Below are 144179 nucleotides of genomic sequence, written 5' to 3'. Positions count from 1 at the left end.
CAAACAGCATCACAACTGACTAATTTTCCCCAGTTAGTCTCAGCAGAGATGTCCAGGATGAGATAGACATGGAGACTAACGACTACCCTCACTGGGGCATGGCAAACATCATGGATGGTGCACGGGGGGTACTGTGGACAAATATATGCTGCTGCCCAGGTTGTGTGGAGAGAGGAACAAATTTATTTCCTAGGATTGTCAATTTGGTTCCTTTCACCACTATCAAATTCACTCTGAAGAGTGATTAGAGAGGCCATCCATGGTAAAGGTTTGCAGAACAGGATAGCCTACAGTCCAGGAAAGGAACTTAAAACTGAGGTGTTACTGTGACAGTAAGGCACTTCCTCGGCCGCCTCCTGGAACACCGTGACTGCAGCAAGCCAGTAAGGATAATCACTTGGCTGGGGTGGAGGTAGAGCAACAAGACTATGCGCAGGAGTTAGGATTCAGGGTTTATTCTCATGGGAAAAGGAAACATTTCTTGGGGGATGTGAAGGAAGATTCCCTGTCACTAATGCTGATGAAGGTGCTGTGCTCATGTATGAAGTGTCCATTAACTAAGAGACCATCTCATGATTAAGGAACTACGAGAAAACACACTTTGGAAAAAAGAGGCATTTAACATGGAATTAGTAGCTGGGAGTGTGACTGAAGCTCAGGGCACAAACAATTTCCAAATACATCTAGAGCCATTTCTTAAACATTATTAGAAGTTATCATTTATTACAGTAGCATGTAGAAGCCTCATCTGAGATAGGAACAACTTTGTACTAGGTGCTGTATATGGTCACATTAAGAGACAGTTGCTGCTTCAAAGAGCTTACAATGTAAATAGGCAAGGAGACTGACAAAGTAACCCCCATTTTACAGAAGGGAAACAGACACAAAGATGAAGTGACTGGAGAAGTCACTGGCAGAGCCAGGAATTGAACCCTGATCTTGTCTTGTGTCCCAATCATGTATCTTCTGAGTGTGAAGATAATTATGGATGGAAGAGGAATAATCAGTAAGATAGAATCAAAATATCCTCAAACATGCAAAATATTGGGCTGTTGTAATCTTTTGTCTTTTCATGTTGCTACAGTAGGAGACTCTAAAGCAACATAATTCAGGGGCAGGAAGTAGTCTATGCTTACAGTCAAAGGTTAGTGGGACATTCTGTGGAGATGACTTCCCATGGCTGAGATGTTTCTGTCACTGCTGTTAGAATTTGAGAATAGTTTTCATGTTATGCCTTTGATTTACCATGTTGTCTAAAAACTAAAGATGAAAGCAATCATGCCCAATGGGAAACATGGCTTCTACCTCCTAATGTTCTCTTTCACAGATAAAATACTGGGAAATTCAACCATGGATTAAAAGTTGGGAGGGGGAGGTAGCAACCACTTTTGCATTGAACTTGTAAGAGGTGCAAAATATTTACTTCAAATACAACATGAAAATCTGTTATACCACGCTAACGCCATGAGCAGCCTGAATTCTCTCATATGATATACTTTACAGCATGGGCATTTCCGCAGGCATGCTTTAATTTGCTCCTGTGAATTCAGACAAATTTTCCTTGGGTTCACGCTCCTTATACAAATGGACTTCAAAGAGTATTGATTAATGGTCTAGGTGATAAGTAGCAAGATGTTTAACTAGAAATATAAGTTTGCCCACACATTCATTTTTGACAGAAACATGTTTCCAAACACGTTCCCACTGAGAATTATAAGCAGCTTTCATAGACTGGGAGGAGAACAATAAACGTCAGCCCAGACAAACATCTTGCAGACCGCAGTAGTGACTTCATATTTCGGGTTATCTTGAGCTTCTGACCCTTAAGCACAACCCTCTATTTGCCCTTTTCAAGTTCACTCTTCTTCCCAGCCATAATTAGCACCTTCCTTCTTCACACCAAAATCCAATTTTCTAAGAAACTGTTAAGTAGACGACTCTATATTAAGAAAAATCAAAGCTCAGTTTAAAATGAGCCATTTCTGAAGTTTAGACAATTCTTCATTACCCTCAGCTGACTGACGCTTCAAAAATATACCAACTTGCAAACATACTTTAAGATTTTTATATAGGTTAGTGTTTAAAAAATAAAAAGCACAAAAGAAATTACATAATTTATTTTCCAGCAAGAAAAACGCACAATTCAGGTGATGTTTAGTTTTCATCTAGTTCTAAGACAGAGCCTTCTACCCCAGCCTATCCCTAAACTGACATTTCTGTTTGCTTCCCTTCCAGTCCATTGCCTCCCTGCACAAACTCCTCCAACAGCGTACAGAGCTATACAGTGACAGATCCAGTAAGTGCCTAATAACCATGGCTTTTCTGTGGACACTGTATGAAATTGTCTAAGTGGAGAAGGTGCCTCTTCCATAGCAGAGGTATAATTTCTATTTATCGGGCTACTTGGCTTTCACATCTACCCCTTTCAGTTCCAATATGGGTCACAGAGATGTCGAGAACAACAGGCTTACAGGCGTAGCTCTGCAGAGGGGGTATTGTAATTGTCATGAGGGGCACAGCAATACATCAGTAGGGTTAGTCTCCCCCAGGCTTTATTTGCCAGTTCCATTAAAGGAATTGTTAATTAAGAACAAATTTCCACCGACAATCTTTGAAAATGCAATTGAGCAACTTGATCTATAACTAAGGCAGTGCACATTTGTGTGGGAGCGTGCACACACGCACACAGAGGAAATGAAACGATTCATTGAAATTATTGTCCTGCATCTCCTTTTTTCCCCTCAATTGGCAAAAACATTTTTTTAACCCTGTCAGTTTCACTAAAGCATTTGATACTTTTTAATCCCATGAATACTTTATTTTCAAAAAACTAATTAAGTGAGCAAATGTTTGTCTTTGTTTTAACAGGTTTTGGGGGCTGCTCAGGAGAAAAGCAATATTAATTGCACGCCAGTGAACTGAACTCATGCTGCACCTACAGCAATTGTCGGGTTTACAGATAAACTTTGATTCATTACCAAAACAGTGAGGGACATACACTCTGCCTCTGCACTGTGACAGAACAGCTGCTAATAGAACTAGAAGGCCAATCTGTGACTAAGGATCCAAACGGAGTTCTCAGTTTAATAAAGAATCGATGTGGTTACCAGGGTCAAAGTTAAACTACCACCACCTACCATCTATCATCTCAGTGAATTCTCAGAAATGTCCACACTGAGTGCCATGTAAAATCAAAATATCTCAGGGTCCCGCTGCTCAGCCCCTTCCTCTCACCCACCCAGTGAGGTCAGATTAGAGTCCGGAAAATGTTCATTTTACATAGAATTGAGACAAAGCAGAAACAGAATGTCTATCAACCCAGGAAGGTCACCCAGCCCAATAGAAACAAATGAACATTGTGTTATTTACATATATTTCTGATTTTAAAAGATCCATATCTGACAATGGAAACCAATGTGGAGTCCAAAAATACCAACTTTCCATAGTGACAGATAATTAAGATGCTGATATAGGTACTCCCCATCTCTCCAGTTTGTTTTTAATTGTGAGATTGATTTTAGAACCACTTCTTAAATAATATTTTAAAGTTGTTGTAGGTTCTCTCAAGTTTCCATTTTTCATAAAAGAAATTAACAATTAAAGCGGCAAGCTGGTAGGTAAATATACTCAATTCTATCCCTCTTTTCTAGTGCTGATTCTGTCCCATTTAATTGCTGTCTGTTTTCCACATCAGTAAAATGGGGAGAGTAATTACTAAGTTGACAGGGGAGATGTGAAGATTAAATGCCATTTGTCGAGGTCTTGAGATCCTCTTAGGGAAACTGTTTTAAGAGCAATATTTGTTTTTATTTCAAAATTAGTTTCTTATCCTGCTTGGCTCAAAAAATATTTGCTTTCAAGAGGTGACTGACAGCTCCCAAAAACCTAGCTATTTGAAACCACAGACATCTGTATGAGCATTTTTTTCTATTTCTGATTCAAGGTGGTGACTTTACACTTCATAAGTTTTAGGAGAGAAAATGAAAAATTCTAATGGGAATGAAATAAATGCTGCGTTTTGTCTGGTTTCACATCTAATCCATTTGAGACCAGACCAAAGAGTTTCACCTGTTCCATGCAAAAATCCATAATGGTGACTCAGGTTCACTAGAAAGTATTGCTGAACAAGAAGGCACTAAATTCAGATCTAGTTCTGAGCCCCTTTAGTGTTGATTGGGATGGCGTGTCTGCAATGTTTGAGGAAAGATGGGTCTGAACTGAACACGGGATGAGTTTTAGCAGTGTTCAGTTTTCTAAATCATCCTGTGCAGATTTGTGGTGTTCATACAGAACAAACAGCACAATCTTTATCCTAGTTGTGAACAATCACCACCCAACCCAACCTTCAAAAAGGAAAGATCAAGGTTTCCAATCCTCTTTGTAGGAAGGTGGGTCAAGTCCGTTTGCCTCAAAGACACCTCAAAACATGAAGTTTTCGAGATGTGATTATGAAGAGCCTGCTTAGCTGCAGGGCTAGTGCAAGAGGGAGCACTGAAGTCACACGTTACAGGACCCGGTAAACTTAAAATAGGATGGGAACCCACTAAGACCCAGGCAGAGTTTCCACTGGATTTTTGATCCATGCAAAAAGCTTAGATATCTAAGAGTTAAGTGGATCCTAAGATGCTTATTGACTGACTACATATGGACCCTATGTACATGTCCCCATAATGGCATGCTCTCCTCTCTGCTGTTGACTTCCTTTATCCTACTCTCATCATCTCCTTATCCATGTTTTACTGTCTTCTGGATTGCTCTCTTTATAACTGAACCATGCTCGCTCTCTTTTGTTTCTTTGTAATGGAGTAATTTTAATCCAAAATTCAATTCCTTGCCTCTTCCTAAAACTTAGCAATCACCCTGTTCTCTGCCACTGTTCAACATATCACCATCCTCTCCTATCACTCTAGCTTGTTACCTCAGGGTCGTAAAACACCAGGCCCACACGTGCAACACACATCAAGTTTGAGTCCAAGGTCAGCTGCTGTCCCTTGACATGGTTCAAGGTCTGATCTTTTCATTTTAACAGCTAGAACTCTGGTTTAGGGGCATCCTCCTCTCCATTCTTGACTACTTCCACACACTCTGAAGAGCTTACAACCCAATTTTCAGATAGGATGCAATGAAAAAGGGCAACAGAATGGCAGAAGGCAAATTGTTTCGGTAAAGACGGAGCTCTGGCAATAAGGCTGTCTCTCCACTCAGGAAAGGCTAGCGTGCACCCAGATGGAGAAGTGAATTTTACAGTTTATCGGTGTATAAACAGCACATTAATAAACATGAGGATTTAAAGTTTGAGACACAATCATTATTATCGGCTGTATTCTCAGCTTCCCGCAGCCCATGAATAGACAAGTGCAGCTACGTTACAAGGAAGTGTTCTGCTAAAAAAATGGAAAGCAGTTCTCCCCATGACACCAATATGATAAACAGTATCAGAACGAGAACACCCAAGCATAATGAGTTTAAACAGTCCCTCACATTTTGCCTGGCCTCTTGTTTCATTATTCCTCCTTAGTAGTTAAGCAGGAAATAAGTTCTTCCTACCAAAAACGGGTCAGTAGCAATTGTCAAAGTACACTGAACCACACACGGCAGAGACATGCCCTCTGAGTTCAGCTGCATCTCTCCACTGAGAATTTGGACAGAGGGGGAATCTCAGGGTCTGTTCCACCACAGGAGCACTGGCAAGCTAAGAACCAAGTCATATGGAAGTACACAGCTGCTCATGACCTCTGCGTGATTGACAGGTCCAGACCCACAGGACAGACTAGGCAGAGAATGGATTTGATAATATATTGATATACACTAAGTGTGGACATATTGGGAAATCAATAATCCTGGCTATCCTCCCAGGACACCCCTCAGGCACATCCCATACTGTGCCACAAATCACAGGGAAAAATTAGTCTCCAGTGTAAAATATGTCCAGGTGAAGCCAGCCTAAGGCATGTAAACTGCAGACATTGCTTTCAGAGACCCCTTCATGCTATAAATTCAGTATATGGACAGAATTTGGGTGACATTCCTAATCGGTCTTTCCTTTTCTCAGCACAACAGAATCTTCTCAGTTCTTCACATACGTACCAGCAGCATCACCCTCATTCCTCCTCTGGGAGTCCATTAGCATTCAGGATATCCAGAGTCATTCATGGTCACAGGCAACTGCAAAGGAGCAAGACAGTATGGCACACCACCCTAGATCCAGATCCCCTATCGTAAGACGTCCGGAGAGCCTAGTGAGAACTGGGTACAGGGCTCTGATTGCCTACGACTGTGGATCACAAGGCAGTAGGAACAACAATGTCCATTGGGACTGGTATACGCTTGGACTGTGCTCCAAATTCAACACATTGGATATCTGGTGTCATGTAAGACATGGGAGAGTGTTGCAGGTGCAAGTCTGCCTGATCACAGACTGATCCATATAGTCAGACAGAAGTAGTAGTAGTTTAATTATTTCCAGCTGTTAATGATGCCACTTTGGACTGCAGCAGGCTAACAACATGTTCAGTTTTCTTATTATTTCTCTCCATGCTCACCCACACTTTAAACAGAGGCACACAAATAGGATAGTATCAACAGCATTACCAATAATGGCAAGAAACATCACACTACTCCACCAAAGAAGGGAAAGGGGAGATTTGGTGGCTGAGGGCAAACTTCAAACGGAAATCTAGACTTCCTTGTTAACCAAGCTACATGCTGATCTTGCTCTGCTTTTGGGGGGGGGGGGAGCAAAAGTAACTTCAACCCAATGGCAGTAATAACATGTGAATTGGGGAAGGATGTTTCTCATGCAGGTGGTATAGACATTTTTTCATTCCATCACTGGATCTCCCAGCAGAACACAGTATTTTACCAACTTCTGTTCTCTTTAGACTTTCACCTACATTACCCTTGCACTATGATCTTTGCACTTCCCTACACTATTTTGTAATACAGCTCACTTCTACCTACAGCATCTCTCCCACTTCTCTAACTTGCAAATGTAACGGGGGGGGGGAAGGGGGCGAAGGAAGGGGGTCTAAGTTAGGTACTCTGTATATTATATACAGTACTCCCCTCCGAAATTGCACTCCTATAGTCTTTCTGGCACATTGGTTTCCTGGGACATCTGACCAGAGGAACATCCTCATGATCAGAGACAGGCATGTCCTGCCGTTCTTGAAGCTGCAGCCTCTGCTGAGTGGCACTATTATGCAGGATGCAGTGAACTAGAACAACGACATGACACTTTTCTAATTGTCATGGTAATATGCCTCCCAACATGTCCAGAAGGCTGCATTTCTCACTCAGCACTTCTTGTAAAAGAAGATCTGGAGACCATGGGGTGGCGGAACTTGATTTATCTCTTGGTGGTCTGAGGTACTCTCCACAGGTGTCATGGACTTGACTTTAAAGCCAGAAGATTGTAGGTATTAGTCCTGACTAGGACATAACCCTCCACCTGGTTAAACCATTAACAGTTGAAAGGTGTAGAATGGGTGGTTTACCGTACTCTGAGAATCCCTACTTTCAGCTTCCATTAATTCCCCATTCTCTAAGCTGCACCCAGCCCAGAATTCTTAGTCAAGAAAGGCTCCTGGGTACCAGGCAACATCTGTCATGTTAGCACAAGCTATCTGCACAGAGAAGAAGCCCTTTCTAGTGGCCAGATAAGTGGTGGCACCCATGTCTTCAAACTTGAGTATGATTGTTGCCAGATTCCTGGGGAAAGTCATCCATCTGAAAGGTGGCAGGGGAAAAAAAGCATAATTTGATACACTGACTGACTAACTTCTATGCTGGCCTCCTTTGCCCTTTGAAAAGATCCCGTTATTAGGACACCCTGCCCCAGTGATGACTTTGGTGAATACAAGTAGGGTTAGATTTCTGTGTCAGACTCTCCAAATACTCTTAATTCTTCAACGGACAGGACCTCTATCTGCACCACTGGACTCTCTCTCAGGTAACCCCAGGAAACCCACCCATGGCTAGACCCTGGGCATTGTCTGTCTCCTTTTCCTCCATAGCCATCTTCCCTCCCCCAATGTTTCATAAAATAAGGAAAAATGATGGGGGAATAAGAATCTCTCTCCTCCACCCAATGCGCGCACACAGCTACTCCAGGAGCAGACTATTGGCACATGAGTGCTTCACGCTAAATGGGTCGATAGGGCAACACTGTGCAGTGACAACTAGTGAGCTCTTCCACCAGAGTCTGCAACAGGCCACTGACTTCTACCCTAGGAACATACTGAAGGGCGTAATCCCCACTGCATAGCTCCCAGCCAGGCGCAGAACTGTGGACTAGCAGAGCAGACTTGCTCTGTGTTATGCTCTACTTGGAAAAGTTAATGAGACATGATTTTAATTTGTGCTCACTAGTATAGGTGCCAAAGCCCCCTGTGGAGGTGGAGTACAGCTAAGTATGTTTTGAGAGCTGAATTATGAATTGAAGAGAACAGTGGTGAAACTGTAGAAAGCGAGAAGAAATGGTTTGTTTCATCAGTTTATCAGAATATCCGGATGTGCATCTACATTATAGAAACAATCTCTCTTCAAGCATAGTTTGTATTTTATAGAATGCTACTGGAAACTCAACCTGCAACAAAAGAGAAAATGTAGCTGAACAGAACACAGAAATTCCTGAATCAGGCGGTTACCTTATTAAGTAAAGCATGCAGCCAGAGCACATGGCAACCTCTTGAGGGGGAAAAAAAAAAAAACCTATGACCTATCGAAAAATCTGTTGTCAGGGCTAAACACAGGTCATAGATACAGATATTACAGAGAAATATGACTAAGCTGGGATACAGAGAGAGCATACCACTACCTGAGACAGTACAGAAATACAACAGTCAAACTCACTTATTCCCTTCTTGCACATAGCTGTTGTTCAGTTACAACAGGCAGGGGGTTGGGAAAAGCCAAGATCCTGAAATGCAGCTGTATTTCACCTGGCGTGATATTGAAACTGTACCTTCCCATTTTGATGCAAGAGCATATGTGAACCCAGGATCACTCAAACATTTGTGAACTTTAGCCTCACATCAGAGGCTCCAAAGGGTCACTAGAGTTTCCAACTGAACACCACACCTGGTGAATTCTGCACAGGTTGGGTTTTTTCTTTTTCTTACCAATCATTTCTCACTGTTGTGTAACTCAGACTGCAGCAGCACAATAATCCCTTTAAAAAGGTAACATTCGCTGAATCCGACAGTGGGGTGTACTTCTCCCCAATAATATTCCTAACATTAGCATTCATCTTCTTTTCCATCCCAGAAATAGATAAAAGTCTTCACCAGCACCAGATCTCAAAAGCTTCAATTTTCTTCTTGTCAGTAGCATTAATTTCCCACAATTCACATCCGTAAGTCACTTTGGAGAAATAAAGCTTTTCACCAATGTAACCTTTGTACATTTCCAAACTTTTTTTTTTTTTTTTTTTTTAAAGGGAGGCCATGGTGGAACAAGTCATTCCCAGGCTTCTTCCTATTTCTTTGGAACAGCCTTCTTGGTTGGCTATGTATACTTTCAGATAACTGAATTCATCTATTACCTCTACAACTTGGCCATTAATCACAATGTTCACAGGCACAAAATTATGGACTCTGATCACCTCAGACGGAGATGAAAATAACTTTGGGAAAGTTATCATGGAAGCCATGATGATGTGACATTGTAGCAGGGCATGACCCGTGAGGAGATGGATAGATGGGGTGCAGCAGGTCAGTAGGAAATCAGCTACTGAGTGCTCAAAGCGCGCAATGGATTGAGAAGGCTATTGAAAATTCTGCTATGATGCCACCAATATTCAGACATGAATATCCAGATTTTACTTATGGCTTAAGTCAACTATTATATGAAGCAGGTGAAAGCCATTGTCAAATCTGAGACTGTAAATGCACTCGTATACATGCACAATGGTGAAACAAAACTCAGCTGCCAAAACACCATAACAATAATTTTCCATTATTCACCTGTTCACAAGGACTACATATCCTTTTGTCAAATGATCGATAGGCCAGATAACTATTGGCTGAACGGGGACTTTTTAAATATTGACATTATGGCCTATCTGACCATTCACCTTGAGCTAACTGTCCCCATTTCTTTGCACATCAGTGAGAAATACTTCTAGTAATTTTGTCCAGATATTTTTTTTTTTTGATTGTATTGCTCTGAAGTTACAACAGCTTTTTTATGGAGGTCATTTATCAATTTCTCCCCCCCCGATTTTATGTATTTCGTAGGCAAAATCTCTTCCATTAACAGCAGTCAAGTTATGAAGCTTGTACAATGAATGCACTTGATACATTTCGTTTAAATGCCTCATTTTAAATAGCCACAAAGCAGATTTCTTTGTAGGAAACATCCAGATTATATTTTAAGATTAAGACATTGAGTTTTGGACAACCTAACGTGTCCACAGTCCATTATTGCTAATATTAGCAGGGAAAACAAACAAGTACTATTGTCTAGAGTTTAAATCAGTGATGGAGCTAGGGATAGAATTAATTTAGTGCACTGGCAATTTTGAGACATTCTTTGCTAAATTGTTTGCTAGAGGAGGAGTGGCATCTTGTACAAGACTATGGGTGAAAAGAATTTCTCTAGGTATAGTGAAGCGCTAGCCTGGTTGAGAGACCTTGGGCAAATCACAATCTCTCTGAGCCTCTCCCTATCTGTGACTTGGAAAAAATTACTTCTAACCTATCTTTATAGATTTCTTTGATACATATAAATAAGGAAATGTGCATGGTAGGCTAGATCTCATTTTATTATTACATCTACTTAAACATCCCTTATTTACTATACAAATAGCTTAATCATTTGTCAATAGGCAGAAGAGATCATTCATAATATGATCCTTAATCTAAGAGCTGCTCAAACAATTTTACAGTAGTTTGTTCATTGAGGGAAATATGTATCACTTATTAATATAGTCACCAACTCTGATATTTACCATACTGCTGGAGACTGACTAAATCCTCCCTATTATGTCTTTCAATTTCTTTTCATTAGAAAAGTTAGAGTAATTTACTCACATTGATAATCTCACAAATGAACTGTAATGTTATCTGCTGAACACCCCAATCAAGTCAGAGGACATTTCAGCAACCTTATCTTTAGACTGAGCTTTGCATCTTGTGTAGATCTATGAATCAGCTTCTCACATGAAGGAACTTTTCTCCTTTGACCAACAACTATCTGGGTTAAACCAGACAATCACTACACTTTTGAATGAGCTCACCCAGAAAAATGATAAAAAAAAGACAAAACACCATAACACCCCTGCGGGCAAAAAATTTTCACAAAATGATCACTCCATATCTGACCTCTCAGTCCTCATCCTCAAAGGAAACCTGCACAATGCCTTCAAAAGATAAGCCTATAAGCCTAAATTTTATAACTTTGCTAGATACTTTAAAAACAAACAAACAAACAAAAAACACCATGGTCTTGATAAAGACATTGGATTTTTACCCCACTCTATCCCCTTTTTTTGTCCTATTACTGCAGGGTTATTAACAAGACAGTTCACCTTTAATAGGCCCTTAGAATATGTGCTAACTTCTTATGCTAAACTATCTGTTCTACCTTGTATTTAGCTGTGACTCTATCTTTTCTAGACCTAAAGAAAAGCTCCGTGTAGCTTGAAAGCTGGTCTCTTTCACAGTCAGAAATTAGTCCAATAAAATATATTACCTCACCCACCTTTGTCTCTCTAATATCCTGGGACCAACATGGCTACACCACCACTGGAAACCTGTAATAGTTGATGTCAATGACAAGAACATTTACATTTTGAAAGAAAACGTTTGGAGTAGAAAAAAAATAGTTCCTTTCACTTACCTGCCAAGACCAGAGTTTGATTCTGCTTCAGCTACAACACTTGATCTCACAAAAACCTTAAGGTTTGCATAAATAGTCTTGGTTTGTACAGCAAGCATCTCTATTGTAAGAGAACAGAGAACATCCTGGCAGCAAAGGGCTAAAGCCCAAAGCTTGGGAAGCCCTGAGCACCTACAGCATTCATTGACTACTATCAACCTGCATCTCTCAGAATTTGGTCTTCAGCTTCTGGGACCTTTCAAGTTTCTTTGCAGTCATTATCAAGCATCTTCAAAGGGTTTTTAGAATTCCCCTACTGTGATTCTGAGGTCATCTACTTTTGTGTGAAAATAATTTTTTATCTTGAATCTTCACACCAGATAAAAGTGGAGGAAGAACTAAAAGCTAAGCCTTTTATTATTATTTGTTTACCAAATTTTGTTTTAAAATCAAGTAATCTTTTTGTAATCTTAATCTGCTATTGTTACCATTCTGGGTTCTTGGGACTGTTTTATTCTTTTCTTTAACAAAGTTAGCCAGTTGGCTTTATAAAGGAAATCTCATTAAATAATTGAGACCCTCCCAAAATAGTATAGTTAACTATCCTAGTGTATAAAGTGTAAAAATGTATAAAGAATACATAAGCCTCTGCCCCTATGCTTGAATGGCCTTCCGGCAAGCCATTTTTTGTTGTGCCAAAACTTTATTTATTTTCATCTCATTATGATTAGAGCTCTTTGACCAATGACACCAGAAACTGAATTACAGTCTTTGGCTTTCCACATAAACCTCCTAGTATGCCAGAATGTAGCTAATTTAGCTATTGGATTGGAGTACAGAAATCATCTTTCCAAATAAACAGATGGTTGAGCTTGGGTGGTATTTCATAGCAACATGTTTGTTTCAACAAACATCATTCTAAACATTTCCCATTTGGTCTCAAAATTGAGGCTTTTGTTCTCTATTCTCTGCAATGGTAAATTGTGCAGGATAACACTTAAAATGTGACATTTCTGGATTTATTTGGGTGCCTCAGTAACTATACAGTTTTTTTACATGAAATTGTGAAGTCAGGCTTCACACACATGAAGGCTGCGATGTTTTTAAAAAAAGGTAATTACTTAGTTTTGCAACACAACAAACTAATTAATGCAAAGTTCAGTTGACTGGTTGAAAATTTTGTTATACCGGGTGGTTGTGACTTAACTTGATAATCATCCAAATAGGACAATTGCTGGAGAGAGCCAGAATTCCAAGATTCTTACTCTGATGAGGCAAATAAACACTTTGTAACCAATACTGCAGAGTAACAGTGGACAATAGGCCATACTATTACACAAAGGCAGCTCAAAGGGCTGTCATAATAGTACTACCCATGATAGTTGTAGCTGTGACAGTTAAAATATTAAGTCTTATTTAGATTACACCTACATTTTTTGTTTCCCACTATCAAATGCTATAGCGACACTAAGAGCAACTTTGTATAAAACTGAGTTCCATTTTGCACTTCAAGCAAGAATTTAATCTCTTATGTAAGAAAAATAGCGTATCCTCATTACACTTACCGAACTTTGAATAAAAGACAAAAAACCACCATAAGTTCTCTGGGAACTAGCCAATAAATACAAATAGTTAATGAGTTTAAGTTAGTAAATACTGGTGACAGAGAGCGGAGGTACTAATAACCTAAATTAGTAAGGCACAGCCACACCGATGTGTTTAAGATACCCACCTTTTTTGCACCAGTCCAGGAGATACATTTAGATAGTTCAGTTGACTACAGCAGGTACCAGAGTAATTTGGAAGTAAAGTTCTGTACAGTATCTGTGCTTGTGGATCAACTGAATGTTTAAAGTGATATATTTGCTGTTATTAAAATAAAGATTCTGAATTTTCAATTGAGCAACGGCAAATTCTAATACATCAAACCCTATATACTTTTTCCTCTTGCAGACCAGGATCACAAGAAGCTTTGATTCTTTCTGTATGGTAGACTGTAGTTCTTAAGTCATACTGGTGGCATCGTTTTTCCAAGTAGAATATAATCAAGTTGGGGCTATATTCAAACAAGTTATTAAGTTAACGTTTTTATGTACTTAGCACGCTAGCTGTTCCCCATGTGTATCCCTGCACAGTCAATTCATCCAAGGGTGAGGAGTTGGCGTCTGTTCTGCCTCAAAATCAGAACAGTGAACCGAGTTCCAATTGCACGTTCTTTATTACCGGTCATGCATAGGTGGCAGAAGGAAAACAGTCTGTTTTCTAGGCTCTTAGGTGGAATTTGTTGGACTGGCATTTAAATATCTTTTGACTTGGATACAGCACAAAAGTCATCTGGTGTGAACAAGATTAAAGATGGAAACAGTAATTTTTTGTGTTTTTCAGACTATAACTATCAAATCACCATTTTAGAAGGCTCTCTGAATTCCTGACTCCGCTGGGACAATGTCAGACATTACTCAGAGAAACTGTCCACTACCATGTGAAACTCATGGCTATAGAGTATGCCTACAAGAGCAGGAAACTGGACAGTGGCATTGTCATGTTAAGTAGATCTTAATATTTAAGACTGGCTGCTTGTTGTGGCAAGAGCAGAGGAACTCACACCTTGGCTTTGCTAAGATTGACAGTTGTAACTTTCATTAAAGGTAAGCATTACAATGCAGGCTTTGTCCATACTGTCTCCAGTAACCTGGCTTAACCCTGTATGATAAACAGCTTAGCTCTATCCCCTAACGGTATAGCCTATGTCCATTCAATACTTTGCCTTCTGCTAACCAGGGTATGTATTATGTAATCAAAAATCACTCTTTTCTGTGAGCCAAGATCAGAAGCTAAGAGTCTTAAGATCAACATATAGGGATCATACTGTCATGTCAGTTTCGGTCACTGCTCAACTTTATTAATTGAACCACTAACTAAAAATCCTTTTGGTAATTTGAGTTTGCTTCAAAATTCTAATTTTAACAGCGAGCCAGGTTGTGCATTTTTAATTTCAAAATGGGGCTAGAAATTACCTGAAATTAAATCACTGAAGGGTTCATATAAAATTTATGGGAAAGGATTCTCTACAACTGGGAGGATGCAATAAATAAAATCTCCAAGTATTTGTTCAATTTTTACAACTATTTCACTTTCATTGTATTGCAGTTTGTTTACTTTTTAGAAATATTCTAGCTAACGTACAAAAAGCCAATGTTTATGTGCATAATCAAGCAACTTTCATTAAATTGCAAAATTTACACTGAGAATGCAATTTTTTAATTTGTTGGGCTACATAAGCCACAAGACTCAATTATGCAATAGCGTGCTGTGACCCAGCCACCTTTCAATCTATGTCTCTTCACTGATCTTGTCGCCATCTCCCTTAGCATATTACTGACATTATTACTGGGGATAAAATAGCTCCATTGAGCTGAGTGCAATTTTTCTTAATCTAAAAAACTCATATTGCTAACGCCCATTGGTTATGAAGTATTAATTCATTGACAGACTGTGGTCTGTCACAGGTGCAAAGTTCATTTTAAATATTTGCAGTGAATAGATTTTTCACAATCTACAGCCCAAGAATTATTGCAGAAGCAAGTCAAATACTTAAGTAGTAGTACATTTAATAATTTGGCCATTCACAGCATAAACTGCAACATCCAAATTATAATTACTTGAAATTTCACACATTGGTAAACTGTCAGATGATCTTGGTTTTGTTCTGAGCTCTGCCACTGAACTGACTTTTTTTGGCCTTTACCAAATCACTTACCTCTGTCTTTCTCCATCTGTAAAATATGGATAATTACTAGCTACCTATTTCAAAGTGATGTAATGAAGTTCAGTTCATTGATGTCTGCTACATATTTAGTGTTGTTCAGATAGAAGGCACTATCCAGGTAATACAATTTCAGTCATGCCATGCCATTACTGCATTTGTCTGACCTAAGGTAATGCAGCGATGATGATGCCGTGGTCCATTACAAGCCCAGGCAGTTTGCGCCAAAAATGAATTCAAATGTATTGTATCCACCTAACATCATAGCTAAGCACAACTAAATGCGGTTAACTATCCCACCATCTCAAAATGAAAAAATAAGTAAGAATCCATTACCTCTGAAAACAACAGGGTGTTTTAAAACCAAATCCATGGTGCTCAGAGAGCTGAATGCCATTTTTTTTACATTAACAGTGACAAGGCCGTCAGTTCCCCCGAGGTGAAAATGTGGCCCAACTGTCATCTAGCAAAACTCTCCTGGACTCAATGGGGCCCAGATTTTACCTAACATCAGATTCATTTCTTCAGGTAGCCAACCTGCTAAATATGGTTAATGCAGCCAGTAGCATTCCTTACATGACCACGTGTGACTGACTCCTGGAGGATGTTCCTCCCTTTACTTGAGCTCCTAATCCGTTTTCTCTGGCTTTCTTTATCACTATATCCAAAAGAGGTGGATCACTTTCGTTTAATAAGCATGGTTAGTCAATTCTAGATGTTAAACTAAGGTATTTGCCATGAAGAGCTTTGATATATGAATGTTAAACACACTTCTCCAAAATTTACTTGTTATTTTGGGGGCCCAGTTTAAGAAGCCTTAAAGGGGCAGGATTTTCAATAAGTGCTGAGTGCCTGCTATCAGATTCAAGTCCCCTTGAAGACATCTCAAGTTAGGCACCATGAAATGATGAATCACTTTTGGATTTTTATTCATTTATTTTAAGCTAGCATAGGTATACGAGTATAGGCAAGTGGGGTCATATCAAAGAGCAACCACCCTTGATGAAATTATAGCAAACCTTTGTTTTCTCCTATATGCACATATTTAGGGATTGTTGAATTAAGGCACCACCTTCTTGTAAAATATAAAAACTCTGCCAAGTATTAGATTTGCCATACAGTGAAGTATAAGATGAAACCCTTTGTTCTGGATATTTTTATTCAAAACAAGTTTAATACATACACTTCAAAAATGTGCTATTTTTAAGAAAGACTATTTCTTACAGCTTAGGATAGCCTACAAATTCAACAATGTTGTCCTTTTTATTTGTGATCTCAAAATAATAAATCCACACTTTTTCTGTTCTCTCTAGGTATTCTGAATTTCTCCCCCATGCCCTCCCACCCACATTTCTGAGTTGTGTGCTAATACTAAATAATATAACATAGGCAACATTTCACAACTCAACATTCTAAGCCTCACTGCATGCATTACTGAAATCCTTTTTGCTTGGTACAGGTAAAGTCCTTAATAATGTACCTGCCTAATCATTATACTTGTAAACTCCACATTAATATACAATTTGCATTACAAAGTTATTTGCAATTTGTATGTCTACGTACCTTGAGCAACCTACTTTAACGCTAATATTTTTCAGAGACTTATTTGCATTTCTATGAACCAGAGTAACAATGGAACATTACGCAATTTAATGGTAAAAGCTAACATAGAAGTGCAGCCTTGTTGGTTAAAATCTCCTTGAAAGAAAAAGTTCTGTTCGGCACTTTGATAGAACCCTCGATTTCTTATTTGCAAAACTGAAATCAAAGAACTTCAAAGATGAAGCCACATCAGAAGACTCCAAGGGTAAAGGATTGTTTTCTGAATATTGTAAAGCAAAATGAAAAGGTTTAGAGTAAAGAAATTATTACGTGTATTCAATTACATATGACTGAACCAAAACGCTTCAGTAGTAACAGTAAATATGGCAAATATAGCAACAGCTTTGAAACTCGCTGTACTATACATTCAAACTTGTTTTTCTAACCAATAATGAAGTGGATAAAATGAAGGCTTTTAAAAAAAATAATATTCATAGCCATTGTACTTCATCTGTTGCACGTGAAATTTCATTCTGTTCTTTTGATGCTTTGTCATGTACTTTAACATTTAGCACTTGAAAACTTCCAGCCATGAGATTTTCCAGCCAAGATCTCTCTTTTTCTATTTTACATAAAAAGGAAATTTAGAATAAAAAGTTTGCTGTTGGCATGGACCCACTGAATGCTTCACAGCAAAGGTTCCCAACTTGTGGCTCATGGAGTGTTGGTGGTCTACATACAGTTCTGGCCACATGGTTCTGGCTCCTCTGGGTTATTTCCAGCTTTCAAATTGATTAAGAAAATAGAACAAACAAGATTTTAGTATTACTTTTCCACATAAGCAATTGCTGCCCTGCTTTGGTGATGTTATGCAATTATGAATGATATGGAAAGTTGCCACAGTCAAATGGCATGACAGAACCACAAAAAACTCTCCCTGTATTACATGGTCCACAGTATGAAAAAAAAATTCAGCTTAGATTGTGTTGTACTGAGATATGCTGGCTCTTAAGTGCAATGACAGTGAAAAGCAAGAAGGTTTTGATTTGGAAACCACCCTTCTCAGACCCACTACTTTCAGGGACAGTAACAATCTTTGATCTCAATCCTTGTACGTACACAACTCCCACCAAAATTTAGAGTTATCCTTGTGTGATGCTACCAGATTGGTATCCAAGTGCATTGTCGAGCTATGGCGGGGAAGATGATGGATACTTGTCTCACAGGGAGTGATTGTTAGAGGACTGTTAATAGACATCTCCGAGGAACCTACACATTAAATTGTTATATGGAATCCAGAACCATGATGGAAACATTTTACTTGAGAATTGGGGAGTTAGTAGAAAGATTAAAGTAAAGTGTCACCTCTCCCCAGAAACAAAGCCATGGACCAGTCTATGATTTGATGCTCAGTAGGGCACTGTACTACAACTGACAACAAGAAGTTCATTGAACAGCCATTGTTCCATTGAATAGAATATTATTTTGTATAAACCAAAGGCAAATGTGTATCTGCATTTCCCCCCTGCTTCCGTGGATTCATTAGTCAGTGCCTCCACTCAAACTTCAGGCATCAATTAACACACCACTTGAATGTTTCTGGTGCCAAGCAGTTGGTAGCTTCCAAAAATAGGATTATCAGGGACTAAAGCTGTCTGAGAAGGAGACTAGGGTAGTAAAAATGAGCTTTGAGATGAGATAAACTACACAGGTCCATGCACTCCTGCTTACTGGTTAGTAACTCCTAAATTACGCAAATACAGGAGACTTCCTGGATACCATCAAGTTGAGATGCAGAAAACAAGCGAGCAGGTAGAAGTTGGCTGTACTGTCCAGATGCAACGAGATTCATCAATGCTTATTTTAGGAAGTTCCACCACTCAAATACAGTCAAGTGAAAAATCCTTATTTGAGGCAGCTCTGACAACTTTTAGTAGGATTGTTGGGCTGGATCTGGGAGGATCACAGAGAATCAACTGACTCCTTACCAATTTCATATATTTTCCCCCATATAATGTTATTGCATATGAGCCATACTACTGTTTAAGGTAGTTATCCTCAGTATTCACCTGCACATCTACCAATGTGATATATGCCATCATGTGCCAGCAATGCCCCTCTGCCATGTACATTGGCCAAACCAGACAGTCTCTACGCAAAAGAATAAATGGACACAAATCTGACATCAGGAATCATAACATTCAAAAACCAGTAGGAGAACACTTCAATCCCCTGGTCACTCAATAACAGATTTAAAAGTGGCAATTCCTCAACAAAAAACTTCAAAAACAGACTCCAACGAGAAACTGCAGAACTAGAATTAATTTGCAAAATTGACACCATCAAATTAGGCCTGACTACAGACTGGGAGTGGATGGGTCACTACAGAAACTAAATCAATTTGTTAGTCTCTAAAGTATCACAAGAACTCCTCCTTGTTTTTACAAAAACTAATTTCCCCTTGCTAACTACTCACACCTTCTTGTCAACTATTTGAAATGGGCCACCTTGTTTACATTGGCCTCCTTAACACTTCAAAAGTGATTTCCACCCCTTCTTGTCAACGGTTGAAAATTGCCTACTTCCAACTTAAATTGAATTAGCTTGGTAGCACTGACCCCCCACTTGGTAAGGCAACTCCCATCTTTTCATATGCTGTGTATTTATACCTCCCTACTGTATGTTCCACTCCATGCATCTGATGAAATGGGTTTTAGCCCACGAAAGCTTTTGCATAAATAAATGTGTTAGTCTCTAAAGTGCCACAAGGACTCCTCGTTGTTTTTGCTGATACAGACTAACACGGCTACCACTCTGAAACCTATTGCCCCCTTGCCTATTAGGCAAGTGATGAGCCGTGACTTCTGCTTTTCTACCAAATTATTTGTTCTATTGTTGTATTATCCTCCTATCTTCCCCACTCACATTAGTCAGTTTCATCCATCTGTTGTATTCTCCAACAAGTAGCATTGTGAGCAATCTGTGACAAGGTCTGTTCTCTCTTCATCGTTAGTACAATGCCTGGCACACTGGTATCCTGATCCTTTACTTAAGTTCCTAGGTGCTATCCATAACAAACAAACAAAGGCAATTCCTTATTATTACTATAGAAATTCTTTTATTACCACATATATTCAGTTTATCCAAATGTAAATACTTCACATACATAAAGCATAGAGAAACGTTTAGGGCAACGGCATAACCCCCTTCACCTCCAACTACTATAGTACCCTGCTTCACCAATCAACAAGCCTGCTATGCTTCTGTAACACACTGGTTATCTTCCTCTCCTTATCTACCCTAAGATTTAGCAGTGGAAAGCTGTGGTGACACTACATATTACTAACATGAAACAGGCAGTTTATTTACTTCTACACTTTGTCTATTACTGTACGTTTTAGCTACATTTTTCCAAATCCTTTCAATGCGTTAAGATGAATTTTATTGTTTTTATCTGATTATTCACTAACAGAATGCTAGTCAAAATCAACAATAGCCATAAAGAAAGGTAAAGAAAATTCAATTTAATACGTTATGCCAATGGTAATAGGTAGGCAAGTAAATTAATCACAATCCACACGGTAATTAAGAATATGGGGTTAATAGTAACCCAGTATTATTCAAATGTTACACTAATACTGGAATACTAATACTGGTATGTTTAGACTATTAAATTGCAATTAAGATCATGAGCATATTGATATAGAGGTGTATTTGCACATTTATCAAGTGCTTCACAAATTGCAGTAATCTACCATAAAAGCCCCAGCCAGTGTGAATTAATGAGATTCACACACAACCTCAGATACCAGGTTTTCCAGCTTTCAACATTTGTTTGGATAGGGTTTTTTTAAAATTATTATTATTATTATTAAACATCTATATTCATGAACAAGTGCCTTAAATATCTGTTGCTTATATAAATCCAACTTTCACAAATACTTTGTCAGCCATCCATCTCATCTGTGTGTCTTGCATAAAGTTTTTCTTTAAGAGTAAAGTAGTGCACGAGTACTTCAGCCAGATAACATCCTACAGCAAATATACTTTTTATTTAGGATGTGTTTGAACCACAGCCCTAGATCCAAACACACTTCCATCTTTGGGGCAACTGGGATCCAGATCTAACTTTTGCAGCACTGCTTACTGGGATAACATGCAAAAGGGCAAGTAGTAAAACTTCAGTTATCTAAGGTCAAACAGACCACTTTTGATGTGAAATGCATTCCTCTTGTAACCCCATCAGCATCAGCATAAGTACACTATAGACTTGGCCTGTAACAAACAAAACTTCCATTCACGTGTATAATGATAATGGTCTTAAGGACAAGACAATGAGGGGGACACTTTTCCTAGCAGCCCGCGTATCCAAGTAACGATACTTTGTATCGGAATTTGTTAGCAGGAGTTAAGGAGGCACAGACATCAGTGGCTACAATTCAGTTTGAATCTGCTCTACTGAATTGTTGGGCAGCATTTGCCACCGCAGCACATTGGCTCTGCTGCCGCAGCACTATTTTAACAATGGATGAGTAAGTGCTGCAGTACATTTTCTGCATCTTGGTTTATTTCATTATTTTCCTCCAGCTTCTCCAACCACTGATTTGAATGTTTAAGTTCTCTCATAGAAGTTATCCCAACTTCTAAAGGATTAAACATTGCTGCGGTGATTTTTTTCTATACAGACCTTTTCAATACCTAGTCTCCGTCAAAGTGCATTTCCTCTCGCATCAGGATGAAGTCATCAGTAAGTACCCAGCCACTTATTTTCCCCACCCACTAGCTTTGAGATCTATAGCTCAAGAGTGCTTAGTAAATGCAAATTATTTCTATTCTGACCCTTAAAAGATGGCTGAAGGGGAAACAGATGAAAAGTCCCAAACATCCTTTTATGTTCCTAGAACTAAGAGCGGTTAAGACATTCTCTGCCCATCAAATTCATGCTTGCTCATTTCTTCCTTGTTCTACTGTCTCCTGGGCCCTCGTGAACTGAAGTTTTAATCAGTGAGAAATGAAGCAACAAGCCAAGCTGCTTGATCTGCCATCATGCAAGGCAGAGCGAAAGGACTGGGATCATTGCAGAGAAACAAGCGAGAGTGGGTGTTTTGTCAACTGAAAGCTGCTCTGTGACTTCTCCCCACTTCTGTTTTTCACCGACACATGTATTCTGCATCTATGCAATGGTGGCAGAACTGCTGCTTTCTCAGGTTTTCCCACTGTTCCTCTTCCCTATTTTTCCAATTGCCACTGTGCGTCGCACATAGTATACATGGACATATTATAAACTGGTGTTCAACACAAAATGCCTGTACTTCAGGCCCCTTACAACAATGCTGGAAGCCGCCCAGTCTCCCTACTTTCATCTCTGACAGGCAATACTCAAGAGCTGCAAAATGAAAATCCCCCTTCAGTCCTTGGAACCAATCTTGCCGCCTTCTTCTGCCACCACAGTTAATTGTTAATGGCCTTTGTATGAGATTGTGTCATGGAATCAAATTTTACTAGAACAAAAGACGAAAAGTTAATGGATTATGGGCAAACACACTGGAAACCTTCATTTTTTGGAGAGAATTTTCACTCTAATCAGACTTTTCATGCTGCATTTCATTGTGATCAATCTCAGCTTTCATTCTGCTGTATTGTCAATGAAATTTCAGTCTACCAGTTCCCAGTAGCTACATTCTCAAGGCTTAAATGCAGCCAGAGACCACCAGAGATGAGCCCTGGTGCCCCCATCTCTCCTCAGGGCTAAATCCCCAAGACGCAGTGCCCTGCAGCTGAAGCCCCGAATGGGTGTTGTGTGCATGGTGGTGGTGGGGGTGGCGGCGCTGGGAAATCATCTCAGAATTTAAGCCCTGTACATACTGCTGTGTTGCTAAGCAAGTTGTTTCAATGGTACCAATAGAAAAAGCATATTAAGGTGGTGGTAGTTGAGCTGGGAAACCTGACAAATTTATGTTTAGAAAAAACTAAGAAAACTAGGAGTGAGCAAGACAGCAACTCCTTTTTTCAAACTGGTGGATCAAAGCATGAAGAAACCCTTACAGTGGGAACCATGCTTTGACTACCACTCAATATGTAACTTTCACTATTTAAAAATTCATGTTATGAAAGGCTGGAGATACTACAGTAAAATAAATTACCATACCATTAATTTAAGCACTAATTAGTCAGTTACTTATAAAACTCATGTTTTAGATGATTCACTAGTCACAATTTTAAAGACAGACACAATACATGCCTATGATTCTGTGCCATACTTATGATTTGCTAATACAGCAGCTAAAAAAATACTCCAGTATCTTTGACTGTCTACAAAACCAGCAATAAAGCCATTGTCTGAGATGAGCATGCACACTTTGAATGAAAATTAGCTTAAGTGGGTAAATGCTCAGGGGGATTTTCATTTACTCTTTTCAAATGTCCTAGTAAGTCAGCTATGGAATAAATTGTCTAGTGTCTATTGAGAGACTTCCTTTGTATTCCAGAATACTCACTCTCCTTTATACCCTAGTATCCAAGTTAAAGTCTTTAAAATCATCTGTACTCAAGTGTCCCATTTTTTGCCCTGTTAAATTAGACTAAATAAAAAAAATTCTCAGATTGACCACACAGGCCTATCTGTGCAGGTTCTTTAACTGACAGGAAACTTATTTGTACTCATCAAGAACACTACGCCTTTTCAACACAAATTGTATTTGCATACAGTTTTCCACTGTTACCAACACCAGTGCAGTTTCACCTGTGTTATTACACCGGACCCTCGCTAGACCGCGGGATTTCGGATCCATGCGCGGTCCCACGTTAACGCAGGAACCGCGTTAAAATGAATTGCAATTAACGTAATTAAATTTGGCATCTATGGCCGCGACCGCGTTATATAAGAATTCGCGCTATACAGATGCGCGTTCTAGCGAGGGTCCGGTGTACTAGCTTCGGCAAGCCATTCACATTCACTAGCTATTTCACAACACTATTGCTTCCACTTGCTCTGATCAGGGTTAGAAGACTGCGTTAAACTTGCTCACAGCTAAGTGAAGCTCTTCTCCCGATCCCCATTGCTACCTTTGGAAAAGCTCTACGTATTGTCACAAGAAGGAATTTACTTTGTCAGCCAACTATGGAGTAGACATTGCCCTAGCCAACAGGTAGCTTGCTTTTCTTCTGTACCTAGCACCCACAGCTCCTGTTTACTTTATTGCTAGACCACTGAGAATTAGGTCTTGGTGGCTGGAGATATCTGAGTGGGCAAGATGGGGGTGCACATGTGGGGCTTGTGGGAATGTTTTAAATCAGATAAGAAATGGTATGATCTGATTCTAGCAGCTAGCAGTTTGGTTCGGTAGACTGAGTCTGGGGAGGTGTGAACTGGCAGCTAAGTGAAAAAAAAACAAACAAACATGGGACCTGAGACTTGTGGCAGAAAAGAATTGAACCAACAGTTATGCTGTGGGTAGGCAGGCAGTATTGGTCCTGAAAGCACAGTAACAGACCAGCACCTGACTGTTTATTGGAATGGGGAATAGAGGTAATGGGGGAGGGAATTAGAAGCTGCGGTCAAGTACGGTCAGTATCTCAGTCAAATTAATTTACCAGTGGAGATGCTTCTAAAGTGTCTTAAAAGATTAAACAAAACCCCACAAACAGACACAAATTTCTCACTTTACACAAAGGATGTACATTTTCCCTCCAGCTCATACCTCATTTTTTGTACACAAAATGGTAATTTTATTAAGCATATCCGCTTGGGGGGTGGGCGGGAAGGAAGAGAGCGAGAGAAATCCCAAAGAAAGAATTAGGGAAATAGATTCTAAATTCATTTTACGCACATTTGAATGACAGATAAATGGGCGGGCATTTCTTAAACCTGGTGAGGTTAAGACAGGCAGCTGAGCCTCTTCTTCTGGAGGATCCCTTCAGCTATCACCACACACTGGAATTTTAAAAGTACAATAGAGATAAGCACTATGCCACTGAAAAAGTAAATCCGCAATCAAAGTCACAAATGCAACAGTTGTTTCAGAAATGTGCATCTTTTCTGCCTACCTATTTCTCACCAGCTCTCACCACATCCAATAAAGAGTATTAATTGTCTCTGTACCTACTTCTTTAGAAACTGTTAACACACAACAGGATACGTACTTGTCCTATAATCAACAAGCGTTAACTTAAAATTTTGAAAAGTCTGCAAGCTTATCTAACACCAATTTATTCTGTATAAAAATTCACAGCAGGGGAAGCGATCACACATAGTGTTCTCTAGGATTAATGTAGATTCTTCCAGTTCCTGGGTTTTGATGGTACTTGCTGCTCCAATCTTTGTAACATAACTGCTTGTGAACGGGGTACATCTGCTGAAGGTTTTCTTGGCCCAATGGATTTTCATCTTCGTAATTAAGTTGCCTGCCATTTACTGCTTTCTAAAAATACAAACAATTCCGTACATTAAAAGCATCAGCAATTTCATTCTTCAAATACTGCTTCCACAACACATCACGTGAAGACTGTAATTACTACCATCAGCACCCACCTTTTATTCTGCCATAAGCCCATTATAATAGTTTAATGCATGTTCCTTAGTCACTAGTCATTCAATGAAATAACATATTACAAAAAGGAGACATGGAAAATACCAACTTCCAAGAACTTAGATACATTACAACTAAAATCAGTTTCCTATTAATGGAAAACTAGTATAAGAGACTATGAAAAAGCACACACATTAAGCCAACTACAAAATGACATGAATATAAGTATTGGCTTTGGTCTTTTCTTTCCCAGCCATTAACTTTCAGTTTGTACTGTTTGAAATTCAGATGCCACATGGACAGCAATTCTACTTGTTAAATTGTTACTGAATAGGAAGGACAAGTAATCTGGAGCTCTTTGTGTAAAAAAAAAAAAATTAGCTAAAAACCCACTGTAAGAACCAAGATCAGTCACTTGATTCTTTAATCAAGACTCAGGGTTCTGGCTCAACACATACAGTCATATTACTTACTATGTTCTGCAAATTTCCAGCTTCTCTCTCCCGGTATTGGCGTTGCAAAGGGAAGCGTTCTCTCTGCAGGGAAGAAAAGTTATAGTGAAAGTTTACATTGCACTATTGGAGAAAGGTTTGACACGTGCTTTGTTCAAAGCAGTAAAATGAGAGGAAGCATTCTGCCTTGACAAGCGTCTGACTGAGCATCTTTCAGAAGGAAAAAGGAGGTTGATGAGGCTTGCTCAAATGGAGTAGTTCGAGTGTACAAACTCAAGCCAACTATTGCAGTGAAGACAACCCTAATAAGTTTAAAACTCACAGAAGGGGCACTGAAGTTTCTTAACTCAACAAACATCTAAGCCTCAGCTTCGTAGTTCACTGGACTTCTGTAGAAGCGAGTCAACACAGCGGAATCGTATTCATGGCCACTCCTGGAAGCCAAGTCATACAAAATTTCCACACACTATAATAGGGATAGAGTATTGCCATAGAATCTCATACCAATACTGTACTTCGCCCCATGAGAAGGTATTCAAATGTTAACTACTTATAGTAAAAGGGACTATTTTTCTGATATTTAAATTTAATCAAACTAGGTAAAAGGGTTGGAGTGAATTAGGAATTGGAGTTATTTTTAATGATAAACTCCCAAATCACTCTGGTGCTTCTGAAAATTTTATTTAGGGTACACCACACAAAACAATTTCCTTTGTGACTCTGTTTACTAGCCTAACAAAGCGACATTGTTATGGTACTTAACAGTGATCTGTAAACTAAAACCCCAATATTGAACAGTTTTTCAATTACTCAAGATGCTTTTATTGCACTTAGAGTATTTTACATGGTCAACATCTCCCAGAAGACTATTTTAATTTTGCACATATTTTTTGCATGTGCGCTTTTTTTTATTCACAAGTTTGTCACAAGTAAGGCACACGCTCAGTTAGTGAATTCAGATTGCTGAACGCATTCCAATGACCAAGCAGTCTCGTTAGGTAATTAAATCAATTTGCACAACGCTGATAACAGAATAAAATTCCTTATTTTTTTTAACAAGTAGCTATCACGAAAGTGACCGAGTTTTAAGAAAAGGACAATAGTAGACAGCAATGAAGACAAGCAGAGGAAGAAAGAGTAAAGAATAAACACACAATAGAAAGGTAAAACAGAAAGAGCCTCAATAGCAAGAATAGGAACTGAACATGCACAACACATCTGAGGTTTACAAGAGTTTAGGCAGGTATTTATTATCTAGCATACTGTAGTGAAGTCATTAAATCTTACTAACTATATTACAATTACTATTATACAATGTTGCTTAAATTAGAACTATACTAGTTCAAGTCAAGGTACACTGTGATACTTTATCCTCCCATTTGCTTACTATTACATAAAATTATATAGCCAGCAGTAGATCTTAGTTGGTAAACCAGTATCCCCTACATGAAATCATTTATCCATGTGTAAGATTTGACATATTCAAAAAACTTATTCATAGGAAGATAGCACTATTTCTACACTATATACAACAGACTATTAGATTACTGCAACTGCTTCCATCTGATGAATACCTTAGCTTGAGACAGAAGCTATTTGAACAACTCTCAAATTATGTGTAAACTAATTCTTAAGAATTCTCTGTGCAATACAGCATCTAATCTTAATCACACTGATCTCTTTTCCAAGGAGACAGACTAGAACTGGTAAAAGCTCCTTTATTCACGGTCAGCCTGATGCACCCAAGAGTGTTAAGATAAATGTATCTAACATCTCTGTACAGTACACCAACAGATTTCCAGGTGTTGCAAGGATTGTCTGGAATGGTGGGCAAGAAGTGGTCTTACTAGTATTCCATGGGTGTCCTCACAGGTGGAAATGTCTGAGAAACACACAGGGGGCTAACACAGGCCCCTTTGCAGGACCTCTTGTGTAGCCTCCCCCATCATCTTAAGGTCTTCCATTTCAAGTTCCCTGTGCCTGGTTTTCCACCGGTTCCTGGGCTAAATACAATCCCTACAACTAATATCAGCAAAAACTAGCTCTTGAGAGGCTGCCTAAGCACTCCCTTCAGCTTGTTACTCAAATTTGAAAAGGTAGCCCCCGATCACTTGTTAGAGATCATGATATTTTGGCTGGAAGCCCAAAGTGTTGAGAAGGTATAGCCTGTAGGAAGAGTTGTTTTTCTCCTAGAAATGGGGGCAAGTAAGTTACCCAGGTCAACACACCACTGTTGGATGATGTTCTTGTGTTAATCCAATTGATTTCTGTGTTAGACCATTAGTTGGGGAATCATTTTGTTCCCATTTGAGTCTGTGGTAAAATTCATACTGACTATAGTGCTAAGACTGGGCCCTCAGTTACTGAAGTTTCATCTTGTGTATTTAAAAATGCCTCCCTTCCAAACCCTATCTGAAATTCTCTTATCCAATTAACATCGCTCATTTAAGTTATCATGATAATCATTCCACTGTGGTAACTTGCATGACGTCTCATTCCCTCTCTTTTCTGAATTCAAATGGAAATAGCCCTTTGCAGGTCATGTGCCAAGTAACTATTTTATGATATTAAACCTAAGATTAACATCACCCCTTATTTATACAGCAAAAATTCATATTGCTGTATAAAGGGACACCATCCTGTACTATATCTACTTTTGCCATTACAACAGCTTACATCATTCCCATGCAAATTAAAAAAAAATATATTCAAGACAGCTTAGTCACATGAAATCCATCAAGTTAGGAAATAATGCATTAAACCCCAGAGCTTTCCTGTGATAAATCTGCCATGTGGTGCATTCTATGTCTCAATAACATTGCCAAATGTGGACAGCAAGTTCTTTAGGATGGGGATTATGTGTTCTAATTTGTTTTGTGCAACACCAAAACACACTGCTGGCTCACTTTATTCCATTCCCTTTCCCCTTATATAGGTCCTGTGACTACAGTTCATCTGAGTCAGTCACTCTGCTTCACTTTGCAGTCTTCTAGCCCAAAGAGACTTCATAGCACTAACACTGTTCATAGACTAATTCATCTATTCAGCTAACTCTTTGAAACAGGAGTTTTGAGAAAGTCGGGCATAGGCTCGTCTCATGCTACGTCTACACTTTGAGTGGGGAGTGTGATGTCTAGACTGAGGAGACATACCCAGAATAGCTCTGATCAAGCTAGCGCGCTCAAATTAGAATGTCGACAGTAGCACTGGGGTCAAGCCTCTCAAGTACATGCCTAGTGTCTTTGGCAGGTCTGTACTCAGACTTTTACTTTTAGTGTGCTAGCTGAGCTAGTTAATGAGGATGTGTCTCAAGCTGGGACTCCCACCCCTCCCCCAGCAAAAAGTACAGGCATACCCTCCTCTTAGATAAAATTATTGGTTGTGGAGAGATCCAACATATTCACACAGTCCCAATTACTTTAATATCTGAGTACTTCACCATCTTTAATGTATTTATATGCTCAGCACCTGTGAGGTTCACCAGTAACTAAAGCAAACCACAACTGAGCAACTTGCCAAAAGTCACACACAGTCTGTGGCAGAGCAAGGAATTGAACCTGGGTTTCCCAGCATCCTAAACTAGTACATCTAACCACTGGGCCATCCCTCCTAATTGGTTAAGAGCGAACCTGGACCCCATTTAGAGACAACTAAGTTCAATGTGACAGTCTATTCTCAATGTCCTCCCCACAGGAGCGCCGCCAGCTTTTCTGCCACCCATGGCGGCGGAAGGTCCCGCCCCGAAATGCCGCCCCCCCACAGAGGTGGCGGAAGGTCCCGCCCCGAAATGCCGCCCCCCCACAGAGGTGGCGGAAGGTCCCGCCGCCGAAATACCGCCACGGTCGCCGCCCCCCAAATTGTAGCGCCCTAGGCGACCGCCTAGGTCACCTAAGGGGTTGTGCCGGCCCTGCCTCCCCATCTTTCCTTTTAAATCAACGCTGTAGAAGGGATGGGGGGGCCGGAGGTGTGAGAAGAGAGAATAATAGCAGAGATCTCTGCATAATTGGTTTTTTTGCCTCTGTGTAAGCCATGTACTATTCATCCAAACTGCACAGTTGGGTGGTATAAAAATGTCAGTGGAAAAACTTCATTGTACCATTTCAGTAAGTACATTTTCTTTTTTCTTTAAAACAAATCCATTTAGAAACACAAATTAATACAGGACCATGCCAGCACCTATGTACTAATGAGAACTCAATACATAAATTTTGACTACTTGTTCAAAGAAGTACAACTTACTTATTTCACTAAATTAGGTGAGCTAATCATGGTACTTTTTGAAAAGCCCACAAGCAGCTGCTTCTGGGTGATGACCAGTCTGACATTGTTGCTGACCTTCATACAGAGTAAGGAAGCCTGTTATCAAGTAGTAAAATTAGACAGGCCACAGTTCAAAAACCCATGATTTGAGTTTTATCCAAATCCATATTCCAGTGCTAGATTATACACGGTGTGTTTGGGGAGGAGCTTAAATTTCAAGCAGAACCATCCTTCCTAATTTATGAGCAATTTGTCTTTGACGAGTTCATCTTTTTGTTGTTTTAATATATTTCTTACTTCTCTCCCCCCATTAAGTGACTGCAGCAACTGGATATCCCTTCTGAAAACAAGATGTTGTCTAGTAACCAGTGAATCTAATCTTTTGCGTTGCTGAAATTTGATTAAGGCAGAGTGTCAGAAGAATAGTTTGTTAGATGAGCATTAGCAATAAAGCTCACAAAAACCCTTGAATTTTTTCCCTGTGCAATTTTAGGGTCAATAGGAGATAAAGTTGTTCACAAGAGAGCAACCCTTGCCTCATGCTACTGCCCCTCGCTGGGAAGCCCTGCTTTACACAACCAATTTGTTTTACACTTTTTCTGACAGCAGTTCGTGTGTTTGTAGGCAAACTCTCTCAGGTTTAGTGACTGCTGGCATTTAACTCATTGAGATGGAAAATAAAAATCGATAAGGGTTTCTCTATCTGTCACAACTGTATCACCTCTTGGGGAAGATGCCAGAAATTGAGGAAAGGTTTGAGAATAAAGGATTGTATGTGACAAGAACAGGCATCAATATCTTTTTGACTTCCCCACTTAAAGTTATCTGGCATTAGTTTCTCTAGCTGTCTCTTATCTACTGCTAATACTATTATGGGTTTGTTTCAATGGATATGAAAACACATTGTATTTTCTTTTTTTATGAGAACCACCATATACAAAATCCAAGTGTTTCTGTGGGGAGGGGTGTGTGTGTGTGGTGGGGGGGCGCTATGCATCAGACTTTGGTGGAACCGCTAGAAAATTTTTCCATTATTTTCATTTATACTGTAGTTTTCCCTGGTGACTATTTTTAAAGGCCCCCAAAGCCATATCACATAATGTAGCAGATCATATCACATGACACTGGTCACTCCCTAAAGAGGGTCAGATTGGTCTAGTGCTAAAATGGAGTATCTCCATGGAGGCAAACACCTGAAGTAGCTATACTGTGATTCAGTAAGAGACATTGCTTCCTCTTCATCACAGCTGAGCCATGCTCTAGCGTGGGGTTATTGAGTACTGTGCTGTTGGTGATACTGCTGGCTAAAAAAAAAAAGTCAAAGACAAACCTCTTCGTGGTTGAAGAACCATTAAAAATGTGCTTTTCACAAGTAGGCACTGAACCAACAAGAGGTGAAGCCATTTTAGATTTGTTATTGGTGAGTAGTGAGGATCTCATAGAAGAACTGGTCGTAGGGGACAACCTTGGTTCATGTCATCATGAGCTAATTCAGTTTAAACTAAATGGAAGGATAAACAAAAATAGATCTGGAACTAGGGTCCTTGATTTCAAAAAGGCTAACTGTAAAAAATTAAGGGAATTAATTAGGGAAATGGACTGGACAGAAGAACTCAAGGATCCGAACGTGGAAGTGGCTTGGACTTACTTTAAATCAAAGTTGCAGAAATTATCCGAAGACTGCATCCCAAGCAAGGGGAAAAAATTCATAGGGCAAAGTGGCAGACCAAGCTGGATGAGCAAACAAGTTATCAAGAGAAAGCAGAAAGGCTGTGAGGAATGGAAGATGGGCTGGATAAGCAAGGAAAGCTATCTCTTGGTGTTTAGAAAGTGTAGAGAGAAAGTGAGAACAGTCAAAAACCAAGCAGAGTTGAACCTTGCAAAGGACAGTAAAACGAATAGTAAAAGGTTTGATAGCCATATAAATAAAAAGAAAACAAGGAAAGAAGTGGGACCACTAAGCATGGAGGATGAGATAGAGATTGAAGATAAACTAGCCATGGCCAAACACCTAAATACTTTGCCTCAGTTTTTTATAAGGCAAATGAAGAGCGCAGGGGTAATGGCAGGGTGGCTAATAGGAACAAGGATATGGAAGTAGAAATTACCACATCTGAGGTGGAACTCAAACTCATCTTAATGGGACTAAAAGCAGGGGCCTGAATAATCTCCATCCAAGAATATTCAAGGAACTGGCACATGAAATAGCTCAATAGCAAGGATTTTTAATAAATCTATAAACTCAGGGTCTCACCTTATGAATGGAGAATTGCTAATGTAGTTATTCTTTTTAAGAAAGGGGAAAAAAGTAATCTGGGAAACTAGAGGCCTGTAAATTTGATCTCAATTGTATGCAAGGGTCTTGGAACAAATTTTGAAAGAGAAAATAGTTAAGGCCATAGAGGTGAACGGTAATTGGGATAAAATACAACATGGTTTTTACAAGAGAGATTGTTCCAAACCAACCCAATTCCCCTCTGAGAATATAACTGATTTTTTTTAGACAAAGGAAATGCAGCAGATCTACTCTACATGGATTTCAGTAAGGCATTTGATACAGTTCCACATAGGAAATTAGTTAAATTGGAGAAAATGGGGATTAATATGAGAATTCAAAAGTGGATAAGGAAATGGTTAAAGGGGAGACTACAACAAGTCATACTGAAAGGAGAAATGTCAGGCTGGTGGGCACTGACACAAAAAGTGGGAGTGTGCTAATAAAATCTGTGGATGACACAAAGTTGGCAGTATTGCCAATACGAAGGAGGACCAGAATGACATAAAAGATCTGGATGACCATGAAAACTGGAATAGAAGAAATGGCATGACATTTAATAGTGCAAAGTCACACACTTAGGGACTAACAAGAATTTTTGCTATAAAACTTACTCCTGGGAGAATTCTGCAACCCCCCCACCAAAATCAAAATTCTGCATATTTTATTTAGCAAAATCACATAATATAATCACACCAGTTTCAATTACTTTGGTAATTTATTTCAAAATACCTGTCAGCAAGTATGCCTGTAACAATACAGACAACAAAAAAAGATTCAAGAAACATTTTTTGACAAATAGATTCCTTACTAGGCATATTAATACAGAACTCTGAGTAATAATTCAGTTAAACTACAATACAGAAATGTATTTCCTGCACCCCTTAGATGCAGTGCAAAGGCTTGGGGGAGTCAGGGGTAATGGAGGAGCTGAGGGAGAGGGAAGTAATTGCTGGGAAGGAGCCTGCGTTTGAACTTGGAAGGTTGCTAGATATGGGTGCGACAAGTATGGAACAGGGTTTTTTTGGGAGGGGAGAGGATTGTTAGGGACCCTCCCCCATGCAGACCTTGGCTGACCCCTAGCCTCTCCCATTCAGTCAGGAACATCTGTCCCTGTCCCCACGTGTCCCTGCACCCCAACCCAGCAACACCCCCTTTCTACAGTTGGCATTTTTCTGTGATCAAATAAATTTGTTATCCTCCATATCTACCACGATCTGAACATTTTACACATGCATCCGTGAACGTCTCTGAATGAAAAGTACAGTCTGGAATGGCAAATTCAAATAGTTATTACTATATAAAGAAGGATATGGGTGGTTAATGGCATTTATTTACAGTGCATTGTGCTTCTATAGCACCTGTTAGCGACCTCTACTGCTGCTATAGTTTCTCATTTTCAACACAAAAGGGAAAGTATGCAATCTGTACCATCATAACTGAGGGATGGAAGCTAACAGTTCTGTCCAACCAACTGCCCTGTATAAAGATTACTGCCTACTTTTATCTCACAGTTTAGAGGACTATGTTCATGAATACAGTGGTCATGAAGAATAGCAGGCATTCAATAAATACATAGAACAATCCCTGATCTATCTGGGGTAAGTCAGTGAAGCTTTGACGACATAAATGCGGCTAAATCAATTTATGCCAGCTAGAAACCTGTCATACTGCATGTGCCTGGAGAAGGATAAATTATCTGTAGCAAAATGTAGGTCAAAAAAGCTGAAGTGTGATGTGACAAGGAAGCAACACAGCAAATTCACAGTCACTGACAATGGAAAAGGGAGATGAACGAAACTTGCAGAGAACAAAGCAGCAAGGAAATCATGGCCAGCATAGCGCTGGGGGGGGGAGGAAGGAGAAGAGAGACTGAGCTCAAAAAAAGAGAAGAGCATTAGAAAAAGCCCAAGGCATGCAGAGGAAGAGTTAAAGAAAAAAAATGTTGTTTTGAGAGGAGAATCACAGCCTGCCAGGAAGTAAGCATTTGACCATTTGGTGGGGCAGCGTACTATTTACAGGGAAAGAAACAATAATTTAAATTATTGTAACAGAAGGAATTCCTGTTGTGCTCCTGAACAGATCGTAGTACTGCCACCGGGGAGTCAATAATGCTGCCAACTCAGGTTTTGGACTGTTAAGAGTTGGGAGCACTGTAGAAGTGAGACACTCACCTCCTGTCATCATACCTTCTGAGCAAATGACTTGTTCAGAGATTCCTGCCTTGCCATCCCAGCTATAGTAAACAAATGTCTCAACTTAAGTTCATACAAGGAGAAACATGCTTCATCTTTCCTCCAACGCACATCATGTCTCTTGTAAGTGACCAGTATGCAATGTCATGACCATTTTTCTATTATTGCCTTTGTCTTAGATGGTTTCCAACAGGCATTTCTCTAATTATGGCTGTACACATTGAGAGAAGCCACTGGGATTTGGAATCAAAAGCATTATGCTGGGAAGACCTTATGCTATAGTAGGAAATAGAAACATGTAAAGGGTTATGCAGAACATGAACAATTATCTAGTTCACAGAAAGCAAATCCACCCATAGTGATGTTCACAAGTAGGGACACAAAGTTCAATGTTAACATCTGTAGTACATAAAAGAAGAATTACATGAGAAATGTAGGTCAGCTGTTTACCACAGCAAAGGATGGCAACAAACAGAAAAAAGTTATTTCCGAATCAAACATAATGGGCCACGTAAAGGGATGAGATCACGTAAAATGTTTTTGAAGTGGCCAATGCTGAAAAAGGAATGTAATTATGGCTCACAGTGTGCAATCCTGCAGGTTAGTAAGGAAAAGGATTTTTCTGACCAAGAACATGGAAGTTTACTATACATCCAGGTGATGATCTAGCACAGGGGTGGCCAACCTGTGGCTCTGCAACCACATGTGGCTCTTCAGAAGTTAATATGCGGCTCCTTGTATAGGCACCAACTCCGGGGATGGCGCTACAGGCACCAACTTTCCAATGTGCCGGAGGGTGCTCACTGCTCAACCCCTGGCTCTGCCACAGGCCCTGCCCCCACTCCACTCCTTCCCACCCTCTCCCCTCAGCCTGCAGCACCCTTGCTCCTCCCCTCTCTCCCCCAGAGCCTCCTGCATGCCACGAAACAGCTGATTGGGAGGTGGGAGAGGGAGGTGCTGATCAGCAGGGCTGCCAGTGGGTGGGAGGTGCTGGGAGAGGCGGGGGAGAACTGCTGATGTATTACTGTGGCTCTTTGGCAATGTAGATTTGTAAATTCTGGCTCCCTCTCAGGCTCAGGTTGGCCACCCCTGACCTAGCAGGTAACATTACCTAAAAATGGCAGAGTAATGCAAAGGCAGCTGGAAAAGGAGTAAGGCTATCACATATGGCCAGCTGGATCACCACCACATTTTGAGAAAGGAAAGGAAATTCATACAGTAACAGATTATGGAATGGAAAAATGGTAACATCATATGGATGAGGCTTTATTACAAGTCTAAGATCTCCAATATTAATGGAAGAAGGATTACATGACAAAGTGCAAAGAAGATGACATGTGTGGGGACACATATGGTGCCTATATAAACACTGGGAAGATTAAGTGTCTGAAAGGAGAGGGGGAAGACTGCAAGGCATGAAGAAGAGCAGCTGCATGAACAGGAATAGAATTTCAAGGATGGCAGAGAAGGAATATATTGTGTTAAGGAGGGTTCATCACATTTGGAAGAGAATAAATGTAAGTATACTCTGTATTGCCATATTCTGTGCTATGTAAGGGTACAAAAACAAAGTAACCATGTAAGAGAATGCTGGGGAAGAGCTAACTAAAAAGCAAACAAGGATTCCAAGAGAGCTCTTACTGAAGTTAAATATCTGCTTACAAAGAACTGCTAAGGATTTAAAAATGATTGTAATCTGAACAGTAATAATCAGCTTCAGTGCCTGACTTCTACAAACAGGTATGGATAAAACCAAGAGATACAAAGTCAGCCATCAGACCCCAGGCCTGGAATGGCACAGCGTCGCTTTGTTCATATAAGTCTGTCATGAACAAAAGCAGATTATAGTCTCCCTAGCAATAGAAAAATAGGCACTATGAAGCATTCTCTCACTTTTTTAGAGATGCAAGTACATAACATGAATCTTGAAGAAATTATAGATCCGTTCAATATCTAGTCATTAAGTAAAATAGGATTAATGAAATTTACATTGTAGAACTGTTGCAGATTGTGTTCATATGAATTATAGCAGTTTGAACAGAAAATTTTAAGTGGTGAAGTCTTATTTTAGGACAACTTATATATACACACATATACATAGGGAAATCCATGCAGGTTGGAAGCCAGAAAGACCTGATACACTTAATCAACAACTTGTATTGGCCTACTGGAACTAGATAATGAAGAGAACCTTATACATATTACATGTTTTTAGATCCTCTAATAATTTCCCACCTGGTATGGGAGAAAATGCAGGCTTGATTTGATGATTTTAACCCCTGTGCCAAAAAGAAAAAAGGGGGAGGGCACGCACAAAAACATGACAGATTAGGAAAAATAATTTTTTTAACTAAGCATTTTAACCCTAGGCGAAAAAACTGATGATGACCAACAAAACCAGAATATCTTGCAGAAGGATTTCACGCAGAAGCTTTATATCCTTCTAAGTTTCTGGTCAATTACAAGGGACACAGACAACATACATTCTGTACAGGGCATGTGGACCACCCAGGAGTCCACCCTTCATAGCAATAGTCTGGAAATCAGGGCTGTAAGATACCTTAGCCAGCACTTTCTTCTTATGATAGAAGATCAACATGTTCACATACCAGGGCCAGTATGTATTACATAAATTGAAAGCAGGGGGTGGGGAGAGGCCAATTTAAGGGAGTATGGGGACATGGTTAGAGATTTGTTTATGAGCCCCGAATCATTTGAAGTTTGAGGCTAGGTACTACCTTAACTAGTCCAGCTGGAGACCCTTCCCGCCCCCCTTTTATGCTTGCAAAGTTAACAGCTGAGTGTAAATTCAGTGATTATAAAAACCTTTTATTTTCCCCCATTGACATTCTCTACTCAATACCCCATTCCTTATCCCCAAAATTCCCTCCAATGTTCCTTATTCACTGTCCCCCTCTACCAATCCATCTAACCCATTCACTTCCCCTCTCCCCTAGTTGTCTTCTCCTTCCTCACCATCTCAAAATCCATTAACTGTGCTCTCTAGCCCTCTTTGTAGGGTCCTGGTGATCTCCTGGGTACAAGGAGGTACTGCTGGACCTGAGCTGCTCAAAGCAGTACCAGCAAGCATTTGCCAGCATCAACTGTTCTTTAAAGTGTGCATCAAGCAAAATATCAGCAGGATGGAAAGATGGCATCATAGTGTCCCTATACCAGGGCAAAGAATCTCAAACTCAGTGTGGCAACTACAGACCAACCTCATCTGTCCCAGCAAAGGTCTTTGCTCATGTTCTGCTTGGTAGGATGCAACCGCTCCTTAACAGTCATCCAGAACAATCAGGTTTCACTGCAAGGCAGTCAACAATGGATCTTGCCTTACTCTCCAGCTTCTGGCTGACCAGCACCTAGAATTTAACTGCCCACTTCATCTGGCATATGCAGATATCAACGTGACTTTTGATCCAGTTGACAAGTCTGTACTTCGGCTGGCACAGAAAATAGTGTGTTCTCCAAATGTTTCAGTAAACCTGGTGCGTGATCTTCACACTGGTACCGGTGCAGAAGGGCATGTTTGTTCACGGTTTTTGCTACATTTCTGCACCTCAGGTGCGAGGCAGAGATTCAAACATTGCCCTGGCACAATTCTGTCAACCAGATATTGGACTTGCCGCTCCACACGTCAGAACCAAGGTTGGTCAAGAAGTGTTTTATCAACAAAAACTACACCGATGACACCACCTTGCTTGTGGAGAAGTCAGAAATATAGCCCTATCCTCCATGGTCTCCAAGATGCTTCCCGCACTAAAGGGTTGACTATCATGGCAGAAGACCAAGGTCCAGAACCTGAACCCTCAGTGAGGTGGGACTGAGTACTGTGGAGAGTGTTGATGAATTCATCTACTTAGGCTGCAAGCTGAATTCAAATGGTTGCAACAAGCCAGATATTCTCTGGTCTTGACTCACTTATGAATGCAAAACCACCTTTGTGCTGAGAGACAGTTCAGGATCTATCATTGCTCTATGGGTCAGGAACCTGTACCCTCATACAGGCAGACTCAACATGGCTAGAGGCATTCCTTATATGCTAATCAGTGCCTAATCCTGAATATAAAGTGGTTTGACTTAGTGCAAAATGTCAACTTCACAAAGATCAGGCCCCCATTCAGTCAATCATTTCCAAAAGCGGTGTTGCATGCTCTTTTGGCCATGTCACTAGGATGGACAAAAATACCTTTACACTCCACACACACAAACCTTCCATCGACATATGAAGGGATGCATGCCTGACCCTGCCTGGTACTACCCCAGAGATTCATGGATTCGTAGGATTGAGCCAGATCTGGGAACTTCACTAAACATGCTTGGTGCAATGCCATCACCTGTGGTCACTCTGGCTAGCACAATGGTCCTTAGTAGACTATGCATTTGTCTGTGTGTACACAAGAAGGTTAGTCAATCTGGGGAGGGTGCAATGGTACTATCCCTCTCCAAGCCAGAAGTGTACACAATTGATCTGTTTTCTTCGTTGTGATGTCGGGGAGCAAAAAGCTGAGTTGGTATCTAGGCTCTTCACTCCTTTGGCCAGAAAGATCAGTGGTATGCATGAGGAGAATGGAAGTCTACAGATCCTTACACACAGAAAGAAAATGTCTTCTGATGAAGCAGCTCCCAAAGCTGTTGGACACCGCTCAAACGGATACAGTTATATACCACTTCAGACAAACGTTACTGGGGACTCTGCAGCTTGGTAGCCCTAAACTATGACCCTATTGGCCCTTTCATTACTCCATCTTATTTTTGCCAATATTTGAGATGAGCATAATTTTTCTAGGGGATTACAAGGTACCTTACTAACACATATAGCAGGAAGCTACTTTCTTTTTATCGTCATAGAATTAGTGACATCACTAACACTTAAGAGAATGAAAACCCCCACTCAGGAATTGTCCGTTAGATAAATGCCTATTTTTATTTGCAAGTATTAATATACACAGGCATCCTGTTAATTGATTTTGGGTCTTAAAGGTTTACTCTGATTCAAATTGTATTTATTTCCCCACATTTCAAATTCTGTTTTCTAGGCTTCTAAAATCAGAGCTGCTGCAATACATCATTTCTTCAGTCACTTTCCTTAATGTAACCCCCTTCCCCCCCAAAAAACACACACTTCAGAAGTCCATACCATGTTCTTCCCCATCCATGTTTCTTACACACATGTATACTCTCTCAAATATTAAAATCCTACGATAGCTGCAGTTTCTCCCTCCCCCAACTAATGCCTATCATCTCATTTCCCAGAATCCATTCCAAATATTCTTTTATCCTCATGTCCTTCTTTATCTTTATACAGAAGCACTTACATGTAGTCATTCTAAAGAACATCAGGGACATTTTAGTATTCCATTATGAAGTCTTTTTTGGTTTGTTAATATAGACAGGCCTCTGTCTGCATATCTTTTGCAGATCTATACTGAGGTAACTCTTGTTTTTCTAAATAGCTCTTTAGACTGAAAAAATATTGTGGTAGTGGCCAATAATTGCCTCTCATCTGATATGGAATTAATTATGATAGAAGGGAGTATGACCTATCCTTCATTTTCATTATAAACAGCACATTGTGACCCTAAACAGAATTGATGCCCCACTATGCTAGAGACTTTACCAACATATTGTAGGAGATGGTTCGTTGTACAAAACCATCTACTGATGCTGCATGTTAACAATTCACTTTGACTTAGACAAATCTGATCCTATTCCTTTTAATTGGTATGATTATAATTTAGCTATTGTATTGCTGTTCTATATTAACAGCAATACAGTAACATTACACTTTACAGCGGTTACTGTTGAGGAATCTAAACTTAATTACCACAAAGTGTTATGTGATATAATCAGCTTTTCCCTAGGCTGAAATCAGTATTAAGTAACCTAACTTTTTAATGGCAGACACTATAATTTTAAATTAGAAATTTTACAGTAACCTTTATTAAATAATTTGACAAGAATTTCCATTAGTCGTGTCTCACCAACAACCATGTGTCCCTACTCATGTTCATTAGTATTAAGAATTTGTCCAAAATATTTTTCAGTTATCTGGGTTGTTTACTTGCTATCGAAAAGAATTTGCTCCATTATTTGTATCTTTTCTCCTTTTGCTTGTAATCTCAGTCTTTTTAAAGACTAACATATTTGACAAGATAGTTGGTCTAACATCTGGAGAGAACGCCCAACAGCTTTTAAATAAGAGTCTTCATAAACCAACTTCAACTGATATTTCTGGGCTTCTTCTCTTCAGTTTAGTGCTTGTTGATGTAGAAAGTCTAATACATCCCACAGAGTGCTCTAAGAGTGCTTAGAATCAGACCACCTACATGTTGCTAGATTTCTGTGGTTAGTCTTGAAAGGGAGAAAGTGCAATAATCAGTTTTAATCACCCTAGTTATATGGAATTAAATGGTCTCCCCTTCCACAAAAAGTGGCTAGCAATTATTACTGAATCACCTATTTAACAGGCTAGCTCAAGTTAGCTATACGTTCCAATTCCAGCAAGATTGGAATTTAACAGAAAATATTTGTTTTAGTTGTGTTCTACTTCCTATAATTATCAATGTATAACTGTGATACAAGTTAAACCAGAACACAACCATTCACAAGGCGGCCTGAATTAAGTTTTATTCACCAGTAATTCAACAAGATACTTGTAAAACTTCCAGAGCCTACGTAAAAAGTATTTCCATCCACTGACCACTTTGTCCCCCAAAAATTATTCTAAAAAAACAAACAAAACAAACAAAACAAACAAACAAAAAACATACCTCTGGAAACAAGACCTTCATCTCAGTTTGACTTATAAAGATTATAATGCTGGCTAGTACTGTATACAAAAAGGCTAAATAGTTTATGAGCAAAGAGACTCAATTTAATGATATTAAGATTTACGTGACCACTAATAGCAAAGTTATTACTAACTCATGTTGGAAAAATTACATGGACAAACATTAATTCAGACAGACAGCTTTGGTAGTCCTGCTTCTATTTCCAAGCTTTGTTAAGTGATTAGGTGTCTTACTGTTCACATTATTCTTTTTTTCCCACCTCCCCTTCAAACCTGCATTCAGATATGCCAGGAGAACGGGATACAGTGGATGCAGTTTAATTAGGCTGCAACTTTATTCCTAAATGTCAGGGAGTACCCAGCAGATAAAAGTGTACAGTGCAGGTAATTCCCTAATTATTTACCTACTCCTCCATTGCCCATCCTGATCCCAGCCAACCAGCTGCTGGGACCTCACTACTTGCGTGGTCCAGGTAAAAGAGGGCTTTTCCTGTGCCGGCGTGGACCTAAATAGTCCTCCATCTCTTCGTGTCATCAGGGTAGGAGGGGAGGAATGGGTCAGCATCCCCAGTCTGAAGCTGCAGCAGCAAGTCACTCGCTGGCTATCTAGCCCTTAAAAGGGCCACGCACCTTTTTCTACAAGCCACAAATGACCCCCCACTGCTTAACGTGTGGTGAGGTCATTTCCTAGGTTTTTGTTTCTAACTATCCCAGTGACAATAAGTAGTCTGGTTTATTCCCACTTAAAAAACAGTACCAACAAGTCAGCTGTGCAATATTACAATAAGTGCTAGTGCTGTTGCCATTCCCACACCATACACATAATTCTTAAAAATAGGTGGTCTTCATAGGATTTAATCATATTGGACATTTCGGCAGTCACAGCAAGACAGAACCTGACTATGGTATTTTGTGATTAACTTAAAGTGAAAATTAAGGCAATAGAACACTGATCACCACATTCTGTGCACACTTCTGGAAGGGAGAATACTCACTATATAGAAAGCTTATCTATGCATAAACATACAGTACAGCCTCCTTCCCTTCGGATCTTTGATAAGTTAAGCAACTGACACTCCCGGCATACACACGATACTATTTTCCAACCCTCCTAACTCTAGCAAATCAAAGACCAATGTCATCTGGGTATTCAAAGGCATCTCTCACTGAGGACTATTTCTTCCATTGACAGAGCTGTTCACAAATACATTTTCTTTAAAAAAAACTTATGTTTTTGGACACAAACTAGACTTGGAAAATTTTGGCTTAGCAAGTTAGCTTTTCAGTCATGAGCATTTCACAACTTCAGCCACAGTATAGGTATGCACCAGATGTTTGACTACTACCCTCACCCCCAGGGGTAGCTGAATTTCAGTGTTCAACTGTTGATAAAAACAAACAAACAGCAGTTGAATGAATAAAAAAATATGAAGTCAGTCTTCAGTTCATTTTTAACTTCTAATCAACTTTTCACACCAACTCTCTATCATTAGGTTACCCAGTTAAATTTTATAATTTATTGTTATTCTTTATGCACTGAAATGTTTCAATTTAGTGTTCTGTTTCTAATGAAAAATTGCAACATTTTAAGGTTTACAGTGGGTGCTTTTCAGAAATAAATATGTTATAACAGCAGATGGGGCCATTATGCAACTCAAGACACAAGAAACAATGCCTTCAAAATTTAGGGAACTTGCAGTCCGAGTTTCATCTGTGTGGCACTTAGCCATCTTTAATTATAATCAAGGGTGATTTACAATTTTAAAAATTCCAGCCACTTAAAATCAGAATACAGTTACTTGAGACATTTGCTTTAGTTAGCTATGTAACGTTTATATGCTGAAGAGCTGGTGCTGATCAAGCAAGTGAAAGATTACAGCTTCTTCAGACTGTCAATTCGTAATCCACATCTTTAAAAGTATTTCCATGTACAGCCCACTTTGTGAAGTCTCATACCATTTTCTTTAATTTAGCCTACAAGTCCTGCTATTAACTTGTTGAGTCTCAGCTAATAGATACTATGCTTTTTGCATTTGCAGCAAGTTCTACATTTAAAATACAGTTTACTGACTGACTTTATGGGTATGAGACTGAATTAGTTATCTATATTAAGTTCCAGGGCCAAGGACAGCATCTAAAATAGAAGCTTATTTCCCATCACCCTTCTTAGCAGTCCATTTCTTTTTCAAACAATCCAGAGTGAAGTTATTTTTTTCTCAAAATATCACCATTTAATAGTTAGTGTTAAGTAAAACTGTATAGAGCAAAATAGAGATATTCTTACATGTTCATTTCTGAAACAGAGGAAAGCACCTGAATACTATTTGATGCATCTGAAATGGTCCAAGTCAAAAACCACTGGCCAATGTCTCAAAAACATCTATCAATTTCTTTGGATGCTTTAGCCCAAAATTGATTGGTACATTACCTCTGAAAAAGTAATATACAGGAACTCCTCACTTAAAGTTGTCCCGGTTAACGTTGTTACGATGTTAAGTTGCTGATCAATTAGGGAACATGATCATTTAAAGTTGTGAAATGCTCCCTTCTAATGTCGTTTAGCAGCCGCCCGTTTTGTCCACTGCTTGCAGGAAGAGCAGCCCATTGCAGCTGGTGGGTGGTTGGAACCAGGGTGGACCAGCAGCCCCCCCCCCCCCCCATCAGCTCCCCACTCCCCTAAATTCCCTGTGCAGCAGCTGTCCCTCCCCCAACTGCCATGTGCTGCTCCTGCCCTCTGCCTTGGAGCTGCTCCCAGAGACTCCTGCTTGCTGTACAGGGGGAGGGGGAAGAAGGGGGCTAATGTCAGGGTGTCTCCCCCTCCCCCCTGCTCCTGCACCCCGCTTACCCCATCTTCCATAGAGCAGGGGGGACACACTACGGAGGGAGGGAGCTTCTAGGCAGTAGCTGCCATCTCAGGAAGCTGATTTAATTAACAAGGCAGTGTACTTAAGCCTGGGGTCAGCTACTTAAAGAGGAAATGCGTATTTTTTCTCTCATACACAGGGTGTGTCTATCTGTCTGCCCTCCCTCCTTTCCTGCTGCCTTGTAGAGTGTTGAAAGAGTTAACCCTTGAGGGCTCAGTCAATTGCTAGTTCATTTAGCAGTAAGGCATTCCCTGGGAAATATCCCACCCTCTGACTCCTCCACCTCAACCAAGCTTCACAATCATCATCACTGTGTACCAGTATTAAATGGTTTGTTTAAAACTGTGTGAGTGAGTGAGTGATCTTTTGTCTGGTGAAAAAAAATTCCCTGGAACCTAACCCCCTCATTTACATTAATTCTTATGGGGAAATTGGATTCGCTTAACATTGTTTCACTTAAAGTCGCATTTTTTCAGGAACATAACTACAACGTTAAGTGAGGAGTTCCTGTATTATGTGGAGGAGCGGGGAAGTATTATGATTTGCTACCAGAAATGTCCTATTTACCAAGCACTCACCCTTGGCTTAACTCTCTTCCCATGGAAGTCAATAATATAATTCAAGATGACTAGCAAAAGAAGAGAGTTAAACAAATGCTCAGTATTTTTATGTTCACCTTCAATCTGAAATATTTGTAAAAGCAAATGTCAAGTAAATATATTTAGGATCATGTACATGGTTTTTCAATATTTTAAAATAATGCCCTAGTAATTATTAGGTTCTATGCCATTTTTTCTGGTCAAAAAGCCTCTCCTTACTTCACTTTGGACACATTTGTTCATCAGATAGCACAGCATACCTCCAATTCAACTAAAATACTTACTCAGGGAAACAAGTATACAATATTTAAGACCGCTGAACTGAGACGATTATTGTTCCCTTCATCAAGCTATTGCCTGATTAGCTGTAACATGTGCAATACAGCAAACCTGAAACATTATTTAACTAGTATGTTGCATTTCTAAAGTACTTGTGAAGGTTCTTTAAAACATACATATTAGATTGTTTAACTTGCGAGGAGACTTCTATAGTCCTTGGGAAACCTTTTAAGTTTGAATAGAGCTTTATATTTCTAATCAGAGCAACCTCTACTTAAGATTTAAAATTCTTGATGTTTAAGTAAAACTACAACATGAGTATCAAATAAGTCAAGATTTTATGTACTGATCAATTCTCAGATTTGAATAGTCAATTTTATTATTGAAACTCAAGCAATACAGCTTGAGTCAATTAATGGTTATTTGTTACATTAGCTTTAGAAATACAATAACTGTGCTTAGAGAGATTCCATTAAATTAGCCAAGTACTTATGGGATTGTCCTTTCTGGTACAAAGTAATATTTTCATTTATGAGGTTTTTTTTTTTTTTTTTTTTTTTTTTTTAAACTGATTAATTTCATTGCTTATTATGTGGCACCTATCAAAGTTCGTAGTTCACACCATAAAAATGTCATGTTAAAATGCAACTCGATTGGCCTCCAGCCTTGTTAACCCAACTCACATTTTACTCCAACATCTGAAGTGATAGATTCCTAAGGATGGCATAAGGTAAAGTCAAAGAGGACAGATATGTGATGGAGCGCAATTTCCCACTGTAACTTTTTACCTATCTGGCATTTTGAACAGTGTACCACATTACAGAACAATGGTCAGGCCATACTGCATCTTTTAGCCAGAGCTAATACTTTAACCATTCTTTTAAGTCTCCCATTGGGTTATCAGGAGAGTCCTGCACACACATAAAAGGCACAAGGACGTGGACATGGGTGTTGTTCTCCAGTATGATTGGAGAACAGGAGGCACACCTCTTGCAGGTGTTCCTGGGCTCAGGGCCAAAGGGTAAGTGGCTATCTGCCACTTCACTATTTTCTTGTAAGTTAGACTTTGGAAATACCTGGTCTGAGGGCATGAAACAACTCAGATTGCTCTCTAAAGCAGCAGCAAAAGAAATGAGGTGGTTGGGAGTCAGCACTGCCTTTTATAGAGTAGAGTTTCAAGATCTCTTGGGCACCCTCCTCCCAAATGACAGCTTTTCAAGGAAGTTCTGCAGCTTGAGGCTGGGTGCCATATCTCATGTTTAGAAATACAAGACAACCTCTTGAAAGGAAAGAATCAGGCTCTCTTTCTCCATCACTAAAGCCTGTTTCATCTTTCATTTCAGATCAAGTTGGCTCCTCTATGAGTTGCTGACATCACAACTCCAATATGCTTATAAAATGATCAATTTTCTTCACACACATCAGTGACATACCCTCTCCAGTGAACCCTGAACTTTTGTATTTTGATTTCAACCATCTTCACCTGCAAGGCTCTGTTTAACTGCACACAGTTGTCTGTTTTTGCATTTCCTCTTATTCCATATACTCCTGAAAATCTCTTACTATTCCTCTTATCTCAGTCTCACTTTCTACTTTGCTCTTACATGATCTCCTTTTTTGCAATAGTTCCATTTCATGTATACCCAGCATCCTTATTTACTCTGTCCAATCCACTTTGGTTAAGATATCCAAACACACATTCCCTACACATTGCCTCCAGAGGCACTTGGGCTTTGGCTTAATCTATGTATCTCATATAATAAAGTCCTCTGTCAGAGAAGACCTTTTAATGTATTGATGTACCAGATACACTTATAGCCATCTACAATAAGAAATGTTTCACCAAATCCTTGAAAAGAAGAACATTAGGTTCTTAAGTGGCAGTATAGTACTCAACCCATCTTAGACTAGGCGGAGATGGAAAATCATAGCCTCTGTAAAAATATTCTTTATAAAACCATGACTTTCTCTACTTAACATTACACCAGTAAAGAAAAAGTGATGTAATAAACTTAATGACATGTACATTTACAGTCACATTATTCTGCCTGTCCTACATTATCCTTCATTTCAATTTCATCATGACTTTAGCAATCTATGTTCCCAATAATGCCAGGAATTTGAGTTGTAGGGTATTCTTGCATGTGTGTTAGTCTCCATGTTTTTTGCCTGGAGTAATTTGCACATACAAAAGAAAAAAAAATCAAGCGCTATATTCCATTTGAAAATCGGCATTACAATTTTTCAGATGGAGCAAGACACTTTCTTATTTCAATACAGTGATGATTAAATTAATGGAGATATCCTATCTCCTAGAACTGGAAGGGACCTTGAAAGGTCATCGAGTCCAGCCCCCTGCCTTCACTAGCAGAACCAAGTACTGATTTTGCTCCAGATCCCTAAGTGGCCCCCTCAAGGATTGAACTCACAACCCTGGGTTTAGCAGGCCAATGCTCAAACCACTGAGCTCTCTCCCCCCCCCCCCCAATTCTAAATAGGTTAGAATTGCAATGTGAGGAAATATAGTCAAGTGTATAATCTGAGTGACATTTTCAAATCTTAAATTTTCAGCATTCAACATCTGCAGAACACTGACTTGTATCCTTGGTCTTTTAAGACCTTGAAACAGCCCTTATCCTTCAGATTATGCAATGACACATAGGCTATTGATTACTGATAGACTCTTACCATTGCAAGTGTTTTGGGCTAGTGTCTCCAAATACAAAAAACATGATTAATCACATCCCATTGGACTGTCTACCACTGTACTAAATGTCTGCATAGTTTAGAGTTCAATTTTATTATTCATACTCAGACTTTAATGCCAGAAGGGACCACTGTGACCTCCTGCACATTGCAGGCACAGAACCTCACCCACCCATTCACTTGTGTAATAGACCTCTAATCTCTGACTGAGTTACTGAAGTTCTCAAATCATGGTTTAAAGATTTCAAGTTACAGAGAATTCACCATTTACACTAGTTTAAACCTGCAAGTGACTCGTGCTCCATACTGTAGAGGAAGGCGAAAAAACCCCAGGGTCTCTGCCAATCTGACCTGGGGGAAAATTCCTTCCTGACCCCAAATATGGTGATCAGTTAGACCCTGAGCATGTGGGCAGAGCCCACCAGACAGATACCTGGGAAAGAATTCTCTGTAGTAACTCAGAGCCTCCCCATCTAGTGTTCCCTCTCCGGCCATTGGGGATTTTTGCTACTGGCAGTTGCTGATGTTCAAGTCTAAACTTGTTGATGGCCAGTTTATATCCATTTGTTCTCGTGTCCTCTCTGTCCCTGGTATTTATCCCTCTCATGCATTTATAGAGAGCAATCATTTCTCCCATCAGCCTTCTTTTGGTTAGGCTGAACAAACCAAGCTTGAATCTCATCTCCTACGGTAGGTTTTCCATTCCTTGGATCATCCTAGTAGCCCTTCTCAGCACCTGTTCCATTTTGAATTGATCTTTAATAAACATGAGAGACCAGAATTGCACACAATATACTACATGAGGTCTTACCAGTGCCTTCTATAATGGTACTAATACTTCCCTATCTTAACTGAATACCTCACCTGATGCATCCTAGGACTTCATTAGCCTTTTGCACATTGTTGATCATAGGATGACTATGAGCGGCGAAACAGACATAAATCTTTCTCCTACTCTTGTATTATGGGAATTTACTTATTCCCATAATACAAGAACTAGGGGTCACCAAATGAAATTAATAGGCAGCAGGTTTAAAACAAATAAAAGGAAGTTCTTATTCACGCAGCGCACAGTCAACTTGTGGAACTCCTTACCTGAGGAGGTTGTGAAGGCTAGGACTATAACAATGTTTAAAAGGGGACTGGATAAATTCATGGTGGCTAAGTCCATAAATGGCTATTAGCCAGGATGGGTAAGAATGGTGTCCCTAGCCTCTGTTCGTCAGAGGATGGAGATGGATGGCAGGAGAGAGATCACTTGATCATTGCCTGTTAGGTTCACTCCCTCTGGGGCACCTGGCATTGACCACTGTCGGTAGACAGATACTGGGCTAGATGGACCTTTGGTCTGACCCAGTACGGCCTTTCTTATGTTCTTACTCTGCCACTTCCCACTGATAAACCCCCAGCTTATAGCAAAAATTCTTGTTGTTAGTCCCTAAATGCATGACCTTGCACTTTTCACTATTAAATTTCATCCCATTTCCATTACTCCAGTTTACAAGATCATCCAGACCTCCTTGTATGATATTCCAGTCATCCCCCATATGGGCAGTACCTCCCAACTTTGTGTCATCTGCAATTTTTATTAAATTCTATTATCTTGATTTAGGGCTTGTCTTCACCACTGGGGAGATAGACGCTGCTGCAATTGATGCAACAGGTGTCGATTTAGCAAATCTAGTGAAGACCCACTAAATTGACGGCAGAGGTCTCTCCCGTCAACCCCGGCACTCCAGCTCCCCAAGAAAATTAAGTTATGTTGACGGGAGAGTGTCTCCCATTGATGCAGCGCAATGAAGACACTGTGGAAAGTCGACCTAAGCTATATCGACTCCAGCTATGTTATTCACGTAGCTGGAGTAGCGTAACTTAGGTCGACTTACCCCGGTAGTGAAGACAAGCCCTGAAAGAAGTACAGGGTCAATAAATGCCAGTTATTCACCTGATTTATAGGCAAAATGATAATCCCATGGTTACTCAAGTGCTGCATGACAATTCCTGAATATGGCATTCTAGGACCAACCAGACTATACATTTTATAATCTTGTCAGCCTGACATCGATCCCACATAAAGATAATGGAAAGGCTGATATGGGACTCGAAGAACTAAAGGCAGAAAATGTAATTAATGCAAATCAACATGAGTTTATGGAAAACCGAACCTGTCAAAACTGACTTGATATCTTTTTTTGATAAGATTACAAGTTTGGTTGATAAAGATATAAGTATTGATGTAATATACTTAGACTTCTGTAAAGCATTTTACTTGGTACCACACAACATTTTGACTAAAAAACTAGAATGATGGAAAATTAACATGGCACACACATTAAATCAGTGATACTTAATTAGATCTACCTGCAGGCCAATTTGAGAATTTTATGACAAGAGGCTGACAAAATAAAAAAATTTCAGCTGCCAATAAATAAAGACTTTGATTGCAACGTAAGTGTTAATCTTAAAGTTTATCGATCAACATTACCACCTGTGTTTGTGGCAATCTCTAACGGAAGAGGAGACAAGGATGATCTCTGGCAAACTTTGTGAAGAGTGATTTGTAGGAGGCCAGGGCAAGGTGCATGCACTGGTGAAGATGCTCATCTGTCAGGCGATCAGAGTGTTGGTTTTTTATCATATTTATGGAAGAAAACCCAGATTTGCGGAGGTACGTTGATCCAAACGTCATTAAAAGCTAGATGGCTAGATCCTGGCTATTCTGAAACTGGTCAGCATATTGAGCCCAGAAATCACAAAGTGCCACTACTCTGAATTTTGCCTTCAAAATAGGTGAGCTCTGGGGCCTTACAATTTCTAACTGAAAGGCACCTTCATCAGCTGAATCAAGAATGTTCTTTGCTTCAGAAGGGCAAGGTCCATCAGCAGAGACAACAAAATGGATTACGAACAAAAAAAACCAAATCCTTTGGAATTTTAAAATTCTGAAATCTCATTTTAAAATGTTTACTCAGATTGGTTACGAATTCTTGCATTTTTTTCATTGACGTTTCATCTGTAGCTACTACACACAATGTGGGAAAGTGCAACATCTTTCCTGTTGTCTCTCTGAAAGACTACAAGATTCCTCTGAAAGGCACATACTTTTTCAAACAGATCCCTGACACTGCTTGCATGGCCTTGGAGCGGCAAGTTGAGAAAATTAAAGTGACCAGCAATATGGCACAAAAAGGCTACTTGTGATAGAGAGGACATCATTCATAAATTCCAGGAACTTGCAAGTCCTGTTCATCTTGTGGTTTGAAAGAAATTCTATTATTTCTTTCTGAAGTACACAAACCTCTCTAACACACTCCCCCTACTTAACCAGAGAACGTCGTCATAGTGCAACAGGTCTCTGTATTCGGACAAATGTCTTGTAAAAAAGCTTTAAAAAGACGATGATGCAAGCTAGAAGTAAAGTGTATGTAGTTCACATACACTCAAGCTAATCAAATCACAAAAACATTGGTTTTTTTTATGTCCACAGACAATTTATTGCACAGAACAGTCTGGTGAAGGATGCAGAGAAGTATATTTAATGAAGTATGTATTGCTGCCAAACGTGAAGCAAAGCCCTTCTCTTTCCCTGTCATGGAAGGACCTTGGTCTGTAACAAGCAAATTAACGTTCTGCAGGTCTAAACCTCCCCCCCCCACCCCACCCCCACCCCCCAAAAGAAGCCTTTTACCTTTTCAAAATGATCTCTCCTGTGGTGTAGGTTTCTAATGGTATTATGCACAATTTTTTTTTGTTGAAAATCATAAAATCTAAAACAGCCATAGCTGGGCAGTGTCAATTAAATCACTTGATTCATCTACTGCAAGAGACCTGTATTTGGCATTTTTTAAATCGGAAAGCAGTGCTGACAAACAATCCTCATAAATTATGTCCAATCTTCACACTGCCGTGGAATCGGACAGGGGAACTTGCTTCATATGGTGCACGTCATCTTTGTTTTTATCTCCAGCAAAAAGCTCCTCCAGCATTTCCAACGTGCACTCTTTCACAAGCATCCAGGAAAGGCTCTCTTTTTAACTAGTACCAACATGATCCAAAGAGAAACAGTTGGTGCTTTTTCTTGTAGATTCACTGATGTTGTGACAATAACGTTTTAAGTGTGATATGAAGATTTCAGATTTTTAATTTTGTCACATCTCGCAATACTGCCAGGAGGATAGGCCACCGTTGCGCTTTGATTTAATGTGGTGCCTCATGTTGACAACCTTACAGACTGATGCAGTCATTTGACATATTAAAACAAAGATTTTGAATTTAAATGAGGTAGTTTAATAAAAAAGAAAAGTGCTGTCCAGTGTGGATTAAAAGCTTGGTTTTGCTGTCGACTTTGTGACATTTACTCCCACTCGTGTTGATTTTTGGCTCCACTTGCATCACTAATGAAAAAAGGGAGGCACAATCGTATTGATATTGTGAGAATTTAAGATCCAGTAACAAATGTGAGTACTGAGAGAACAGGGTTTAGATCCCACTGGAGAGTAGGCTTCTGAATATGAGGACAAACCTGATGTTAGAGACAAGGTGGGTAAAGTAATCTTTTATTGGACCAACTTTTGTTGGTGAGACAGACAAGCTTTTGAGCCACTCAACTCTTCTTCAGGTTTGGGAAAGCTTGTCTTTCTCACCAACAGAGGCTGGTCCAATAAAAGCTATTACATAACCCACCATGTCTCTCTAATATCTTAGGACTGACATGGCTACAACGACTCAGCAAACCTAAATATCAACCCTTGCGGTGGAGCTGACATGGATTGGGGTGCCTGATCTTGCTGTTCTACTAGGGCAGAAACTTGGGGAATATTGGGAGGAGGATTGGTCCTCAGGATGACATGTGTAGGAGTTTGGGAACCAGAATGGTTGGGGCTAGAAGGGGGAAATCAGGATGACCCATGCTCTTTCCTGCCGGATTTTGCATAGAATCCATGGCAAGAGCAGCAGCAGAGGACAGGCAAAGGAAAGTTGAACTGGTCTGACCAAGGAAGAAGTAGAGTTTTGCCCTGGGAGTGGCGACCTATGGCTCCTCTGGAGCAACTTGTGGTGCATTTCTTGTTTGCTTGAGGCATGAACAGATCCCTTGTTGGGGTTCCCCATAGAGCGAAAATAATGCACAGTACCAAATAGCGGAGCTCTCACTCGTGGTCGACTGCAAAATGTCTGCTGTGAGAATCTGCAAGCACATTTTGCTTCCCTGGAAGATAGGCTGTTGATAGAGTAATTTGACTGCTGATACACCAGTTTCAAAGGTGGACTGCTTCTGCACACAAGGAGGCAGATCTCTCTCCTCCCTGCTTGTAGATGTCATAACATTGTCTGACATTATAAAGACATGGTGAGCATGGATGAATTGAAGAAAGGATTCACATGCTTTCCAGACAGCTCGCAACTCCAAGACATTGAGGTGCATTCTGGACTCTCGAGAGGTCCAGGTACCTTGTGCTGTGTGGCTGTTCATGTGAGCTCTCCAACCTAACAGGGATGCATCTGCAATAATACTCCTGTCCAGAGTGGAAGGGAGAAAAGAGGTTACTCACCTTGTGTAGTAACTGAGGTTCTTCAAGATGGCTGTTCCTGTGGGTTCTCCTCTTTAGGTGTCTGTGCGATTTCAGGTGCAGGGAGCAGACACCTAAAGTGAAGCACCCACAGGAACACTCCTCAAAGAAGGGACTCCCATGCATATCTGATGAGGATTTGCCCATCACAGCAGAGAAAATACTCATTGACTGGAAATGTCACCAGGAAGTTCATGGAATTGCAATTTCGATAATATACTGACTGCAGCTGTGTTTGAAAGCAACAAGATAGAGTCTTCTGAATGGGGTGACATAGATGCATGAGGCCATATGACTTAGGAGAGAGAGACATGACTTGACCGATACTTGAACATTATTTGCGACATGGGCGAGGATAGTTTTCATGGCCTGGAACCTGTCCTTGGGCAGATATGCTCTTGCAGTTATAGAATTTGAGGTTGTCCTGATCAAGTCCAGAAGGGGGAGGAGGGCTTTGCTTCACGTCTGGCAGGTATGGCTGGAGAATGATTGGCAAATACTGCACCTCGCCATGATGTGGACTTCCTCAAGGTAGTACAGGCAGCGCTGGTGCTCATCACTGACCAAGAAGAATCGCAGGCAGGAAGCAGAGTTTGATGCCTGGGCATAGTCTGGCACCCAAACAGGGTACGGGGGTCCTCTCAGGAGACTAATCCTAACACTAATGGGGCTATAAAACACTAACTGTAAAAACTCTTAAAACTGTTATAACTATTTATGAACTATGTTATTCTTATTTTGTAGAATGAAGCCAAAGCCATGGACACTGAAGGTTCTGACCTGGACTATGTGGTAGTGAGAAGGAACTGGAGAGGCAGACAGTGTGACCTGCCCTTTATTCCCTCAGACAGAGGCATGAGGTGAGCCAGAGCACATGCACAGACCAATGGATGCTACTTTCCAATTCTCCAGCTCTGAACGCATGGTGTGTATGTGTAACCTCATAATGCAATACAATGAGGACCAGCATTTGAAGAAGAATCACTGCTTTCTCCATTAGGACCTTTAACTTTAAGACAATACCTTCGGTCCAAACCTCTTCTTCTGCAAAGAAAATGTGTGTCTCAATATCTTAGAGATCTTTGAATATGTCAATGAACTAATGGATAAAGAATAAATGATGGTTCATTTCAGCTTCCAAAAATCCTCTGACAAGATCCCTCATAAGTTACCACAGAAAGTCCACATGGTCATAGGGTGAGAAAGTAAATTTTGTCATGGTTAGGTAACCGACTAGGAAACAAAGTCAAAACTAGAATTAAATGGCTGATTTTTCTCATGGCAAAAGGTTAACAGTAGAGTGCACCAAGGTTATATACCAAGGCCAAGAGTTTAAAATATTTGTTAATAGTCTGGAGTAGGGAAAGAGGTGAGTAATGAGGAAAAAAAATTACAGTTCATACAAAGTTACATAGATTAGTGAGAATCACTGAGGAATTTCCCATGGACCTAAACAAACTAGGTTATTTGGCAGCATTATGGCAGGTGAATGCAATGTCAATAAATGCAAAGAAAGGCACACTGTATAGAAAAAAAAATCAAGAATACTCTTACAACTCTCAAGGGTCTAAATAGACTTAATCTGCTCATGAAAGGGGCACGGATGTCATTGTTGGCCGCTCAGTGAACACCTCTACTAAAGGTAGATATATGGTTAAAAAAAGGAAATGATATCAGGATGCCTAAGGAATAGGATGGCGCTAATAAGATTTTATACAAGAGCATTGTATACATCACTTGTGTGGCCTCACCTGAAACAGTGGGAGCAGTACTGGCCACCACATCTCAAAGAAAGGTCTATTACAGAATGCAAAGGGGTTCAGAGAACAGTGATGAGAACGGTCAAGGGCATGGAAAAATATTAGGATTGTTTACCATAGAAATAAAAGGAATAAGAGCGGACATGATAAAATAAATTAAATAATGCGTGGAATAGAGAAGGTAGATTGGGAACTTCTGTCCTCCCTGTCTCATTACACAAGAACAAGTAGACATTTAGTGACACTATCAGACAGCAAATTCAAAATTGAATTAAGGAAATAACTTTTCACACAACCTGTGATTAGATTGTGAAACTGATTGCCTCAAAAAGTTGGTCAAGAATGTTCAAATTTTAACAGGGGACTGGACATTTATATCAATAAGAGTATCAGTTTTCATAATTAATACATTTTGCAATACACTAAGCCTGGATGCTTAAAGCAATCTCAATGAGATATCAGGGTGAGACCGAATGGGGGTGGGGTGCAAGAGGAGAGGGAGAACAAAGAAGTTTTCATCAGGCTTACAATGTTATCGGTCTTGCAACTAACAGCAGAGTCCATAACTCCATAATTAAGAACTTCATTATTTAACTATGGTGAAGGAAATGCTGGTTTTTTTGCAGAAGTTTTCCTTCAGGCAATTCTTGAACAAAAACTATAGAATGTGTGAACCAAGTGTGAAAGTGTTCAGTGTGAAAAGACTTCAGCTTTGGAACAAAGCTGAAGTCTTCTCCTGGTGTCCTAAAAACAAGCTATCACTCCAGTTATGCTCATACAAAACCAAGGTGAACATCATCTTGTCCCAAATCTCCATCACCCTTTTCTCCCCATTTCACTTTAATAACTCTCATTGCTTTTAAACCCAATTCATGTCAGTGATTGTGTGTGAAAGAAAAAACAAAGGTCTAACAGATGCCTCACCCCCCATTTAAGGTACAAGACAGTCACGCTGGTCTTTTTCTCCCCTTAACACATAACTAGAGCCTTAATTATTTCAGGCTGTCCCAACTGCATCTTCTCTCTCTAACCTCGTTATAGTAAAATGAGCAGTCAATATTCGAACACTAGTATCCTGAGTATCAGTTTTCTTGCTTTATATGGTTAGTAAGTTAAGAGGAAGGAATTACAGAAAAATTTCAGCCAATAGACTGAATCTGTGAACTATTTTACAATGGAGCTTGGTATGTATTACAATGGAACCTGTATTACAATGGAGCTTGGTATGGTAAACCTTTAACATGAACTTGATTAAATACTATAGGTACTGAACTGAAGAGCACTCCTAGAATGGAACTCTAGGTACAGTGAAGTCAATGGTTTTTCTGTCATTGACTTCAATGGGACCAGGATTTCACTCCTAGACTTTGAGGTTCAAAATCCACATCCAGCCTCAATTTTGAGGCTCATAAAACCTCTACATTTTATGGGGTGGTTGGGTATAGTGCATTACATGAAGTGAAATACTAATATTTCACATTGCGGATGCTTTCAGTAATGAATGTTAAAATTAGTTGTATGTATGTTGCCTAATAGAGAACAAACCTTTCTAGTAAATGAAGTCATCCAAGTCTGACTGACAGCAGAGTTGACTAGTTCAATTATGACAAAGGTATTCAGTGGCTTATGCCTGCTGCCCCATCACAGAAGCCATCATTGTAAGGCACCTCCATTACTGAAAGACCATACACTAGGTTAACAGGATGGCGGCTCCTGTGGTTCTTCCATGTCAGGGGGCATTATTAATTCATCTGCATAAGGAAGCTTAGGCAGACAAACCATTAATACTTCTAACAATGCAGTTCTGTCCCCATCTTTTCAGGTGCACTAAAATATTCTGGAGCATAAAATAACCAACTACCATTTATGAGTTATTTTGCTTTAGAGCAGCTACAGCATTGTGTTTAATACATGCCAATTTCAGCAAATTACGGCATTTCCATATAAAATTAATATATTATACACTGAGAAAACAAATAGCTAATTAAAATTAAACCCTTTTAATACTTTGTTTTAATACTTCAGATTACTTTAATACTTAAAACTACTAAAATAGTAGTTTCTTTCACTTAAGTTTAAATCAACAACTTCATGTTGCAGAAATCCAACATTAGTCAATTCCCATTACAAGGAGCTGTACATCTAACACTGAAGTATTATTGTAAGCAACATAATATTAGTTAGCACATGCTTATTCTCTGTTTTGAAATGTTAAAATCACTCATTCACCTACCTGAATGACTTCTTTCTGAGATACAGAGAGTGCTCTTTCCTCATATGAAGGTGGTGGTTTGTGTGTGGGTGGAAGATCAATCCTGCATAAAGAGATTATACAGTTTGACTTGGCATATTTATGAAGACCAAATGAACAGTAAAGTCAACGTTCTCCACAGTAATACCTTCACAGAAACATTAACCAACTCAAAAATGCCCTGGATACATATTCTACAGCTTGTTTCCTCTCACCACTAATAGATCTACAATGAAACTGAGTTTTGTAAACATAACCTATTGGCAACCACCAATTACATGCCCCTTCATAGTCTTTAACTAGTTATTCTTCATATGGTATGCGTTCTTTGTAATCAGACTTGCATAAGAGATATTTACTTTGGATAACTGTCTGCAGTACAAAAAAAGTATTACTTATCGAAACAATGGGAATTATTTTATTTCTCTATGTTCAATTTAAAATTATGGGAAAGACTTCAGTGTACTAAGAATCTTAATTATAAATACTCAAATGTTAGAGATATTATTTCTAGCTGAGGCCTGGCCGGACAGGAGTAATTAACACACACAGGGAGACCTCACTCTTTGGAAGACAGGATTAGGCAGGTAATCATTGGACTGAAAAACAGGACATATGCACTAAATAAGGTACGTATATAGATCAGTAAACTAAAAAGAATGTCTTAGCGAACTAACCTAAGAGGGAGAACACGCAGGGAACTATTTGTTGTGAGCTACATAGGGACAAATAAGCTAGGAATGTAGAGATGAGATAAAGAGGAAGTTGAACCATGGACAGAGCATGCTGCATGAGCATTGGTTCCCACAAAGTAACCAAGCCAATCCACAAATATGTGATGTAATGTGTAGTAAATGCAAAGATGTGTAATTTATTTATATATATATATATATATATATAATAAAAAAATAAAATCTCTTTGTATATACATATATAAGTGAGAGGGCTTCTGTGCAACTTTGGAGCTGTGATGTACCCTGCATCCAGCCCACTGCGTTTGAGTCTGATCAATTTAGCATAGCACTGTTGTACGCCAAATAAAAATACCTGAGTGATGAAGTGGAACGGAGTTCTTGGGAAGCTGATGGGAAAAGGTCTCAGAGGGAATCCCAACATTATCATCCTTAATGAATTTTGTTAGATTTGAGTAAATCTTAGGTAATTGCTTACTTTGAAAGTAACCTCTTCTCTTCTGAGAATACCTATTTGTGAATCTTCAGTAATTAAGATAACGTATTTCTACACAGAAAAGGAGAACCAAATGTGTTCTCTACATATAATGTCTCCAAGTACCGGTGTGGAAGGGGAAGTTGGAAGCTGGAGCTCATAATATATACCAAGGAAGGAGTGAGTGTGTAGGTGCTAGGCAACTGGATGAGCTGTTAAATCTTTACTGTCCCAGAACAGCCAAAGTAAACTAGAATGATTTTGTTTAACAGTGCATTGCAGACCTGAAAAAATAAGACAACTGCATTTGTCTATATTACTTTTCATTTAACATGTAGTTTAATGATTCTTTTAGTATACGAAGTTCTCAGTTAAGTCCCATCTGACTAGTACCTCATGGATTCATTTTTGTCCACTTAATATTCATGATGATCCCACGAACTTCAACTGCAGTTAAACATCTGAGCCTAGAGTTTTGTTTTTTGTGTTACTGTAGTGTGTAGTTCAACTATGAACAAGTGCAACAGCAGCAGCCACCTAAGAATGAAGATATGATTTAATGCAAATTTTCTACTCTATCCAGATAAACCCTTTGAAGGGACCTTGATTTTCACCAGATCAATCATTGGCACTCCCTCCCTCCTCAAAACAGTCTATTTTTAAATGTCAAACTGAGCACCAAGTAACTGAGGCACTTTTGAAAATTTTGTTTTGTGCCCAGATTGGTTAAGTATTTTAGTTTTTGATTAAGTATTTCATATGTAATGTTCCTGAAAAAAAACAACAACACTTTTTTTAGTCTGTGTATAATCCATTAATTTCATTTGAGGTACCCAGATAATTCCTTTAATTCATTGGGACCCCAACCTTATTACATAGGACCTTAGCGCAACATTGTGTGGGCCAGATTATACATACTTTTTATAAGATTTAAAGTCACCTGTATTGAGTTATATTTTAAGTTCAGTTTGTTTCATATCTACTTAGATAAAAACACCTCTGTACAGTATTGTCTAGTTACACTTGTACACATGATGACAAAATGCTTAATGAATTGTCCATTAGTATATTGCAGGCCTGCACAACTCGTAAAGCGGCGAGGGCCATATTACTCGAAAGAAAACTGCTGAGGGCCGAACCCCCCCCCAGCGCCGCCGAACCACCACCACCCTCAGCCCCCTCGAAACACAACACCTCTCCCCCCCCGCACATCGGTTCATTGAGGGGCAAAACCCAACGAGCCTTTATAGACCGCAGGGGCCAGCTGTGCCCAAGGGCTGCTCCCCAGACCAGGTTTCCCCCCACCCCCTAAACTCCCCTGGAGGGTGCACAGCCCCCCCTCGAGCCCTCCCCACCCGAGCGGCCCCCACCCCGAGTCCACTCACTGGCTTAGCCAGGCTTGGGCCGCTGCAGCAGCTCGGCAGGGAGGAGCCGCCTTCCGGAGGCACCAGAAAGCCAGAGCGTCCCGCTTGCGGTGGCAAGCCCCAGCCATGGAGGAGCTGGCGTGGTGCAGGGGGGCAGCAGCCCTGCAAAGGCGGCGGCACGGCTAGCGGGGAGCAGCCACGCCCTCCGCCCAGGCTGCGGCATACCCCCCCAGCGGCACCTGCAAGCTGCAGCGGATGTATGCGGGCGCCGGCCCCTCATGCAGCCCCCGGCTGCCCCCTCACCGCGCTCGGGCTCTACAGCTCCCGGGAGTGTGAGCCACCACCGCCGCTACCCCTCCCGGAGCAGGCGGCGGCTCACATGCCTGGGAGCTGCAAAGCCCAAACATGGCGAGGGGGAAGCCGGGGGGCGCATGGGGGCTGCCGACTGCATGCATCTGCTGCAGCCTGTTGGCGCGCCGGGGGGGAGAGGGGGGAGAGCACGCCAGGCCACAGCCTGGGCAGGAGGTGCGGGGGGGCGCGGCTGCTTCCCAATAGTGGTGCTGCCGCCTTTGCAGGGCTGCTGCCTCCATGTGCCACGCTGGCTCCTCCATGGCTGGGGCTCGCTGCTCCTGCAAGCTGACGCCCTGGCTCTCCGGTGCCTCCGGAAGGCAGCTCCTCCCTGCCAAGCCAGGGCACCACTTTTTTAGGGTTACCATATTTCAACAATCAAAAAAGAGGACAGGGGGAGAGCCCCACCTGAGCCCCGCCCCCATCCACTCCCTCCCACTTCCCACCCCCCTCAGAACCTCCAACCCCCCCGCTCCTTGTCCCCTGACTGCCCCCTGCTGAGACCCCCACCCACCCTAACTGCCCCCCCTTAGGACTCTACCCGCTACCTGTCCCCGACTGCCCCAACCCTTATCCACACCCCCGCCCCCAGACAGATCCCCGGGACTCCCACGCCCCATCCAGCCACTCCCCGCCCCTGACAGCCCCCCCCAACCCAGAACTCCTGACCCATCAACCCTCCTCCTGCTCCTTAACTGTTGGTTGTGTTTTGTGTACTAACTTTAACTGCTTCACAAGTCTTTTATATTTTAGTTTTAACAGATGTTAAAAAGAGTATTGTGTACTAGGGCACTTTAAAAAATAAACACAAACCTTTTGCCTTGGAAACAGCTATGCTTTTCTAGGGAAAAGACACGTAACATACTTGGTTTAACTATGATTGTTTTTTCTTTTTATAAATCCTGGTGATTTCGCATTGTTCAATTTCTCAACACCACTTTTGGTTTCAGAGACTGAGAGTAGTACATACTAAAGTTTTGTTTCTTACAAAGTAACTATAGCATTTAAGCGACTACAAATACAGCCAAATACGTCATGCTTATTGTTTCTAGTTTAAGAAATTAAGATACTTACACTTTGTCAAGGTAGGATGGCCTTTTTTTCCTTGGAGTCAATAGCACTGTCACAAAGATGGTAATGATAAAGAGAGCAAGAACTGCTCCAATTACAGCCCCCGCTACAGCTACAGAAGATGTCTGTTTAAATGGCACATCTGTAATGTAATGCACCACAGATTATCCTTTCCAGGGATTATTTTGTGTTTTCCATCCTCACAAAGCTAGTTATTTAAGCAACATTTTGGAAACTATCATATCTACTTGCATCATCATGCAAAAGCTGTTTTTATAGTCTAAGACGCTCTTTCAAAGTCTTCGTAATCAATGCCATCTGCCCAGCTCTCATTAACTGTTCTTAACAAGATAGTTTATTCATAAACTACCTTTTCTTTATATCTATAAACAAGCTATTTTAAGCCTTTGAGATTAATAAAATCAGGGAAGAACACAATACAGGAACAGCATGCTTTTTATTACTATTTCAAACTTAAAGGGACAGTGCAATATACTCAGGTGGTAGCTTTTTTTTAAACCATTGAGGGTTTCAAAAGCTGGGACCAAGCAAATTAGTTTTAAAGAAAAAAAAAAAATGAAAGACTGCTGGCAGCAGTTAACATGCAAAAATACTAATAAGTTATTACTTACCAAAACCACTCTTAATACCATGTCATCGCCAAGACCGAATGCTTTTAGAAAGCATTAAGAATTTTCAGTGCATGTCTTATTTTGACCACGTTTTAATGAAATTGCTACTCTAAACAGACTTCTAGAAAATTTCCTTTGAGATTTCAAGCAACTCCCAACAACATTAAATATAAGTACTTTATGTGACAACTGACCATAGCTACATCATTGCTGACTTTAATTTCAAATACATGTTTATATCAGACTTAATAGATTTTATCCATTTATTAATAGTTTCAAGTCCTAACTGCTACAGTTGCTCTCATCTCCCCCCAAGTATTTTAGATGTGGTTGGAAGCTTCAAATGGAAGCTTTTCAATTGCAAACACCTTGCCATGTACAAACTGGTGATTTTGCCCAAGTTCAGTAATTGCTCATCATCACAGTAAGCATATCAAAGGTATCAGAGGTGGAAAAAAACTTCCATAGAGTTTAGAGGGAAAGGGACAGGAATTCAAAATTTAACAGTAAAATATAGCTAAATGTGAGCTTTCAGATCTGGGATAGTTGGTACTAGTTTAGAAAAACAAGTCACTATTAGTGAGCTGAACGGTAAGTGTAGACATGCCCTAAATGTGCATCTACTAACTGCAGGCTCTTCCCTGACCATCAGCTTACCGGTTATTAAACCCATACATTTAGTCTCATTTGGGACAAATTGTAGCATTTCTTACATATTTCATTATAGTTTCAAGCACTGATGTTGAAACCGTACTTTACTGTTACTTCATGCTTGTTTTTAATCATGAAAACACACCCTTTTTCCATCAGCGAGAGTGAATTATTTTCAATCAGCCAGACTACACTCCCCATAGGAACGTCCTTCCAGTTTCATATTCCACACCGTAGAATTTTATGGCACCATTTGGGCCACTACAGTGTAGTTAAAGCTATTAAAAAAAATCACTTCTGATGCAGCTATATTCTAGAGATCATGGTCTCAAGTTTGTCTCCTTATCTCTCACAAAGAGACTGCTGGTCACTTTTCTACAAATGATAGGTCACCTCTCTCAAGTCTCTCTTCATATGCATAAGCCTCATATTATAAAAAACGACCACACTGAAAGTCACAATGGTACAATCTAGATTAATTTCCTCCCAAAGCATGGGGCTTTATTTTCTACTTCAAGCTTGAGGTTCCCTCTGCTACTTGCCTCTTCTAACCACAGGTGAACTGGGCACATTCAGAATATATTAGCAGCCAGGTTTAAATCGCAGTATGTCTAGAATGCAACAGAACAGTACTTCAGAAACAGAGCTTGTCAGTTTGATTTTGTTGTTATGCACAGAGCCAAACAGCCAACTCGTGTGCAAGCACTAATCCATCTCAAGCGGTGGATACCATGCATTCTTTTGAATTTCAACTGTCAAACACCTGAAACCGTGACAATCTGGCATTTCAGCTTTTGGCCATCCACTATCCCACTGGCTTTGTACAGCCTTGGGCAGACTATGATATGCAAGCTTTCATTCCAGTTTCCCAGACCTCCTGTTTAGCTTCAAGTCCTATTGCTACGTAAGACCTGGCTTCACATCCCGTATATTACCTGTGTACAACTTCCCACGCTTGCTTGGGAGTGTACCATCTGTGTACTGCTTCTAGCCTGTAGCTCATGAACCCCAAACTAAGACACCCTTTCTGTTAATCTTTTGCTTCATCCTCATTTTCCTCACCTCTTCGTTATTCAGACAATACCTACTTTTCATCTCAATTCTGTCCCCTTCTCATGTTCTCCACCTGTAGTCTATGGATAGCTCAATGATTGACAGGAATAAGTACTCTTTCATACCACAAAAGGATCATTATTTTTATCTCAAGGTTTATCCTAATCTTCAAGACTCTAATTAGTTTTAACAGTTACTCCCCCAACCTGAACTCCCATGGTAAGGTACCGGTCTAATGGTTCAGTCCTCATTCACCCATACGAGTGCACTGTCTCTGCAAACTCCGAGGCAACATTCCAAGGCTAAGATTCTATTTTTAAATGTGCTGTAGAATCAGGCAACAGTGAGATGCAAATTCTAATGGGACTGACAAGCACTAGGATGGAACCAAGGACTTCAACAAGAGAAAGTAAGATGCTACTGCTGAAGTGCTTATCAGACTTGATAGAATTCTTTGCATAGGAAACTGTAGAGCAACGGTCATCAAGACAAGTATTTTAGCCAGCCCCACATGAAGAGTACCATCTCTGGAAAGCCTAAGGACCCAAGTTCTGCTACGATTCCAGCTTCAGGCACTTCACTTTAATAACTCCAGAGCTCTGATCAATAAGCTTCACTACTTGAAATTCAAGGGTTGATGTTTGATACCCATGCGGAACTGGCCAGAATAAGGTAGTCTTGGTCAAGAAAGGATAACAGCATAACCATTAATGGTTTTTAGTTTTGTCTCCTAGCTATTTTTGCTGTTAATGACAAGATTAAAAAAACCTAATTATTGTAGATGAACCCTACCAAATTGACATGACTGAACCCATGCCAGAGGGTATCCAGGATATTAGTACAGTGCAATATGTCAACTTCACAAGCAATAAGTCTTCAACTATTATCTTTTTGGGAAGAAAGCTATTTGATGGAAAGATTTCCAAAGACACTTAAAGTGCCTAACAAATTGTACTGTACATGCCTTGGACTGGGATTTGACCTTCTCCTTGAGTTGGCCTTTAACGGCGGAATTTGTTTTTTCCCTCGCTGCTTTAAGTAGTCTAGTAAAGATCATAGCTACTGGGTCTGAAAGGCTGCAGGTGGAAGAAAAAAAAAATACAGGGTGCTGCTTTTTAATCCCTTGCAGTAAAAGTAACCATTTGAACGATGTGAATATGACTTCACTGATGGAGTATTTTTCAGGCTTTGTATATTTGCAGGCTGTGTTTCATTTTACAGAATGTGAGCGGATATTTTGGCACTATTGGTTCACTAACTGATCCTGCTTTTCTTAAGAGCATCCACAAGCATGTGTCAGATATGTGGAGTGGCTTGCCATGGAGTCATGTTGACCCAGGTGAAGAATTCCCTGGTGTTATTCCCAATCTCTCACACAACAAAGTGGGAGGTAACAGATCAGTGGATAGAGTGGCAGGCAAGGAACCACTGAATACATATGATTGGGAAGGTGATAATCACAGGGTCATCTGTGGTGCTAAGCAAGTTTGTTCCTAGAGCTTCGCTCCATTCTAGACACAAAATTCCTGGAAAAAATAAAGTGATCTATTTTCCAGGGGATTGTTGGTAGTCAGTGTGCTGATGAGGAATGTCTATGGCAGGAGACACTTCCTAGACTGTCTGGTCAGTTAAGCAAAGAAGGCAGCAGGACGAGTCTCAGAGGCAAATACAGAGTAAAACAAACTCCATCACACTGCACTGGTCAGAAATTTTGTTGAGTCATAACTTCTGTCAGAATGAGTTAAGTCATCCAAGGAACTGCTTTTGCTTTCAAGAAAGTAAAGTGTCCAAATACTTAATAAACGTTATGTTAACTGTTCTCTTAACTGAAATGAATGAAGTCATTAATTATTTTAAGTGACTAATTAACATACTGTTAATAATTAAGGTAGAATTGTCCTTAAGTATCAACCATGCTAATTGCTTAAGTTTCTCTATATATGCTATTTTGAAAAGCAGTTAAATATGTAGAAATAATTTTCAAAGTACTAGCGAGACTGAAACAATTCTAGTTGAAGGCTGATTGTCACCAAAAACCCTTTTTAAAACTTAATGTACATATATTTGGGTGTGAGCTTTAGCTCATTATTTCATGTCTTTCAATCAGTTCTGCACACTACCTGTATTCAAGAACTCAATTTAACAGCAGATGTTTATTTCACACAACAACTATTCATACTTACAATCAATTCTCTATTTACAGCAAACATACATCAAGGAGGAAACACTGCAACTCTTTTGGAGTCTTAACTCTACCACCAACCTCTTCAGTTTAAAAATTTTAACTCAAAGTTTAATAATTTAAGATGGTGAAGAACACGTAAGAGTATAGGAAATACCCATCTCTAAATCTCAACTTGTTACAAAAACAAAAACCTACCGAAGGCCCAAATAAATTATCTCACATGGACATTGAGTTTACAGTTAAGGTTCTCTTAAGTTAACTTATCTCTCAGAGACAACAGCAAGTTCTGTATATAGAATCTGATCCAGTTACTTCAGTGGGCTTTGGAGTAGACCCTTGTGTGTTATAAGAATTCATTTACATGAGTTTACACCTGAGCACAGACCCCCTGGCTATTGTGCTAAGTTGAGACTTGGTCAATTAATTTAATATACGTCTCACATAGCTCTCAATTGAGAGCCTAACAAGCCTTAGGAAACCGTTTTAATCTTTATATGAATGTACTAGTCTACCCTTCATTTTTGAAGACATGCAGTCATTTGGAATCACAGACTACTGTCAACAGCCTAATACAGATACCATATTTGTTGTAAAACTCTAAATACTCTGTCATTTTGCAGTGTTTTTACTACTAAAGGAAACATTCAAACAAGTAGCCATTAAGCATCCTTAAAATTCTGGCCCAAGTTAGTAAAATTTTTATTTGTGTTGCAATCTCCCCTCTTGTCTCCCCCCTCCAAGTTCTCTCATTTCTGGACTTCAACATTAAGGCAAGTTTTCCTGGGTAAGAGTTTTTAAACTCATGCATGTCAAGTTGAGAGCTTAAAATATGATTTCACCACAGAACTGTTTATCACCTCTAATTTTTACAATTTAACTGCTGTCAAACTAGATTATCTGAATTAACTTCATTCAGATTCCATTCTATTCATTTGCAAAGCTGAGGTAGTGAACCTACTACTGAAGGAGAGGCACGGTTGTTCCAGCTCTTGAAATTGACTTCCAAGCATGCAATTTCATTTCTAGTAACCATCTGCTTCTCCTAGCTACAAGACTGCTTACTGTTTTAGTCAACAGTTCAACTTGTTTATTTGCAACAAAGCAAACCAATGCAATACAAACAAACCCAACTGAGTAATACATACAACTGCTGTTCTGGGGATTCCACAGTGTGCTTGTACAAATTATTTCTCAACAGCATTAAATAGCAGTATTTATTTCCCTACTTGCTTTATTTTAAATAGCACTTTTTTACATTAACCCCTTTTCATAAATATGCATTTTTTAAAGTATGCTCAACTCTTAAAAGCAATGATGTAATCACAAAGGATTGTAAAAAATTGCCCTTTACCTTTTAATGTTCTACACACCATGTTATGCTGTATTCTGCTAGAATCTTAAACTTGTATATCTTAGCTATATTAACTCCATTCGTTTCCCCCATACACTTAGAATTTATATCTGAATTGAGACCTAACCTTGTATTTCCCAATCCCCAGTGAAAACTTTCCAGGCATCATCTTATTTCTAGTTGAAAGTTCTCTCTCTCTAAGTTAGAGAATCAGTTTTTGATCTCATGTGAAGTACAAGACTGTAACTGACAAATTCTGTACATAGACTGCAATAGTACTTTTTGGAAATGAACTGTAGTGTAAAAAATGGTTCTCAAAAATCAGCTACAAGACAAAACCTTCCATATATTCATTGTTATTCCTCAAACTCCTTCACTGAGAATTCTAACTTTTTCAATGCAACACGTTTTCTTTAAAAGTTACCACTAACTATGCTCATCATATTACAGGAAGGCTCATTAAAACAAAGAGGTATTCATTTTTGTGTAGAAAAGTAAAATATACCTTTGAAAAAACAGATTTAAGCAAATCCATGTTTTTGTATGGTAAAAATTACTTTTAAGAATTGAATTTACCTTAGATAAACTTCAGCTTTGAGACTAATTCACTTGTTTTTGTCTAAAATGTGTATATATATATAAAAAACCATATGCTTAACAAAGATTATACTTGATCGTAGTCTCAGGTAAACTGTTTTTAAATCACAAAGCCAAGACAGTTGCTTTTTAACTCTAAAGTTGTATGGTAACTTTAATTTAGCACTTGGTTCTTACATGTGCTGTAGACGAATAAAGCATTATGCATCAAAATTCCAATATTTTCAAAGACAGTAGTACAGCATTGAAAAATCATAAAGCAGCTCAGATACATTTAACCCAGATTTTTACAATATCAAAAGCTTGAAAATCAACTTCAAAAAGCTTGTTTTTCCTCAAGTAAAAATATAAACAACCTGAAAGTGATCAACTAATGAATGGAACTGTATGAATCAAGTTAAGGTATCAGTGGTTACTACACATACCACTCCTTCCGGGATATTACTGAGCCATCTACATGTGACACAAAGTCTTCTTCATTGTCATCATAACATTCGCCAACCATGTACTTCATTCCCAGTGTTCCTCCTTCATAATAATCCATTGGTCTTTCATAGCGTTCTTGGTACCTGTTAATATGGTCTACATTGTTCCACTCTGGTTTGTCTGGGTCTTCTAAATAATCTTTTGATATTAGACTGTTCACTGGATGTTTTATTTCTTTTTTTATACTGTCAGGGTAAGAATCCACATCATCTGACTGGAGAACATCTATTTGAGACTCTTTTTGCATATCTGATGGTGGAATGTAGTTCTTAGCAAAGTAGTCACCACGGAACGTCCGTCTTCTCCTATAGCAGATAATTCCAACCAAAACACTTACAAGTATCAGAAAGAGAGCCCCACCCACTGCACTAGCGATGATGATACCCCAATTGTCTTCCTGCATTGCTGGCAAGGTTGATGTTGGAAAATGTATTAGTTTTGGTTCTGTTGCTAAACCTGTGATGCCATCAGTTGAAGGATGCCATAGAACCGTGGGTGGTCGTGTAGTAGTAGTAGGAGGATCTAATGGAAAGAGGAATAGGGTAGACAAGACACAGAAAAGGCAAAGAATGTCAATGCAAGCTAAATCAGTAAAGGGTTTATAAGAAAGCCAAGTTGATGAATATGTAAATATGTTGTTCTCTACTAACAGACAATAGTTTTTCATTCTTAAATTTCTAAGAAGTTTGAGCACTTAAAGTACTTTTGCAATACAGATTATAGTTTTTCAACTAATTCTGAATTGGCTTCTGTGTATTCATTTTGGGCTATAGGATAAGCAGAGTGGGGAACTGCTTTTGTACCACAAAAACAATCACTGTCAAATTTTAAAATAACTATTAATTCTCATGAAAGAATGGAGAAGTTCCTTTTCAGTTTATGTAGATTTTATAGTTTACTATTCCCAACCAGTTTGATCTCATCCATGGAGAATATTATCTACCGCAAAAAAACAAAACCAAAATAAAACCAACCACTAACCAATTCCTCAGCCAAAGGTAAGAAATATCGGTTGAAAAATTAATACTGGCAAAGGACAAATAGCGTCTTCACTTTTAACTTAAACTTTTACTAAATTTTGAAATTGTTCAGTGCATTGAAACAAACTCTTAAAGAATGAAAAACTATACATTGTGTGCTAAGTTAGCAGAAAGTAAGCTATTGATTTTAATTATTCTCCCCAAAACGTTGGCTGTGTTAATAGAACCTCAACAGCCTAAGTGGGGATTGGTGAAGGAACTCAAAGTTAAATTATGTTATGCAGTTTTCTAATTATGAATTTTCTTTTAAGAGAATGATCTCAGTGTAACAATGCAACTTTATATTTTAAACCACTGTTTTAGAAAAATATTCTACAGAAACCAGTTGAACAAAGTCACTAAAAATAGTTTTCTGCAATATGTAATAAATAGTACATTGATTGGTTTAACTCTTGTTTTTAAGCAAATTTTTTTTAAAAAATTCCTAAGTTCCCTGTCTCCTTCCTAATGGCATACATTCTGAGTTTTATCTTGCTCTCTCAAGGGTATGCACTGAAGCATCACCTGTACAACCCCAGCAGCAGATTTTATGAGACCTTTTTTCTTTTGATTTTCTAAGTCAACTGGCGATGTACACGCTTCTATATGTAAGAACCATAGGGAGTCATACAAGACTCTGCAAGTGGTTTAAAATGAAGTGACTTCATGATCTCTTAAATTGCAAAATCACAAACAATATACTAAGTGTTGTATGAAGTAGTAGCTTATCACCAGCTGCAAGCTTAACTTAATTCATCCAAGAGTTTTTAAAACTGAAAAAATTTGACTCATGACTTCAGTTTACATTTTAGAGAGAATATTAAAAAACCTGCTTACACGATACTTAAGTATCAAGCTATCTTTAACTAATTCTTAACACGGTTTGTTACTAATGAGGCAACTAAACACCAATAATGAAACTAATGAGAATGATTAAAGTAGCATTTAAGCTACTCAGCCTGAAATGGTAGTAACTGAACACACAAAACTAGAAGTAAGATCCAAAAAATTCAGTCCCTCTGACAAATGCAATGTTTACAGACTCTTATTGAGCAATGTTTTTCCATTTTTTTTTTCAAAAGGTACTACTAACAATTGTGTAAAATCGGTTATAAAATTATTATGCTACGTTGAATAATTTATCTTTTCAATGCACACAATACTTACTGCAATGGATTTCTTCATCTGCATTTCATGTATTGTGTCATGTAACAATTTACTTGTGTTGCCAAGTTCTGTTCAATATATTTACTGCTAGTTTTGTAAAAAAATCTTTTGAAAGCAACAAACAGACCCACTAAGGTCCTTGGTTAACACATCTATATATAAATTAAGTGAATTTAAGATAAGAAAGGAGAGAAGATGCACTAAAGTAATGAACAAAAGGAATTCAGATTATGATTTTAGTGATCCAGAAGTTCAACCTGAAGTGAAAAAACTTTGTTTCATCCTATAAAGGAAAAAGGATAGAGGTTTTAACAACCCCAATTTACCAGGATCATCATCATCCTTAGATTTAAGGGCAGAGATTGAAATCATTCTCCCCCTCCCCCCAAATCAAGGCTGACAACTGTTTGTTCTATTAAAGAAATAGAAGTTAGATTCATAGCTACAACACTTCAGATAGCATCAGAACCAGGTAATGGGGGCAAACTCAAGTATTTAAGAAATAAAAGAGTGCTACAATCCTTCCTTAGTTCTCCTCGCCAGAGAGAATGGTTTTCTGAAATGTCATCCTTTAAATTTTTCCATTTGTGTTCAGAAGTAAGCAATGCTTGCTTCCTGGAACGCACTTTCCAATTGCCATGAAGTAAAACCTGTGTCAACTGCAGATTTTTTGCTTCAATTGATTTATATAGTGTTAAGAGTTCTATAAAATATTCTTAGTTGAAAACCTGAACTAGTGAGATTAATTTGAATATGTAATACTGTAGACAAGTTTCTTTATGTTATATTCCACAACCAGAATGTCTAAAAGGATTGCAGAAGTAGCTCTCTTAAAGTGTTAATTGAAATAGGATTATTGCCTCAATTTTCATTTATGTATGTTCAAGTCTCTAGAAAATATAATCCAGAACACTTGTACTTTGTACCTACTTTTATCTAGGAGCCACTTATTTTGGAGACCTGACAATTCATACTCTTAACAAGCAACAGCTATTAGTGCTTCTCTAGTATTTTCTAAAATTGAACTCTAATGTCTTAAATGTCCTTTTAAATTTAACTTTTTCTGAAATACAGGTACAGCCCTCCCCCTTCCTCCCCCCAACTAAAATGTCGAGGCCAGAATTTCTCCACTGTTGCTGCTGTCACAGCTCAAGGCCAAAACTTCCAGAAGCAAGCGAGCACTATTTTTTGTTGTTAGCAAACTTCAGACATCTCATTTCCAGGAAAGTATCTCATACCCAACCCAGTGAAACAGTATTTCATATTGAGCACCTGAACATTGAGGCACACAAAGTAATTAATCCATTTTGACAAACTTGGCCTAAGACAGTGGCTCTCAACCTTTCCAGACTACTGTACTCCTTTCAAGGGTCTGATTTGTCTTGCGTACCCCAAGTTTCACCTAACTTCAAAACTAATTGCTTACAAACTCAGACATAAAACTGCAAGTGCCACAGCACACTATTACTGAATAATTGCTTGCTTTTTCATTTTTACCATACAACTATAAAATAAATCAGCTGGAATATAAATACTGTACTTGCATTTCAGTGTTTATGCTGCTCTATATACTATACAAGTCATTGTCTGTATGAAATTTTAGTCTGTACGGACTTTGCTAAGTGGGCTTTATGTAGTCTGTTGTAGAACTAGGCAAATATCTAGATGCGTTGATGTACCCCCTGAAAGGCCTCTATGTACCCCTGGTTGAGAACTGCTGGCCTAAGAGCTTCTAACTTTTATTTCCACTTCAGCACATGCTAACTAATGAAGTAATACAGTTAAGTTTATATAAAGCTAATGATCTGCCTCAACCCACTTACTTGTGCCTCCCCTAGTTTACAGTCTAGAACCCCAAATAAGCACCTTCAACTGAATGTTTACAATGGAGTATTATGGTTTCTGTTCAATTTGTCTTTCAAGAATGAGACATTTCTGGCCTGATAATTTTCTCTTAGCAGCTTCTCTCCTCTTTTAAAATAAATAGATAATGCCTCTCACCTGTGGAATTCAGAAATGATCCAAAGTTGTTGCTTTAGACTCCAGGATTAAGCTGCACCCTTCAACTCAAGCCACTAGAAGATTTCTTCCAGAGCTGTAGGAACACTCCAGCAACCAATTAACAGCAATCAGATGGTAACCTTAAGGTAATTAAGGTTAAGTCTCTCGAGAAAAAATTCCATTTCTTACTAGACTATCAGGGTGGGCTGAACAAGGAGACAAGCTGCTAACAGAAAGAAAATCATGTAACACTCATTTCTCATTCTGCTGCATAGCTTCTCTCCTCATAACAAAAAGAAAGGTAGTAAGCAGTGATTCAAAGAAATGGGGTGGTGGGCAAGAAGAAAAGCAAAAATTTTAAATTATTACGATAGAATAGGAAGAAGCACAAGTCCCTCCTACCCATGATATAAAGCAAAAGCTTTATATAGTTTAAGGAATTATCTAGGAACTACCCCAATTGTATCTTCCTACCAAAGGATGCCTCCAATGTAATCAAAACCTACTTTGCAGATCTTCCCCAGCTGAAGCTCAGATACTCACTTCCCACAATGTCACCTGATGTCCTTGTAAAGGAAGTCTGGTTCTTTCCATGAATCATTTCCCAGACACCTGACATGCCAACTAATTCAATTTTTTATCATTTTGCCTACAAGCACTCTGTACATCTCACTTCAATCAAAATGCCGGGGCCTTTGCGCTTCACAGTACAAGTATGGTGTGTATGCTTGAGATATCTTTAGAGCTCTAGGAATGCCTAGCTATGCCTTCGCATCTTCAAATGTACTGCTAAAGACTGGAACAAAACAATGGGACAGCCATTTCCCAGGATCTGTTAGAAGAATTTATCTTGGGTAGAAAAGTTTCTGAACTACAAGTAACTTACTGTGGGTTTGCTTTTTGTTGGGGTTTTGAGAGGTTGTCAGTGCAGATCCCACTGTACATGACTTTTTATTTTTAATTAACACTGTCCATGAGGGTTGCACATGTGCCCAGTGCCGCCTCATGCTCCTTTGCAAGGGCATAAGGAGTGGAATGGCCGTGACCCTCCCTCAGGTCCCTTATAACTCGAAGCCCATGGTAGCTGAAGATTGAAGAAATGGGTGAAGAACAGGTCATGGGACCCATGCTGATGTTATCAGCAGCAAAGTAATATGGTTACTTAGGAGAATTAAAGTTACTCTCAGTTAAGTATTTTGTCCACAGGTTCTGCTCTTGGTACGCATGCCCCACGAGAGAGTTTTTATCATTAACAGCATTGTTCTGTTGGGGCTGTGCCGGCACTGTAAGAGTCCTCACAACTATCGTTGCCAAGGAGACTTCTACTGCTCACAGATCCTTTGCCAATAAGAACTGGAAGTGTTTGGACTCCTTAACTGCAATAGACATGTCATCACCAACTTGGAGTCTAACGCAGCTTCCTAGGAATTTGATGCTTTGTGTCAGTCAGTGTGGTTTGACCTTGAGGCCGAGGGAGGCTAAGAAGTCTAAGGGCTTTTAAGTTGAGTGTTTGACCCACTGTGGAAAAGCACCTGTCAGCCAGCTTCATGGTACAGACTCCCTAGGTATGCTACCACTACACACAGGCCCTTGGTAAAATACCTGAGGGGCCAAAGACAGAGTGAAGGGTAGAACACTGTACAGATAGTGGACCTCTCTACTATGAACCACAGAAACTGCTGGGAGGATTAAGATGTGGATATAAAGTGTCCTCCAGGTACAGCACCACAAACCAATCCTTAGGATCCAGTGAAGGGATAGAAGAATCAAGGGTGACCATCCAGAACGTGCAATGACAATGAAGGCATTTAAACATCAGTGGTCTAGGATAGGTGTCCACCCACCTTTTTACTTTGGAATCTATTACTAATTGGAGTACATGCCTTTCCCTCCGAGTTTCCTCCTCTACCACTCCGAATTTTGACAAGTAGTCTACTTCCTGTTCTAGAAGCATCTCATGATGAAGGATCCTTGAAGAGAGATGGGGATAAGAGTAGGGGTCAGAGTAACATACAACTAGCTATGACACTCATTTACTATCTTGAGGTCCCACTAGTCTGAGGTAATCCCAGTTTAAGTTTCTTTGAATTAACAGGGGCAATTGCCAAACAGAAAAGGGGATGGATGCATAGGTAGTCCAGCCAGGATCTTAACTATGCCATCAAAACTATTTCCTGAACACTTGTCCCTCCTGCAGGTCTGTTAAGAAGATGGTGAATGAGCATCATGGATTAAGTCACTGGTGTTTCCTAGATGGCTCTGGAGGGATACAGGCCACAGTCAGGGGACTATTATCTGAAAGAGGACTGAGGCATTTGAGGCTTATATGCAGAAGCTGGGATATACATAAAGCCCTAGAGAAAGGGCTGTCGCTCTCCAATTTCTTTTATAGCGCATTGCCTCATTTGTGATTACGCTGAAGAGCTAATTTCCTTGAAACGGCAGTTTTTTCTATTGTCGCTTGGACCTCAGAAGGGATGTCTACCATCTGAAGCCAGGACCATCATCTCATGTCACTGCAGTTACCATGGTCCTAGCTGCCAAGTCCACTGCATCCAATGCTGCCCAGAGCACCATTGTAGTGGTGAGCTGCCCTTCAGTCACCGAGGATTTTAGCTGCTCCTGATATTCATTGTCCGTTAATCAGAAGAGTTAATCCCATATAGGACTTGTAGTTTGCCAGGAGTACATGGTGGTTAGCAACTCCTCATTAGAGACTCTGAGGAATATACTTTCTCTGACAAAGTCTAGTTTCTTAGGATCCTATTCTCTGATCATCAGCCAAGTTTGTTCTGAATTTTCCTGTGCAGCTTGGACTATGACCCAAGGCACTGGAAAAATTACTCAAATCCCTTTGCCAGCACCCGGTATCTCCTATCTGCATGTTTGAAGCTTTACAGTTGCTGCCTTGTGAAGGGGATGCTTACTTCCGTATGTTTGCAACCCATAGCCTCTCAAATTTGCATGACTTACCTCCGTGAGCAGGCTGAGAGAGGTTCCATGAGAAAGCCTTGCTGTGGCAGAGCTGTGGCTTCAGACACGAATCAAGACTCCCACCCAGCTTGTCCAACTCAAAGCACCACGCCCTGCCATTAAGAGCTTGCCCTCTGATGTTCCAGAAAAGCTGCACCTCTTAGACTTTGCTCCAGGCTTGCAGAGCTATTCCTAGAGTTGTGGTGGGAGCAGAGAACTTGCTAGATAGATGCTGTACTGGAGAAACCAGAAAACTACACCCTTAGTGCTCTGGTCATCTCTAATCTGAGGGGAGAGAGAGACCAGTACTAGAAGATGACAAAAATCAGAGAAATATGAGTAAAAATGTAAACCAAGTGGATGGGACAAAATGAGTTCCAGCAAAAGTAGCATAATTTCTGGTGGCCTGAGTTTAAAGGCAGGCTTCAGTTCTCGAACCTCCAGCAACGGTGGAGTGCCTCTGAATTCCAGCTGAAAGGCATTACTCATTTGTGTGCAGGAGAAGCTGTGCAGCACTAGACATTGTTTCTGCTATGAGCTCTTTACTGTATCTAACCCCCAAAAACAAAACAATAACCCCACACACCGCACAAACTGACATTCTGGCATTTTAGTGCTAGATATGCGATCAGGTAAAAATCCTCGAACTTTAAGCTCAGATCCAAATCCTTTTTATCTTCCTACTTTAGGAAACTGCCCAGACACAGATCAACTTGATGTTTAATCTGGTTTTTACTTTTCTTGTTTATTTATTAAGTTTATTTTTGAATGAAATTCTTCGTCTACAGAAGTTGACAAATAGGACTTAATACTTCTATTGACAATTGTATCTACCTCAATTTACCTTAGAATGTATATTTGCAAGCATATACATTAACACCCAAGCAATTTCTTTTGTACTCGCTGTATAGCTCAACCACCTTTCAAATTTCAGTTTAGATATAAAACTTTTTTTTTTTTTGGACAAGCAAGTAAGGTGTGCTTTTCCTTAGGTCACCATCATTATGGCTGTTTACCTACAGATTAATGACTGGCTGGCAAGTTTTTCTGACCATTCTTCCAGACTGGTATGCACTGTTGAGATTTTAAGCTTTTTTTTTATAATCAGTTGGAAGCTTTGGTCAGGCATGTTAAGATCACTGAAATAGTTTAAGATATAGTTTATACTGATTTTTAGTGGAAAAAAATCCCATTTGAAAGTCTAAGAACCCTGGTTACCTTTGAAATAGGAAAAGGGGAGCAAAGTAATTTTATAATTTTGTGGTTATTTCACTTTACAAAGATTGCAGCCACATTATGCTCAATGTGTCTAAACAATAGATGCAATCTATTCATTAAAAACCACAGTAACTAGTTTTTTCAAGCTCAACTATATTTAAACGTTCAGATTCTATGTATTATAATCTGTAACAGCAAATGCAATTTCTTTTTAAAATTTACAAAAAAATTATGAAACAGTAGGTATCAATATGTTTCCCCCTCTTTACAACAGCCCAATTTAAATGGATACTTTTAGTGGTTTCGTGCTCACATTTGAAATCATCAGAAAACCTATTGTAAGATTTGCTCTTGAGCCCGCTGTGGTATGTTTACAAAAGCCAGTAAGTGGAGAGACTGAAAGGATAACCTGTGTCTTGTTTTAAGAATGGGAAATCAAGCTATGCTTTCAGGTTGGAATTAATTTGTTTTCATGTTGCACTTCTGAATACATTTGTTCCTTCTGGATTTAGCTACTCCTCCCATATGTAGGCCAAGATACTGTCAATGGTCTATTACAGTGTTTCCCAAACTTGGGATGCCGCATTGGCCTGGTGCAGCGAACCGCGGCCAGTGGGAGCCGCGCTCGGCCGAACCTGCGGACAGGGCAGGTAAACAAACTGGCCCGCCCCGCCAGGGGCTTTCCCTACACAAGCGGCGTCCCAAGTTTGGGAAACACTGGTCTATTATAAAGATTTGGGTTTTGTTTTTGTTTTTTAAACTTTTACTATACCACTGAGATAACTAATTTCCTAGACTAAACTATACCACACCACTGAGGTAACTAACTTTCCTAGAGTGGCTCACATGTCACTTTTTCCCCACGATATCCAGTGTTAACTGGTGACATGTGAGCTCAAAAGGCAACACTGGACTTAAGTTTAGGACACCTTAACTGGCCAAGAGGTACTGCTGAACTGCTTTTATTTCAAATATCATTGCACATATCTTGTCATAGTTGAGTTTTGTGAAATTCAATGCTGTAATCAGACTGATTCACACTTAATGGGGATCGTCAAGCAGTTGAAGATTTTGCAGCAACTTTGGTTTAGTGTACTGTTTAAAAAAGTTCAAGTTTCATCTTTCCTGCAATGCTGCTAACAGGACAAAAATTTGTATTCATGCCTGAGAGATGTGTAGTATAAGTGAGCTGTTAGTTTTATTGATAAAATGCAAAGATTCACCTGAGTACAAAACCATTTCAATTTTTCAAGAGTTTTCATCTTCAGTAACTTAAAGTGCTATAGGTAAAGCAATTTTTAAAAATGTTTTTATGCCATTAAGTTAGGTTAACAGAAAAGCTACTGCAAAAATCATGATCAGAAAGCATCAGTAACTAAAACATCAATGCTTTTAATTAAGTTTAAATCTTTTCCTTTATATACCTTGTGTGTCTAGTTCCAGCTGATTTCTTCTGCAATAGTTAACAAGCAACTGAACAGATTTAAGGATTACAGTTCCCATTCATATATGTTAGGTATTCTTGTCATCAATTCTGCAAGGACTAAAATAGTTCTGAACTACCATTTTAACAAAATAAACCATTTAAACAGAGGTGGTTATTTGATTTTAAATACACAGGAAGGTTTAAAAACCTTAATAGGTTTTGTACAGTTTTTCCAAAGCTTTTTAGTTAACCTTTCCAATTAAGCATTAGCTGTCTTCAGTAACATAACAGTTCAACTAAGACAAAAAAGCAGAGTATAACAGAACAATTTACAGGTGATTTATTCTCATGAAGATAATAGATACTTAGGACAAATTTATTTTTTTGTCACCAAATTGTATATGCATACTTATGAGCTTCTTCAAATGTTATTTTCATAGGGTTTTTTAACACTGCAATATTTTGCATAATGTTTATACAAATTTAGTTAAAAATATTGAAATTCCATCTTTGACAGTATTGTTTGAATTCTCCCCAAGCCAGATTAAGGTGTACCGAGTTCAATATTGCTCACCTTTTCCTCCCATTCCCATTGGATTATAGTCAACCTGCTCTGAAATATACCAGCATGTGCCACGCTGCTATGAAGTAGTGAAGCCTGCTTAAGTATGTAATTGGTATACAGAGGGTGTGACCTCAAATGTTTTACATGTACATTGTTTGGTGCCATCTTGCTCAATTTCATTCTCCATTCACAGCCTCCAAGAAGGATAATTTTTCTGCTCCAATAGCCAAAGAGGCACTTACTTTACTACTCACTCTCCGTGGTCTACAGGCTGAATCAGTAGTTTTCACTTGCCACCAGCATAGTAGCTACTGAGATAAGAATGGATTCAGACCTACCATGAAGACTGGCCCTCGAGAACGTAGAAAGAATATAATGAAATTATAGTTAATGTTCTGAATACTGCTACTACCCGTTAATTGAAACATTTGTACCTATTGATAACATTAAGTAATTCCATTTAATTTACCCCCATCATCATGGTAATATAATAATGTTAGGTCTCAGCTCTACTTTTGATGCTATTACATATCATCTTCATTAAGCCATGGTATCCTTTCAATATGCTGCTATACTCAAAGGAACATATACTATGATAACATGGCACTTCTGTCGGCTACTGAGATTCTTTATCATAGCCAGCACTGTAATAAGTGCTTTCCTGATTTAAATACTAACTGAAAGTCCGCCAGCCCCTGTGGCAATACCCCACCCACAAGAGACCACCACACAGATGGGAAGGGGCAGGTGGAGCAATGTGCTCTAACCATTTCTGCCCCCTGTAATTAGATTTATGCTTGCTCATAGGAGTGTATGAGCAGTGAGGCATCACTGTTATTCTGACCAGCTCAGCTGAGGATAAAGGAATAAAACCAGACTCCCTCTCCCTCCGGAAAGGGTTTTAAGTTTGGGTTTTATAACATTTCTTTTCTCCCCCTAACTCTGCAATTTTATTTAATTCCTTACCATCTAAAATCTCTTCCATTTGTCAACTCATCTCAAATTAGGTAGCATGGATGTTGTCAACAATGCTGTCTTCACCAAAGAGGGAGGGAAACACTTGCTCTTAGGAGGTGTAGGGTTTACTTCCTTATCTTTATTACCATCACTTAGAGCTGGTATAGAGACACTACTCAGACACTACTGTGGTCCTTTTAAAATACTACAATTTACAGACAGCATGCATGACAGAACAATGATATTAGCCCCTTGAAATAGTATCAGTACTAGTAGGGTAATGTTTATTTCCATTTGTCCTTCCCAGTTTTATATTACCTTTAATCAAAGACTGAGTTTTAGGTAACCTGTTATATAACATGGCTAAAAAAACCAAACAAACAAAAACACATTCAACTAGACACCTAGTCCAACTTCTGACAGTATTTTAACAAAGCGTATTAGGAAGGGAAGGGAGAAACAACAACTCACCCAATATGTAGATCGTCTTTTGATCACTTCTTTGTCCAAGGGAATTGGTCACCTTACAGACATAAGTCCCAGTATAATTGTAAGTCAATGGACTGTTGAAATGCAGAGTATTATTTGAAGACATTAAACCTTCAGGCCATTGCCCATCCAACCTGAATTAGACAATATTTGGAGGCAGTTTAAACATTCTCAGAATTTACACAATGAAATTTAAATGCAAAATGTATTCCCTGAAAAAGTTCAACTATAATTATTTTCTGTTTAAAATAGCTTGCTCTGTGGAAAGCAGTTATTTTGGTATATTATTAAAGCCCTTTCAGTTAAAGAAACAATATCAATGTCAAGTCAATTTGTTTGTTTCTACTACAAGTCTGTTGGAATTTTGAATCTTTTACTCCTGGGAGAATTCTGCGCCACTGTGCATGCGCAGAATTTATGCCCCCCTGCAGATTTCTTTGTTTCCCCACAGATAAATGCCTTTCTGATGGGGGAAGCAAAGGGAAGCCATAAGAGCGGTCATGCGACCCTCCCCAGCAGTACGTTTCGGGTGCCCAAGGCAGCCGGCAGAGGTAAATCACTGTGGGGAAGGGGGCGGGACTGGGGAAGACCCAGTTGGTGGCTCCGACCCCGCGCCTGGCTCAGCTGCTAATCCCGGCTGGGCTAGGGAGGACAGGCCTTCCTCTCTCTCTGCATGGCATCTGGGGTCATGTCAGACCCACCCCCAGATTTCTCCCCCGGCTGTAGAAAGCTCTGCAAACTCCCTCCTCTCCCCCTACCGCCCCCCATACTTCCTGTACCCATCGCTTCTCAGCTGCAGAGGGAGGGATCACTGTACAGGGAGCTGCTCCCCCATCCACCCAATCCCCGTGCATCCAGACCCCCTTATACCCAGAACCCTCCCAACTAGGCCCACTCCCCCTGCACCTGGACCACCCCAACAACCCACCTGCACCTGAATCCCCACCCTACCAAGCCCCAACCAGCTGCACCTGGATCCCCACCCCACTGAACCCAACGCCCCCAGCATCTAGATCACCCCACTAAGCCCCCCTCACCAAGTTCTATCACCCCCACCTCACACAGAGCCCCAACCACCTTCACCTGGATCCTTCTGCAGAATTCCATTAACATTTCACCCAGAACCCACCAACAAGGCCCTGGGCATCCAGATGCTCCCCGCACCCAGATCCCCCACTAAGCCTCCTGCACTCAGATTGCCCCACACAGAACCCTCTCAACCCACACTTGGATCCCCCTACATTAAGCCCCTCCACACTTGGATCCTGCCTGCCCACACCTGGTGCACCTGGCACATAGGGGCAGGGCTCTGGGGTGTTTTGAGGGCACACCTGGTCCTTGCACTATGTCACGGTTGGGTAAAGCCTCATCGCTGAGTCAGTGTCCCGGGGGGCAGGGGGAGCCGCACAGTGATCTTCCACCTCTGTGCAGCCAGTGACCTGTGCTCCCCATGCCATGCTGGAGCCTCCACATTTATTTGACAAATAAAATTTGCAGAATTTTAAAATATTGTGTGCAGAATTTTTTGGCGCAGAATGCCCTCAGGAGTAGTCTTTTGTGCTCTTCTGCAGGTTTATAGGCTGTAAATAAATTATCTTCCCTCTTTTTCAAGTAAGGATTGGATGGACACATTTTCCAAAAACTATTCCAAGAATGAGCAATCTTAAAACAGACCAACTTAATCACCAGTTTAGCACCAAATCACGTCAGTGGAATTAAGTTAAGGAATAACGTGGCCTGAAACTAAAGCAAAGTTCTGTCAAATTTTTAATAAAAGACTTCTTACTAGTAACAATATGGTTTTACTGCCAATAACACAATTTAACTAATTCAGTCCTTCAAATCACCATTACTGGAAGTCTGAGACTCAAAGTCAGGATAATACATTTGGGCTTAATAAGACCTGAATTTATGTCTCACGATTTATCTGAAAGTTTAGACTAGGGAGCAATATTTTAAGAAAAACAGATCATTGTAGAAACAAAGTTACAAAGCCCAAAGGACCACCTACACCTCCTTATCTTGTTAGTACAGGCAAGGTTGGTGCAAGTGAAAATGCCTGTCTTCCATACTGTCTATAGAGGAAGAGACCGGGACTAATATCAAGGGCCTATAACTCAAATGTGTGGAGACGGAAGAGCTTTCTGAGTATATTTGCAGCATTCAATGTAGTGCTTAACACTAACTCATTTGTATCTTGAACAGCCTGTATGATTTCATATATGTATTGGCTCTGCCACCTGTTTTTTGTTAATTTGCTAAGAGACTTTCATTTAGGGGCACCTTTAAATGATCCTTCACTGCTAATTAAGAAATCAGATGGTTTCAGGGCATAGAGGGGTTACAACTAACCAAAAAGGAGAGGAGAGGTTACTTACCTTGTACAGTAACTGGAGTTCTTTGAAAGGTGCCCCCATCCCTCCCATGGGTGCTCCACATCAGGATATGCGCATGCCCTTGCTCTCGATAGGAGTTTTCAGTCAGCAGTGTCTATGAATCCACATCTGAACCCTAAACACCCTTGTGCCTTGATTCAAGAATATACAGGGAGGGGCACACCCAATGCCAGTGCAGTTTCTTCTCAACCACTAATGTTTCAAGAAAGACTCCGAGACAGAGGGGAAGGACGGTGAGTAGTGGCACACCCTTAGGGACATACATCTGGAAGAACTCCAGTTACTGTACAAGGTAAAGAAGGAGGAGAGATTACCTGAGTAGTGTCCCTAGGGGTGCTCCATGTCAGCAGACTCCCATCATGGAACGGGTGCCGAGGAAGTGGATTCAGTATGGATCACAGGACAACATCAAAGGCCATGTCAGTCCTGGAGGCAGGCATGAAAGAGGGTAATGCTAGTAAAACATGGGTGACAAAGACCAGGTGGCTGCCCTGCAAATGTCTGAAATGGGTGTATATTTGAAAGGGGCTAGATTGAGACCTGGTGGAATGAGCAATAACTCAGGGGAGGAGGGTGGATTAACAATGAAACTTCACAGCATGAAAGGATGCAATCTGCAACCCATTTGGGCAGACTCTGGGTGCAGATCAGATGTCCCCTTTTACTCCTTCTGCAACAGAGATGAAAAGTCTAGGGGAAACCCAAAAGGGCCTACTCTTGTCAAGGTAAAAGCCAAGAGCTCTTTTAACACCAAGTGTATGGTGGCTCACTACTTCTCTCTAAGAGCGAGGCTTGGGGTAAATACCGGTAGGTTAATCTCCTGCTTAACATGCAATTCAGAAGAGACTTAAGAAGTAAGTCACCTCATCTTGGTAGAGCACTGTATTTGGTGGGTCCACCATCAAGGTTCCAAGCTCTTACCCTCCTGGTCAAAGTAATGGTTAGAGGAATAAGGTCTTAAGGGCCAAATGAATGAGGTAACAACTCTCCATAGGTTCAAATGGAGGTTTCCTCGAAGCATTGAGAGCTAAAGTGAGGTCCCATGCTGGTGTTAGTTCCTGGATAGGAGAGAAGAGGTTGAATAGGTTCTTGATAAATTTTGCAGTGCAGAACCTTTGTATGGGAAGGTGGTCCTTGCCTACCACAAAGCATAGGAATTGCTTGTGTGAGGGATGAATGGTGACATGGAAACAAGAATCCTGAAGGAGTAAAGCCTCCCAGACAGAGAATTATTGTTCCTAGGGTCATATTCTGAACTATCAGGAGTGGATGGAGGTGTTTTAAGTCCTGAGGTCCAGAATTGGTGGCCTCCCCCTACACCTCATTTTTCTTCTGGACAAGAAAATACCAAGAACAGAATTCTATCCTGATGAAACAGAATCCTCTCTCAATAAAGTCTGATAGAACAGGTTCAATTTCCCCCCTGAGCCAGGAGGAATTTTACCTCTTGCCTTAAGAAGTCTTTGTGAGAAGAGTCCATAAAGAGGAATGGGGTGGTAAGGAGCTGGACTGGATGGAGAAGCCTGTGAAAATTGCTTCTAGGATCCATCAGTCCAAAGTGATGAGCTCCCAGAAAGATAGGTAATAGGAGAGAGAATCCCCATAAGGGTGGGAGGGGAACAAGTGCAATATAAGATCCACAGCAAGTAGTAGTTTACCACCTTCAACCAATGGGTCAAAACAGACACTTTGAAGATGTCACTGGCTGGGAGGTTGCTGAAGATGCCTAGAGAACTTAGTTCTTCAGAGAATGGAGGGACCCACCCTGGTTGTCACTCAACAACTTGGGGGCCCTCAAAATGAAGGTCCTCTATAGTATTTTGTACCTCCCGGAGAGGCCTGAAGACCACAGCCAGGAAGCTTGGCACATGACTACTACCATAACCATAGAACATTAGATGCAACTGACAATTGCACAAAGCCTGGAGAGATGCCTTGGCAACTGTTTGACCCTCTGTAATGAGGGCCTGAAATTGTTCTCTCTGCTCCTGAGCCACATATGCAATAAGATGAAAATTTTTAATAAAGTGAAGTCCCATTTAGCCACCAGGGCTTATTAACAGGCCACTCTGAACTACCAGGAGGCCAAGTAGCAGCTCTTACAACCCAGCAGATCCAATCATTTCAGCTCCTTGTCTGATGGTGTTGAACAGGACTAATGCGGTCTGTTCCATTTGTTAGCAGCCTTGACCACCAGAGAATAAATACTGAGCCTCTGGGAGGGATGTAATACTTTTTGTAGACTCATCTATACAGAAGTGCAACAGTAGCTGAAGTTCACTGCACTCCATTTACCACGGAATAGAATAAGCAAAGCTTCACAGATGGGCAAGACAATCTTGCCCTGAGGTGAATGTAGGTTATCCAACAAGGAGCATCAGGAAATCCAACTCTCCTTTACCAGGACTTGTAAGGTGCCTGCTACCCTTTTCAGGAATCTTGAAAGGCCTTAAAGTCACTAGGACAGGATGCCAAGCTAGGCATGACCCTCATCTGATGAGCAGGATTTGCAGGAAGGTGAAGTTTCTTCCTCTTCCACTGGTTCCTGCTGTAGAGGATGTGTCTGTGGAGCACAACCTAGATGCACTGGTTGATGTTCCTGAAGCAAATTCTTGAGATAGCACCCTGCGTAACGAGGGTTGCCATAAGAAGCCCATGGGTTCCAGCAAGCGCACTGTGATGGGGCATAAAGGAATAATGCAAGATCCCAACATTATCCTTGCTACGGTAACTGGTGTATTTCTTGCTATGAGCTCCTTCTTCAATGTCAGTTTCTAGGGAGAAGAGTTGGAAGGTGGATGAACCTCGTATAGACACCTCTGACTCAGAGGATGTTATCCAAATGGGGGGGGGGAGAAATGGTGTAGGTACTGATAGTCAGACTGGTACGGGGCCCCAGAAGGAGACCTGCACATGCATAAATATTGGGGTTAGAAAGAGGTTCGTGAGGCAGTTCCAGAGAATCTTGTAACAGTGCCAGCTTGAAGTATCTCTCAAAGAGCCTGCATGGGGACGGTGTCAGTACCAGAGGGTGAGTCACCATCGAAGAAAAGGATGGAGGGTAAGCAAGCTCAGAGAAATGAGTTGGTACCAGTGGGGAGTACCTCTCAGTACCTTTCAATAATGGTGATTTGGGCTCTGAGGATTCGGAGGTCTTTGTGAAATAGGAGCCTGGACAGTACCAGGACGTCTGGATGTTTTTCCTCCGGAGTAAGCATATGGGGTGGTGCCAGACGCAGCACCAGAATAGGTATGGTACACTTTTAGCTTCTGGCTATGGAAGACTGTACTAATAAGGACTTTGCTTCCAAATGTCAAAATGAAGGCTGAGTCAGATGCCAGTGTCAGAAATTCTCTAGATGACTTCCAGGTATGCTACTGTGGTCACAATACTGCAGGAAAGGGAGCCTCAGCAATATCTGTGTTTGATGAGGTCTCTTGGGACCCAGATCAAGGAGGTGACTTTCCCTTTTTTGTCTGATTCTGGAGAATGGGATCTTTTCTTGGAGAGTCTGGGTTCTTTGGTTACCGCCGAAGCAGAGCTGATCAATGGACCCAATTTATTGTGGGGTGACTCACGCCGTGGATCTCAGAGAGCACTGCATAAATAGGAATGTACGTTTTTCCTACCTCAATTTTTTAGATCTGTTTTTAAATCTTAAGTAGACTTCACATTTAGAGGGAATGTGGATTTCTCTCAAGCTGCAGAGAGGCAGGTTGAATCTCCATCACTGCAAGGGAAGGACTTGTGGCACATATGAAAAGGTTTGAAGTCCAGGGTCTTGGGCATAACCCACACATGGGCTGTGGATGAGGGCTGGGGGGCCAGTGGGGGAGGAGGGGAGAACCCAGAGGCGAGAAGGGGTGAACCCTCTCAAAGCCTGAACTTGTGCTAACAGGAAAAAAGAAACACTAAAAAAACTAAAATGAAAAAAGGCATAAGAAAGCAAAGGGTAGCCAGCTGCATAGTTCAGTTACTGGACACTGACACACTCTTGCAAGCCACAGGGAGTTTATTGGGGTATGAGGGTGTCTAGGCCATAGGTGCAGACCTGCAGATACCACTGACGAAAATCTCTGATCAAGAGTGCATGGCAGGCAAAGTATAGTGACGTAGAGCACCCACAGGGACACTACTCAAAGAAGAATGTGTGTGTGTTATTCCCATGAGTAAAGTGTCAGTCTGCCATGCAACGCCACATGCTGCAACTACTTTTCATGAATACCATAAAAATTCAGTATGTACAGTGAATGAACATCCTCAGACCTTCTTCCACTTGAGATCTTGTTGACTATAGGCCAGTCACTACTAGACAACTGTAGAAATGTTTTATTTCTGCAACTTAACAGCTATCCTGCTTGCCAATCTCACAAAATCTGCCCACCATAGGAGTCAAATGGCTAAACATTCACAAATCTGTACTTGTTTATTTTAAGTTACTTTTCATTGTACATGGACTTTTGTCATTTCATTGCATGAACACAACACGCTGCCACAATACACACGCATTTGTCTTCATCTCCCCAGCCAAACAAGGATTCATTAACCTCGCTATGTACAGATTTGTCCATCTACTTCCAGGTTATTAAGATTGCTCAGCATGTGTTATTACTATTACTAACAATAGTACATACCCCCTTCACATTAAAATTCAGTGGACAAAATGCAAAAAATACAGCTATCAATTCTGTATTTCTTCAACAGCATGATTTAGAATTTAAACTAGATTTGAAATCAACTTTAACTGAAATTTTTTCTGGGAAAAAGAGGTACAAATGAGATTCTGCCTTCGCCTTCCCCAAATGCCACTACTTAGCTCATTTTTCAGAAGCAAGTACAAGTAAATACCCCTCACATGACCCAGCTCTCTACCCTTGCGTAACAGTGGTTCTGAGTCTTTGCATTGTAGCTCAGTATTCTGCCAATAAATTGCTACCTCAACTTTTTAAAGTTGGCATTCTTATAATGATTAAGTTTCTGCCAAAGAGTTTATTACAAGAAATTTGTATACAACTTCATCTACAATTTATTGAAATTAAGTTTTCTGCTTTTACAAACCATATCGGACTTCTGTACCACATGAGGAATGAAATTAAATCTGGGAATTGGTTTAAGCGTTATGAAAGCCCCTATTACTGAGAAGGTTAAAGTATCTTTTAAAACTAGGTTATTTGTCCTTATTACTTTTAACATGATCCATAACATGTTGAAGAGAGACAATGAGCCACTTTGCACGTATCATCTTGAAAAGCAGCTTGCATTGCCTTTGTGATTATGGTTTGATCACTGGTTCAAATTTATATTGTATCAATGTTGAGCAGTTTAGCCAGACTAAAACTGAATGTACCTGATTTAAATGAAATTTAATTGGGGATTAACTGACAGCCACTCTTGTTAGATTTTACAATTCGTATTAGGTGATTTTTTTTTTTTAAATCAACCTGGTTTAAATGTGATCTAATTGAGACTACTTCATTTGATTTGTTTCTTAAGTTTTTAATGTAATAGTTGGATAGCATATTTTGTTTTGCGTTTAGGAGGTTCCATTCAAGAAACTTTGGTTATACGTTTATTATTAGCTTTAAAATAGTATTTGAAACGTGTGGTTATGTCTACACCACGCAGCTTTTAGCGACATGCCTGTGCCACTACAGTCGTGCCGCTAAAAGTCGTGCAATGAGCGACTCCTGCCGACAAAGCACTGTTCACACAGGCGCTTTTCATTGGTAAAACTTCTGCTGTTCGGGGGTGTGTGTGCGCGTGTGGTTTTTTAACACTCCTGAACGACAAAAGTTTTGCCAACTAAGTTCCAGCGTAGGCAAAGCCAAAGCTAAAACTATGTCTTTTTTCTCCTAACTGATCCAGGAAGCAACTTGAGAATACAAAGTGGTACCACAACTGATCTTTAATGATCATATATCAGTGATTCTCACAGCACTATTACTGTGTATTACATATGCTTAAATACTCACACACAAGTTATTTTCTTTGTTTCAGACAGATAGACCGACCAAGTGAAGTTACTTCAAGTTTTTCTTTAAGAGGAAAAAGGGAAGTTACCTTTTTGGGCCATCTATACCTCTACCCTGATATAACGCTGTCCTTGGGAGCCAAAAAAAAAAAAAATCTTACCACGTTATAGGTGAAACCATGTTATATCGAACTTGCTTTGATCCACAGGAGTGCGCAGCCCCACCCCCCTGGAGCACTGCTTTACCACGTTATATCCAAATTCGTGTTATATCGGGTCGCGTTATATCGGGGTAGAGGTATATTTGCTTCAGGTGGCTCCCTCCAGGGGAATGTACTTAACATGCAAGACTACAGATGGACTCACAATAAAGCCATCCAGTTCATATGACATTCATGAAATACAGCTCTTATCACACAACAGAAAGCCATACAAAGATACCAGATATCAACACAGATTGACTTGAACTTCGAGTCATGAGGCAAGCCATCTCATGCATCTTATTTGGAAGTAGATACAGTGCCTTACTCTTTATTAGGGCATGGTAAATTTGATGATTGAAATGATACTTCAAGTGTTTTCCACCCAATTTGGAATGTAATATCAGTTTTATATAATTTTATTCAACAAATATCCAGTCGTTTTGGGTCTTTGCTTTGAACACGTCCCCAACTCACACGGAGGAGGAAGGATAGACAACAGGTGCTTGCAATATCTTACACTAAGCCCAAGAAACTCAATATCACAATCATCTGTCAAAGAAGTTATTCCATTTATAAAAATAAATGGATTTATCCTAAAAAGTATTGGTAACTGTTGAGACTTCAGAGTAACAATTCTTTATTTGTACTTTCCCACCTCAGTTGCTACTGTTCCCCTTTCCTTAGGAGCCATCAACTGTATAAGGCCAATGTTTTCCTTTAAAACATCCACCTGTAGGAATCCATATGTCTGATCCATCAATATAGGACATATTTCAATAGCAGTCATTTCTAACCACGTATAACGAGTATTAGTCGTGTACTGGAACCAGACAAGCTAGAAGCAGTGAAAGGGACTAGTTTCCACTATATCATAAGCCAGTAACACCTTTCAAAACTCTCTACTATTAAAATATTAATTGTGTACTTAAATGGAAAAATTCATCTTTGGTTTTCATGAACACTTACCTGGTCCATGTAAATTCCATGGGCAGTGGATTTGCATCAGCATTACACCGGAGCTGAACATGCTCTCTTCCAATGAACCAGTTTCCATCATACCCAGTTACTGAAACTTCAGGGGCATCTATAAAATATGTACAATTTCACATGCCAATACTCAAAGTACGTTCTTTAAAAGGAGACATGCATTGTTTAGAATGACATGTCTACATGTTGTATTTAACTAACAGTATGGTAGTGCTTAATCTCCAATGAGCAGTGGCAGTCCTACCTGGAAAGCTTAGTAAATGACATGTATACACGGGTGGTTGGCATCAGAGGCTTAACGTAAAGCAAAGCAGTGGGCCCCATTAGTTTTCAGTTTGTTAACTGAAACAAGCTGAGATAATTATATGGTCTTTACATCAACAATGCCAATTTTTAGCATAATGCAGTGTTAACGTCAATAGTTCAACTATACCAAATTCTGTGAATTCAAAAAATTCATATTACACAGTGGTAAATGATGAATTGCACATACAACATGAGTAACTTTTGGCTAATTATTTATACTGTAGTAGGCATCTGCACTGTGCCTATGTTAATACTACTAGTCAAACCCACAAGGAACTTTAGTGTATTCTGTGTTTAATTTTGTTTTATTTCTTTTCAAAGGACTCAAAAGACAATTAATAGTGATAATGGCTCCAATCTGAATGCCATCTTCCCAACTTCTTTCAACCCCTCAGTATTAGCAGTCTTGACCCTAGAATCTCACCCTAACCCAGCTGTAGAAAATGTCTGACAGTTTTAAATACACACTTATTGTAAGCCTTCCACTGATATGCTTGGGGGAAATTCATGGTATACTGCAACATAATGTAAACATTCAAATATAATTGACACCAACTGAAAGTCTGCTACAGTAACAAGTAAAGGTATAGCACACTTAAGTAATACGAGATCAGAATTCAGAGTAGGATAGTTGCTCTGAGTCCAGGACAGCAGGCTCAACTACTTCCTCCAAATGCAGGTGGCACAAAGATTGAAAAGGAGAGCAAGACTTGAAATATAGCTCTTCTCACTGAAGCCACATCTTTCCAACTCTTATATTTTTTAGTGTTATTAATTTATGTTTGAGGCATATTATGGATATTGGTTATTGCTACTGGGCTAGGCCAGAAAGGTTACGTTATAGAGACTGGTAATTTTCTTGTTATGCCTGTCTCTCTTCAGCTATTGTCATTACGAGTGTTTGGAGAGAACAAAGCTGCATCCTAACTACTCACTAGTGCAAATGACACGTAGAGAGTAGCAGTTTAAAAACTGGTAGTCTCTCTCAACAGGACTGCCTCAGTATTCAGTTAATATTCATTTTATATTTACACTTTTTTTTAAAGTGATAATTTCCTTATTTGTGTATCAGGGCACAGGGCCTGGATGGAGTATTTACAGTTCTCAACTTGCTTTTTATATTTATTTATTTATGACTACTCCAGTAAAATACTCTACTCAGATTCAAGTGCAGAGATCCAGAACTCAGTTGAAGACTGTTAATATACGTTGAAACAAAGCACTAAGCAGAACTGTTTCTCTATCCATGCTCAACACAATTTTATAAGAACACTAGGCAAGTTGTCATGAGTATGAAGCCCCATACCTTTTTATAATTTGTTTTGGAAGGTGTTAAAGTTTATTCATTTCCAACTAATATTGGGGAAAAGATGCATAACTTAGTCTAAAGTTCTGTCCAAATTCAATTACAGACAATAAAACTAGCCACTCCTCCAATATAGACTGTTCTAAAAATTGTTAAAAGTTCATTGATTCAATAGAACATATTTGTAACGAATATTTTTGAAAGACAATTCTTATAAGTTTTTAATAGTGGGTTTACTTGATAGGATACTGTAAGGTTATGTTATAGGAGGTTGTGTACGACTTGGAATAGGTCATAATTTTAGTCTTTTAATACAATTTCAAATGTTTCCTGATTCATGTTAATAATTTTACTATTGATAGCATTCTCAGACCATAAGTTCATTTATTATGGTATTTCCCAAGATGGCTGAAGGCAAAAAAAAAAATCAGTAATTATACTTAAGTCTCAAGGTCATTCCCACCCCCAATACACAAAATCGTTTACAAGTGGTAAGCATAAAAAGAAACCGTTGTTTAAATTTACTGAAAATTCTCTTTTGGTCATGTGTTTATGCCACCAACTAGTAACTGATGGTAAATATTTAATTTTTTGATCGAACAGGTTACAGCAAGGGACCTGATGTTAGTAAGAAGGACAGAAAGTATCTTTTTAAAATCTTTTCACCACTCAGGTGCTTTTCTGAAGTATTAATTAAGTTACTCTAACCCATCAATAGATGTAAACTACAATCTTTTTCTAGTCTGAGATCTACATCCTACATTTCCTTTCCCCATCTCCTGTGCACGCATTAGCGTGTTATAGTTTGCGTTTGAAAATCGATGCCTAAAGCTAAATTTTGCATCCTTAGGAACCCAAATTTTTCTGGACTTTCGGAAACTCTGGCCATATATTTGGTAGCCCAACTTTAGGCATCCGTTTTGGGTTATGTGGACTAAAGTTTGTAACAGCACATCAAAATGACAAACATAGCATACAATGTAAAGTTTTAAGAAATTCAACTTATTTATGGTAAGTTAGAAGTTACTCCTCATTGGGGAGAAACTGACCGGAATTTATTTTGGGGGCAACTCTTGTCAAAATCAGCAATCCACCAGAGCACAGCATTATTACTGGTCAATTTAGGGAGATATGCTAAGGCTATGTCTTACACTGCAGTTCGGACTATGGTAGTGTGAAAAGGACTGCACGCCAAGTGCTGCATTTCAACTCCCCTGTGTGGTTGCTGTGCGTGTGAACTAAGAGGTTCCTAAATTCATATTAATGTAGTCCTGTTTTAAGAACCTCTTAGTTCACACCCACAGCACCCACATGGGGGAGTTGCAGATCAGCACTTGGTGTGCAATGCTAGTCACACTCCCATAATCCAAACTGCAAGGCACTGTAAACAAGCCCTACATTTGTTAGGGTTTAATCTGTGACCATCAAGACAGTTTTTCAGGTAGCCAGAAACTCAACAGCAAAGGGCAAGAAAGAGGTCTTATCATTTTATTTATTACTGAACTGAAATTTAAGTACATATGCCATACTTTTTGCTTGTGATATGCTAACAATAGTAAATATGCAGAATCCAAAATTATCTGGTCATACACAGAAACTTATTTGCTGCAATAAAGACAAAAACATTGCTAACAGATGAAAGTTCTGCATATTTCAACAGCTGAGATAGAAGGTGCAGTTACGAAGTTATGAAGAATATTCTGACAAGGTAGGCCTTAGGATCAAATAATGAGGAGGGCTTGGCAATTTATCTTCTGTCACTTGTTTCTTTCAGGGACTTCAAGTTTAACAAGCCAAAAGATCTATATTAAGAAAAAAAGTAGACTTCCAAGTGGAGGGATTCTCAAGTTATCCACTCTACCTCTAATACTCTCAGTAGTGTAGTGAGTGAGCTGGTTAAGCATAGTTACCCCTTAACATTTTCTCATCACTGAAGTTTTGGGAATATCATGCCTTGTATTATTCCAAGTGTGAAATGATAATTACTATTTCAAGTATTTTTAAATACTTCAATTCTTGTTGAATGGAAAAACAGATTTTACTTATAACAAGTCCCTGTAAAGCTGAAGAAGAGGAATTGAATTCTTTCAGCTTCAACATCTGAGTATTAGTCACATTTGTTAAAAAATAAGTCCATGAAGAAACATATGAGGAATATAAATGGGTAATTAAATCAAGTTAATTAAAAGTTAAAAGGTAATGTGTCTCAGCAAGTAGGGCAACTGATTGGGTCTCAGGAGACCTGGGTTCTACTCCTGGCTCGGCCAGTGGCCTGCTGCAAGTCCTTGGTCAACTCACTTCACCTCTCCATGGCTGTTTCTCCATCTGTGTGATGGGGCAATGATACTGACCTTCTTTGTACACTGCTTGCAGGTCTACTGATGGAACGTACTATAAGGCCTAGTTGTAATATGAAAGAATAACAGCTGTAAAAGCAATAGTTAACTTGTTGTATACTTACATAGTATGTCCAATGTGTAAGGATATCTCATCTCCTTCTCCAAAGCTGGATGCCTCACAACGCAAGTTATGCGTCTTCCTCTGGCAAATTTGGTGGGTATGAGTTTGTACTGACTGACAACTGTCACAGTTTCATTTGGAAATAAAGTAGAACTGGATTCCATTTCTCCAAGACCTCCTTCCCAATCAACATCTGCAGCAGGTTTTCCAGTGGCTGCTGTACAAATGGCTGCTATTGTCTGATTTTCACCATCTATTAAAGAGTTTGGTCCCTTTGTTAGGCTCACAATGGGTTCAACTATTGAAATAAAAAGTTTAAGTATGTTTTCAGTCAAGACAGAAAAGTTTAATTAACCTCACTTCATTTCCTGTATGTACATTTTATCCCAATAGTTTACAGCTACTAACTCGTTTTTAAGGCCGATTTGTTAACCAGCAGGTAAAGCTGATGACACAATGGATACTTTAAAGTAATCTGAACAATTGACAGCTCTGACACCCCTGTGCTGAACATTGCCAGGGTGGACTGATTTAAAATCAAAGTGATATAAATCAAATTTTAATCAGCAAGCAGGAAACCTTGTTTTAAATCATTTATTTTAATCTAGCTTTGCATCTGTATTTGATTTTCCCTCTCTAAGGTAAAGTTGATGCTCACTGGTTGATAACCATTAAAACATGTGAACTGCAACTAAATATAGCCTTTAGGCTACATTTGGTGGGATTGGTTTTACTAACCAGGAAGACACTATATTTTACACATTTACTTAAGCAATTCTATAGCTTAATTTACATTTATTCAATTTTTACACACTTCATAGAAATGTATGATGCACTTATCTACAACTACGCATCTCCTGCACCAGTGTTTTCTCAGAACCCAAATCATCTTTGTTGCGTACCTGAAGTGCTACCACCCAGCTAGTTTCATAGATATCGGGGTGGGGGGTTTTGTTTGTTTGTTTTTAGTTAAAGAGCAACAGTACTAAAGATTCTTGTTCCACAAGCTATTAAACAAATCAGACCACGTTATGTCCTTTAGCCTAGTATCTTTGGTAGTTAACAGCGTGGCTTGCAGCATTATGCTCTGGCCATAAAACAAACAGATTCTTTTTACTACTCAGAACTAAGCTCTGTTTTCTTTTTTCTTTTTTTTTTAATAAATATAACTATCAAGACAATCAACATGCAAAAACCCAACATCAGGGAAGACCTGAGAGATGCCCAAGAATCAATGACATCCAGGAAGGCTGAACTCATATACATTCAGGGAAGCCTCTGAAGAAATCAAACTTAAGTGCAAGGAAATTTAGTCTACTTATGAATGTTATGCCAGTTACAAATAAGATTTATTTCACTCCCATGCTACAAGGTACTAATGGGGAATATCCAACTGCCCAACCTTTTGTGAACTCTGTGTCCAGAAGCATCTCTACTGCAGTTTATATTTAAAAGAGAAAATAATTCTTACAGTAGTCAGTATTAACTTAAAAGTCAAGCTCTCGCTTAATTTGTATATTTTATTTATAAATAAGGTTCAATTATGCATCTGCCTAGTGAATACAGTAAGTCATCCACCAATTCTTGACCTAACGTAGAATTCTTACTTAATCCAAATGTAGTCTATTGTTTAAATAATGCCACTTGCAGATGTCACTTGTACAGTAACACGACTTCTTCAAGGTGCATCCCCCTATGTGCACTCCACTTCAGGTACATCTTTGACATTTTCGGTAGCAGTGTCTGTTCAGCACACGAATGTGGCTCCAAACCTCATGTCCTGTATCAAGGATGCACAAAGCAACGCAGACAAACAGCCCTCGGTTCCTTCTCTATCATGAGGTCCCAAAAGACAAGACTGCAAAGCAGAGGGGGGAAAGGGCAAACAGTGGAGCACCTATCAAGACATCTCTAAGAACTTCAGTTCCTATAAAATTAAACAACCTCTCCTTTCTCAATTAGTGTCCTGATGGGTGCTCCACTTCAAGCAACTGCCAACCAGTATCCATAGGAGGGAGCGGCTTCAGAGTCGGATTTAAGACTGCTGACAAAACAGCACTGTCAATAGCAGCATCTGATCTGGAAGCGTGTACCAAGACTCGTCGTTTGGAAAAACTGAACTAATGGCCAAGTTGCGACTTTGCAAATTTCAGTGACTGGCACACTTTTCAACAGCGCCATAGAAGTGGATTGAGATCTAGTTGAGTGGGCAATTACTCTAGAAAGGGACAGAACATTAGTGATCTCGTAACAAGTCAGAATATACCCAGAAACGCATTTTGAAGTCTTTTGGGTGGAAAGTGTAGATCCTTCTGATCTGTCCACAAAAGAAACAGTCTGAGAGTTTCTAAATGGTCTGGCTCTGTCCAGATACAAAGCTAACACTCTTCCAACATTCACCGTATGGAATGCAGATTCTTCCCTGGACTGGTGTGGCTGGAAAATTGGGGGGGAACCACACATACAGAGGAAGGTATATTTGCCTGGTTAGTGTGGAAATCGAAGAATGTTTTAGGAAGAAGTTTGAGATGAGGCTGTAATAAAATGTTTTCCTTAATATTGTGAAGGGGGTCCAATATTAATGCCCCTATCTAGCCCATGGGCAGAAGTGATGTCATTTTAATAGGTAAGTGTAACAGAAAACTAGCTAGAGGCACAAATGGAGGTTTCATGAGGCAGTTAAGGACCAAGTTCAAGCCTCATACCAGAGTACGTTGGCTTATTTGTGGGAATAAATTTATCAGTGCTTTAATGAACTCTGTCATTGTGGGGTAGGCAAATACTGAAGCCCCCTCCACTGGTAAATGGAAAGTTGTGATTACCACCAAATCTTTGACAGAACTCAAACTAAGGTCTGCCCACCTTAATTCCAAAAGATTATCAAGAACAGCAAAGAAGGGAATGGGTAGGAAAAACTGCCAGTGAAAACACCAGTGATGAATTCTCTACTTTTCAAAGTACACCTCTACCCCAATATAAAGCAATCCGATATAACACGAATTCGGATAGAACGCGGTAAAGCAGCACTCTGGCGGATCAAAGCAAGTTTGATATAACACGGTAAGATTTTTTGGCTCCCGAGGACAGCATTATATTGGGGTAGAGGTGTAGCTAGCTCTGCTACAGATCTTTCTGCTGTTTAATAGCATCTGTTGTACCTCTATCGAGTAAGAAACCTCTATTCCCCAAGAACCATCGAGGAGTCAAGCTCTGAGAGAAAGAGTGCCCAGAACTGCGGGATAACAAATGGAGAATGATTGGAAGGAGCAAGGCCAGACACGAAGTGAGACAAATCAGTTAAGGAACGTCTCTCAGCCAAATCGGTGCAATTAGGATAACCCTGGCTTTGTCCTGCTTGATCTTGTTCAGCACCTTCAGGAGCAATAGTGTTGATAAATATGCAGCGAGAAGGCCCTTTGTCCAATATGTGAGGAATGCGGCCCCTATGACCTGATGACTTCCTCCTATCCCCACACAGAGCAGAATTTCACACTTTATTTTCACAGTGGTTGCAAAGAGGTCCACTTCCAAGAATCACCAGGTTAGGAAAATATGCTCGAGTCGGAGAGTCGCACTCACACCTGCAAACCTGGGAGAAGTGCCTGCTCAGGTGGTTGGCTCTGGTGTTTTGTATGCCTGGAAGTAAAAGGGTGAGATGAGCATGTGCTTCATTGTACACCAGTTCCTTAACTTCACCGATTCTGCACAGAGGGATGCTCAGCACAGCATATCGCCTCTCACTTCATGATTTATATAAAAACACCAATGCTACGTTGTCGGTCATGACCACGACAGACTGGTTCCTGAGGAAGGGAATAAGGTGTATACAGGTATTCCTGACAGCTCTCAATTTCAGGAAGTTGATTTGGAGACAAGTGCTGGGCACACTATTTGTGCTGAGTTGTGTGTCCCCCTATATGTGTACCCCATGAGGAATAATTTGAAGTTAGTGATAGCAGGAGATTGGGTGAAGGGAACTCCTGTACATACTTTGGACAGGTCCTGCCACCAATTGAGTCAACCCAATACTCAATGAGGGACAGATACTATCTTGTCTAAACTGCACTTGTTCTGAGCCATCCCCGGAAACAGCAAAGATGTAACTTGGCATGCTGCGTCACAAGCTGCCATGTGTCTTAAAAATACTAGACAATTTCTTGACATAGTGTTTGGACTTATTTGAATTTTTAAGTGTGGTTTGTATCAAATCTGTCCCTGGCATGGTAACCTTTGGCTATTATGGCACCAAGAGAAGATCCTAGGAATCCAGTTGCAGTGGGGTCAAAGTGGATTTTTGTTTGTTTAGCTCAACTCCTAACGTGTGGAAAAGGGACAAAGCTGTCTTCACTATAGAGACAAATTTGCTGTAAGAGTGGCCATTGAACAGAATCATGACGGAATGGAAAGACAACCATCCCAGGTCAATGAAGGTAGACTACTGCCAGGGCCTTCAAGAATACCCTCAGAGCAGAAGAAACTGATGGGAAGCACAATACAAGTGATCCTGGTGGACTATGAAATGAAGAAAACATCTCAAGGGAGGGGTGAATCACGATGCGAAAATACACATCCTCAAGATCAAAATCCAAAAACCAATCCCTAGAATACAGCAATGGAAAAATACCTGCGAGTGTCACCATCCTGAATTTCTGCATCCAGAGGCTTTTTTGGACCAGAATCCATTCCCTCTGCTGGGACTCGAACAGCTTCTATAACCCCTACACGTGACAGAAATGACTTCTAGTCTCAGTAAATGCTCATGAGATGGGTCCATAAAAAGGAACAAGGAAGGAGGGTGAACTGGGAGATGGAGGTGAAATGTGTGGAATAACCTAAGGCTATAAACGCCAAAACCCATTTGTCGACAACCAAGGCATTAGGGGGAGGGTATGTAAACAGAAATTGAGTTATTGGCTGGAATGGAATAATTTTAATCTGCACATTTATATATGTAGGTGATATCGTCGCTGGGGTCTGCTAGATGGTCTTGGAAGATTCCAGTAAAGTCTCATTTACTCGCAATGACACTTGATAGAAGGCTGTTATGTGTAGAATGTCTAACAGCTTATGATGGGACTCTTCAAGCTACTCCAAGTAGATCTTGACTTAGGCAATTTGTTTAATTAGCTCTTCAAACCATCTGGCACAGTCTGTCAGAAGTTGGGGGAGGCATCACAGCCTCATCTGGTGAAGATAAGGAGATATTAGTTAGCAGGGTGTCCTCCCTGTATGCTTTTGCCCTCGAAAAGACTTCCTGTGCTTGAGGCAGAAAGAACAGAAACGCATCTCCCTTGGTGATCCTCATGAGAAAAGGCAAGGAGCTCTTGAAAACTGTTGGTGACATGGATCCCAGAGAACGCACTTTTCGTTTTATCACTAAAAAGATGGGCTTCTTTGAAAGGGAGATCCTTGATGGCGTTTTGGACTTCCCTCGGGAAACCACAAGGCTGAAGCCACGAGTCCCTGTGCATCGTGAGTCCGGTGGCCAAGGAATGGGTACTCCTGAGGGCATTCTGTGCCAAAAAATTAAAAATTCTGCAAGTTTTATTTGTCAATAAATAAATGCAGAGGCTCCAGCATGGCAGCAGGGAGCAGAGGCCACTGGCTGCATGAAGGTGGGAGATCACCCTGCAGTTCCCCGACCCTCCAGACACAGACTCAGTGGTGAGGCTGCACCTGACCCAGACAGCACAAGACCTGAGCCTGCCCCAGAAACACCCTGGGGCCCTGCCCCTCTGCCCCAGGTGTGGGGCAGGCAGGTTCAACCAGGCAGGATCCAAGTGTGGAAGGGATCAGTTTTGGGGGGGATACAGGTATGGGGTGAGAGGATTCTGTGAGGGACAATCTGTGTGCAGGCAGCTCAGTGGGGAGGGGGTGTCTAGATTCACAGAGGCTTGTTGGGGGATCTGGATGGGGGGGCTCAGGGTGGTGGGGCTCATCAGGGTAGGGGTCTGAGTTCAGGGAAGCTCAGTGGGGGATGGCCTGGATGCAGGGGTAGGGGTCCAGAGGCAGGGGATCTGGGTGCAGGGGTCTCCAGTTGCAGGGGGTTGAGGAAGTCTGGTGCGGTGGGGTTCGGGTATAGAGAGCTGGGGGGGTTCTGGGTGTACAGGTGAGGTTCGGAAGGGGTGTCTGGGGATGGGAGGTCCGGATGCACAGGGGTTGGGCGGATGGGGGAGCAGCTCCCCGTGAGCTCCCCCACCCACAGTTGAGGAGCGATGGGGTCAGGAAGCAGGGGAGGATGCTAAGCTTCCTGCATCTGGGGGAGGTTTCTGGGGGTGGGTCTGAGACAGCTGCAGCCACTCCTTGCAGGGGAAGAGAAAGTCCTGTCCTCTCCTGTCTCCAGCCCAGCCGGGACTAGCAGCTGATCCCAGCTCAGGGTTGGAGCCACTGGCTAGGATGTCCCCAGCCCTGTGGTGATTTACCTCTGTACCGGCTGCCTGAAATGATGTACCTGTGCAGCTAGGGAGTGGTGTGTGACTGCTCTTGCAGCTTTTCTTTGCTTCCCTGTCAGAAAGTCATTTTTCTGCGGGGAAGCAAAGAAATCTGCAGGGGACATGAATTCTGTGCACTCACACAGAATGGGATGCAGTGTCAGCTGGAGGGCCAATTTTGCCACAAATTTTCCTTCATTCACTAAGGCCTAGAGCTGGGTCTGGTCATCTGCAGGGCACTTGTACTTAAACTCTGCCAGCCTACTGTACATGGTGAAGTTGTACTTAGCCAGCAGAGCCTTGCCTGCAGGTGCTGATGTGCCCACTCCAAAGCCACCTGAATGACCAACGAATTAGAAGCCAGGTGTGTATAGGAAATCGGTCCCTCTAGCCAGCACAAAGTATTGTCTCTTGGCTCTTTTCGGAGTGGGGGCACACAATGCTGGTGTGTGCCTAATGATCTGGGCTGGTTCCAGCATGGCAGTGTTAATAGGAAGGGCCACATGCACTCTCCCTGTGGCTGAAGGATGTGCAGGAGACTATGTTGGGGGTCCTGGAATTCCTCCAGTGGAATTTTTAAGTTGGTAGCCACTCTCTGCAGAAGTTCTTGGTACCACCAGTAGTCATCTGGTGGAGAGAGCAGCAAAAGGATGACCACCTCATCTGGTGAGGAGGCGGCTCCATTTGGAACTGGTGGCACCGATTCCATGTCTTCCTCCTCATATACCAACAGAGCTGGTTGGCATGCTGAGGCGTGATAGGATCCTTGCAATGGCGCTGGTTGTCTGTGGTACATGCCCAATGGGCTCCAGTAGGGTCAGAACGAGGGATCCATCCATCTGGGAGGGCCCATGGGGAAGCAGTACCAGGCTTCTCGGGAGACGGCGGGAGGAGGGGGAAGAGAATGTCCTAGCCAGGCAGATAAGGGTGCTTCGGCTGCATGTCCAGGCTCCTGCACAGCAGTGGATATGTCAATGGGGCTACGCCCTGAGACTCCTGAGCTGGATACTCGTTCTGTCAGAAATGGCAGGACTATCAGTACCAGAGGGCTCGGGCCAATGGATGGGAAAGGGGCCTCTCCTGCAGCAGGAACAGCAGTTCATCCTCAGGTGTGGGGACATCGCAAAGAATGGACGGGCCCATGAGGAGTAGACACTGCAGGTATAGCAGGAATACCTCCTCTGGTGTTAGGAAAGTTTCTACATCCTGAGTCCACGGGGTGCCTGTTGAGACTCCAAAGTGACCTGGGTCAGCATGCTGGCAAGGCAGCACTGATGGAGCATCCAGAACTATTCTTGTAGACTGATGCTCTAAGTGTCCCAGTACCGAGGTCACCACTGGTACCAACAGATCCTGCTTCTTTGCTTTACCCTCCAGCATTGGTACTGCTGGATCCAAGTGCTGCGTCTCACCTGACCTAGTACAGGTAGGGGAGGGAACTAATCTCTTATAAGTAGTCCACTGTGTGGGTCTGCTGTTATGCCCATAAGAGTGTTTCTTACTCTTGTGGTGGGGATTGTCCTTAGGCTTCAGTGCCAGCAGCTCCACACAATGGCTCGTGCTCAGAGGGGCACTACATATCAGTGGAGGCCACTGTACAGGGCAGTCTCCTTGGCCAGGATCAGAGTGCACCAGGGGCCTCATTACCTCTTCTATAAGGAACTTGCAGAGATGGGGCTCACTCTAGTTCTGGGTTGGAAGGCCTTACAGATGCCACACTTCACCAAAACGTGTGCCTCACCCAGACAGAGGCACCATTAATACTCGTCGCTAATGGAAAATGAATATGCATGAGAGAGACAGTTCTTGAAGCCTGGGATCCTTGGCATAGTCCCCAGGTGACAAGGGATTGTGTTCCTTGACCAGGGAGATGTTTACTATACTAAACTACACTATAAAAATGACAAAATTATTTACACATGTGCACCCACTTGTGGAATACACATAGGGATGGATCATCACTCAGACCCAGAAAGCAACAGTTCTTCGAAACACCACATTGCCAAAAAAGCGAACACCTTTGATAATACATCTTTCTCCATCTTCCATATCCTTCATCTTAACAGCAATACCTTCCATCACAGAAATTCAAGAGGTGAAGAAAAGCTACAAGACAACACAACCGTGAATAGAATTGCTCAAAGCAGTAAATATATACAAAATGTATACAGAATTTATTGTTCACGGAGATCAAACAGAGGAGATATAGATATCTTTTTTTACAAGAGAAAACCATTCCTTTTATATTTATCATGTATTTTCTAAAATCCCTTACAGTTTTAACAGCTTTTAAGCTTTCTGATCCATTGAATACTACTAGATGTGTGACATCTTTTTTTCTTAACAGGACTAAATAGCTCAAGGTCAAAACTCAATTATTTGGTAAAATCCAGTTCAAGTGAGGCAACTAACATTTCAAGTAGGCAAAACACACTTCCTCAAGAAAAGTATCAAGATTGAAGCTAGGAACCATCCTGTTCAAGATGAAGCCTACAGGAAATCTGAGAAAGAAAAGGAAGCATGGGAGAGACTTAAATGCTAAATTCTTGAGAGAAGGGCTTGAGGGGCTATACAGTGCAATGTAACCAACTCACCTAACAAATAATAGCAACAAGGCACTATAAATTAAAGCTTAGACAGTAATAGACTATTCTGCAGTCCACACAGACCTGGGGAGGAAGGAACACATCTCAGTAATACATCCAGACTTGATCAGACACTGCATTCCAGATGAATGGATGGTACCTATTGATAACTCATTTTAACACTTTCCCAGGTTAAGAGCAGCAGCTAAAAAATTGAGAGTCAAGTGCTTATCACAGCCTGTCTGGAAACTGAAGTAGGATTCCTGATTTAAGACAGGACTTTGGAGAAGAGCTCTTTGTCTGACAACACATGGTCATACTTTAACTCCACCACTATTTAAGGACATCTCACTTTACTGGTCAAATCAAAGGTTCCCAAGTTCACACCTCCCAAATACCTGCCCATCAGCTACAGGTTAAAGTCAAAATGTAGCATGACCTGTGTCAGGTCTAAACTCAAAACGTGTATTGTTCTTCATGTTACTATAGTCCTGGAGACTTTCTACCCACACAACATGTGTCTCGTGGGTATTACACAATGCACCATCTAAGCCACAATCACGGTCTCCTCTGTCCATACAATGACAGTCTGAAGGGCAGAGGCCTTCCTGATTGCCCTTACGGCAAACAATTGCTTCATATCCAACTATTTTTCAAGGTGCCCCATTCCTCCCCTCCCCAACAGAGGCCTGCAGTTGACAAGCAATTCTTTTGTGCCTTACCTAACATGGAATGCTTTACTCATTCAGCCTTTTAAATTAATTATTTACTGAAGAAAAAAAAAAAAAAAAACTGAGAAACTAGAAACATGTTGCTTCAAATCCAAGCTGTAGAAAATAGCATCACACAAAGAAAACTATAGTCCATATTCCACAGAACCAGTTGTATGACTTACTGTGCTAGTAGAGTAACTGGGAGACAAATACCAACTCAAAAAATTAATTCTAGAGCTATGTTACAGTCTACCAAACATGTCCCTGTGTATTAAAACTAACATTATTGCTTAAAATGTTTAAGATATATTATTCAGCTATTTTCAGGAATTTCTCCATCATACTAGAGGTTTCATCAAATATTTTTATTTTGCTTAAGTACAGCTGGTCTTTTTTACAAAAAAGTTGTTACAGCCAAGAGCAAAGTTACTTACAGAATGGAAACAATGCATCATTTCACCTCACATTTGTGAGGGTTTGTCTACGCTTTTCTTCCATGCATGAATCTCCAGTCAGAGTTTAAGTTAAAATTACTAATTTATAAGTAAACTAAACTCATTTTAACCATTGTTCATGGCATTAATATCAAACAAATAAGAAAACATAAGAATGTGGATTAGTAAGTAAAGGCCCCAGTTAAGTTTTTACTTCAAGCATTTTAAATACTCAATTTTGGGGGGGGGGGGGGTGGAATGAACAATTACTTCATATTTGCTGGAGTGCCCTCCCTAATCCTTTAATGAGCCATTAAGTTTCTTTTTAAAAAATAGTACACAGCAATTTACTTATTTCACCATCAAAAGCCTTCCTACAGTCATTTAGTATCTCATCAGATCAATACACCTGGAACATCCTTAACAAAGCTCCTTTAAATTACATATTGATGTTTCCATTCAAGTCAACAGCTATATTATTTATTCAAAATTTCAGGCCAAACTTTGTTAAGTTGGTTTTTTGCCTTTAGTTGAATTGTTTCTAAAATTTGAGAAGAAAGCTTATAAATAAAAATGCTTGAAATTTCTCCCATTCATGTGCTGTTTATTTTAAACATGCTAGAATGTTAAAGTTTGTTTTTAATTAACTGCACAATTTTAGCACATATTTGTCAAACATTTCATCTCAGCCTATTGTAACCCATCAGAGAATCTCTTCACTCAGCAAGCACTGACCAGTATATTAATTCCGTCACTCAATGTTTATTTTCTCCTTCTTGCACCTAAGGCCCAACTGTATTACCTACCTTTTTTTTTTTTTTTTTAAATGCACACACTATTCTCATCTTTTGGATTTGACAGAGTGCTTTGATTTTCTGATTTAAAATATGTAAGTCCTCCCCAAATCACTAAGAATGACTTTGAATCAAAGAGCTTGTACAGCTCTCGTGGATGTGACTACATCTACCAAAAAAACTTCATGAATCAACTAATACTGCATTACAACACCTGCTCAGTGTTGTCTTCTAAGTCAGCCAAGAGGATTGTTAAAGTAAACTTGAGTCAGAAGAATGAGTTATATACTTTTGTAAGTCACAGCATTAAGAAATTTGATCACTTCCTTACAAAGCTGGAGCCCACTAACAATATTTGAAACATTTGTCAAATCCCACTACTGAACTTTCAGTGTACAGTAGGAAGGTAAACATAGCCAATCAGTGCATGGCAAGACAGTGTGCTGTAGATTCAGACCCCAGCTTGCCACACATGAAGTCTCCATGTAGCCAAGTCCTATGAAGTTTGTTTTGCTTTTTGTGAGGGGGTTTGGGGGTAAAAAAATCAAATATAATATTAAGAAGCAAACATACCCAATACAGTTACAGTTGTTGATGACTGAGCATTTCCTAGTGGGAATGTAACTGCTTTGCATACATATTCTCCTGAATCAGAGAAGCTTATATTGTTTAGGATGATAGTTGCATCAGTAAGTGAGTAGTTCTTAAATGACACTCTTCCTTGGTATTCTCCTTGAACAGAAAACCCATATTCAGGATGATGAACAGCAATGGTCTGTGTACTTTTACCATGTATCTTCTCCCATGAGATTTGTGTTATTGTTTCATTTATTTCAATTATGCATTTCAGTGTGACATTCTTCCCCCAAACTGCTGTTACATGTGGATCAACCACTGGTCCAGCAAAGGCACCTAAAAACAAAGAAATGTTACGTTAGTTGAGTTGAGTTTCATCAAACATCAAATCTAAAGGCACGTATTTACCTTTAGCTGTAATTTTTGCATTTCATTTAAAACCTTAATTTATTACTCTATTGCATTATACTTTCCTGGAGGCAGGTTTTAGGGACTGATGCACAGGAGAGAAAAAACAGCTCCTGGGTTCCCATGCTGAGCAATGTATTTCATTACCAACACTAATAACTAGATTTGGCAGAAATTGATTTTTCTTTTTATAACTGAAGAATAATGTTTATTTTTAAAAAGGCTTAAAGATCAATTTTAATGTTCATATTTGCATGAAATTATGGCGGTGTCAGGACAATTATATAATGAGTAGATGTTGAAATTCAGTTGAAGCTTTGTAACCATTAAAAAACATTTTGACATGTGACTAACAAAGTAAATATCCTTAAATCAAACTCTAATAAGATCTTAAGCAGCATTTTTATTATTTTACCTATCCATAAATTGTGATATCAACAACAGAGATATTTGTGTCAGTCTGTGTCTCTATGGTGAAATCAATGTTAACCAACATTTACTGATTAAAAAAGAGAGTGCGAGTGAAGCGTCCAATGCCATATGATAAGTCTGTGGCCAAGTCAGACATTGAACTTTTGTCATCCACCACAGGACTCTTTTCTCTAACTTCTATCTTGTCTTAGTGTTCAGGGAAGCTCCTAACAGGAAATAGCCAGTCAGAACTGTTAATGTCTTATCTCAGCTAGTCTGTCCTGCTTTCACTCCCCATCCGTTTTCTTCTGCTGAATACTCATCTACACTACTAACTTTCACTCCACCATTCATCAGCACTTAGTCCCAATCCACTGTTTTACAAATTAGCTTCTTTGAGTGGGCCAGACACCTCACTGCTTTTATTAAAAGTTCTACAATATTTACAATTTCATCAAGTGTTCAAGACCAAGACAAATAGTTTTAGAAATTAAGAACAGAGCTCATCCTCAAGGGCCATACCAAATTTGTGGGTGTCTGTACACAGAACAGCATTTCTCAAATGCTGTCACCAGTGGATTTTTTTTTTTTTTTTTTTTTTTTTTTGCAGCCACAACAGCCTACATAGCACAGGCAGAGAATTGGGGGAAGCAAAGCAGTGGCCCCTCCCTGCAGCACCCAGCTGTTTCTCTTGAATAGCTGTTACCAAGGGCAGTGCAATGTGCCACCGTGGGGTTCACGCTGGTGCTGCCAGAAGGGATCGGCGCCCTTCACCATGAAGCCCCCTCTCCAAGCAGCTCCTCTGGAGACACGTACTGTGCATGTCCCTGGAAGCGGCTCTCGTCAGTGGAAGCGACTGCAGTGATCAGTCACCGGGACTCTCTTCTGGGCAGCTCCCCAGCTCCCGCCCACCCAGCCGCAGGTAGCCAGTGAGATCCCGGCCCCACTTCCCCGGGGTAGGCTCTCACTGAAGGGCAGTGGGAGGCAGGGATAGAGAGATGGATGTGTCAGAGTGGCCCCCAGCAAGAGTTGGCACTCTGAAGCCATCAAAAAAAGACCTAGAACATTAAAACTAAATTTAAAGTGCATTGGCGGTATCAGCCGTTTTTTATTTTTTCCCGTTGTTAGGCACTTGTATGGAAACTGCAGTGCATTCTCAATATCTGAGCTTCAACTATTTAAAGCAATCAAGCACCCTATAAGTTACTGCAGAGCATAGATGTATTATAGTTATCAACTCAAACCAAGGACAAAAATTTAAGTCTTCAAGTCAGATTTCAGATCCAGTACACAAGCAACACCAACTTTCAATTTCTGTATCTGCTGCAGTGATGGTTATGAAGTTTCAAAATAAGCAAGCACTCTAAATTAATCTAGGCTCTTAAGGGTACTGCTAGGTGTTAAAAAATATGCTAATCTACTTTATGCAATCTGCTGTCAACTTTCTGAATAAAGACTTACTCCTATTTTTTCCTGGGTTACCAGGAACTATTTCACAAGGGAGTACCTAAAATTATCAGTAATGTTAATTCAAGCTCTCTGATTCCATTTTACCAAGTCAATCTCATGGTGTAGTCTAAATATTTCATTTCCAACAGAAAGTTATAGTGATTCTCTATTCAATTAGAGAATCATCATGCCTGCATATACCTGTACAATCTCATAGTCAAGTGTTTTGTTTCAGTATGTGTTCTCGTTTATGTGTAATGCTGCAGTACTAAAATTTGGACTAAACTGATTATTTCTGCCTTCTTGCTGTTTTTCTACTAGCAAACCCAGTATTTGATATTTTTGTGCATAGACCTTACATTGTAGCTTTAACATGATTGTCATAACTATAAAGGGAAGGGTAACAGCTCTCCTGTGTACAGTGCTATGGAATCCCTCCTAGCCAGAGACTCCAAATCCTTTTACCTGTAAAGGGTTAAGAAGCTTGGGTAACCTGGCTGACACCTGACCCCAAGGACCAATAAGGGGACAAGATACTTTCAAATCTTGGGGGGGAGGGGGGAAGGCTTTTGTGTGTGTCCTTTGTTTAAGGGGTTGTTCAGCTCTCGGGACTGAGAGGGACCAGACATCAGTCCAGGTTCTCCCCATCTTTCTAAACAAGTCTCTCTTATTTTCAAAATTGTAAGTAAAAGCCAGGCAAGGCGTCTTAGATTTACTTTGTTTTTCTCAACTTGTAAATGTACCTTTTACTAAAGTGCTTATCTTTGTTTGCTATACTTTGAACCTAAGACAGAGGGGAGTCCTCTGAGCTCTTTAAGTTTAATTACCCTGTAAAGTTATTTTCCATACTGATTTTACAGAGATGATTTTTACCTTTTTCTTTAATTAAAAGCCTTCTTTTTAAGAACCTGATTGATTTCTCCTTGTTTTAAGATCCAAAGGGGGTTTGGATCTGTATTCACCAGGAGTTGGTGAAAGGAAGGAGGGGGGAAGGGTCAATTTCTCCTTGTTTAAGATCCAAGGAGTTTGGATCTGTATTCACCAGGAGTTGGTGAAAGGAAGGAGGGGGGAAGGGTCAATTTCTCCTTGTTTAAGATCCAAGGAGTTTGGATCTGTATTCACCAGGGAATTGGTGAAAGGTTTCTCAAGGCTTCCCAGGGAGGGAATTCTTGAGATGGTGGCAGCGGACCAGAGCTAAGCTGGTAGATAAGCTTAGAAGTTTTCATGCAGGCCCCTACATTTGTACCCTAAAGTTCAAAGTGGGGATACAGCCTTGACATGGTGGCACAGCGGTGGAGATCGTTTTAAACCCAAAAGCCAGTAAGAGATTTTTTTTTCCCTTCTAGCTGCTTGGAAAGCAGAGCTGAAGGTAGATGCATATCTTATCTCTCCTTGCCTGAAGGCAGAGGTGTTAAGTTTTTTTAACAAGGGGCTTTGTTAAGAGAAGTGTTCAAATAAGCAAACAAACTTTGAACTGGTAAAGATAATTTACAAGCTGAATTGTGTTTTTTTTCTTTTTAACATCCTCGGAAGTAGCTAGTTAGAAAGTCTCTGTTAACTCAGCAGCACTCAGCAGGAGCCTGAGCTAAGTACATCCCAGTTTCAGTCAACTGCAGAGGGGTGTGACCCAGCACAAGAAAACCAGGAAAATGACTACCAAAGAAGAGAAAGCCAAAGAGGAGGCCCACAAGAGAGAAATGGAGCTGGAAAAAGCCAAACAGGAGGCCCATGAAAGAGAAGAAAAAGCCAAACAGGAGGCCCATAAAAGAGAGATGGAGCTGAAAGAAAAAGAGATGGAACTGGAAGCAGCAAGGACTAGGCAGGGTGCATCAGACCATCCTAACAACTCCTCTCCAGGTACAACTTCCCATCCCAGGAAATTCCCCACCTACAAGGCAGGCGATGATACTGAGGCCTTCTTAGAAAATTTTGAAAGGGCCTGCCTTGGATACAACATCCCTCCAACCCAGTACATGGTAGAGCTGAGGCCGCAGCTCAGTGGACCCTTAGCAGAGGTGGCGGCTGAAATGCCTAAGGAACACATGAATAGTTATGAACTTTTTAAAAACAAGGCCAGAATCAGAATGGGGCTAACACTTGAGCATGCCTGTCGGCGGTTCAGAGCCCTAAGGTGGAAACCTGATGTGTCATTTACCCAAGATGCCTACCACATTGGGAAAAATTGGGATGCCTGGATATCAGGAGCAAATGTTAAATCTACGGAAGAGTTGCCCTTCCTATTGCAAATGGAGCAGTTTTTAGAGGGTGTTCCTGAGGAAATAGAAAGGTACATCCTAGATGGGAAGCCCAAAACTGTAACCGAGGCGGGGGAGATTGGAGCCAAATGGGTGGAGGTGACAGAAAAGAAAAAAAGCTAGTAGCAGTTGGAGTGAATATCAGAAGGGGCAAGCCGAAACAAAACCTTATCACCGGGGACAACCCAAGGCCCCACCCACATCCCAAGGGAAACCCCAGACGCCTTCTCACCCCACCACACCAGTCTCCATCAACCAACATCACCCCGGTGATACCTTAGCAGGGCGATGTTTTAAATGTAATGAACTGAGGCATATAAAGGCTCACTGCCCCAAGAACCCCAACCGATTACAGTTCATTACACCCCAATCACACCAAAGAACCCCAGACCCAGATGCCTCTCTCATACCCTCGGAGCGAAGGGAAACCTTGAGAGTGGGCGGAAAGAAGGTTATCGCTTGGAGGGACACTGGGGCACAAGTGTCAACTATTCACCAATCCCTAGTGGACCCCAAACTCATCAACCCGGAGGCTACAGTGACAATTCAACCCTTCGTGTCACAGTCTGTAACCTTGCCTACAGCCCAGTTGCATGTCCAGTACAAGGGCTGGGCAGGAATGTGGACTTTTGCAGTCTATGACAATTATCCCATCCCCATGCTGCTAGGGGAAGACTTGGCCAACCATGTGAAGCTAGCCAAGAGGGTGGGAATAGTCACCCGCAGCCAGGCTAAGCAAGCTTTCACCCCCATCCCTGTTCCTGAGCCGTCCACCAGGACCCCGTCTGTGTTACCAGAGACCCAAACAAAGGTGGTGGAACCGGATCCCCTGCCAACGACTGCAACAGCCGTAGTGGATCCAATCCCAGAGACCCAGCCAAAGCCAGTCCCAGAACCGGAACTGGCAACGCAACCAGCACCAGAACCGTTGTCAGCACTGAGTCCAGCGCTTGCAAGCCCGTCTACAACTCCAATGCCAGAGGACACCAGCGAGCCTGAACTGGCGGAAGCAGCAGATAACCTTACCCAAGAGGCTCAGCCAGAGCCTGAGATACCACATAGTGCACCAGCGGGCAGCGGTTCACAGTCAATGGAAAAAAACCCAGCCCCTACATCGCTTCCAGAGGGACCAAGCCCCAGTCCACAGTCCAAGGAGGAACTGATGTCTCCAGCATCAACGGAACAGTTCCAGGCCGAGCAGGAAGCAGATGACAGCCTTCAAAAAGCTTGGGAGGCGGCGCGGAGCACCCCACCGCCTCTCAGCTCTTCTAACCGATCCCGGTTTGTTGTAGAACAAGGGCTTTTATACAAGGAGACTCTTTCTGGTGGGCACCAGGAAGACTGGCATCCTCAAAGACAGTTGGTAGTTCCCACTAAGTATCGGGTAAAGCTCTTGAGCTTAGCCCATGATCATCCCAGTGGCCATTCTGGGGTGAACAGAACCAAAGACCGGTTGGGGAAGTCCTTCCACTGGGAGGGAATGGGCAAGGACGTTGCTAATTATGTCCGGTCTTGTGAGGTGTGCCAACGAGTGGGAAAGCCCCAAGACCAGGTTAAAGCCCCTCTCCAGCCACTACCCATAATTGAGGTCCCATTTCAGCGAGTAGCTGTGGATATTCTGGGTCCTTTCCCAAAGAAGACACCCAGAGGAAAGCAGTACGTACTGACTTTCATGGATTTTGCTACCTGATGGCCGGAAGCTGTACCCTTAAGCAACACCAAGGCTAAAAGTGTGTGCCAGGCATTAGCAGACATTTTTGCCAGGGTAGGTTGGCCCTCCGACATCCTTACAGATTCGGGAACTAATTTCCTGGCAGGGAACATGAAAAACCTGTGGGAAGCTCATGGGGTGAATCACTTGGTTGCCACCCCTCATCACCAACAAACCAATGGTCTGGTGGAGAGGTTTAATGGAACTTTGGGGGCCATGATACGTAAATTCGTAAATGAACACTCCAATGATTGGGACCTAGTGTTGCAACAGTTGCTTTTTGCCTACAGGGCTGTACCACATCCCAGTTTAGGGTTTTCACCATTTGAACTTGTGTATGGCCGCGAGGTTAAGGGGCCATTACAGTTGGTGAAGCAGCAATGGGAGGGGTTTACGCCTTCTCCAGGAACTAACATTCTAGACTTTGTAAGCAACCTACAAAACACCCTCCGACACTCTTTAGCCCTTGCTAAAGAAAACCTAAAGGATGCTCAGGAAGAGCAAAAGGCCTGGTATGATAAACATTCCAGAGAACGGTCCTTCAAAGTAGGAGACCAAGTCATGGTCTTAAAGGCGCTCCAGGCCCATAAAATGGAAGCGTCGTGGGAAGGACCATTCACGGTCCAGGAGCGCCTAGGAGCTGTTAACTATCTCATAGCCTCCCCCACCTCCAACATAAAGCCTAAGGTATACCATGTTAATTCTCTTAAGCCCTTTTATTCTAGAGAATTAAACGTTTGCCAGTTTACAGCCCAGGAAACTGATGACGTGAAGTGGCCTGCAGGTGTGTACTATGAAGGAAAAAGGAATGGTGGCGTGGAAGAGGTGAACCTCTCCACGACCCTGGGACGTCTGCAGCGACAGCAGATAAAGGAGCTGTGCATAAGCTTTGCACCGATTTTCTCAGCCACTCCAGGACGGACCGAACGGGCATACCACTCCATTGACACAGGTAATGCTCACCCAATTAGAACCCCACCCTACCGGGAGTCACCTCATGCCCAAGCGGCTATACAAAGGGAGATCCAGGACATGCTACAGATGGGTATAATCCGCCCCTCTAGCAGTGCATGGGCATCTCCAGTGGTTCTAGTTCCCAAACCAGATGGGGAAATACGCTTTTGCGTGGACTACCGTAAGCTAAATGCTGTAACTCGTCCTGACAACTATCCAATGCCACGCACAGATGAGCTATTGGAGAAATTGGGACATGCCCAATTCATCTCTACTTTAGACTTAACCAAGGGGTACTGGCAAGTACCACTAAATGAACCCGCTAAGGAAAGGTCCGCCTTCGTCACCCAGGCAGGGGTGTATGAATTCAATGTACTCCCTTTCGGGTTGCGAAATGCACCCGCCACCTTCCAAAGACTTGTAGATGGTCTCTTAGCGGGATTGGGAGAATCTGCAGTTGCCTATCTCGATGATGTGGCCATTTTTTCTGATTCATGGACAGAACACCTGGAGCACCTGAAAAAAGTCTTCGAGCGCATCCGACAGGTAGGACTAACTGTTAAGGCTAAAAAGTGTCAAATAGGCCAAAACAGAGTGACGTACCTGGGGCACCAGGTGGGTCAAGGAACTATAAATCCCCTACAGGCCAAAGTGGATGCTATCCAAAAGTGGCCGGTTCCAAAGTCAAAGAAACAGGTCCAATCCTTCTTAGGCTTGGCCGGATATTATAGGCGATTTGTACCACACTACAGCCAAATCGCCGCCCCGCTGACAGACCTAACCAGAAAGAAACAGCCAAATGCAGTTCAGTGAACTGATAAGTGTCAAAAGGCCTTTAACCAGCTTAAGGCAACACTCATGTCTGACCCTGTGCTAAGGGCCCCAGACTTTGACAAACCGTTCCTAGTAACCACAGATGCGTCCGAGCGAGGCGTGGGAGCAGTTTTAATGCAGGAAGGACCGGATCAAGAATTCCATCCTGTCGTGTTTCTCAGCAAGAAACTGTCTGAGAGGGAAAGCCACTGGTCAATCAGCGAAAAGGAATGCTACGCCATTGTGTACGCGCTGGAAAAGCTACGCCCATATGTTTGGGGACGGCGCTTCCAACTACAAACAGACCATGCTGCGCTACAGTGGCTTCATACCGCCAAGGGAAATAACAAAAAACTTCTTCGGTGGAGTTTAGCTCTCCAAGATTTTGATTTTAAAATACAACACATTTCGGGAGCTTCTAACAAAGTGGCTGATGCACTCTCCCGGGAAAGTTTCCCAGAGTTAACTGGTTAACAATTGTTCTTGAAATAAAACATATTGTTAGTTTTTATATAATCAGTAGTATGTCTAAAGGTACATGTGTTTTATTAACTCTGTTTTCTCCTAGAGCTCCAGGAAGAAATCACAGCCAGTGTGGAACCGGACGTCCAACACTATCTGTGATTTGGGGGGCGTGTCATAACTATAAAGGGAAGGGTAACAGCTCTCCTGTGTACAGTGCTATGGAATCCCTCCTAGCCAGAGACTCCAAATCCTTTTACCTGTAAAGGGTTAAGAAGCTTGGGTAACCTGGCTGACACCTGACCCCAAGGACCAATAAGGGGACAAGATACTTTCAAATCTTGGGGGGGGGGCGGGGGAAAGGCTTTTGTGTGTGTCCTTTGTTTAAGGGGTTGTTCGGCTCTCGGGACTGAGAGGGACCAGACATCAATCCAGGTTCTCCCCATCTTTCTAAACAAGTCTCTCTTATTTTCAAAATTGTAAGTAAAAGCCAGGCAAGGCGTCTTAGATTTACTTTGTTTTTCTCAACTTGTAAATGTACCTTTTACTAAAGTGCTTATCTTTGTTTGCTATACTTTGAACCTAAGACAGAGGGGATTCCTCTGAGCTCTTTAAGTTTAATTACCCTGTAAAGTTATTTTCCATACTGATTTTACAGAGATGATTTTTACCTTTTTCTTTAATTAAAAGCCTTCTTTTTAAGAACCTGATTGATTTCTCCTTGTTTTAAGATCCAAAGGGGGTTTGGATCTGTATTCACCAGGAGTTGGTGAAAGGAAGGAGGGGGGAAGGGTCAATTTCTCCTTGTTTAAGATCCAAGGAGTTTGGATCTGTATTCACCAGGGAATTGGTGAAAGGTTTCTCAAGGCTTCCCAGGGAGGGAATTCTTGAGATGGTGGCAGCGGACCAGAGCTAAGCTGGTAGATAAGCTTAGAAGTTTTCATGCAGGCCCCTACATTTGTACCCTAAAGTTCAAAGTGGGGATACAGCCTTGACAATGATAGTTTGAGTTTCATCCGTTATGCATTCACTAGAGTCTGTGACCTAACTCTAAGGTATGACTGCATGGCTAGTTTCACAAGCACTACAGAGCAAGGTTTTTTTTATTTATTTATTTTTTAGCACCTGGCTTGACTGAGGATTGTGGCCAACCACACACAGCTGCTGCCCACGTTGGTGATAAATTGCTAGCTTTTCCAGTACTGAAGATAGCCTTCCAAATGTGATATCTATTAGCAAGGATGCAGTGGTGTCTTAAGCAATCTGTAGATTGCTCTGAGTCCAAGTTTTGTGCTATCAACTATTGTTGCTCTTATTCATCTTACTGAGTTTGAGTGGCAACTCTCATGACCAATCACTAGATTTGTGTCCAAATTGTTTAATGGCTCATTTTCGCCAACAGAATGGATAAAAGAGGGTAAGAACTGAGAGTTGTTGCAAGAAAAAACAAACAAACAAAAAAAACAAATAATGGGGAAACGGCCAAGAAAAAAATACCAGTTGTCCTGAATAGTAGTATATTTCCCCCAGTAAGTGATGCTGAATGCCAAAGTAAGGTAATGAGCGCTTAAGACTTACTATACATCAAGGCCCTGTTTTCTACCCGAAATAGTTATGTGAAAGCCTCCCACTGATATCAATGCAACTTTCATTGGGAACTGAGGGGACCGTAGCCATATATTTTTACTCTGTGTCCATTACGGAAAGACTATTTGTATGCTTTACACAAGATGTTTGACAGCCATGCTATGCAGGATTTCAAAATGCGAGCCTCCCAACTTTGGTAAAAGCAGTGCTTAACACCTCTAAAGTCAGGCTACTTTTACATTTCCAGACAACAAGCTACACTGAAGTTGAGTTAGGATTATGAACACCCATCAGTAACTCTACAGATAAAGTAATGTTCTAATTAGATCAAAACCAGTTTTTACAAACTCAGAAAATACAGTTATGGTTTAGCTTCCAAAGTCCAAATGTTGAATATAAAAAGAAGCAGATAAGGCATTTTTAACTGACTCTTTTCTTCCCTGTAGTGATAGCAAGTAATAATCAAGTACCTTTAGTTTTCATTAATTTATTTTTAATGTTTTATTTTATGACAGTGCTCCAAGACCTCTATCAGTGTTGGGGCCCCTGTGTGGAGAGTGCACTAAAGTGGGTCAGACGATCCCTGCCCTGAAGAGCATCCTGTATTTAAGAATATGATGGCAGCCATTTTGACAAAGCTCACTGCAGAGTATTATTTGTCAGTCCCCGCTGAAGGATAAACTTTCAGTCATGAAGAACAAGACTACTAATCCTTAAAAATCTTCAAGTGAAGCCAACACAACACTTTGAACTGTAATTTCATCCTAAGTATGCTATGTCTGTAATGCCCTTAGGAGAATTATTTGGGATTTACAGCAGTGTGTTTTAGCATGCTGTATAGGATCCACTTTAAAAGTGAAACTTTGCTATTTGTAAAGCCTCAGAAAATTCTGTACTTATCTATACAGAATGACATAATTTTGGGGGTATGAAATATTGTACTCAGTAGCTAAGCTGTTGACTTCCTGCTTCAGTACCAAAGTCAACTCAACTTTAACTTCTGAATTGCAACAGATGACTCCATAATGCAATGTCTTAAATGTTAGCTTTTAAGCACCTAAGTAAATTTTAAGGCTCTCTTTCTTTATTAAAGAAAGGGTAGCTTTTGAAAGGTTCAAGTGTCAAGCCGAAATTTTGGTTTGGGAATATTGCATTTACAGTATGCTGGAGACAGTAACAATTACCTACAAGGAACAAAGTAGCTCTTTCCAGGTGACTAAGAAGCCCAGCAATTTCCCAAGTGGCTTTTTTCTTCTCATACCCAAGCCGCATTGCAGTGCTTCAATATAAATTCTTTTCAAGCAGATAGAAACAAAAATACTCCAGCAGAGAGAACATGGCAGAAGTTTTAAAGTTACTTCACCCTCATTTGTGTTGAAAGACAATGGAGGGCTTTTTCCTATCCACTATGTTCACTTCTCTCAGATTTTATAGTGGCTCTTTCAACTTTATACTGCATTGTCTAGAACAGTGCTATTAAAGTTAAATAGCCATTTTCAACAGATTTTCCTGCAGAGATTAAGGTGTTTGAAAACATTGACATTCTGTTACAGAAAAAAATCTAAGTGGTATAACAAACCAACCAAGCTAGGCTACAACAATCTAGAACATCAATATCCTTTTATATAAATGACACTTCTGAATCACTAACTTTTAGTGTTTCAAAAAAGGTCAGATAATCCTGCAGGAGGAATAAGAAATTAATATTGGGCTTCAAAAAGCGCTCACCTATTAACATTAAAAGTTTATTACTGTTCAGCCATGTCCCCTCAAACTGAAACAGATACCAAGGGGCTTGTCTGCATGGTGCTGTAATGCACACCAGAGGAATACAAAATCTAATGTGCACCAATTGACCTGTGTGGACTCCAGTAATGTACACTAAAAGTTCCCTAGAGTGCGTTAATGTAGTATGTTTCAGTTCTAGTTAACACACTGGGGAGCTTTGAGTGTGCGCGAGCAGGGTCCACATGGTTCAGTTAGCGTGCAATACATTGGTGCACATTCATATTCACATCCCTCATCAGGTGCCCATTGCCACACTACGTAGACAAGCCCTCAGGTGTGCTGTTTTAAATTGTTTTGGTAGTATTGATGCTTTCATTCAAAGTGGTTACCACTCACATCAAAGTAAAGTATCAGCTATATGAGGCACTCGTTTCTGAACTATTTCCATGGGAGTTCAAGAGACAGGCAATTTAGCCCAAGCCCTGATTAAGTAGTATTTCTATAGCATGTAACCTTCTCACCACTGAAGATACAGGGACAGTACTTCACTATATTTAGTTAGCAGGTTTGTCCAAGTTCTTTACACTGCATCATTTGACTGGAAATATAATCAAACCTTTTATTAGGTACTGGTGTCTAAGGATTATTTATCATGTCTACTGGCAGTACAATATTTGATATCTCTGTTGGTTTCTCTTAGTAACTAAGGACAAAGATGGTTCTCCAGAAGAAATTCATTTATATGACGGACAAAACCAAGTGCTTCTACAGAAGCATGTATTCCCTAGATCCATCTCTAAAGGAGCCTTGATGTGTACTGGAGATAGACATGGGAAAACTATCTAGATATTTGGAGTTAAAGTAACATTAAGGTGCTACTGTAGTAAAGCAACTAAATTTTAAGGAACATTAAGTAGAAAGCATTCAAGATTTTTTGGGTCCGTGTTGCATCATACTTTCTGGAACTACAAGTTCAAGGTGCTGTTAAGTGTTTTGAGTTAAGTTCTAGGCTGACATCTGAGCAATTCCCAGCATAACCTTTGTCCTTTCTGAGGCACATTGCAAGAGTGTTGCCTATGCAAGATTGTCATGCTTCAAATGCATTGGACATTTCCTCACAAGTGAGCCAGCAGTTTTGAACATCTGGTAATTTAAGTACACAGAACGCTGAAGTCAGCACTAAAAGATACAGACAACTATCATGACTGGTATCTTAAGTTTTAGCATAACAGACGCTCCAGTTAAGCAACAGGGTGGTGAAAGCTTCAGGAGCTTCGTCATCCCGACAAAATAAGGATGAGTGGATGACTTGAAAGTGGATCAAAGCTTTGGTGACCCTGACTTATTACAAGTACACTGAATGAAGCACACTCCAGGCAAGTGGCACAAATTAGATTATTGATATTAAAATATGAAGAAAAAACTTTTGACAGTAGCAGCCTCTAGGAAGTAAAGGGCAAAAGCGCTCTACTGTAGACAATGAAGCACTTGCTTGCATATAATTAAATTTGAACAAAAAAAGTCAGCATGTCTTCATAATCAACTGTTTAAGTGTTAATATACCTTGATATCAAACTGAAATTTAGTTTCTCTTTTGCTGTTTAGCCAAGGCAGAACAAAAATTTTGCATCTCAAGAATAGCTATTTTTAAAAATCTAGTCAAAGTGAATAAAGACTGTAGTGATAAGTAGTGTCCAGCTAGTAATTTAGTGCAACTTGCAGATTATCACACATTGTACATGCAGCTTTTTGATGGCAACAAAAAGGGATATGAAGAGTTAGATTCCCCTTTAAAAGCTCTCTCACTTGCAATTTATTACCAATTTTACATAAAGGAAAACCTCTTCATATAGGTTATTTCTAAGTTATTGGAGTCATAGTCATTTATTATACAATTCATATTGGAAGGGATGATTAAAACAACGTTTTTGTCTCCGATGAACAAAATATCATGAATAATGACCTCATTCAAAATTTGCTAGATAATGTAATCATTAATTTAGAAGCTGAATGTCTGCTACACATTAAAAACACTGATTAAACAGAAACACTGGCTTTATGGCTCATTACAACCATTTGTAACACACCCTACTACCTGGTAACCCTTAATTGCCCACTTCATTGTAAGTGGTCTCTTATAACAAGTTAACTCCTTATGCTTAACTATCTGTCCCAACTTGTATTTAGTTTAGACACTCTGGTTACCTTCCCCAGACCTGAAGAGCAGCTCTCTGACACCCAAAAGTTTGCCCCTTCCACCAACAGAACTTAGTCTAATAATAATAATAATAATAATAATAAAAAAAAGTTACCTCATCTACCTTGATCCTAGGATCTAAGAGACGTGATCTATAACATCATGAAAAACACTAAAAGCAATATGTTTAAATTGGGAGAATTCAACTGATGTGCCACTAATAGGGCTACATATTAATTTTATGAAAATAACAGACAATTGCTGAGAAACCCCTAGTCTTCACTTATGTTTTATTGAGAAACGTCAGAAAATGGATTATATTAGCAATTCAATATACTAGTGTGTATATAGTCTAATAGCAAACCACCTTTGTAAGATTCAAAGAATCTAAGGCCAGAAGGGACCACTGATCTAGTCAGTCATTATGCAAAACAGTTTTGGTGAACATTTTAGAGAAATCCAATTTTGATTTAACAGTTGCGAGTGATAAGGAATCCACCACAACCTTCGTTACTGTGGTCCAATGATTAATTACCCCCACTATTAAAAATTTACACTGTATTTCCAGTCTGACTTTATCGAGCTGCAACTTCCAGTCACTGGATCTTGCTGTAAGAAATAATGCAACTGTCCCCAAAAACGGTAAGAGAAGATCCTCCAAAATTGGCTGGCAGCTCTCAACATACACATCAAAATGACTTCTTCGAGCCAGCTTTAGCAGCATTCAAAGTTGAAAAAGACCTCCGTCATTTTATTTATTTATTTATTGTTTCCTCTTACAGAAATCTAATATTCTGTTATAAGGATGATAGAAAGGAGTAGTGAAATGCTCTCTTGGTTAAGTAGAATATTAAAACTGCTTTTTATATTGGGAAAGATAGATGTCTAATGACAGTAATGTGGCACCAAAGTCTTAACATATCTAATGAGTCATTAAGTTTCAGATCTGAGCAGAAGAGGTCTTTCAAAGGAGAGGTCTTTCAACATTGCATTCCTAAAGAAAGTTCAGACTGAGGACGGGAGCCATGACAAACACCACACAGTAACTGTTGGTGCCCTCAATGCCTTATCAGAAGCATCAATTGAGACTTGTAGGGAGGTTTTAGCTATTATCTGATCCTCCATAAATAAGTATTTAAATTGCTCTCCAAGGTGTGATCAAGTTTATCAACGTATTCAGGGCTTGTCTCCATTTACTGGGGGATTGATGTATGGCGATCGATCCACCGGGGGTCCACTAAATCGATTGCTGATCTCTCTCCCGTCAACTATGGTACTCCACCGGAACGAGAAGCATAAGTCAAATCCCAGCGCGGTGTAGACACAGCAAAAGGTTGACTGAAGCTATGTTGATTCCAGCTATGTTATTCATGTAGCTGGAGTTGCGTAACTTAGGTTGACTGAGCCCTGTAGTGAAGACCTGTCCTCAGTAACTGCTCCACATAAGGTAATCATAAACGTGACAGAAGGGTCTGATAATTCACTATGCGAGATTGAAGGCTAGCCAACAAATACCATTTTCTTAAAAAGTCCAATCTCAACTCCTTTTTTGCAGTAGTCCTAAAGAACTTACATTTTGACTTCTCTTGTGCAGTGGTCACCTCCAAAGACCCTGGATCAGGATGCATATAGAAATATTCTAAGCCTGTGGAAGGCACTCAATACCTTTTTTCAATTTTCTTGTAAGTGGGTGATATAGATGCTGTAGTCGGTCATAATAGTTAGGTTGGTTTTAATAAGCCTTCACTTACAGGAAACAAAAGCCTCTCACACATATGTATGCCAAAAGTCAAATATTTTATGTCCTTTTCCTTGAACCGTCTGAACCATGGTCTCCAAAGCATCTACCATTCTGCCAACTAATCCTTGAAATAACCCATAATTATCTGATGAAGAGCCAGAGCCTCATTCTGAGAAGAGAATGGAATATGCTCTCGAACGGTTTCAAAAACTTGTTGCTGATTTACACGTTCATACAGAGACTGACACGAAGAAGAGTCTGTCTCAGTAATATGTACAGATTGCTGTGAATGCTTTTGTATAATAGGTGGATCCTACGGTGAAGGAGATCTAGAAACCGAAGCTGAAGGAGGTTTTGATTTAGGATATGGCCATGGGGCCCAGTGAGGCCAAGCAGTTTGTTCATATGGATAAAACAAGTTTGGATTGAAGGGGGGGGGGAGAGAAGGGATTTTAAACTAACATGTTTTTACCTGTATCTGACCTGACACTAATATGTATGGGTCATAAGACACACTGAAGGGTAAGAGGATGAAATATTCCAACTATCAAAAGATGTTTAAAGAGAAATACCAATGCTCTTTATTTTAAGGGGGCAAGGGACTGCTTGTGTGAGGATCTGAGAATTATCCACTGAATAAGGCCTACCACAACACCACCCAGATGACCTCGAAAGCACTTCCTAATTAACAGAAACTCCTAACAACGTCAGATCACGTTGCATGGAAACCGCCAAATGACTCTGTGCTGTACACATTGGCATCAAGTGATGCTGCTCCATAAGCTGACCTGGCGATATTAATACCTGGCATTAGTAGCTCTACAGCTAGAGGAGCCAGAGCTGATATGTTAAAAGCAGCAGCAGCCTGCAGATACAGGCACAAGCATCAGCTTCTCTGAGGATGCCTGCACTGAGCAAGTCAGCCCTGTAGGGGGCTGTAACTGACCTCACGCAGAACAAGCTGATGCCGCAGGCAGCTGAGAGAACTGACCCAGTGCCAAGAGCATAGGTGCTAGCAGCAGACTGACACTGCAGCAGTGCTCTGTTTTGGTGCTGATAACGGTCAACAAGTTTTCCAAGTTACCTCCTGCCAAAATGAAGAGCAAGGGGCTGCTTTCAGAACACCACTTCTTCCTGGAGATAGAAAGAGGTGAAGCAACTGTCTTCTTTTCTGAGAAAGTCTTTTTAAGGAATTTTCCTCTGTACTTCAGAGAGGAGTAATGACAGTCACCGTTTGCAGTCCAGAGGATGGAACAGGCGGAGTCCTGGACATAATGCAGTTGCCAGGACCCTTTTTACTGACGACTGTCCTGGACTAGAGGATTTTGTCTTCCATTTGGTTCGAAGACTGGCTTCACAGCTTTCTCCAACATGAACAAATTCATCCCGTTGTCCCTACATTTAGTTGCCCTCTTAGTGACTATTTTATAGTCCTTACTCTTTTTATTTAAAGACATCTCTGAAGTAAACAGTAACAATACCTAGAATGCGAGTCACTAATGGGCTTAACAGCCCCTCAGAACTCCCAAAATTTACAGTCCAGTGGGTTTTCTCCCCACATCACATTAGACCCTGCCCCAGGTATAGGGCAAACAATAAAATCTAGAGAAAGCTAAAACCTACTTCACATACTACACTAAATAACTAGCCTAAATTAGCCATTTAGAAAATAGTAATAAAATATTCAACTGGAAAAATCATAATAAAAATGTTTGAATGGAAAAAAGTAGACACTGCTAACTGGGTCTGTCTTACAGCAATTAGCAGTTGAAAGGAACTGAGGCTCAGTTGGTCACTCCACCCTCCTTTTACCCTTGAAGGGGGAGGATCTTGAGGTCAGAGGAAGATATGTGACCAATGAACACTGCTAGCAAAGAATTCTGATCTTCAGTGTATGGGGTGCATGCACATCAGAAGTGGAATACATGTCTACCAGTAGTCAAAGCACCTTTTTTCATTAGCTACACTAACTTAGTTCACTGTAAAGGCATATTTTTCTAATCCTGCATTCCGCTCTTCTCTGAACCCTCTCCAATTATTTAACATCCTTCTTGATGTGGGCACCTCTGTACTGGACATGGTATTCCACTAGTGGTCACACCAGTGCCAACTACAGAGATAACAGAACTTTCCTACTCCTACTCAACACTCCCCTATTAAGGCATCCAAGTATTAGCCCTTTTGGACACGGTGAGCTCATATTCAGCTGATAATCCACCATGATCCCAATGTCTTTCCGACTCAGTGTTTTTCCAAGAATGGAGGACTCCATCCTTGAAATACGGCCTACATTTTTCCCCCCTACATGTAGGTCTTTATATTTGGCAATACTGAAACACTGTTTGCTTGTACCACACAAATCCTGATGGACATGTCCTCTTCATTATTCACCACTCCCACCAGATACAATATTCAACAGGTTTTTGTTAGTAATTCAGAGCGTTCACTTAGTAGTCCATTTCACTTTCCGGTACAACACAAGCATAACACCACAGAATTGTGTCTGATGACACTGCAGGAGAATATTTAGCCTTTTTAATTCATTATCTCTGAAAGGAAGTATCTACTTTTGTATTTTTTTAAAACAGAAGTTTTAGTTAAGTAAGTTACTTTCAAGAAATAAATTCAGTCGCACACTGATTAGTCAGGTTTGAAACACCACACACAACACACAAAACTATAGCCAATTAGTAAGACATTTTTGTAGTCGTCACACTAGGCCCACTGTCTAACCTTTCAATATCTAAATCAAGAACTGCATCTCAAATCCAAGCAAGCACAGATCACTCTTTATGGAGATAAAGAAACAGCACAATGATTGGTTAAGACTCTTGTATGCTCTGTTTAACAGGTCTGTTTTGATTCTCGGTAACTGGAAATTTAAAGCACAATGGAATATGTTCTGACATTTTCTAAATAATGTTTATTCCCTTCCCTGTCCCAGTGAAACACTGCTACCTCTAGCAAGTTTCTATGTTACAGATACAATCATGGATTTTGCCCAAAGGAGTTGGTACATCTCTATTACTGGTGATGACGAAGCGGAGAGCCAAATTTCCTTGGCTAGATTAAGGAGACCTGAATTAATAGGAAAGGCTAATTTATCTTATCTGCCTCCATAAAATATCAAAATGAGGAGTTAGACAACTCTACTGCAGAGATACCTGTCTGAAGTCAAGGTTGCTCATCATTCTCCCTAAAATTTCCTCTAACTTTCTTTATTCAGTGGGGCAGAAATGGATTTTGACAATTTGAGGACTATGTACAACTTTGAATTCTGACAGATATTATTAAATAGCTTATTAAATAACGCCATGTTAGCTGAATCTGCCATTTGTTGTCAGGGCTGTGTCATGCATCTCCCAGATCCAGAACAATGGAGGTTCATTATATCTTGGACTCCCATTCAAATGGAAACACATTGGGAAAGCACGATAGCTAAAGCCTCAAGAAATCAATCTGACCAAGTCTGTCTGAAAGGGCCAGAATTTGGAGAACAGTCTAAAAGCAGGAAAACAAAGTCAAGCACTGATGGCAAGTCTTAAAAAGCACAGAGCTTAAGAGGCTCAAGAAAACTCAGCAGTCAGATGCAGGAAACTTGGCCAGGTGAGAACAGAGGAACATGCCTTTGTAGCATAGGGTCATTAAGTGCAGAACTAGCTGAGGAAGAAGCAAACTGGCTGCACAGAAGAGAAACTCCATGATTTGGAGAAGCCACTTATCAAAATTGGTCTCTTTGGCTAGAAAGTCAGCTAATGTGGTCTCCCCTGATGGAACAACTGCTGAGCAGAACACACTTCTTAAAAGGGAGCAGACCCAGGCTTGTGCGGCTCACACTACCAGGCTAACAATAGCTGTGTAGACAGCACTTTGAAGTTGCATCTCAGGCTGGAGGGTCAGGCTCTGAAGCCCACTCCTCCTCTGTAGGCTTTGGAGTCTAAGCTCCAGCCCAGACTGCACCATCTGCACAGCTATTTTTTGTCAAGAAAAATGTGAGATTAAAAGCTGAAGGTGGTGTAGTTTTAAAGTTTTGTGCCTGAAAAGAATATTTCACAGTGATATGAAATAGGGAAGTCAGTCATGACTATTTAAAAGCTATATTTGATAAAACGGTACTCCTATTATTTGTAGGAAGGTCATATCTGTGGGTGGGTAAATGAGAAGGTCTTTTGTATCAAGTGTTAAATTAAAATCTCAAAATTAATTACCTGCTGAAACTTTGCTCTACAGTTCAGTCTTAGTGATGCTAACAAAACCAACAATTAATTAGATAAATTACTGTTTATATTCACATTTTACCATCTGCAAGGAATTCTAAAGAATAATTACAAAAACTTAGCTCTGGGTAACATTCACACTGTCTGTTTGAAAGCTACCATACCACCTTGTAACTTATTTCTTTCCTTACAATAGATTCTAGGACTGGAAGGGACCTCGCGAGGTCATCGAGTCCAGTCCCCTGCCCTCATGGCAGGACCAAATACTGCATTACTTTATAATTTTAGCCATCTTTAGGAGGACTACGCATGAAAAGTATGAATCCTGTTGATTACACCAGCTAACAATGGAAGCAACACCTTGTACAGCCTTTTAACTTTCTACACCCCTGTAAAGATAGGATTTCACAGTCAGTAACTTTCTTTCGTGGATTCTTAATTTTCCATGATGGTCTTTATTTTGAGTTGGCTGTGTGTGTGATAAATGTTAAAAAAAAAAACCCAACGTTCTAAGCATAAGTAGGGAAAGGTATTCGAATACTCAGATCCCATGGTTAATAGGATTTCACCATATTTCATACTCTGCAAGTCTACTTGAACTTCAATGGTTTATCTACTTCTCAGACAAATTAAGCACAAGATCTAAAGCACACTGATCGCCTAAGGACTCATGTGCAACAAGCAGTGTTTTCTGCACATCCCTCAGTGCCCAAATTTTAATTAATAACTTTGTAACCTGAAAGGTGAGAGAGATGGTCAAGTTTCTACTGTAGACTGTCTGAGTAAATATTTTAAATTAAGTCAACGTTGATCAAAATGAGTGTTATTTTTGCATACCCCAATTTCCTAAAGGCGGATATTTGGTGTTTGCTATTAATAAGGCCCATAGACTGGGCACCCAATTATCACTGGACACTCTTCAAAGACTTGGGTTCTGGTCACATTTGTGGCAATTGTTACCAGGTTGTTTTTGTCTTCATAAAAATCATGATATTCCATCCCATAAACAAAAATATTGGAGCGCATCCATGTGTTCTGTGATGTAAACAAGACAAACCAAGGACTCTTAGCAGCATACAGCCCTCTGGATAGAAACTATCCGCTTAGGGACACATCTCAAAGAACCATCATTATTGCACAAGGTGAGTAGCTTCTACAGTGGAGAACCCATAGGGACTCGGAGACTCCTGAACAGTGCCTACGACTGGAGGCTGGGACTTCGGCGTAGAGTCTGATAGGTGGCACCAAAATTGACATCTGCAGCTGAATCCCCCCAAGATGGCATAGTTTTCTGCAAAGGTGTTTGCAGATGCCCAAGTAGCTGTTCTCCAGATTTCTGATACAGGGATACCCTTGGAGAAAGCAACAGAAGCAGAGACTGACCTTGTAGAATGCAGGCATATTGAAGACGGGGGTGTTACATTACACAATTTGTAACCATTTAATACAGACCAGCACCCACTTAGAGAGTCTCTGAGCTGAAATTGCTGTACCTTTTGACCTGTCTGCAACAGAGAGGAAGAGTCTAAGATTTTCTGAAGGCTCTTATTTTGTCCAAATAGAAGGCCAAGGCTCTCCTCATGCCGAGTGTATTGAGGATGGCTTCCCCATTATCCTGATGACGTCTGGGATAAAAGGCTGGAAGCTGAATAACCTGATTTATGTGAAATGCGGAAGCCACCTTGGGAGTCAACTTCGGATGTGGTCTAAGCACAGCCGCCCACACAAGAGGGAATTTACATTTCCCACAGCCGAGGGAGAGGAACGAGCTGCTGATCCAGCTCCTCTGGAACAGCCCTATCAGCCAAAGAAACTTCTTGCTCAGCTCACAGCTAAGTGCTTTGGGTTCCTCCGGTGCCAGCGGGGAGCAGCAGTTCATTTTCCTTTGCACTCCACTGTGGTAGGAAACTCAGGAAGCAGCAGAAGTCCCCCTGCCCTCCCTAAATGGCACCCTGCTCCCTCTGCCCTGGAAAGGGACCACTTTTACATGTAGTGAGAACCAGGCTAGGAATTACAGCCACATGCTGCAGAAGAGCTCATCTGCTGGCTCCCTGCCAAACAGCTGATAGACAGCTGCACGCTACAGCTGATTGGCTGGAAACAGCTAATCCTGCCACCTGCCAAAGGTTGAGGAGGGCCCCGCATGCACAAGAGTGGATTTGCGGCTTCCACAGCAGAGCACCCACTATTTTTGTTTCCCGTGAGTGCTCCAGCCCTGGAGCACCCACAGAGTTGGCACCTATGCTCAGGCCACATGGTGGTAAGGAAGAATTGGAGCAGCATCAACCCACGCTGCCTCTTATATCCTTAGTCTGGAGCATAAGGAGAGCTACCACATGTGTACAGACCAATGGACACTGCTTTGAAGAATTTCCTGACTCAGGCACATGGCGAGCATGCATACCTAGATGTGGAATATGCATAAGGATAATCACTCGAGAGGAAAACAGTTGTGTACTGAGAGTATTGCCTGGAGGACCCTTGCTTTTTTTTTTTTTTTTTTAAACCAAAGTTGGAAGTGTTGTGATTAAGGTAGGGAACTGCAGGAACATAATGGCAAGTCTCATGATTAGAGCAGTTTTACACAGCCCTGGAGAATTCTCTTCCTGTGCCACAGAGTCCCCAAGTGATGCTAGATAAGTCACTTATACCAACTTTTCACTTGTGTTCACTAATTGTTAGCATCTCATTTCTAGGTGCCTGACTTGAGACCCTACATACTGATTTGCAGAAGGGCTCAGCAACCACAACTACAACTTAAGTCAATGGGAGCTCTTATCGAACACACAATGTGCTATAAAATTTAATCTGAAACAAACAAAAACAGGCCTTACGCGTCACAAATTGGGCACCCATAGCAAGTGGAAACTTGTGACAATTTTTGCTTCGATCTGTGCCTCAGTTCTGCAACAAGCAGTAATAATAATTATGAGCATGTTGTAAAGACAGTTTAATTGATGCTTGTCAAGCACTCATTCAATGATGAGCCCACAGAAGAGCTCATGAGAAGATATTCTATTCAGAGCAGGGTTTGAAGGATATGCAGCAAATAAGGTAGGGGTCACGCACTAAACATAAAATGAATATTCAACAGTTGCTCATTCTGCAACTGAAGAAGGCAGGGATCCAGTGGAAAAATAGTGTTCAATTATGTGATCACTATCATAATTCATATACTCAAGTGGCCCAAGTTATGTTCAAAAGGCAGCCTTAATTCATGTTATCTAACTTGTAAGTACCTCACTTTGCAACAACCTTAACAGTTTTAATGTTTTCTATACCACCATTTCATGTAAGAAATATGTCTTACATACCAAGGCAACTAGTTTTCTGACAAAGGTCAGAAACAGTCTTGTTATCCAAGTAACTATTTTATCCCCTTTTCCATCTTGCTAAACTCCTCTGAATAGGAACTACACTAGAGCACCTCCCTGGCCTCTCTTCCTGCTCAATACATACATAATTCTGTCTGCATTTGTTTTTAGTCCAAAGGCATATACCTTGAGACATTCCTTAGAAGTGACTTGTATTGTGCAGGGGAAAGGGGATTGATTGTCATTAGGCTTCCTTGCTGTAGGAGGGAAATGGGACAAATGAGCTCTACTTTTCTCTAAACTCATCCCACAAAAAGTTTTTCAAAAAATATATATATATTCATCTTTAATACTAAGTCTTCAGTTAACAAAATACAATTATGACATCACAGGACATACAACTCAGTGACCAACTGGTTTGTTATTTTGTCAGGCTGTAAGGAAGTCTTTTAGTTAACATCTACCTTAAATACCCAACTCAGTGTTTGGGTGCCCAATGGGAGTACCTCTTTATGAGAGGACTTAGCCTCCAACCACTTTAAGAACATAACAATGGCCATACTGGGTCAGCCCAATATCTTGTCTTCCGACAGTGGCTAGGTACCCCAGAGGGAATAAACAGGTAATCATCAAGTGATCCATTCCCTTTTGCTCATTCCCAGCTTCTGGCAAACAGAGGCTAGGGATACCATCCCTCCCCATCCTGGCTAATAGCCACTGATGGACCTATCCTCCATGAATTTATCTAGTTCTTTTTTGAACCCTGTTATAGTCTTGGCCTTCACAACACTTCACTGTATCTAGCTGTCCAGACAAATCAAGACAGACAAGACTTTTTAAATGCCAAAAACATGAACAAACTAAAGCCAAAGACTGTCATTCTGACTTGTTGAAGTGATGGATTTTAATTCATTTATTAAGATGAAGATCCATTCTCTCCTCTTCCCTCATTCTTGACTCCTGCCCTCTCACCACCTAGGGTATTCATTCTTCTTGTCACTACATTTTATTTCTTAAATAGTTTAAGAGGGATCTGCCAGCTTCCGCTGACAAAGATGCATGTATTTGTGATCTTACTTTTGCTAATAATGTTTTCTAAACACGTTCAAATAATTTAAAAAGCATTGTCTGCGTGTATATTTTCCTTTGTTTTCCTCCTGTGTGCTCTGTCTCTGCATCAACATTTTACCTACAGTGAATTAGTGATAAACACTACATAAATTGAGTTTTATTACTACCTCATCCTTTTTATTCATTCCCAGTTTAATCTTTACTTTCCTTCTTTTAGTCCTAACTTTTACCATCTCAAGTAGCAAATAAAGAAAAGAGACCAAATTATGACTCAAGCATCTGAAAAAGCCACTCAAAAGATGGTCAAAGTAAAGTACTTATGGGGAGACAAATTACTGTCAATGATCAGAAATCAGTCAATTTTTATTATAGCAAAAAGCTATTAGGAGGACATTGCAAGGTTCTTCACTAGGGTCAGTGTTTGGTATATTAACTGTCTGCTAGAGGAAGTTGACACTGAGGTAACCAAAGAAAGGTCAACCTACGATTTCAAACTAAAGTAGAAGAACATGCAATAGTAGATGAACTTATTCGCTGACAAATGAAAAAGCTCATTCTAGCTTTCAACGTGCCTTACCCTGTTCTATACCAAAAATTCAATTCATTTCAGTCAAGAGTCATTGTCATAAGCTCAATCAAGACCTGTTAACGTGCAGCCTCAGTCTAAAAAGCTCAAGTGTTAGGATGCAAAAGAATATTGAACATATGATCATATGCACATAACTAATTCCTGGTTACCCTCCAAAGCAGGAGGTAGCAGAAATCAAAGTGATTCAGAAATGGTTATGAAAATTAAAGGCATGAAAAGCTTCCATATTAACAGGGTTTGTTAATATGGGAACATTTTATCTTTGAGGTGGTAGGGGGATATGATAAACATATGAAATATTTAACAGTGTACAGGGTATGCCAGGCACACTTAATTCTATTACACTTGTATTTTGAGAGGGTGGACTTTCACAGTGTTTATCGGCAGTACATTTAAAACTGGTACAAAAACTTTCACACAATCGCTTGTGCAACTCATTGCCCCAAGGTACTAAAGCAAGTGGTTTCAGAGCAAAAAACCAGCCATTAATATTTATATGCTAACTAGAATGACTAGAGTTTCAATAGCAAGATTAACCTCAAATCAATTGAGATTTAATAAATGCTGTAACTGAGCATACTTTTGTTCCTCCATGCATGTGCTGGCCTCTAATGGAAGTTACAAAGCAGCTTACCCTTCATGGTCAGTTTATTCCATGACTCGCTACCTTCAGGCTCTCTCCTATCTTTCTGAAAAGAAGCTTGTACAGAGCCAGACTCTAGAGTAGCAGCTACAACACTATAGATGGGACATACCCTTCAAGTTCACTGTCATTTTTTAAGTGGCCATGAGAACCACCAGAAAAGGAATCCTGGACCCAAGACATTTTTATGCTTGAAAGCATGCGAGAGCTCACTTAGACTGAGAATGCTGCTTATTGCCACCCAGTGAGCCCCCAGGACAATTTCACTGACACATTGCTAGTCCGTCCAATATTATTATCCTCAGATGGGAGGGGTGCAAATGCCAAAGCGTGCATTCCCACTTCCCTAAGGCTATCCATCTTAGGAGATGTACGTGGCTACTACTGTAGCCAAAGTACTTTCTACTACCCTTCTACTAACACATCTTGCACTTGCCAGCTGGGATGTGACTACTGTCAGAGTGGGGGAGATGACGACGACTCTTTGGGAAAGCATCTAAGAGGCAGCTGAACCCAATTATTTTCCCCCCAAATCTCAAGTCTCAAATACTACAATTTCTATAGAGCCTCCAGAATTAACCTACAGAGCAAGGAGTCCCTCCTCTCCCCAGTAACAGCTACTGCAAAACCACTCACCTAAAGCATACCCATTTTTCAAATTCAATTTATGATTTAAGCAGAAATGTAACTTAAGAAGGGAACGAACTCTGATTTTCACAGAATTCTTTGGAAGGTTCCAGAACTACAGAGTGAAGAACAGGCATTGTGTACGTAGTGCCCACTAACAAACAGATTTTCTCCTCGTGCCTAGTATCATGAGGTATTTGAAGTCACAGGAAGTAACATTAACCAGCATCTTTGAGTAATGCCACTGTATAATCCCTGATGCCATTCTATCACATTCAATGTAGAGCAGGGATAGGCAACACATACCGAAGGCGGCACGCGAGCTGATTTTCAGTGGCACTCACACTGCCCAGGTCCTGGCCAGTGGTTCGGGGGATTCTGCATTTTAATTTAATTTTAAATGAAGCTTCTTAAGCATTTTAAAAACCTTATTTATTTTACATACAATAGTTTAGTTATATATTATAGACTTGTAGAAAGAGACCTTCTCAAAACGTTAAAATGCATTACTGGCAGGCGAAACCTTAAATTAGAGTGAATAAATGAAGACTCGGCACACAACTTCTGAAAGGTTGCTGAACCCTGGTGTAGAGTTACTGCCTGGCAGATTAAACTTCTGCCTCACTTTCTGCTATTGATTTAGGATACCTCACCTTCTTCCACACCAAGCTAAAAAGTCTTTCAGCAATGTTATCGTTCTAGGGAAATCATTGGCTTCACACTTCGGTTTTAAGATTAGTCATCTTGTGGCATTCAAGAATTTTGCCCCCGTTTCTTCACTTGGGTGATCAAGTCCCATAACTGATGGTGACTGTTAACCCATTTGAGGAATTCTAAGCCTGTTGGCTCCCTTTGCTCAGGATGTGGAAATCCAGTTTTCTAACCAGCTGAAGACAGCTGTTTCTGCAGCACCAAGCACCCCAGCCCAAACTATGTATTTTTTGTTGCAGACACATCCCTTATTACATCCATCTGTTATCCAGAATCAACTCAGCTTTTCAGGACCAGGGGTCACAATTTCAACTCTAGTGAGTTTTAGATTCGACTTCAATCATTAAAAAAAGCCTGAGAGTCCTATTTGAGAACTCTCAGCTACATATCCTTGAAATAAGATCACTAAAAACATCACCTTACCTCTAAATTTGGCTGAAGTCTTACCTCTTGCAGAGCTGCCAACCTTGTACGGAGACTTTTAGGCATGTTGATGAAACCAATCAGGGAGGTTGTTTGGATTCACAGCAAGTTCCAAAGTGTCATGTCCCCATCTTGCCTCCTTCCAAAGAACCTGGAACTCCTCTCTCTCCCCCCACCAAGAAAACACAACCTCCCTTTCTTGTCTGCGGCTGGTGGGCCTGGGCCAACTGGGACCCCCCTCATTGTAACCCTCACCCCCATCCCCAGAAGAGGAAGACGGAGAACTAGCCCTAGGAAAGCTGCCCACATATGCTGGATAGGGCCCTTAATTACCTTGGCCTTTCCAAGGATATCCTCCTCCCTCCCCTCCAACTACTTCTCCCCTCCTGACTGCAGTGAGGATCTCATGGTAGGAGACAAGCACTACTGAAGCCACAGGCCACATGCTGCACTCTAACTGCCACTTGCAGACCCCGCTGGAGCGCTCTAAGAACCCAGGGCACATAAACATAGTCCAGCAGGGCCCATGTGGGACAGTTAGAGCACAACATGCAGCCTGTGGCTTTGGATGGTGAATCCAGCAGTGCCCGCAATCTATTCAAAATCATTGTGGCTTGCCTCCTATCAGGCCCTCACAGCATATTCTGCCCATGTGCCACAGGGGAGGTAGAGAAGAACGCCCTCAATGGCCAAAGCATTAACTGCTGTGTTCATCCGACCCAAATAGCAATGAGTGACAAAAAGTGTGTGCACTTGCAAAATTCATAGATTTAACCCTGAATTAGTACTTCTGTAATTGTGTGTAAAATTTGGAAGGATTATAGAAAATTTGAGAGGGTTGGCATCTGTGCTGCTGACCCACAATCTGATAAACTGGCACGTTTGTGACCAATTAAGGGTTGCCCTGTGCTTCTCAGATAAGTTTTGAACAACTCTTGTTATTGCAAAGAAGCCACGGGTCAATTTTCAACACAACCTCCTCAACCATGGCTTAAAAATTGGTTACAGGTGGTCCTTTATCATCAACTGCAGTAGGTATTTTTACTCTGTATTATCATGTGGTGTAACCAGATAACTCAGTTCTTCCATATCATGTGAAGCCTTTAGATAATCAGGGTTTGAGTATCTCTATATAATATCAGCCATCAAGACATTTCCTTTGTGTGCTGCAGTAGATTTATGTCTCAAAACACAAGAGCCATTTTATTTTTTAAACAGCACCTAGCTTTGTTCTTCATTATTTCATTATCTGAATGGCTTGCATCATCTCACAACTAAGATGCTGCAAATATGCTACCACCTTGTATGCCTGTCTTCTCTGTACTTGTGTATGCATGGTTCTGGTGTTTGAAGACTGTCTGAACATGCTTTTGGGGCTTCCAATCATCTCTGTGGAAATAGATTAACTTTTCACTGAGAGTACAGATGCTGTCAACTGCTGTAGACATGTGATCATATAAAGATGTTTGCTGTGTGATCAGTAGATACTTTAAAATTCTCAAAAACATGTGCTAGAAATGTATCCCATTTCCTTAGTCCATTTAAAGTAGTTTGCAGAGTGTTTCAAAATAGATTATATAGGACTTCATTCTAATTTCTATTATATTTAGCAGCTGTATAAGTTTTAATACACTCACAGGTAGTGGAAATTGTTTGTTGTTTTTTTAAACCATCCATTATAAATTCCAATTGCCAGAGTTTTCATTCTGGCATACTTTTTCCTCCATTTTTAGCCCAGCTGTCTTCTTAACTTGTTTTAATTTTAATTTCTGATGTCTATCCCAGAGAAGCTTCCACTCCCTCCAAGACTAGAAGGGTATTTTTCTCTCTCGTGTAGTATTTGTAGAGTTGTTCTCATGCCATCTCTAAGAAAGCTAGAGGAAAGAGCTTCCCAGTGGCATGACTTTTTTCAGCTTAGCACCATCACGTTAAATTGAAGTGTGCCAGATTGTGCTAACTACATTTAGTGTAGTCATCTTGTTGCATCATTTAATTTTTTGGAGTTATCTTCAATGGCAAAAGTATACATTGCCACCTTATTGCTTCAGCCTCTTGTAGTCTACAAGGTACATCACCTTCCCCCCAGCCTACCTTCACAGTCACCATGGGACATACTACTGTCAGCAAAAATCAAGTGCTCTGCTTTATGATTCTTCTCCATCATTTCTTCACTTTGGTAAGCAGCAGAATTTAGCCTTAGCTATGTGCTGAGGGCCGCAGTACAGCTCCTTCTTGCAAGAGGGTCTGTACTCGTTCTCCTATTACCATTAAATGCCAACACAGTTTTTATTGAGGCTCATCAGGTTAGCCACACTGATCCCATGAATGAACAGGATCTAACACAAATATCTGGCCATGCAATTGTCCCAGCCCTTTGACTGCAACTCTAGACTACTCCAATTTAGGGCTAGGGCTCATCTCCTTCAGTTCCTCTTCAGCAGTCAGTCACTTCTGAATCTTAACCTGTTATTAATTTAACACTATATTTAATTAATATATTTTATTTAACACTATATATAACAAAGTCAGCAAGAGACTGACTCTGGGGCTGAAGATCTCATCTTCTTCCACCTGCTATTGAGAAGGGGTTGAGAAATCAATACCCTACCATAAAATCCATCTGACATGGAAGGAACATACAGAACCCAAGCAAAGTAAATCATACCCATCTCCTGGATTCCTTTGTTTCCAAGAGAGTCCCCCCGCGCTTCTTGAACATTTTTTTGCACAAACTTCCACTGGCTGTGTAGACCTCATCTGTTTTGTATTCTTTACTATACCTGCCATGTATCAAGGGAAGACATGTTTTATTGTTTGTTTTTCCACCTAAGTTCTTTCATGACTAGTTGCACTATGGTTCCACTACTTTCTTGAAGGTAACTTACACTTTCACAAGCTCAGATTGCTACACCAGCTGCATCACTATTACAACATTATCAAGTATGGTTTTCCTTTTATTCTTCTTTTATTTTAAAGACTGCCTATTGAACTCACTTGTTCACTGATTCTGTGACAATGGTGTTTTATTCATACGTTTAAGAACTTCCATGCTTTCTCTAGGTTGTTCACTTGAGTAAAAGCATGCCCATGCAGGTATTGCATTCTTCTGTGTAGCAAACTCCATTTTCAATTTCTAGTCAATAATGCAATGGTTCTTATCTACCTCCAAGAAACTTATACATATTTTTCTACTTAACTCACCACTGTTTGAGTTAGCGAGAGGACCTGTAATTTTTTCTGTTCCATTTATTTATCTGGTGACGCCATTAAGACTTATCAGGCCATTAGGAAAGAGTCAATGCAGCTTCTGAAAAGGGAAGTCAGACCTCACCAATCTATTAGATTTCTTTGAGGGGGTCAATAAGCATACGGAGAAGGGTGATCCAGTTAATAAAGCATACTTGGAATTTCAGAAAGACTCTGACAAGGTCCCTCACCAAAGGCTCTTAAGTAACTAAGTAGTCTTGTGATAACAGGGAAGGTCCTCTCATGGATCAGTAACTGGTTAAAAGACAGAAAACAAATGGTAGGAATAAATGGTCAGTTCTCACAATAGAAAGAGGTAAATACTCAGATCTGTGCTAGCCAACGTTCATTAATTATCTGAAAAATGGAGTGAACAGCAAGGTGGCAAAGTTTGCAGATAATACAGAATTACTCAAGACAGTGAAGTCCAAAGCTGACTGCAAAGAGTTACAAGGGGAATCTAACTAAACTGAGTGACGGAACAAAACGGCAGATGAAATTCAACACCGTTAAGTGCACAGTAATGCACAGTGAAAAAAATAATTCTCTATATCTATATCTAAATAAAATGATGGGTTCTGAATTATCTGCTACCACTCAAAGATCTTGGAGTCATCACAGATAGTCCTCTGAAAACTTCAGCTCAGTGAGCAGCAGCAATCAAAAAGGCTAACAGAACTATTAGGAAAGGGACAGAAAATATCCTGCCACAATACAAAATCCTGGTACACCCATACCTTGAATACCTTGTCCCATGTCAAAAAGGATATAGTGGAATTGGAAAAGGTTCAGAGAAGGGCAACAATGATTTTCCAAGGTGATGGAACAGCTTCCAGACAAGGAAAGTCTAAAAAGATTAGGACTCTTCATCTTCGAAGAAAGGCCACCAAGAGGGAGGAGGGATATAATAAAGTAAAATCATCAATGGTGTGGAAAAAGTGAATAGAGAAGAGTCATTTACCCTTTCCCAAAATATAAAACCAGGGGTCATTTGATGACATTAGTGGGCAGCAAATTTAATACAACATACAACTTACCTGCGGAACTCAATGCCACAGGATGTTGGAGGTGAGAAGTATAACTGGGTTCAAGATAGAATTAGATAAATTCAAGGAAGACAGATTCATCAACAGCTATTAGCCAAGATGGTCAGAGATGCAATTCCATGCTCAGAGTGACCCTAAACCTCTATCAAAAGCCAGAAGGGGAAAACAGAAGTTCACCCCAACTACCCGGTTCTTTGCACTCCCCTGAGCTCTGGTACCAGCCACTGATGGAGACAGGATACTGGGCTAGATGGACCATTGGTCTGACCCAGTGTGGCAGTTCTTATGTTCTGAATGTAGTTTCTTGTGGAGGATTCAACTTGGGCATTTTCTTTTCCTTGGATTTCTGCCAGTTCACAGTGAGTCAAGTTTGACACCATCTTATTTATTTCTTACCAGGTTTAGGGCACATTAACTCACATCTGCATACAGCAGCGTTTTTACCTCATGCTCGAACTTACCTGGTGGCGACTGGACAGACTGACAATATCCTGAAATTTTTTTATTAATTAAGCCTATCTTAATTGCATTCAATAAAGTTTTATTGAATTAGGATTAATACTTTTGGGGTATAGTGTATTAAAAATGCAATTGTATATGTGTTGATGCTGCGCACATACCTTCTTTAGTGGGGGGGGGGGGAGAGATACTAATGTTCTTTCTCCATTATCAACACTTTGAAGCCACTGTTCTGGAAAGATATGCATATACTAGTTCAAGCTGGATTCTCTAGGGACCAGCATGACCCCTGGTACACGAAGGCCCCAATCCTTAGGACAGGGTTGGAAGGACTGGGTGCTTGTTCTGAGCTCAAGCTATAATGAACTTGTGGAATCCTCCTTGGGTGGGGATTTGAAAGTCTTGTCTTGCCGGGTTAGGGTTGGGTTTAAATCTGGTAAGCTTATTAGCATGCACGTAGGTTCATTTTTTGTACCATGTTTTCTCTGTTACGTTTTTTATTTTAAGACTAAAGTAGGCTTGCATAGGAAACACTGTGTGGTACCTTACAACTGTAGCAATTACACTTCTCTGAAGAAAAAGCAAGCAGTCTGTGCTGGGAAATACACAGTGAAGGCAAGGAATGGTGTTGCCTGAAAATATCCTAGTTAGGAGGAAGAGAGACACATCTCTTCATCCAAGAGGGGCAACAGCTGCAGAACTAGAAGCCTGAGAGTGGATGCCAGTGCTGGGCCATTAAAGGGAAATACAGGTGCAGTTGCCCTGAACTGTGACAGTGGTGACTATCAGAGACAGGAAACTGGACTAGATGAGCCTTGGATGTGATCCAGTATTGAAATTAATACGTTCCTATGTCAATACATCTCAGCCATAACCATCATCTTATTCATGGTTGGAAGTTATCCCTCAAGTTTCTCTACTTCCTTTTAGGCCCTCTACACAACTCCATCTGCTTTTCCTGTTATCTGTAACAAGAAGGCACACATAGTCACACTCGCCTTCTTAGATTACCTGTCAAACTATTTTAGCAATAATAGAAAGAGCCAGGATGTTCTGAAATACCCCAACTTAGAAAATTGGTTTAACCTAACACTAGAGTTTACCTTGTCTACTGGCTTCAGTTTTACTAGCTTTTCAATGGAAATCAAATAATGTCCAACTCTGTTTGACCAGTCTGCTGATAATTTCGATGGACAAAACACAACAGAAGTTTATGCACACATTGTAGCCTCTTCCTCCCATTTCCTTGTTCTTCCCCACACACTTACATTTCAATTTCTACAATCCAACCTATTTAACCATCCTTCTTTTTAAAAGCTTCACTATTCTCTCAAGTTCATACGCCAATCTTTCCTTTAAGGAATATAAATTTTTTGACCACCAACTTAAACTCAACCCCCTCTCAGAGATATTTCTTGTCAAGCTTCAGTAAAAAGCAAAAAAAGGATTTTAAAGCTACTATTTCAAGAAAGCTTTTTTTTTTTTTTTTTTTTTTTTAAAACAGACATACAATATTTCCTTGAGGCTACCTTGCATTTAAAACTGCATACTTTATTATATCGTTCCCATTCACCTCACTTTTGTTTATGTAGCTTTCTGCTTCAATTTGTGTTTTTACACACCACAGATCTAAGAAAGGAAACAAGGTAAGGAAGCAGTCATTAGTTGACACTTATGAGTAGAACTGCTTTACAACATGGGCGCTACAGTGGCACAGGTGCACCTGTAGTGTAGATGTGCCTTCAGAACTTCACTACAGTACCGCTACTGACGTTAATGGTAAGCAGTGCAACAGCGTTGGGAGTTCAGGCAAGTTATGGATCAATAAGCATCAATAACAGAGGTTCTACTGTATAGCTGGAAAAGAAGCATTAAATAAAAACCCAAAGGTGCTGCTAGTCATTCCCACCCTCCCCCCCCACCACCACACACACACACAGGATGTTTTGTATTCTGCTTGAGTAACGATGACAGAAGGTCCATACTCCTAGATCATAATGTTCTCTTCCATAAGGGCTCAGAACTTTTAAGGTCCTCTCTGGTTACATACCAGAAAGTTTCACTTTGCACTATAGCAATGTATATCACGTGCTATTTTCTTTATTATTTCCCATTATTGCTAGGACTGGTGGAATAATGCACTGGTAGGAACAATGTGAGACCCAGGGCACATCTACACTACAAACTTAAGTTGACCTATGTTAGGTCAACTTACAGCCACTGTAGTAATTACTGCGGTGGTTCATATCCTCACTACCCTCCTTCTGTCAGTGGTGCACTTCCATCGACTTAAGAGAGGCAGTGAGGAGGGCTGAGAGCTTCTCAGCTCTGCATGCAGCTCTCCATCAGGAGCCCAGCTAGCTATCTGGCTGGGAGCGGGGAACCTGGGCAGCAGCCCAGCTCTACTTGGAGCCCCCCACCTGCCCTGGGGTGACAACCCACGCCTGGCTTTCTTGTCAATTTCATGGTTCCAGCAGGATGAAAAGAATGACAGTCAACAGCAGATGTAAGTAACCCACAGTATCTACACGGACACTGTGTCCCCCTAACTACACTGACATAAGCTTTACTCCTCTCATGGATCTGGAGTTATGATGTCGGTGTACTGAGGCACTTACATTGGCAGGAGTAAGGCTGTTGTATAGATACACATAATTAGGTCGATGTAAGCTGCTTTACATCGACTTTACTCTGTCGTTATTCTCCGACAGTAGTGTAGAACAGGTCCCAGAGTAGACCTGTTCTCTGGCTGTGACACCAACAACATGCCCAAACAAGCTCTGGCAGCGAGATTATATCTGTGTCTGACCATTTTCTCAATGTCAGAGCAAAGAGGGTCATAGATGGTTTCTACCAAAAGAAAAGAACTAGTTGATTGTCATTGTTCTTGTAAGATGTTGGTACATGAAATATGGTGTTCCAAATCCACTGGGAGTAAAACTTATCACTTGAGGAGGGGAAGTCACAGGGCTGAGCCAATCCACATAGGAACAATGGAACTCCAACAAAGGAGAGAGTTTTGTTTACGGCCTAAAAAAAGATGAAACCTTGAGCATACTTCAAAGACAAGCAAACCTAGGAGAGTTTTCAGAAATCAGGACCCTTTTGGGCAAGAGACAATGATATGTGACTGTATAAAAATGAAGGGGCACAAGTGATGATCCATTACAGGAAAAGGAACTCTTCCAGCATGAGTCTCACAAAAACTGAATCCCAGATTTTGGAAATGGACAAGTGCTTCAAGGAATGACCTGTGCGTGAGAGATACTAACAAGTTACCTTATAAGACAGGAAAGTAAATATAGGCTATAGATCGCATGTTATGTTTTTCCATTTACCTATAGCCTTATGTTTCCAAATACTTGCTTTTACGCAAATCTTTCTCTCTTATAAACTTCAGTCTGTTTTTACTATCAACCTGTCTAATCTCCTTGTGCTGAGGAAAGCATGAACCAAGGTAAACTGCTTTCTGAGGCAGCAAACCCAGACACCTGCAGTGCACACTGAAAGCAAAGGAGTGGGCACTCGAGTGTACCAAAGCGAGAGGTGTAAATTGCTAACCTGCACTGGGAAAAAATGAGTGTCATAGAGCCTAAAGCTAGTTAGTAACAGGGAAAGGTTTACTCTGGTGGGCACGAACAAGTTTCTCTCATGCCCAGGAAGTGTCCACACTCGTACCTGGCAGCATTTAAGCATTGTGGTGGTAGCAATGGAGGAAGAGATAAGAAATCATGCAAGTGGGAAATTTTAGCCAAAGATTTAGTACAGACAGTTTAAGGACTGTTTGTTGAGAGATAGCAAAATGCTGTTGAAGAATCACTAAATATTTTCTTGTGCTACAGGCTTCTACCTACATCTGTACAAGACACTCACCCAATACAAGTTTTTAATCAGGCTGAAAACATTGCACTACATAAAGCAGGCATTCCAACTTTTTGACAAGCCTTGTGTTGTTTCAGTGTAATGAAATGGATAATGGAATTCAATGTAGTTTACATAGATCAAAAGTCATCCAGAACCAACAGAGATTTTAGCCAACAAGTTTGTCAAGGCTAGGAAAGCATGTCTTTTACCACTTGCAATATGAATATTAGTTAACTCTAACCCAAGAAATGCATTACTAGGCTTGATAATTAAAAGTTTGATCATCAGTTTACCACTGATTCAGTCTGCTACTGTCTACTTGGCACTGGTCATTTATCAATATTCCTGCATCTTACACAAGTGCAATTAGTTTCCTCTTTAGAAGACACAGAACCTTTTGACAGGCAGCCATGGAGACACTAGTTCTTGAACTGTGGTCCCCCAAAAAGTTAACTTACTTTTTATTCATGAGACACCCAGGAAAACATACAAGAGCTCCAGAGGTCTCATATTCCTTTTACTCTAATATGCATTATAGATTTGCAATATTTAGAGCTGCCCCTCAGAGCTCTAAATAGATTAATGCCAAACCCAGTTTGATTCAACTCCTCAGTTTCAGGGAAACACTTCTGCAAGATTTACAGTAGAGACACTACCTGGCTGAAGTAGTATCTTTTATTGGACCAACTTTTGTGACATTTTCTGTGGTGAGAGAGACTTTCCAACTACCTGCTATTGGCAGCATAAGCACTCCACTCTGGGCTCCACAAAAGATACTGCCACACCCACCTTGTCTCTTATATCCTGGGACCAACATGGTTATAACAACACTAGTCATTTTTTATTTAAACACAAATTTGAAAGAAACTTACATGCCTCCCTACTGTGTTTGCAACCCCTCCCCATTACAGTACAGGGCTAGTGCATGAGATCCGGACTGATTTTTATTCTTTTGACTCAGTCTAGAGGAAAAACAAGTTGTCAGCATATAGCTCAGCATGAAGTTTTATATTTTAATAATTAAAATATGGTTGTTTTGAGAGTCCCTTCAGCCAAGTATAAAACATGGTAACTATGTGTGTCTAATTAACTACTGATTATCTGGCAATTTTCTAGTTAAAAAAAACATGTCTGTAAACTTACACAAAAATTGTAACTGTAGTTTTGACATAGTTTTCAAATCTATTTATTCAGTGTAATAATTACAGTAGATCAGCTGAATTTTAGTTGTCTAACAACTTTCAACCCAAAGGTCAGAAAAAGAAAAACAATCCACATAAAGATTTGATACTGTACTCTGGAAGTGATTTCTGCATGCCACACACCAAATACACGTATGAAAGCTCTGCTTACCCACTTGCAACTCCACTAATTCTGCAGCACTTCTAGATCATACAGTACTTCACATCTATGCCAACAAAACCATCTCTCATCTGGACTTAACTCAGTTACCTAAATCTGCACAACCCAAGTTGTTAAATCAAATGCTGCACATTTAACTTTTGCTCTAAACTCAAAAAATAACCATCTCCTGGACAGATGAAGTTAAGCCTGTTAGCCATTCACACACAAAACTGCTTACACTACCACCTCCCAATTCAAAGCAAAACAAAGCTGTGTTCACAATAAGCGTGACTGAGCCCACGAAAACCTCATCTTGCAAAAAACAGAAACCAGTAAAGTACGGTGGACGATTATCCAGAGCTCTCTTGAGCCTGAGCGCGTCCACGTTCTCTGCGATTCCAATTGTTATTACCCCACCCTTGTGAAGCACACTTTGTGATAGTCTGCCCCCTCAGGCAATGATGCAGCAGTTCGCACTTCCAGCAGCAGCGCTCTCCTTCCCTCCCTGCAAGGGCATCTCGCTGAATACAGAAACGCTGCCGCAGAGCACTCTCGCGGCACACTGCTCCCAGTCTCTGTATGAAGCCCATCGCCAAGAGGGTGCACAGCAAGCGATAAGCTGCAGCAGAGGCCTCGGTAGGTACTTAGTATTGCGCTGGAAAGTGACAATTGCTGCTGTGTTAATTTCTTTCTTACAACCGACCAATATCAAGTCCACTTTCCTCCTATATTCCCCCATAACTCGTAATGTGAACAGGCCGTACCCCCTTTCTTTTCCAACAAGACACTGAGTAATTTCAACCATACTGCCGACCCAGCTACTCTCCGCAAGAGCAGAGTTGGGGGGACTGTAAGTCTCCCACACATGGCCACATCAAACCACAGGTGGGTCCCCGTGCTTTAAGCCCTCGCTCTCAGTAACAGCAGTAGCAGATTCAAAGCAAAGGCGTGAAGGGGTCGTGTGACCGCTTCGGAGGGAACAAAACGAGCTTTCCACGGCAGGGAGGGACTCTGAACAAGTACAGCCCCCAAGCAGCTACCCCTGCTAGCAAACATCATGGGGGGAGGGGGGAAAGCGTTCAAGCGACAGCATCAGAAACAAGCAACATTTCTACACCTCTATGAAACACCGTCGCACACGTGCAGAAAACCCACCCCCTCGACTCCCCCAACACACCCGGCTGTGTGCGCTGTACCGCTAGCTCCTATTGCTCCAGCCAAGGGGCGAGAGGATCATAAACAGTCCCTCGGGCAGACCACGATCCCGACTCCACAAGCTGGTCGGTATCAACTCGCAGTGTCAGGGGGGAGAGAAAGGACCCCAGACCCGCAAATAGCGCCCAGCCCCCCGGGCTGTGATTTACAG

At 40.6% G+C, this 144179-nt stretch overlaps 1 protein-coding gene across 1 annotated transcript; it reads right to left on the bottom strand.

Moving 5' to 3' along the window:
• Window positions 1-25371: 25371 nt before the first annotated feature.
• Window positions 25372-135015, bottom strand: NECTIN3 (nectin cell adhesion molecule 3). Its single transcript, XM_065419836.1, has 9 exons — window positions 134946-135015; window positions 105541-105879; window positions 94012-94308; window positions 89918-90035; window positions 80363-80514; window positions 61614-61752; window positions 57643-57724; window positions 26130-26192; window positions 25372-25548 (listed from the first exon to the last, which is right to left on the bottom strand). Exons 1-9 carry the CDS (start codon window positions 135013-135015, stop codon window positions 25372-25374), a joined length of 1437 nt encoding a protein of 478 aa, XP_065275908.1.
• Between the last annotated feature and the right edge of the window lie 9164 nt (window positions 135016-144179).

This window comes from Emys orbicularis, chromosome 1 (genome assembly GCF_028017835.1).
Source record: "Emys orbicularis isolate rEmyOrb1 chromosome 1, rEmyOrb1.hap1, whole genome shotgun sequence".
Lineage (NCBI taxonomy): Eukaryota > Metazoa > Chordata > Testudines > Emydidae > Emys > Emys orbicularis.
This window is presented reverse-complemented; position numbering and strand designations above follow the sequence as displayed.

Excerpts from the sequence above, each read along its gene's own strand:
- NECTIN3 (XM_065419836.1), bottom strand. The coding sequence starts at position 135,015 with ATGGAGAAGAATCATAAAGCAGAGCACTTGATTTTTGCTGACAGTAGT. Across the intron at positions 57,725-61,613 it reads CCATCCTACCTTGACAAAGT|GATTGATCTTCCACCCACAC; the intron begins GTAAGTATCTTA and ends CTCTTTATGCAG. Across the intron at positions 25,549-26,129 it reads CTGGAAATTTGCAGAACATA|AAAGCAGTAAATGGCAGGCA; the intron begins GTAAGTAATATG and ends TTGTATTTTTAG.